Genomic DNA, 144,179 nt, shown 5'->3' with positions numbered 1-144,179 from the left:
TTGCTTTATTATGTTGTTACAAACCTGTATAAATTTCTTTGTTCTGATGAACAATAGAGAAAGATATTTTGAGGAATGTTTGTAACCAAACCGATCATGAGCCCCATTCACTTCCATTGTAGGATAAAGAAAATGGAAGTTAATCGGGCTCATGAACAGTTACAAACATTCCTCAAAATATCTTCCTTTGTGTTCATCAGAACAAAGAAATTTATACAGGTTTGTAACAACATAACTTAAAAAGTTCTAGTTCATTGTTAGTTTATGTTAATGCATTGACTAAATGAAATAATATTGTAATGCAGTCCCTACATTTCTTATATAAAAACAGCCTTAGAAAAAACTGCATGACGTTTGTTTGGATGGCATTTTAATATTTATTCCTGTGTGAAGCTTATAGCTTGTTGTGATATACTTGGCTATATTCATATCTTTAGTTTCTGAAAAAAATGCATGCTTACTAGTTTATTACATGACAGTGATAATGGTTTTTAATATGTCTGTGTTTTGATGATGACTGCTTTCCATGTTAGTGGCTAAAATGAGCTTTAACACCCTCTAGCACACACGCACGCACACACTCTCTTTTTCTCTCTGTCACACACTCAGTCAGAACACAGGCTCAGGCATCTGCCAACACACTACTAAAAATGAACAAGTCATTTCAGCGTGTCAAGCGAATTTCACACACATCCAAGGCTTCCCTCTGATCTTCTTAAATCACTGCTTGCCTACCGCTTTCTTAATAAACCTCTTCTTTCATATCCGCAGTGTTTCCTGCTCTCCGTGACCCGTTCTGGAAGCTTCTCTCCCGCTCTGATGTGTCGAGCATCATTGCAAAGGAAACGTGTCTAATTAAACATGACCTTATTTACACCCAATGAAAGAAAAACAAGAAGCATTTTTCACTTTTGGAAGAAAACGTCAAAATTACTGGTGGTAAAGGATAAAAGACAATTAGATTTGGTTAAATTGTCAAAACATGAAGAAAATAGGGATACTACTTACAGGTTTTTACCGTGTTTTATGATTATGTTTATCTCATGATTACAAGCAAGATTAAGACACGATCTGAAGCAGAAAAAAGGTTTGAAGAATTAAATGCTTATGTACTGTATGGTTGTGGATTGCTTAAGTGTTTACGGAAAATGTCTTCATCTGTTTTGTGAAGGTCTTGTGAATAATCAAAGAATACAGTAAGAGATATCGAAAGGGTGAAGTGTTTTTGAATGTAGTAATATGGTTATCATTCACTACCATGAATTTACCATAGTATACCACAGCTACATTTCGTTCTTCGCTCGGAAAGTAGTATACTACGACGTTCAGAAACTTTACCTTTATGTAATTCAGAGATTACAAGCTCTTTGGGAGCTTACGCTGAAGTTTGAAGTGTTTTACCAGTTTGTCTTCACTGCTGCAGACAGAAAAGCAGTGGTTATCGCTGGAGTCATGGGCGCTGATCACAGGCAGTCATGCTGGCTCTTATCTTAATGAAGCTGTGCTTATCAGGAGTTTGAGGTCACCTCTATCTCTCTGACCTCTGACTGCATCCTTATTCTTTCAATTAATCCACTCACAACATTTCATTTCATCTTATAAACTGGTGTATATACATTTTAAGTATAACGTTTTAGTGTTTAGTATGTTTAGATAAGCTATTTTTATTATAAAATATAAAGGTTGGGTAATTGAACTTGGATGCCTTTAGAGCCCCTTGGCCCTTTTTTCTTTCTTTCTTTCTTTCTTCCTTCCTTACTTCATTTTTGCTTTCTTCCTTACTTGCATCCATCTATCTATCCATCCTTACTAAGTGATCTGTGGTGGTACTTTAGGGGGTCATCCAGTTGTTGTTTGATGTCATTTTTTTATTTTAAAGTAGGCTTTAAACAAAATGATAAGTAATAGGTCAATTAATAAAATGAAATTAATACAAATGTATAGCAAGTTCCCACATTAAAATCAATTAACTAAAATAAAAAAGTTATGTAGTTAACCATTTGTATACCAAGAATGATGTTTTAATATCTTTATATTTTGAGCATTATAATACGACGTACACACCAAACGCGGGTAGAAATGTAAGCCATCAACATCTAATAATTTCCGTGAGAGGTACTCGGGTGCTTGTTCTCCCGACAGCATCAAGCTTCTCATGCTAACACATTGACCCCAGAGGATCTTATGAAAAACTTTACATTATTTTACTCAACGTCAACGAAAATCGAGCAGGACCAAAACATTTTACAGCTGATCGCTGTGAAAAATGTAAAGAGACGACGTCAAGTATAACCGCAGCAATGTTCTTAATATAACAAAGTAAGTGTTTTGGTTAATGCCATTAATGTTTATTTTTTAATCATTGTATACCACTTGTCAACTAAATAAATATAAAATGGTAAAGATGAATGCACATATATACATTGATTTAATAGATTTATAGCATTTTGAAATAAAAAACTGTCATGGATTTATTGCATTTCGTGGAAAAAATATTTAGTTTTTATAATAAATCTTTGAAAATCAAGTTATGGATTTGAATTTTTATGTGTTTATAACCTAAAGATGCTATGTGAAAGTTTGTAACAGAAAATAGGGGTTTTCATCTTGTCACTTTTTTGGTATAGAAAACATGTTTTTACCGAAATTTGTTAAATGGATTTATTGCGTTTTGGAACCCTTCAAATATTCAATTTGAGCGAAAAATGTGCATGACACAAAAGTTAAATCTAGAGCGAGTAACGCGATTCCCCGCGTTTGGTGTGTACGTAGCATAACTGTGGGTTCACACCAGATGCGAGTTCAACGATTTGTGCGATTAGATTACATACAAAGTCAATGCAAAGACGCGATCAGCCACGTCCTCACGTGGGGCGATGCGAATGACGCAATGAGCGGCACGTTTACCGCGAAAACACGAGCTTTTCGCCTTAAAGTATCTTCGGCCAAGTTGAAAATATTCAACTCGAGCGAAAAATTCGCATGACACAAAGTTTAATCCCGCGTGAGTAATCTAGAGCGAGTAACGCAATGCCCAGCATTTGGTGTGTACGTAGCATAACAAGGTCGGGGTCCCTGGCCTAAAATAGGTTGATCATCTCTACCCTAGCAACACCCAAAGCTACATATTTAATGATTCTGGTAAACCTGGTTTATTATTTGGTTACTGTTTCATAAAACATGGATGAAGTAGTGCACACACTGTGCCTAACAACTTTCTTCAGCTGTGACTATATTCACAGTATGACACAGCGTCTTGTTGCTTTTATAAAAAATGTCTCTGCATAAACCCTGAAGTAGCGTAATGACTTTTATAGCGATGTTATGACTTTTATAGTAATGTTGTTATGTGAATGACAGATGAACCATTCGAGTAGAAAGAGACTCATGCTCTGCCTGTTTTCCCCGAAGACTCTACTGTGGCCTGAGGGTCATTGGCACTCATGTCTGCATTTACTGCTGTGCCACAAAGTGAGACTCAAAACAGGCTGACAGTCAAAACTGCCAAGGCCAAGATCAGGTCATGAGCCAAAACACTCCTCTATAGTGTGTGTGCGTGTTTGTTTGTTTATGCGTGTGAGTTGCCAACACTCGGATGAAGTGTTAGATTGGAAAATTACTGTTCCACATTTTCAATCTCTTGTGTCCCATTGTTTGGGCGCATAGCGATACTCTTGTTATGTCCAGAATTGATGAGATTTTCATTTGGAAATACAGTATGCAAATTATTTAAATGATCACATTTAGTATTCTATTATTACGGTATATCCGTGTTCCTCAATCAGTGGGCCAGGGTCCAGTAGACGACGGCCTTCAAAAGGTGGCCTCAAGATTACCTAAAATAATTTAAAATAAGACAAAACCTCTGATGGTATTTTACTAGGCAGAAATTTTGAATGGTGGGGCTTCAAACTTTGTTGTAGAGGGCATTAAAGTCAAACAGGTTGAGATCCACTATTACAAAAGAGAAATACAATATTTAGCACTTAAACGATATAGAAATGAAGCACTCTTAGTGCCCCCTTGAAGTATATGGGGCCCCAATCCTGTTATGTACGAAATGTATATCTGTAATATTAATGCAGGTTGTACTGATCATTTGACGTCTGCTGCGCAGCTTCATATAAGCTTGTAATGTAGAAGCCAAGCTCTCTGTTCCTGAACCGGTTTTAATTGGATTCTCTTTTGACAGCCTGCCATCCCTTTTCTTATGCATTTATCACTAGTGACTGATTGTTACCATAGAGACGAGTTCATTCATTTCATTATACTGTAGGTAGCAATCACAAATGTCAAACGAACGTCTGTTGGTGAAAATAATGAGGTCTTTTGTTGATAAGTGTCAGGTCCAACGTTTGGTTTGTGTATGCGTTTTGATTGGCTACTAAGTCCAAGTGTAAAATGGGCAACATATTAAATTGTTGCTTCATCGATGCTAAACTTTGAGTTGAACTGAAAATAATAGCCACAAGTTTTTCTGCTCAATGGGGCTTTCGGGCTTTTTGGTGTCCATTTTATATCCATTAATTTTATGTGGACTTAGTTTTTCTAATAAGGATCAATCCGGGGATCTGATCAATTTCAATTAAAAATCTCACAATTTCAAAACTTCATTCAAGATATAAGCATATGCATGCCCAAGGTAATGTAATAGGCATACAAAACAGGCTTATGGGAAATTAGTGTGAATATGTCTCTGTGTGTGGGACCCTGATAACAGTGAGCTTTATGAATTATCATCACACTGACATGTTTATTGTCGCTATTTTCCTCAAATGGCCTGATTCAGCATTGACTCCGCTCGGGTTGTTTCTCATTTATGCACTGAATCCAAACACGGATTTAAAAATTGAGTGTCAGAAACCGCAGCCAGTAATTATATTCTATAGTCTAGAAAGATGAAATAATTTTCCAAAGCCTTTCTTTCATTTTGATCCACTAGCTAAATATTAATAAATGCCACATAATTCAATACAATACAAGTAAGAGTTTTTTTAATTTAAAGGAACACTAAGTCATTGTTGTGTATGTTACAGAGTGTTTTGTCTCAGTGGACATCCATATTGACAAGTGACTTCTCCGACTTTTACCATACAAAGCCATCAAATGTATATTTTTGGATACAACTTTGTATTTTGTTTGCTTTAAATTTAAGTATATGCTGTACTTTACATTTTGCTGGTTTCTATATTTTTAAAGGTACCTTGACTATTAAGACTTGTATGCTGTAATACTTTATATTTGCTTTCTACTACTAAAATCCATTGATTGAAACACATTAAATATTTTCATTACTTCAAAAATTCCAAACATGTAATACTCATTTTAAACTGTGGGGGCCGCTATTACGTGCATTCTGGGTTGTTGCGAAACAGTTTACTATAGAAAATACTGTGGTGGTATTATTGGTATTTTGATTATCTGTACTGAATGTTTTCTGTATTGTTCATTATTTACGTTACTTTCTGGTTCATATTGAAAGAGCGGGCTGAAGAGCCACCTACTGTCTATGAGCATTTATTACATTCATCTTCTGTTTCACATCTTTTTTTTAAATCTACGGACTTGATTACCATATTTACCTTGTTTGACATGAAGTCACGGAAAGTCGTGTTAGTCACGAAAAATTTTATTAATTTATTTGTGTCCATGGCCCAAAATTCAGCTTTTTTTGTGCCTTAAGCACGAATGTCTTTGTCGTGTCACGACTTTCTTTTTCATGTCATTTTGTGTATTGTTTTCTATCTTTTTTTAAATCATTGTCGGTTGATGTTAAGGGGGTCGCACACTGGACGCGCAGCTTAGCGCCACGCAGCGCTGCGCCGTTCTAAAAAAATCGAACACATTGTTTTCTATGAGTATGCACACCGGCACCAACAGGTGGCGCCTGTCCGCGGCGCCCAGCTACGACTCAGGAAGTTGCTCAAATCCCTGTCGTGCCACACAGTGCCACTCACATAGTTTAACATTAAATAACATCATATTTGTTCCAAAACATTAACGATTAACATTGGCTGCTAGCGTATATTTAGCATTTTGAAGTAGACGCTATCTGACTAAGCTCGCGCTATTTAATGTGCACTTCCGGTGTACGATACCTCCGAGTTGTCTTAGACGCGACTCGACGCGGCACTGAGCTGCGCGTCTGGTGTGCGACCCCCTTTAGATTTGGGGTTTGGGTTAGGATGTTCTTTGATGTATTGGTTTCTGCATGTTTTTCTTCCGCTTTAAAAACTATTCTCGCCTGGAGTTGGGGTTTGGGTTAGGATGTCTAAAAATGTAACAGAAAGTGATTCTAACCCCAACCCCAAGCGACAATTGTAAGAAAATAGGAAAAGTAAAATGAAACGAAAAAGAAAGTCGTGCAACGGACACAAAAAACTATTTATAGAAATTTGTGTGACACGACAAAGACATTTGTGCTCAAGGCACGAAAAAAGCTGAATTTCGTGCCATGGAAACAAATAAATTAATACAATTTTTCATGACTATAACATGACTTTCCGTGAGATCAGTCTGCCTCGTTGTAGCGTTAATAGAAGGGGTTTTGATTGCAACCATATGACGTCATATATTTTGATGTAAACAACATGCGGGCCTCCGAGTTTATTAAATTGATGACATTTGTACTGTCTTTAATTTCACAGTCATAAAGCACTAATCTATTACGCCATGCATGTGTTTATAGTCGGGTACAGTGGTGTCTCGTGACTGCTCTTCAGAGGGGCGCAAATTAAAAATGAGTATTCGGCATGTCATGTGTGTTGCTTGCGTTTTCAAAATATGTGTTTGTTGCGTCATGTGAACCATGTGCTTCACGTGTTTTGTCAAAATAAGTGTCTGCTGCACACGCGTCAAAACCTTTTATGATAAAAGAGACGCTCACATTCACAAAATACACGCTAGATACTCCCTTAACAGTAAACTCTGATTACGCATGAGATTATGCGAGTATCTGGCAAACGCGAGTGTCTCTTTTTATCATAAACCCTTTAGACGCATCTGCAGCAGGCAGTTATTTTGACCAGACATGTGATGCACATACACGCACATGACGCGCAGAACACATATTTTTAAATAAGGAACCACACACATGACGGGCTACATACATGTTGTGATGAACTTCGCATCGAGCGCCCATGAAAAAAGAAGTCATGGGCCCCCACTGGTCGGGTACCCTTTAAAAGACAGTTGCCTATGTATACAGTTTACTAAGCTTCGTAACGCAGCTAATCTGTCCAGTTACGCTTGGTACGCAGATAAAGGCTCTGGCGAAATATCAGAATGTCTTTTGTCTTCGGTAGTGATTTGTAAGTTCTTTATTCCTCTCTAAGTTTGCTGTTTTGAGTAGCGTATTTTTGCTCCATTGAATTATGTCCTGACTGTGGATCTGACTGAAGTTGAGCGCACAAACTCCCAGACTTCAGTGAAACTCTGTAGATTCTGTCATTGATGCAGCACCCAGGCGAGGGAGTCCCTTTGGCTTTTCATTGCTATGAAGACATCTTTGTTCAGTGTGGCTCTGGGTTGAGAAACCCCTCCTGCTGCTCGCAGAATCTTTTGGATGCTTCAATGAGTTTTTTAAAGATGACATTGCGCTCTGAAATGTGGGTGTACTGAGAATGGGGAGGTGGGGATGGGTCAGTCAGTTAATATTATCAACGTTTTGACAGAAAGTTAAAAAAGGTCATTTTTTGTTTTGTTTTGTACCTGGAGCTTTCCTTTAAATGTTAGTAAAGTATTTTTATGCTCACTTTAGTTTTTATAAATGTTTAAGTTGGACTGCCATTTGCCTGATGCTTTTTGTCTGAGGCCGTTTAGTGTAAAAAGATTCCTTTGGTCCAATGTGGTTTTGTCTGATGGTTTTCATCTGATGCCTTTTGACCTGAAGCATTTTTGTCAGCAGCACAATGTAGTTTAGTCTGATGGGTAAAAACTGAGTCAAGATTGCGTGAAATCATGTTTGTGCATTTTTTGAGGGTCATTAGTATGATTAAAATGATTTTAGTAGACATACTTTGACTTGTGAATGCATTTAATTTCCTTATGTGACATGACATGTTTATCTTGATAAAGTCTTTTTAAATTACTCGTCAAATCTCTGATTGCCCCCAAAATCTCATTACATTTCATGAAAGGTTTAGTATTTGCAGTCATTTCTTGCAAATAATATTTCACACTATACTTTACTTTTTTTCAAAATGCTTATGCTTACAGCAGCGTATATTGAATTTTTGACGTGCAATTGCGTTACAGGCAATACAGTAATGTACACTCACCTAAAGGATTATTAGGAACACCTGTTCAATTTCTCATTAATGCAATAATCTAATCAACCAATCACATGGTAGTTGCTTCAATGCATTTAGGGTGTTTTCCTGGTCAAGACAATCTCCTGAACTCCAAACTGAATGTCAGAATGGGAAAGAAATGTGATTTAAGCAATTTTGAGTGTGGCATGGTTGTTGGTGACAGACGGGGCGGTCTGAGTATTTCACAATCTGATCAATTACTGGGATTTTCACGCACAACCATTTCTAGGGCAGAATGGGCCGACTGATTCAAGCTGATAGAAGAGCAACTTTGACTGAAATAACCACTCGTTACAACCGAGGTATGTAGCAAAGCATTTGTGAAGCCACAACACACACAACCTTGAGGCGGATGGGCTACAACAGCAGAAGACCCCAGCGGATACCACTCATCTCCACTACAAATACGAAAAGAGGCTAAATTTGCACGAGCTCACCAAAATTGGACAGTTGAAGACTGGAAAAATGTTGCCTGGCCTGATGAGTCTCGATTTCTGTTGAGACATTCAGATGGTAGAGTCAGAATTTGTAGTAAACAGAATGAGAACATGGATCCATCATGCCTTGTTACCACTGTGCAGGCTGGTGGTGGTGGAGTAATGGTGTGGGGGATGGTTTCTTGGCACACTTTAGACCCCTTAGTGCCAATTGGGCATCGTTTAAATGCCACGACCTACCTGAGCATTGTTTATGACCTTATCCATCCTTTTATGACCACCATGTACCCATCCTCTGATAGCTACTTCCAGCAGTATAATGCACCATGTCACAAAGCTCGAATAATTTTAAATTGGTTTCTTGAACATGACAATGAGTTCACTGTACTAAAATGGCCCCCACAGTCACCAGATCTCAACCCAATAGAGCATCTTTGGGATGTGGTTTCGTGCCCTGGATGTGCATCCCACAAATCTCCATCAACTGCAAGATGCTATCCTATCAATATGGGCCAACATTTCTAAAGAATGCTTTTAGCACCTTGTTGAATCAATGCCATGTAGAATTAAGGCAGTTTTGAAGGCGAAATGGGGTCAAACACAGTATTAGTATGGCGTTCCTAATAATCCTTTAGGTGAGTGTATATAGCTATCTTATTAATTAAGTCTTTTGGGGAATGCTGATGTACCAAAGCTGCCATTACATATCACCAAAAGCACAAGAGGAGTGATGATTTGCGATGACTACCTGTCCTCACCTGTGCAGTTCTCAAGAGTCTTTGACTCTCGTGCGAGTAGTAGATGACAGCAGCGAATGAACTTGACAGCATGAAAGACAGACCTGAGAGTGCGTGATGTAAAAAACAGAGAATGGAAATGGACCAATAGACTTTGTCAATTACACCAAGGCAAATGTATGACAGAAATGAATTTTGAGACATGGATACTATGTGTGTTGAATATTTAATGTGAAATGTGACAGACCTAGATGGACAAGTAGATGACAATTTTATTGCCCAGATTCGTATTCGTGCTGTATCTCCGGAGACTTTATTGAAATCTTCGCTGTAGAAGTTTGTTTTTCTTAATAGTTGATAGGAGAAATGGACACGAATGAGATAAATGAAGAGCTCTGATGCAAAACCATCTATGTGTGTCTGACATGTTTTCTTGTAAGTGAGCATTTTTTTACACAATGATGGGTTGTTTTAACCCAACTACTGAGTTATTATAACCAATGGGTGCATAACAACAACCCAACATTGGGTATTTTATAACTCAGCATGTGCTCTGTTCAATGTTTACCCATTATGGGACATTTTTAGAGTGTAAAATGCTATGTTTTCACAAATGTCACTGCATTGGTAAAAATTTATTTTTAACCCTTATGGGTTCGTCTTTTTTTTTTTTGCCGCAACTTTCTCTGTAAATGGAATGATTTTTGGTGACAAATCTTATATTTACACATATTTTGAGAAAATGCTTTGAAATTGTTCAAATACTCAACAATATACGGGCAAATTTACTACCCTTTCGGGTTGTTCGTGTACAAAAAAGCCACTAAATTAAATGGCTGTAAAAATGTATCAGATAAATATTTTTTCAATTTCATTTTCATAAATCTGTTAATCAACCTCAGTACTGATCAAAACTAAAAAATGCTTACAAAATTTCCATGATTTTAACTCTTTAATTGCCAAGTTTATAAGTGGTGTCACTGATTTGATGAAAAAATTATAATTACAGATTTTCAATATAAAAGTGATTGTGGACTGGATTTTTTAAAACCTTTTTCACAGTCTTGGGCTTGTCAAAGATTGGTAAAAACATTGGCTTTGGTGCATTTTTAGTTTTTGTGCAGAATCAGATTTTTTCTGCCTCATTTACTGTACATTTTTGTTTTAGAAAAAATAATTAATCTGATAAATCTGAAGGATTTTTTAAAAATCTTTTTCACAGTCTTGGGCATGTCAAAGATTGGTCAAAACATTGGCTTTGGTGCATTTTTTCGTTTTTGTGCAGCATCAGTTTTTATTTTTTTCTGCCTCTTTACTGTAAAAATTTTTTTTTGAAAAAATAATTCATCTGATACATTTTTACAGCCGTTTAATTTAGTGGCCTTTTTTGTACACGAACAACCTGAAAGAGTAGTGAATTGGAACAACCCACAAAGGTAAAAAAAGGTAAAACCCTCAAATATTTGGTCAATAATATATTTGGTAAGCCTCATTTTGGCAGGTAAAAAAAACTTTTGATGGCGTTTAATGGATCTTGCCTCAAAAAACTGTATTTCAATATAGAGGCTATAGGTCTGGATTAAAAGTATCTGATAAACGTATAATACGTACCAAGAGCATTTAGGCAATATCATTATATCATGCTCTGTAAATGTTTCCATGCAGTTGCCTAATAATATAAAGCTAAAGTTAAAAGTGAATGTCATAGTTTTAATCTGAGCACAGTTTAAAACATCATTTTAATCGCTTCTGAAAGCCCGGGAAGCCAGAAACTTGGAGCAAATGGAGCAAAAGTCTCCATTTGCTTTCAGTCAAATGTCATTGCTGTCTAGCAAAAACTGTCGAGATATAACGCAGCCTCCTTTATGCGTTTCCCCGTGGGCATTTCTCACATTATAAAAAGCTAAAAATAAAAAAATAACCAAATCTCTGAGGAAAATATCCTTAGAAAATTAACAAGCATTCTCTATCTGCTTGAAGCGATCAGCTGCTGTCCTGACGGCTGTTCCACCAAATGCGTTCACGCCCTCCGCCACAGGCTCTTCTGTTAAACGCCTGCACCTCCCTCAGCTTGTGATGATGAGTCACAGTACCAGTCTGTCTGAAATGTTCAGAATGAATCTGGCTCAGCCGATGAAGCCGCGTAAAGAGGATTAGCTTCTCTCAAGGGTCCGGCCCTGCTTCCTTGAGATTGAGGCCTTTACATATTCCAGCATGATTTTATGTCGATTTTACGTGGATCTTTTTGCGAGTCAAAGAAGTTGATGGCCTAAGGTTTTGGCCTCGCTTGTCGGAAGAAAATTATTGTGCGAGCGTGGCTGTTCGCATAATTTCTGCCTCTGTGTGCGTCTGTGTGCTGTTGCCTGCAGTTCTTAGGAAAACGAGAGAAAAGTTTTACAACGAATCCGCTGTCTGTCTTCAAGACTGAAATAAATCTAGATTAAAGTCAATTTAAATTTGAAATTTAAATAAATCCCAAAAATATGGCCCTCAACAAGGTCTCATAACCTCAAATTCTGCTTTCGCCAGAGAGTATTATAATTTGCTGTCAGTTGAAAGGTTTGCAGGTTAGATTCGCAGAGAGCTGTCACACGCCTCTACCACCCCTGCTGTGTTTACGTCACATTGGAGCCCTCCAGTTTTTTGCACAAATACACGCTTGGAAGTAAATTTGACGAGACTGATCGGTTTCGCGCTCGGCGCTGTCTGACGTGATGGAGGCCTGTCACGGTAACCGTCTCTGCCCTCGGGCCTTAACGCAGAGGAAACTTTTTGTTCTGTTTTGCTCAGCGTTCGCTTGTTCATCTTTGCTGTCTGTATGCTAATCTGTATGCTTGTGATGTCACATATGCATATAATGTCTGAAGAAAGGTGCTGAGGTGTGGCAGCCAGTTAGCATGGCACATAAAACACTATGCAATACGGCTCGGTTTCTGATTTATGCTTTAAAGGTGCAGTGTGTAATTTTTAGAAGGATCTCTTGACAGAAATTCAATATAATATACAAAAATACATTATCATAGGTGTATAAAGACCTTTTTATAATGAATCGTTATGTTTTTATTACTTTAGAATGAGATGTTTTATCTACATACACTGAGGGTCCCCTTACGTGGAAGTCGCCATTTTGTGCCACCACGTTTCTACAGAATCCCTTAAAGGATTAGTCCATTTTCTTAAAAGAAAAATCCAGATAATTTACTCACCACCATGTCATCCAAAATGTTGATGTCTTTCTTTGTTCAGTCGAGAAGAAATTATGTTTTTTGAAGAAAACATTGCAGAATTTTTCTAATTTTAATGGACTTTAATAGAACCCAACATTTAATACTTAATTCAACACTTAACAGTTTTTTTCAACGGAGTTCCAAAGGACTACAAACAATCCCAAACGAGGCACAAGGGTCCCATCCAGCGAAACGACTGTCATTCCTGACAACAAAAACAACAAATATACACTTCTAAAGCACAACTTCTCGTCGTGTAGATCCGGTCGTGATGCGCCAGCTGACCCCACTACGTCACCGCAATACGTCATCACGTCAAGAGGTCACAGAGGACGAACGCGAAACTCCGCCCCAGTGTTTACATGTGTTGAGAAAGAGGACCGTTCCTACGTTGTTGTATGTCAACTGATACTAATTAATATCTTTGTGGCAGTTTATTGTTTAAAATGGTGCGCAAATGTGCGTTTTATATATGTAACACATGACCTCCCTACGTCACTACGCATTTACGTTAGATCGGGCTGGACCGGACCTTGACGAAAAATTGTGGTTTAAAAGTATATATTTTTCATTTTTCCTGTCAAAAATGACAATCGTCTCGCCAGACAAGACCCCCATGCCCCGTTCGGGACCGTCTATAGTCCTTTGAAACTCCGTTGAAAAAACTGCCACGTGTTGAGTCAAGTGTTAATTGTTGGGTTCCATTAAAGTCCATCAAAATGAGAAAAATTCTGCAATGTTTTCTTCAAAAAACACAATTTCTTCTGGACTGAACAAAGAAAGACATCAACACCCTGGATGACATGGTGGTGAGTAAATTATCTGGATTTTTCTTTTAAGAAAATGGAATATTCCTTTAACGGACAAACAGTTTTGTCTCCGATGATGACATGTTTTTTCGGTGGCAGCTACCGTAGCTTCTCTATGCATTTCAAAAGCGAGGGGTGGGCAGTGGGCTGAGCCGTTGGTTGCGATTTGCAACCTCACCACTAGATGCCGCTAAAACTTACACACTGCACCTTTAAATACATCAATGAAAAGTTCCAGAGGGTTATGTGTTCAAATACAAGAACTGCAGGTATGCTTACTGTGACCCTGTCTTTGAAATCCAGTCTCTTAATCTAGAGATGAGATTAGAATCATCAAAATTTGATTTCAATCATTGATTTTACTTTAATATCTTTGACATGATCTTACTCAGTCAGTATTAAAGATATCAAGGTTATATTTTCACAAAATCATCCTACATAATGTAAAGAATATTCTATGTAGAAAACAGTAAATCACCCAAAAATGACATTAGCTGGGTTTTCACAGATTGGGTCACATATGTTCACTGTTGAAAGACTAGGTGCCTTATTACAAGATTATATGTCATTACTCTGGCAAGCTTGGGCAAACCTTGTGTCTTATTCAGGGTTCCCACGGATCCATAAAATCCTTGAAAGTTTGTGAATTTGGGCAAAAAATTCAAGGTCCTGGGAAGTTTTTGAAAATATACATACATTGATACAGGTCATTGAAAGTGCTTGAATCTATTTTATGCAAGAAGTTTTTCATAGGATAATATTATTAAAATTCTAGACTTTATAAGCACACATGCTGAACTGTTCGCTTTAAATGCTTATATCTTCTGTATGTGAATGTTGATTTATACCAAAATGCTTTTTTGTATAGTTGTGTTTGACACATGAAAACGTCTCGGGGTACGTATGTAACTGTTGTTCCCTGAGTAGGGAACGAGACGCTGCGTCTCCCTTGTCATACTTCCTGCATCCCTGTAACGCCGTCTTTGGCAATATTTCAGATAGCGATATACTTCCTGGCTTCTGCGTCACCCTGTCTTTGTCGTTAAGTCTCACCATTGGTTGAATTTGATATACACATTCAGACACACTTATCCCTGGAGGCGTCCCCAAAGTGTCACCGCAGTGACGCAGCGCGAGTTCCCTTGAAAGGAATCTTTAACAATGTATCTTAAAAGGTAACATGATGTAACCTTGCTCTCACTTGAAATGTGTCCCCACATTTAGTCCTTGAATTTGAGGGTATTGGACCTGGAAAGTCCTTGAAAGGTCCTTGAATTTGAAGTTAACTAAGGTGTGAGAACCCTGCTTATTTCTCATTTTATTAACATGGTAACTTGTCAAGTTTTCCCATACCATGTGCCATTTTTGTTTGCAATATGCATTAGAAAGTTTGCAAAGGGTCTGTGGGTGCTCTGTGGTCATGTCGCCTGAGCCTCAGATTACAGAAATTGTAATTAAATTTGAAATTGATTCATCTAACTGCATACTGCTCTCGGTTTAGCTGGCTTTCCTTCTTATACCTTTACCCAAGTCAGCTGTCCACTTGTGAACCTTTACATTTATCTTTAACCATTCGAGAGATGATATATCTAAAGCAACTTAAAGGTCTATCTATCTTGAAATTTTGATTCCTTATTATGTATCTCCTTTAACTAAACTAAACTTTAGATATTGCTGTGTTTAACAGTTTTTATAGGCAGATCACTGACATAAAACATACATAAGTGATGCATCGTACTGATGATAGTGATCTCCAGAGAACTGAGATGAGAGAGCTGTAAAGTGAAGATGAACATCCATGCATGTAGTTTTATAGGCTCATAAGTGTATTATATTTTTGATGTATGTCTGTCTGCTATAATGTGTGATGCATTTACATCCCTAGTTTAGATTTCCACTAGTTGTAATTGTGCTATTTTTGTTTTACTGGTCTTTTATGTATTTGTTGCAGATATACTGTACTGTATATATCTAAATTGTTTCTGCTCTCTGTTCGTTCTTTTTATGGGCTGCTTTTTGCTGTTTATTTTTAGTGTCTTATAAATGGAAATGTTCACCCCCCCTCAAAAAGGTCATAATTTACTCCCTCTCATGTCATTCCAAACCCATTTAACTTTCCTTCTTGTGTGAAACAGAAAAGTGAATTTTTTTGAAATAATATCCTGGCCATATTTTTTCATAAATTGAAGATGAGAAATGAGCCCATCAGGCTCCAATATTACATGAAGCCATCATTAAAGAATCATAAAAATGGTCCACATGACTCATGCCCTACATTCCAAGTCTTAAGCCACACAATAACTTTGTGTTGGTAACAGATTAAAATTTTAGTTAGGAAAGAAAGTCATTACTGTAGGATGAGTAAATTATGATATTGTTTGAATTTTTATTTAAGTGTAACCTCTATTTCCTTAGGTGTTGTTAAAGGGAGAGAAATGACAAATGGTCAGCAGTCTTTAAAACGTTAGTTTGTCTTATCAACAGCTTACTGCAAAGTCTGAGTACAGTGTGAGTTCTTCACACATTAAAAATAAAACGCTTCTCGATTCTTCTCTCACCCTTTCTGTTCATTCTCACATCGTTGTCTCTGAAACATTCGTGGATTTGCACGTGATGTTGTATAGCCCCCTAACTGATGGTCATTGTTGTAAAGTGCTTTAATGAAACACTGAATATGCATTCAAAAACCTCTATGCAATTAAAATAAAAACTCAAGGCCTTGTAATCATTATCTTTTGTACAAAATTAAAATTTTTGAGTGGTTCAGATGATGCTCACAAAACCTAAATTACTGAAGTCTTTAAAGGGATAGTTCACTAAAAAATTCTGTCATCATTTACTCATCCTCATGTTGTTTTAAACCTGTATGAATTTCTTTTTTCTGATGAACACAAACTAAGATATTTTGAGAAATGATGGTAAACACACAGCATATAGTGTCCATTCACTTCCATAATAGGAATTAAACAATGTGATGGAATTTAATAGGTACCATCAACTGTGTGCTTTCATCATTTATCAAAATATTGTCTTTATAATTTATGACAATACTTCCAAAATATTTTTTTCCTTTTTTCTATATTGTGTGTTTACCATCATTTCTCAAAATATCTTCTTTTGTGTTCATCAAAAAAAATAAATGAATACAGGTTTAGAATAAAATGAGGATGAGTAAATGATGACAGAATTTTCATTTTTGGGTGAACTATCCCTTTAATTATTAAAAAAAATTAAAGGTGCAGTATGCAGAATTTAGTTACTGTTTGTAAACACAACATTCAAACTTAGCCCCTCCTCTAAGACACAACATCACCAAAGTAACACAATCTTTGGCTAATATGTTAAATTAGTAAATAAACATTCAGCACTCATTTTACAGTTTCAAACAAATTTACAAAACTTTACAAAATGTACAAAGAAAAAGATTATTTGTTATAGCATGTTCAAAATGCCCCTATTTGGGTGGGAGCAAAAAACGCTGTTTTCATGTGTGTCCCTTTAAATGCAAATGAGCTACTGCTCGTCACTTCCTTGCCAACAGTAAGCACCTTTAGTTAAAACTAGATCTGATTCTTGTGCTTACAGTCTGAGACAATATATCTTTTGCCACAAACACATTTAGAAAAGCTTTTGGTTAAAATTAACCAGCCAGTCAGTGGTTGTGGGCGAGGCATTATCAGTGTGACATCACATAAACAAGAGAATCAAACAGCATGTCTAATGAGACTGCTTTGATATAATGGGGATTAAAAAAGAAGGAGGGAGTGAACCTATTTCATTGTAGGGTGGTTGTGTTCACACACTGCCAACACACATTTATGTCTAAACACCTTGTCAAAGTGAATTTTGCATAATATGTGCCCTTTAATAACAGAACTCATTTGTATAATTTAATGTTTTTGTTTATTTAAAATTCTATGTTTGAAATGCTTTAGTTTGTGGGCGCAAAGGGATGGACCCTCAGGGGGTGAGGGGGTGTATTTTGCACTCGGGAATGTTTGAGAACCACTGGTGCTAAGTGTCCACCAACATGACACAAAACATTATATGTTGCTGCCTTGTCCATGACATTGTTTTTTGATTGACAGTAGGTGGGACTTCAAACTTTACTAATTAAGAACATTACAGTGCACCTACTTCTCCAAATAGATAAAAATAAATGTATGTTTTATAATCTGTTTATTTCCCAATAGGTTAGAGATGTAACAAGTTAGCTGTTGAATTGTTCATGAGCTTCAACTTTTGACTAGTTTTAAGTGTGACTTTTATCTGCATGAGTAAAAAGTCTGTAGTTCTTCAAAAGAAGCGATGTGAAGAAAGAGGTCATGCATTCTCATTCCTACATCTTTCTTTAAAGAGATACAGATTTTTTACTTCTTTGTTATGATATGAATGGATGTAATGTTATCAGTTGTCGGCTAATTAGGAGCGCTTCTTTTATCATCTGCGGATTTGAGAAACGGTTCGGACTCTTGGCTAATGAGCTCATTTTAATCACGCATTCCATTTTACTTAGACGTGAACTGAATACTTGAAATGTTTCGTTTATTCAGCGTGACTCATCCAATTGGAGACGTTTGTTCTCCTCATTGCATCGCATTTTTTTTGGAAAAGAGTTTAATTGTTTATGAAGAATGTGTAAAGTTTAAAACCTCATGTTTGTGTGGAATGCATTTCATGTAGACTATGTATAAATATATTGTAAAAAGTTAATTCAGTGTTTCTGCAGTAGAAAAGTAGGTTAGAAATGAAAAACGAATTGTAATCTGCTGTAATACTTGAGTGTATGGTGGTTTGTCATCTTTAAGAGTCCCTTGATGTACCTGTCCAGTGGTTCTCATTTGTATTTTTCATATACCTACTTTCTACCATAAAATGTCTGGAGATATAAAACATACTGTACGTTCGTTTCGTCTTAGTTTTTTTTCTTTTAGAAAATCTTGACATTTAGGGCATCGTATGAAGAGCTCAAATGCAAAACCCTCTAAGTGCTTTAGTTTTTTTGTGTATGGGCATATGTTTATGTTTAGGTTCATAAATTTTACTTTAATGACAATAAAAAGGTTATTAGTCAGTAATTGAAATGAGTCAAAAAATTAAAATAGAAAATAAAATTTTCTTTCGCTGCAAACACTAACTGTGGGTTTACACCAACGAATAGCACGTGTTTTCACGGCAAACGCGCCGACCATATCGCGTCGTATTCGCATCGCCCCACGCAAGGACGCCTCTGATCGCGTCTTTGCCATGACTTTGTATGTAATCTACTTGCGCAAATCGTTGAACTCGCATCTGGTGTAAACCCACAGTTAGTACATGCAAACATGTTCACTTAAAAAAAAAAGGCTCCTGTCACTGTAAAAAATCAGTCAATATTTTCAGTAAACCTCATTTTAAAAAATGTAATTTATTATATTCTTCTTCTGTGCACTTAGAGGACTTTGCTGAAAAATCGTCATGGCGTTTAATGAACAAACGTGCGGGATTAAAGGGATTTGAAGTGAAAGCAACATGATCTCACGGAAAGTCGTGTTATAGTCACAAAAAATGTGATTCATTTATGCGTGTCCATGGCACGAAATTCAGCTTTTTTTCGTGCCTTGAGCACAAATGTCTTTTTCGTGCACACAGCACGAATTTCTATAAATATTTTTCGTGTCCGTGGCACGGCTTTCTTTTTAATGTCATTTTTTGTATTGTTTTCTCTTTTTTTTCTATTTTTAAATCATGGTCGCTTCGGATTGCAATTAGATTTGGTGTTTGGGTTATGTACTTTTATGTATTGGTTTCTGCATGTTTTTCTTCCGCTTTTAAAACTATTCTTGCCTGGAGTTGGGGTTAGAGCTGGGGTTTGGGTGTCTAAACATGTAACAGAATGTGATTCTAACCCCAACCCCAAACGACAATGGTAAGACAATAGGAAAAAACTATGAAAAAACAATACATAAAATGCTACAGAAAAAGAAAGCCGTGCCACGGACATGAAAAAATATTTGTAAAAATTTGACACGAAAAAGACATTCGTGCTCAAGGCACGAAACAAAAGCTGAATTTCGTGCCATGGACATAAATAAATTAATCAAATTTTTCGTAAATATAACACGACTTTCCGTGAGATCAGTGTGAATGAAAGTATCTGATGAAAGTATAATATGTGCCGATAGCATTCCGATAATATTATTATTTCATTTTTGACGCAGCTTTTGTATCTGAGCTCTTCATTGTATTCCGTCTTCAGTTTTGTTTAATCAAACTGATGTTGTTTCTGTGCTGAGAGCCTCCCGCTTTGGGCAACATCAAATTTTTGGTTTTGATTCAAAACACAGAAACAATCTGCTAACCGCTGAGCCTATGGGCAGGTTATGATACAGACAGAGAGGTTTCAAGAGGCTTCGGAACAGATGGAATATTGCTGATTACTCTGTTAATTCTAATATCCGTATCGCTACGGAAAACTTTGGGATTCTTTGAGCTGTGCTTTAATCAGTATGGTAATACCGTTCCCTATGATATATGAATAGCAATGAGATACTGATACGGGCCATTCTTCATCCTTTCTGTGGATTAAAGGGCCAGCTGGGTGACTTATGCAAAGTGGCTTTAAATGGTTGAAGATCTTGCATACAATATGATGCTCATGTGCGCCAAAGTCTGGATGCACAAACTAAGGATTTAAAAACAAAGATAGTAACAGCAACATGCATGCAAATAATAAATATTTAAGTTTTGTTTCTTTGTCTTTGTTGCACTGCATCAGTGCCTGCACCCAACAAGTGTCTTATAAACATGCTGCCTAAAATATAGGCTCTCGTTTTTACTTTGTTCTCCCCCCTTTGTCTCCGAGTTAAGCTTTTGACTTGACAGCAGAGTGGATTTAGAGTACTAAAAGAGGATCAGATTGAGCATTCTGGAGTCAGACGCTCAAATCTGGAGTCACAGAGCTCTTGTCAGAGAAAGGAGCGATGGGAATGTCGAAGAGTCTCTTAGGTGACACGTCTGTGTTCCCAGCATGGGTGTTCTCATAAACGCCTAAACACCACTGTGCTGGTGTTAGGAGAGGGATATTAGTTAAGTGATAACAGTTCATAGATCTAAGATGAATCTGGTGGAAAACATTGAACATTTTTTATGAGAAATTGCAGAAGACCCACCATGAGGGAGTATAATCATTGGTCACAGGGGTGATTTTCATGAAATTAGACTTATGAGGTGTCGTGAAACATTTTGATTAAAAGTAAATGCTATCAAATTAAGAAGCATACATGTCTCTTCATGTACTATTTTGCACATGATTTCAAATGACATCATACAAACCAATTTTGTTGTTTTTTCCACATTTAAAAGGAAAAATTTCATTACCGCAACGTGTCCATGACTGGATTTGGGTTCTATAATTAAAAAAATCTAAAATATAAAAAGCTTCAGTGCATGTTATACTATAAACATTTACATTAAAGAAACATGTGGTATTTGGTGATCATTGGTAAATGTAAAAATAAGGAATACAAATGTGTCCAAGACCAATTTTCTCATCCTCCGCAACAATTGTCAATCATTATTTAAGCCCTCAAAGAACTAACATTTTAATTAAAAATTGTTGAAAGGGAGATAATTGACTGTGACACTCAAGATGGCTACCAGGAAAGCAGTTCATATTTTTTCTCTTCAGATAAAAATTTAAATTTTGTTTGTTATAGTACCTAGACAACTTTTAAGTTCTCATTACCGAAACATGAGTTTGTAAATGCATATATTTAATGTAATATCATGTTACGGTAATGATAATATTTTATAATGATCATTTAAAAATTTTAAATAACTATAGGAAATATTTTTTAATCCTCTGAAAATAATGGTTAGAGTAAGTTTAGACTTTAATCTTATATGTGCCAAAAAAAATGGCTTCAAGGGTTTTTTAAAAATTCTGATGCTGGACACCTCCTAAATCTGGATTTTGTGAGAATCACCCACAGGCATTTGATTCTAGCCTGATGTTTTTTGATGGTGTCATACTGTAGTAAAAATATAGCAGACCTGTAGGAGGTGCTGTAATGTCACCCATACTGCACGCCACCTTCTCCCGTCGTCTTTTCATTTTTCCTTTTTGTCTGTTTTGTTCCTCTCTTTTCTTGTCAGACCCCGTCATGCGACCAGGTGTCCTTGGACTCTTGAATTAGTAAATAAGCCGGATGAAAGGATTATAGAAAGTAAGAGTTTTAGGGGAACAGGCAACATTAGATTTATGATTGATCTGGGAGCCAGGGACCTTGAAGGGGGGGCATGGGGGGGTAAAGAGCGATTCAAAAGGTAGATGGAAGAAACCAGAGATCCCTTTAATTTCTCCACGCTCCTCTTTTACTCCCTCGCTTCTGCCAACTTGCACTCAATTTTATGAAGAGTCATCACCTCTCCGTGAGGGCCGCTCCTTCACCTCCATTGTCCTTCTTCGTTTTAATATTCAGAAAGCTTGCATGTAATTAAACACACGACTGACAAAGATGCCTTAACCCAGAAAGGAGATTTTGTATTGAATAATAGATTCTAAAGGCCCATAGATACTTTTATAAAAGGGAAGGTTAGGTTTTGATAAAACTTTAAATGGATAACAGAAAGAACGAAAAGAAACACAAGTTCCTGTATAGCAGGGGCGTAGCCAGAATTAAATTTTTGGGGGGGTCCTATCTTAAAATGAGGGGGCAACTCATATATATATATATATATATATATATATATATATATATATATACACACACACACACACACACACACACATTCTGGTTTCCATATTTTGTGGGGACATTCCATAGACGTAATGCATTTTATACCATACAAACTGTATATTCTATTCCCCTTACCTACCCCATTCCCTAACCCCAACCATCACAGAAACCTTTCTGCTACTTCACATTTTCAAGAAACATCATTCTGTTTGATTTATAAGCTTGTTTCCTCATGGGGACATCAAAATGTCCCCACAAGGTCACAAAAACACTGGTATTCCTATCTTTGTGGGGACAATTGGTCCCCACAACGTGATAATTACCAGGTACACACACACACACACACACACATATATACACACATATACACATATATATATATAAGATGTAGATGGCACATTGTCACCGAACATTAATGAACTCTCATGCGAAGATGACAGCGTAAGTTACGCAAAACAACGTTAGACATGAGCTAATCCAATCAAGTTTGAAAATAGCTGCATTTTACAGCGCAGCATTCTGATTGGTCAATCTATCAATCAGACTAAGAAATCAACATTTTATTTTAAGCAATTGGAAATCTTAGGGGGCCAGACATGTAAATGAGGGGGCCAAGGCCCACCCAGGCCCCCTCGTGGCTACGCCCCTGCTGTATAGGCAGATATTTAACAGAAATTCAGTCTTTATTCCTAGATATGTTTCGGTTTAAAGTGCATGGGTGATTCTCATGAAATCCAGACTTAGAAGGTGTCCAGCATCAGATTTTTTAAAAAGCCCTTGAAGCCAATTTTTTTGCACATATAAGATTAAGGTCTGAACTTACTATAACCATTATTTTTAAAGGTTTAAAACATATTTCCTATGGAATTATTTACATTTTTTAGATTATATTATAAAAAAATTATCATTACCGCAACATGATTTTACTTTAAATGTATGCATTCACAAACTCATGTTTCGGTAATGAGAACTAAAAAGTTGTCTAGGTACTATGACAAACAAAAAAAACTTTTAACTGGAGAGAAAAAATAAGAACTGCTTACCTGGTAGCCATCTTGAGTGTCACAATCAATTATGTCCCTTCCAACTATTTTTTTTTTTTTTTGAAAATGTTAGTTCATTGAGGGCTTAAACAAATTGTTGCGGAGGATGAGAAAATTGTTCTTGGACACATTTATATTCCTTATTATTGTCTCTAAACATTTACAGTAAAGAAACGTGGTATTTGGTGATCATTGGTAAATGTATAGTATAACATGCACTGAAGTTTTTATTTTTTAGATTTTTTAATTATAAATTTTCCATGTCAAAGAACCCAAATTCAAGATCATGTTGCGGTAATGAAAAATTTCCCCTTAAATGTGGAAAAAACAACAAAATTGGCTTGTATGTCATTCGAAATCTCGTGCAAAACCACATGAAGAGATGATGTTTATAACTGTATGCTTCTTATTTTGATACTCTTACTTTGCATTTACTTTTTTATCAAAATGTTTCATGACGTGTCACTTTCTAGATGCTTCTCTAATGTGCTACCATACAGTACATCACCGCACAAAAGATATGTTTGTGTATTTCAGGCTGGTATATGGCTAATAAAGTATAAGTGAAGAATAGTAATCCCTAAAGGGATTAGGCTTAAAGTATAAAGTATATCAGTCTAGCGATTTCCGCTGTCTGTGGAAAAAAACAAGCAAATGTAAATCAACCCGATGTGATTTATAATGCAATGTTTTGGGGCTAACTGTATTGGGCACAGGAAACTAAAAGCTCTGTCTTGTATAATAATTTCCCTGCCTAAACATCATCTGATCTCAATACCTCATTACAGTTTTTTTCCCCTCAGATGCCGCACATTTGCATAAAGAAGAAAACTGAGGCGTTCACAAACACAGCCAGTGAGACCACATTTCTCTTTAATGTTCTTTAGAAACAGCTTCCGAGTCTGGTGTTGTTTTATTACACAGAAAGTTGGATGAAAAAGGGGAGGAAGTAAATTTAAGGACGGACCGAGGAAGACAGCAATGGTGTTAGCACGGTGCACAATTGTAGTTTGCTGACAAATAAAGTAAAAAGAAATATTACATGAATACAAAACTCCCTCCTCCCCTATAGATGTTAAAATACAGTTTTTTGAATTAGTGGCAAGTATACGCAAATAACAAAGTAATGTTCACAATCGACAGATATGTTATAATATTTCCAGTTCACTTTAAAATGTAGACAAGAGTTGGGGAAGTTGCAATTGCCCCACCTGTCCAAAAGGGGGCTCTGTGTCTATTCATTAATAATCTCTTCCTGCTATAGTATATTTTTATGGCTCAATAGCAGAGGGGATCAGAGAAGGTAAGGGGTGGACATTATGTAACTTCACAGCCAAACCTCTATCTTTCTAACTTTCAATATTAATGTGCTTGTTTTTCCTATTATGTTAGAAAAGAACGCCATTCTGTTTGGAATGCTAGAAAACATATTACAGTTGCACAAGCGTGACCTTTCCATGTCTTAATAACATCTGCCCTCTGCTTTTTTATTCAAAACACTATCTTCAGGGTACAATCAACAAATAAACATACAGACACACATACATACACACACAAACATACCCAGATCCATCCCATAATCCTTTGGCAAACCCTTCTTATTTCGACATTAAAGTACGCCAGCATACTGCAGCAGTGTAATCTAATGTGTGAGTATTGCAAACAAAAGAATAATTACGAAATATCGCCTTAAGGATAAAAATCATCCTTTAACATAACTAACACAATCCTTCTCCTTCGTGCTTAGCTTGCATTTAAATTTTCACATGGAAACGGCTTCATACCCCCCTCGCCATCCTCTGAAAGCCTGGAATGCAGTCCGGGTGCATGTCTGGGATGTTTTAATGGCGGTGAACTTGACCCAGTGGGCAACTAATGATTTTGCAGAGGTGTAATGAAGAACGTAATGTACAGATGGTTGTTATATGCCCTGGTTTAATAGATCAGGTTAATCTATCAAGAGCAACGACTATTAAAAAGACAAGCCCACGATTTTTAACCAGGTGCAAAATTTTGAGAGTTTGTTTTCTCCTCTGGTTTAATTCCAGCCCCCGAAACTTCACCCAAGTCCTCTGTCCCTCGGGAAGGGGCTCGGCGAAGTACCGCACACTTTTCTACACATGTACACACACGTACACACACACACACACACATTCGTACATTGAAGTGTAGGAGCCAGAGTACACAGAGGGCTGAGTTTTCGATAAAACCATTACGGGAGATTTCCACGAGCTCAGCGGAAAATAAGGGCAAGGAGAGACACCAATAAGCAATAAGGGCTGATGATGAAACAAGGTGCCAAGAGGGATGCCGCCCCGCTGCTTGCTCTTTGCACACCGCTGGGGGGCCCCATTGAGGTCCGTGGGATGCACTTGTTCTTTCGTCTCGGTTTTGACGTGTCGTACTGGTCATCCGACTCCTTATTGGCTAACTCCTTAATGTTATAAACCTCATTCTGACCGTTTCCCTTGCGGCTACGGTGCCTTGTGCAGTTTCTATTCCGGCCCGATTTCGGGGGTCGGGGGAGCGGCGATGGGGGCGTGGGGTAGTGCTGGTCTTGATGTGGCAGGTGAGGCTGATGATGATTGTGTGATCGGCGATGATGGTGATCTTTCTTCAGTGACACTCCCACATCCCCCTGGTTGCTGGATTTGCTCTGATGGAGCGATTCGGAGCCTGTACAGGAAGGCAGCTCCTCTTTCGTCAGCCGCTTGAGGTCCTTCCCCTCCAGCTCGGGAGGGGCCACGCATACTAACGCGGAGGTGGAGCCGCGGAAGCGCCGTAGCCAATCCCAGAGCGGCACGGCCTTGCAGTCGCACTCCCAGGGGTTGTCGTTGAGACGCAGGTACTCCAGCGCCGGCAGCTGTGCCAGGCTTTCGGCCGGCAGCTCAGGTAAAGAGTTGTTGAACAGGTAGAGGGTTGTCAAGCGACGCAGGTCGTGGAAAGCCTGTTTGTGAACCCACTGGAGGCGGTTTTGATGAAGCAGCAGGCGATCTAGAGCCCCGAGGCCACGGAACGTGTTCTGGTGAAGACTCCACAACCGATTTCCGTGCAGGAATAAGTGGCTGAGATTGAGGAGATCAATGAACATGTCATCCTCAAGAAACTCCAGCTGGTTGTTCTGCATGAGGTGAAGAAACGCCAACAGTCAAGAACAGATACAGAAAAACATGCGATTATAAAAATCGAATCATGCAAAGGAAAAAGGAGGCAGTTTTAAGTTGACTTCATACATTAGATACTACATCAGATATATTTCTCATATGAGACATCCCATCCATTAATCAAATTCATGTCAAAATGAGTTTCATACACTCTAGTGTTCGTCATACTCGGAGTAAGTTTCCTTTTTGACATTTTCATTAGAACGAAATATTGTGTCTGATCATCTTTTTACTGAAGCGAGTCTTTTTTCTGCGAGGACCGCAAAAGTCATTGGACGTTCTGAACAGATCTTATCACGGTTCACTTGACAATTTCCAAGCAACAGTAGAAACCGGGAGCACAGACAGTCAATAAAAATGATATCCATACAAGAGGGCACTTTTTGCTGTCATCAAAATGGTTTTGTATCTAGTTAGATTTTAGTGTCAGTGCGACAAGCGTTTTATAAATTCACACTCAATTTGGCTGAAGAGCACCCAAAAATGATATACAATACTGTGCAAAAGTCTTAGGCTGCCACCACCTGTTGTTTTATAAGTTTTAATGTCCATCCACATTTATTTTTCAATCTATTTTATTAAGATACAAACATCTAAATATGTACAAAAAAAACTTTAGGACTAAATGTCTTCTTAACCCAGGTAAAAAACTTCCAAAGGTGTACTTAAAGTGCTTTATTTTCGCACACTAATTTTGTACTTAATATACTAAAAAAATCATCTTTAGTACTTCTTAAGATGTTCTTAAGATTATCTAGTGTACTTCACTGTGCTATTTTTTGACACCATGAATATGAACTTAAATTGACTTTTAACATACTATCTCTGTAATAAAAAAATTATTTAGTTAACACATTTTTTTATTAAACTTGAACTCAACTTTCATACAAAGATGGGTTCAGGTTTACTACAAGTGGTACTGAAATACATTTAAAAAAAAATTTCTTTAGCACATTTTATGGTGTCTCAAAATAGCACAGTGAAGTACACTTAGATGATCTTAAGAACATCTTAAGAAGTACTAAAGATGAATTTTTAGTATATTAAAGGTGCAGTGTGTAAATTTTAGCGGCATCTAGAGGTGAGGTTGTGAATTGCAACCAACGGCTCAGTCCACTGCTCACCCCTCATTTTTGAAATGCATAGAGAAGCTACGGTAGCTGTCACCGGAAAAACATGTAATCGACCGAGACAACTTAGTTAAAAAGTTTGTCCGTTAAGGGCTTCTGTAGAAACATGGCTGAACAAAATGGCGGCTTCCATGTAAGGGGACCCTCCGTGTATGTATATGAAACGTCTCATCCTAAGGCAATAAAAACATAACGGTTCATTATAAAATGTCTTTATACACCACTGATAATATAGTTTTGTATATTATTTTGCATTTCTGCCAAGAGATCCTTTTAAAAATTACACACTGCACCTTTATGTACAAAAGAAGTGTGCGAAAATAAAGCACTTTAAGTACACTATGGAAGTGTACTGCTTTTACACCTGGCATCGTCGGTGTTTAGTGTGACCTCTCTTAACACTAAACACATATTGAGTGTTCTAATTTTATTTAGTTTTAAGAGATCCCAAAAATGTAATTTTCAGGACTAAATGTCTTCTTAAGGCATCATCAGTGTTTAGTGTGACCTCTCTTGGCACTAAACACATTTTGAGCGTTTTTATGCAGAATGAAGTAAAAAGACAAAAAATTATTACTTAAATTATTATTAAAATTAGGATTTAATTTTATTTAGGTTTAAGAGATCCTGCAGTTTCTGCTATTGCTCAAGTGGAAGGGGAGTTTAACCTAAAAACTTTACACATCAGTTTACATTTTTATTCAGTTTTTAAAGGTGCAGTGTGTAAATTTTAGCGACATCTAGTGGTGAGGTTGTGAATTGCAACCAACGGCTCAGTCCACTGCTCACCTCTTGCTTTGGAAACACATAAGAGAACCTACGGTAGCTGCCACCGGACAAACATGTCATCGTTGGAGACAACTTAGTAAAAAAGTTTGTCTGTTGAGGGCTTCTGTAGAAACATGGCTGCACAAAATGGCGGTTTCCATGTAAGGGGACCCTCTGTGTATATAGATAAAACATCTCATTCTAAGGCAATAAAACATAACGGTTCATTATAAAAATGTCTTTATACACCCCTGATTATATAGTTTTGTATATTATTTTGCATTTCTATCAAGAGATCCTTCTAAAAATTACACACTGCACCTTTAATACCATATACACATTTCCTGTATTTTCTGGATTTATTCTATTAAAGAGACTGAGAAACAATTATATATGATTACTAGAACATTGCAAAAACAACGATCTAATTCTGGCATGGAGGCCTAAGACTTTTGCACAGTACTGTATATTTACACAAAGTCATATCCAGCAGACCTACAATTACTGAACATTACATAAGATCCGAGATCCATAACCCCAATTTAGAGCGTATGTAAGAAAAACTTTTAAAATGCGACAAATACCTGTAAATAGAGGTACTGCAGATTATGAAGCCCCTCGAATATGCCAGCGGGCAGACTGATTAGGCCACAGTGGTAGAGATGTAGGGCATGGAGTCGGGTTAGGCCCTGAAAAGTGTCAGAAGCCAAGGACCGGAGGTGACGGTTGTCTCCCAGGTCGAGCTCCTCCAGTCGGGTGAAGCCCATGAACGTGGAAGGCTGGATGTACGAGATATTGTTGGAGTACAGCCAAAGCATGACGGTGGTCGGACTGAAATGGCCCTGGAGCAGTCGCTGGATCTTGTTGTTCTGCAGAAAGACGCGCTCGCTCTGGGCCGGGATTTCCTCTGGAACCACCAGGAAGTTGTGAGCCTGGCAGCTCACCGTGCTGGGGGAGTCGTAGCAGATGCAGTCACGTGGACACGTCTGGGTCAACTCTAAACCACACAGCACCAGGAGAAACTCCAGACCACAGCCTATGGAAAAAAGAACAGAATGAGATAAGTATGTTTACATACATTTGGCAGATTATGTGTGTGTTCACTGGGAATTGAATCTGTGATGTCGAATCTGTTAATAAGATCAACTTAGATTAGCATAAATTTACCATGACCTTGATGTCGGTAGTGTTGTACTGTACCAGTTGAGCTATAGGAATTAAAGAGCTGATAATTTTAGATTTAACCTCCGTCTCAACATCCACCTACTGTATAACCATCGCTATGTATATATATTTATAAAGATCCCACATTCAAGGTTGTACATTTACAAAAGACAATTAATGTTGTTAAAGGTCACACAATCAGTTCTGTGTGCATGTAAACTACTGTAAAGCCTTTCATTTCAAATAAAACCACTATTTAAAAAAAGAATATGCATGTCTGATGGATAAAGAAAAGAGAATAAAAATGTGATACGGACGAGGTTGAAATGAAGGGCACTGCGGTGTAAGTGAAAGTTTGCTGGCTCACTGTTGATTTAGGTCTTTGATGTTGAAATGAAATGGGAATGAGAGAGTGAGATTTAGAGGTGTACCACATTGCGGACAATTTCGAGGAAAAGATGGAAAGTGTGATTCATTAAGGATGCACGAGAGCTAAAAAGGATCCGTTTGCTAAGAGATTGATATTGAGACTGTAAACTTGGGCTTATGTGATGAGTGATAATGTAAAACAGCACTGCACTGGAAAAAAATAAAGGTTGGATTTACTTAAAAATATAGTGCATCATTTTTTGCGTCCATGCAATTGCTTAAAATTTCAAGAAAAACTTACTCAAAAAAGTGGATGCAAAATGATGCACTATATTTCTAAGTAAATCAAGCGTATCATTTTTTACAGTGTGGTTCCCAAATTTTATTCAGTACCAAGATTACAATAGATGCAAAAGGCACAAAAACATCCTTATGGTAACATGTAGAGAAACTACTGTAAAAAAGCTTGACATAGACTGAATTGGTCAATGTTATTTTATAAATGCATAAAAGGAGACTGAAGCCATATTTAACAGTCTGAATTATATTTTATTTTATCTTGCATAGTTATTTTCATGGCTTTCAGTCTGCCTAATTTGGTGACAGATGAAATGTTGCATTTCATTAGACATGCAGCCTTTAAAAGATGAAAAGTGTTTTTCTCTTACAGAATCTTTTAGACATTAATGATGCTTTTTAATTTGCTATCCTAACTGTGCACAATTATATGGTTATATTTCATTTGCAGTGCAGTTTTTACCCCGCTGTCAGTGAACCCATCATAACCCCCCCGTGACCCATTTTTAGGTCATGACCCAAACCACTTTTTTAATGGTTTTAAAGGTCTTTTGGTTGTTAATGTAAAAATCTATTTGAATTATGATGTTTATTGTGAGTTAGAGCTGGGCAATACTGACCAACATTTTTATCTTTGTAATTTTGCACTCAAAAACAAATATTTTTGCACCTTGTCTAATTTACTTAAATGAAACAAGTTAATACAACACAATTTTTTTTTTGTCTCAACCTATTTTTATAATGTTCTGCTTAAATTAAAAAAATAACATGAACTTAATCATTTTATATTGGGACCACATTAATGATTTTTGTTGCTATTACTTACTGGGCCGTGAATCTGTATTTCCCAGCATGCTTTGCATGCAACTGCCTTTGGAGAGTAATTTTTTTAATTAAGTATTTTATGTATTTTAAGGTAAAGAGAAAGACTAGTGTTTAATGTTGGTTTATCTTATTGATTTAGAAGAGTTTGTGTTATATTTGTACAAATTGTTTGGTTACCATCGCGCAGAAGAGTGGCGCTTGTGGTTAAATTGTGGATGTGACGTACGTATTTCTTTAACTGTGTTAATGCCTGTTTGAAGATCAATCTCTTCTCACATGTTCATCCAATGTGTCATTAGCATGCAAACGTGTGCTTATGCTAATTAGTATTATATAGAAACTGCCAATTGGTTTAATTAGACTTTTTTGCTTGAATTAACTTGTTTTGTCCTTGTTGAACAGACCAGAATTAAATGTGTGGAAAAGTTTTCTGAATTAAATTTATTGAACAAGATATTTTTATGACCAATGAAAATATATTTATTAAGTTGGCGCAACAAAAGATTATTTGTTTAAATTAACTTATTGTATTCTTGTTGTACAAGCCTAAACTAATTTCGTGGAAAAGTTTTCCTTAATTCAATTATGTTGAATGAACAAAAAATGTTTGGAGTGTGGGATGAACGGCGAATTTGCGATGCACAATGACTATTTTAGCATTTTCTACTAAGTGAAATAAATGCTTACATTCAAGTCAATGCATCATGTGAAATGTCACAATAATCTTAACTATAACAGTGTATGATAACTCAAAGACACACTGAAAAAATAAACTTTTTGGTGTATATTAGATCAACTCTCATAATTTCTACATAATAATAATAACATTTATTGAGAACTAGATTTTCCTAAGTAAAATGATGTTAATACACAATTTATTCATGTAGAAAATGAACTGTGTGCAAATAGTAAGTCGTATTAGATATTTTCTTGTATTATTTAACTGTTTTATTGTCACTGCACATAGTCCTAAAATAATTAAGTAAATTTTAATCAAAATTTTTAGCAGATTCAAGTAAGAAAATCTTAGTTAATTTAACTTATAAAATATTAAATCCATTAAACTATCCTTATGAATATTAAATCCATTAAACTAAAAAAATCAAGTAAAATTAACTTACATTTATTTGCACATGTTGTAAGGAATACCCACAATCCTTAGACTTTACCTAAGCGATTAAAATAAATCTAACTTCTAAAAAAATTATGAAGTAACATTTACTTAATTATTTAAAATGTGTTTTTCATGCATTATTAAGTAGATTTTATTTGATTTTAGCAGGTAAGTTGTACTTAAAAAAGCAGTCAATTTTACTTTAAAAAAAAGTTCCTGCAAATTGTTACGAGGATTTTTTACGAGGAAGTTGTTTTTTTCAGTGCAGGGTTATTCCTAAATAAACTTCTGCGCAATATTCAAACTGGTTGGAAAGCTTATACAGCGTACATTTCTGGCACAGCTTCTGTCGCAAAGAATCAGATCAAATAGATACTGTAATATTGTCTCATCCAGTATCCCACTGGAAAAAATTTGGTTATATTACCATAAAATTCGATTCAACTCAATGAATGTTGGTACATGAATCAACAATGCATACTTGTGTTGATGTAACCCTGTGCTCCTTAGTATACACACACTTGACAGATGACCTTTTCAACTGAGCTTTCAACATCGCAGCCCGACGCCCACAGTAATACAGCTTGAAACGGCACCCAGATACATATGTAATCCTTCCCGTTTGAATGTTTGCTTTTTTGTTTGACATCGGACTGTTTCTGTGACACGTTTTCTATCCCAAGCGTTCAATTTGCAAAGTCTTTATAACAATGTTCCAACAATGTCAACAAAAATTACAGTCTTTGGCCAGTGAAATGAAGTGTATTCTTCTGAAAATTAATGGTGAATACAAAGCTCCATTGCCGCAACTAGGAATTGAATTTGTCTGATAGGATTCTCTTGATTTGATTATGAAAATGGACTGGAGCCAAAGCAGGCTGTATTACCATGCTATATTGCGTCTGAATAACTCTTCTAGACAGCATGTCTGCTTATCTATTTTGCTCTCTCTCTCTCTCTCTCTCTCTCTCTCTCGCACACATGCACATGATTCCCGGGAAGAACCGGTAAGCATGAATACGGCCATTTAGAAGCGTTACATTAACACTTAAATAAAAGGTCAAAGCACGTCCTCTGACTTTTCTCCCCGGGGCTGCACTTACGAATGAAAATGCATTTAAGTATCAGTTCTCCGGGTTACAGGAAGGTTAAACAGAGCCCTGATTAAGGACAACCTGACACGGCCTTACTAACATCGTGACACCTTTTGGCTAGAAACGTTGCCTTTGGCTTTTTTAGAACGATTAGAAACGGTTTTCTTTAAACCTCTGGGCGAAGATCATTATTTTACTAGCAATAAAGGCTCAAGATCGGATTGATTTGCTGAAATGTCGTACTTTATGCATTGAATAATTAATTTACGATGCGAATGCTTCCTAAGGTAACGTCGTAATTAAAGGTTGCGCTCGATAACAATTAGGTCAAAGTGCTAAGTGTTAATTTTATCTTACATTCATTGGTGGGTGTGAATCTAGATAGTCTGACGTATCCAATCAGAGTGAAAGACGTGTCGTGCGGTAAAGGAAGCGTAAAAAGTGCTTTTACCGTCACAGAAGTGTGTTAGATGTCCTTTCACTAAATTTTCATTCCTTGTTTAAGGAATCCATTACATAATCTATCTCTGGCTGGATTTCAGTTATCTTATCAGGATGTTTTATAGTATTTCTAACTTGGAGCGTGGGGCTGACAATGACAAGGTCATGGGTTTGATTCCGAAGGAATTCATGGCCCAATAAATTTGGGATGGACGTGGGCTGATGTGTATCCCAAATGCACTGTAATTTGGTTTAGATCAATTATTTTCTGTCACGCCCCCCCTAGGAAGAAGTAAACATTTCGTGCCCCCAAACTCTCCGCCGCAACTGTAAATAGTACAATTTGTCTATAAAATGACACATCTGCAAAACATTGTATCCTTATAAAAATTAAAGAAAACACAAAAATAGAAATATCGATCAACTTACAACAAAGAATAACTTTATTAACATTGTTTTTTAGTCTGTAACTAAAAAGTCTTAAAATGCATCAATTTGCCTGAAAAAAAACAATCCTTATTTAAAGTATAATATTTTTTGACCACTTAATACTGAAAAATGTAATTAAATATAGGCCTAATCAATAAATAATAATAAAAACTCAAGCGGCTTATCAGCGTGATTAGGGTGTAATGTCTTTAAGTGACAGTGCAAAAAAAAATCACTTCCTGAAAAAGTATTTTCCCCAGTGCATATCCTCCCACTTCCAAATAGGGATGCTCCGTTCAATCGGCCGCCAATTGGTATCAGCCGATAATGGCATTAAATGACTTGATAAGTACTCGCTAAATTTGCCGATATCATGAACCGATCTTTCTGTTTACTTTTGTCATCATAGAGATCCTGAATGCTTCTGCAATTAGAGACCATTTTTATGCAGTGCGAGCATTTTACAACTCGTTGCTCGTGTGCGACGTGCAGATTTGGATTTCTCTCTTTGCATTTATGTGTATTTTCTATGAGGATGCACTTCTTCACATCCCCATCAAACAGCGTATACAACACATATCTATCGCAGACAACTGCATCCTCATGCCAAAAGTTTATTATTTGCATGTGTTTTAAAGTGTCGAGTATTTAAACTTTCATTTTCCTCACAGCTGCTCTTGTCTGCGTACAAAACCTTTTTAAAAAGATATTAAATATGTCTTTGCAGAAGAAATATTTGTTGTGCTTATTTATTTGATTCTCTATTAAACAATAAAATACCTAATTACTGTAAGTTATATAACAAAGGCAACATCTGTGGTATTACTTTATCTAGAAAAAATTTTAACAGTTACAGTCATCAAAGAGCTTGCATATCAAAAAATCGGAATCGATATTGGCCGATCACGAAGATAACAAAGCGGTTATCGGTATCGGCTGCAAAAATCCTGATCTGAGCATCCCTACTTTCAAATATTTTTTATCCATGAAAAAAAATTGTGTTTTTTTTCAATTAAAGTTTAAAAGGAGAAACATTGTAGATTATTTTCACAGCTCTCTTTGCTCATATTTACCAAGGGTGCCAATATTTTTGTCCACAACTGTATTTAATATTGTTTTTTGTACATCTGCTGTCCGTTGCTACTACACACAACTACATACAAATCTTTAGTCCTCTCTCTCTTCTCAACCACGTCTAATTTTGTATTCGTTGTCCTTTATTCTCATTTTTCATAATGACCCTCTTTGATTTTCTTATCACATTACGGCGGCTGCAGAAATCCTTCTACATTCCGGGAGGCGGAGCAAAAGCTTCCGGTCACGTCTCTTGTTTCCAGTTCTCATTTTTTCTTTGTCTTTCTCTCTCTGTTTCTCTCTCTCTCTCTTACACACACACACACTCGCACAGAGTCTATTATAGCTAGCAGATAATGATAAGTACATTAAACATATTATGATGTCTTTTCTCATTAGTAAGATCAGGCACTTTGGCCCTTACCAGACAGGTCCCAACCATCCATCACTGAGAATATTTCCGTTAATTTCCACTGAGGATATTTTATGTCGCAGTCATAATATTAGGCAACTGAGACTGTATGCAATATATGTTTTAATATATGCAAAGCTACACATTGTCCTACACTGTCTCCCTTAAAAGATCGATCAAAATTGCATGTTGTATATAGCATTTTTATCAAGTTACAACATAATGCATTTTACTTTAATATCGTGCAGCCATAGTTTACTACAGTATAACTAACCTTTGTAGGCCTGTTTGCGCCCGATGACCGGATCCCACTACACTAGCTCAACCAATGGCCAGAGTTTTGCCAATGAGATCCTGGGGGTGTGTTTGGGAAAACTATTTCAAAGCTCATCACACGTGGCACTGAAACCATTTCACCATTAAATGCTTTGTTAAGTTTGGCATACCTTTTAAATTTAGCATTTTATTTTTTGGGGGGTGGCAAGTACAGTACGTACGGCAGAAAGTTGCACACATAATTAACTTGGTTTATTATAGTTTGTATCCCTGATTCACCCAAGAGCATCCGTCATTATACCAAGTTACACCTCGAGCTACACTGTGTTTTTTACACAGCATGAGAGAGCCGCGAGAAAATGACAGCTGGAGTGAAGTGTAGGCAGCGGTGACAGAATGAATAAATGAAGTGGAGAAAGTGGACACGTACACGCTGAGACTAATGTTGTGCAGAATGACAAAAGAGAAAAGATCCATACAGAGATAAAAAGACAACAGACTGACAGAGGGAGATGGAGGGTGAGAGAGAGAGAGGAAGAAGATGACAGGAAGATTGAAATATTACAAAAGGGTACTGCTGTTTTCTATACAGTTGGGGTGTAATTGTGGGCCAGACGGCACAAGCAGATCTGTAATTCGTGGAGAAAGCTAGCTGTAAGCCTTCCTGTTCATCATCTCAATGCAATGAAGTAAAGTATGGTTTGAATTTAGCCATTATTGCTTAATTAGGTCAAACGTCTAGTATTATACTTGCATGTGCCATACTTTTTGTGTAATATACTTAGATTTTATGTACTATTACAGTATCTACAGTACCAACAGAGGCAAACTGTCCAGTGCTGCTAACCACTAATGGATTGAGTAAACAGCTCTGGACTCTCAACAACACTCGGCATGCCAGACCTGTCTAACAGAATACAGATGAGAAGCAGACAGTTTCTGTCTGCGTGCCAGCATTTATTGCTGTCTGTCCATTTGAAACTGCTCTATTTTTATCTGTCTGTTTCACTCCCTCAGCGCTTTTTCTCGCACTTACACTGCAAGTGCGGGATTGAGTATTGATTGAAGCTTTGTTGATTATAATGGAAGCGATTTAGTTTTGTTGCGTCACAATGTCACACGAAATGTTTAGATTTAGTGTAAACGCTGTTTTTCTTTTCTACCTAATGCGTGCCACCATATTTGTATATAACCCAGCAACCAAAAGACCCTTTTACTGTTTGTACACAATGATGACGTAGCAATGTATGCACGTGCATTTTGGTAACGGAAGTATGGCGAGAATCAGCAGCGTGTCAAGCTACGCGAGCGGATTAAGCAACACAGAGAAAGTTATTTAAAAAAAAAAAATTTACTTTATCAAATGGTATCCGGCTACCAGATCTGTGTACTATGGAAAGAAGACGTTAGCAGATGGCCAAACATATAATATAAAATATATAATAAAAATATACAAATATTAGTGCAATGTGCGACGCAAGTGTCTTTTGCTAGTTTTAACCCTGCGCAATTATCATTTTCACGTTTAGCACCACGTTGTTTAAATAGCAAATGCATTTGGGCCCAATTTTGCACCCATGAGCGTTCTGGTCCGTAAATGCAACAACCAGACATTCTGATGCGGGAAAACCGTTTTGATAAACTTTCTGAGTTGCTAAAACGTTAGAACCACTGGGGAACAACCCCAAAATGTGCACGCAACTATTTGATCACGTGGGCTGTAAAAGGGTCTATAGTCGTCTTTTCGCCGTCTAGTTTAACTACAGGTATAGACCCCATGTAGTCCAGCTATGAGTAACCCACATTTACCCTAAACAAACTTGAATTTGGATAAATGTCATTTATGCTGAAATAACTTAAGCAATGTTCCATCCTATAAGCAAAGTCTACAGTCATAACAAACAGTTTGATTCATTTAATTTATTTTTGGGCAGTGGTTTGCCTTGTTTTAGCCTGGGCTAGACATCTGGGATATGTTTGGACAGCCATTAGTCCTTTTCAATGCAAAATTGGAACTTACTGCGCTGAACACTGTTACAGTACACTGTAACAAAATTATTTTGAAATTACAGTATTACTGGCAGCAGTTTGCCAGTAACTTATTGTAGATTAATGTATGTAATTTACTAGTAAAAGTGTGTTCAAAGTTAAATGAACATTAAGGGCTCTATCATACACCCTGTGCAATGCAGTGCAATGTGCGACGCAAGTTTCTTTTGCTAGTTTCAACCCTGCGCAATTATAATTTTTACTTTTAGCGTCACGTTGTTTAAATAGCAAATGCATTTGCACCCAATATTGCCCCCATGGGCATTCTGGTCTGAAAATGAGGTGTGTTTAGTGCATGGTTGGCGCGTTGCTATTTTGAGGCAACTAAAATAGACCAACTAAAAACGTGGTCTAAAGTCAATGGCGCAATACTGTTTCTGTTATTTAATGAGTGTGTTAGTAATATGCGCCTATAAACGCGCCTTTGCTTATCACACGCATGGCCTTCTTCCTCCACTTAAGTTTTTCAATTTAAAAAGTTCCGCCATCTAAATAGGAAATCGGCATGGCGCCAGCGCAACTGGCTTTTAAAGGAGATGAGAGCTAAGACTCTCATTGGTTTATTGCCCAAAACACACCCATTACTTATTACGAGAATAGGAACAACCCTTTTATGCTGCGTTTACACCAGCCGTGATATAAGCGGCAAGTGCAGGTGATTTACATGTTAAGTCAATGCAAAGACGCAATTAGGCATCCTGCGGTGCGGAAGGCGCAGCGCATGAGGGTTGCCGCGGGAAACGTGCAAGTTGAAAAATCTAAACTTCGGCAGATTTCTGCACCGCGTTAACCAATCAGGACCTTGCTGTAGTAGTGACGTGATTACAGGAAGCAAGCGGAGTCTCCGCAGAGTCGCAGAAGCCCCTCCCATGACGCGTATTTCCGCGTCCATCTTTGTGGTATAAACGCAGCATTAGACCATGTGCTTGGTGCACAAACCATTTTTTCCGCCATTATATTAGCAAAAGTAGAATTGGACACCCCGTTTAGACCATGCGCTGTTCCCTTAAGACAAAGACTTGTTAATGTTAAATGTTCATTTAACTTTGAACAAACTGTTGCCAAGAAATAACAGTAATTTAAATCTACAGTAAGTTACTGGCAAACAGCCGCCGGCAATACTGTAATTTCTAAAAAATATTTTTACTGCATAACTACAGTAAAAAAAATGTACAGTGTATCTCTCACAAATGTATCTTTTGCTTCAGAAGACTTTGGATGTACTGTCAGTATTACACTGTAAAGAGTGAAAGTTGGATCAAATTACTTCAGATAACGATTCAAGGGTCTGTGTTCTCATTCCTTACAGTGTTTTTTCAACTTATATGTTTAAGTGAAACCACTTTAAGTGAAACGTTTAAGTTAAAAAAAATAAATTTTTTAGGTGTTACCAACTAAAGTGATTTTTTAAGTCGATCTAACTTTTTACCTTTTACAGTGTATGTCGTTTTTGGAGCTTCGCTATGTTGACCCCACATAAAGATAACATGTTTGCATTTACCTGATAAAGGAAGGCATATGCACCTGAGATGGCATGAGGCCAAACTAATTATGAGAGAAATTTCATTTTATGTTGAACCACAGTATTCCTTTAAGGCCCGCCTATTCCCTCATGTGTGAAATTCTCATTGGTCAACAGTTGGCTGTCCAAGTGTGTTATCATCATGACGAAGCTGCTCTCTTTCACACAATGAAAATGCATGGTCATCACTGGCTGGTTCGGTGCAATTTTGCTGGGTTTATTGGAAAATTAGATCGGGTCAAGATTTGAACCTGGGTCCCTGTGCATGCTAAGCAAAAACCGTACCACTAGTGGACACATTTTCCACTTTGTTGAACTATACGATTTTGCCCTCATGTCTTATCTCATTTAGAGCACCAAGTGAGCTGGATCCCAGTGGTGGCCCCTACATACGAGAGAGAGACATAGAGAAAGAGAGAGACAGAGAACCCTTACTGTTTTTGATAAGTGCAAGAAACATCAGTCACAACAAAAAAAAAAAAAGTGAAACATTGCTACCGTAGTAAGAATGTGTGTCATACATATTTATAGCCGTACGTCTCCATCCATTAATTACAAAAATAGCCCATATCTCGCTATTACTATATAATCGCACAAAGCAATCGAAATGACTTTTATGGCATTCCTTTTATTTTCCATTAAAGTGAATGCAACCTTTATCGTCGGGCGAGGCTGTTTCGGTTAAAAGGCGAGCTAAATTTGTTTTTCTCATATGCGTGTTATTTTGAATGAAAGCGAGTGAATTTTGTATTATTATGAGCTGTGTTTCAGCTTGACTTTCTCCCTGTGAGACAGCCGACGTCTTGTTGCTGAGATACTAATTGAAAGGCCGGCGACGGCGACGTGTCAGGGACCCTCAGCACTCGTCTGTCACCGCGTGTCTTTCCTTCCTTTCAGCAGTGAGACAGATCAAATATAAAGGCTCCTTTAATTTCTTTCTCAGGTCTGAGTGAATGGCGCAGCAGCCTCGTGCCACTGCAGATGGACGAGACGAGGGGATCGTATGCATATCAATGACACCGCTTATGAGCGCTGACTGTCCGTATTAATGAGTAGCAACACTGAAACTCACTGTTTCCCTCTCTCCCTTTCTCCTTTTGTTCTGGACAAACTCAATTTCCTGCCCCTGTCAGCAGGAAGTGAAACGCTGTCTGTTTCCTTATTATTGTGTTGTGTGCTTACGGCAAGTGTTCTCGTATTATTGCGTTGTTTATTTTACGCATAGCAAAAACGAAAGCAAGTTGCTTTAAATGACACAATTGAACTGATTTAAATACAAGCAATAGACAGTGATTTGATGCTTTAGTCAAGCGTATACCAATCCTCACTTTGTATGATTAGCCAATAATTGCAGAAGCTGTCAGCATAAATGTTAGCTCTAAAATTTGCTGTTTTTATGCTCGCAGACTAGGGACATATGTTGCTGTCAAAATAATGTCAAATGAGTGGGCTAAATTACATCCTAACATTGACAAGATGTCCAAAACAAGAGCTGTCTTCTAGTTATGTGTGCATTTAGTGGGTGATGTGAAATAATCAAAAAATTAAAAATAGATGATGGAGGAATTAGTCGCTACGGATGAAAACATAAAGTAGTACTGACTTTTTTGTAATAAAAACTGATGATAGAGCTTATCAGTGATATCAGCGCAACAGTCATAGGTTCGAATCTCACATTGTTGGATGCTAACAAAAGCTGTCACTGGGATGCTACCTGGGTCCTAAAATGTACCATTTAGTTACAGATATGTACATTTGAGGTACCGATATGAGGTAATGTTATAGACTGTAAAAAATATGGACGTAGTGTCCGTGACGTCACCCTTAGGTTTGTAAAGAGATTTTTTAAACAGGGTTCTCACACCTTAGTTAACTTTAAATTCAAGGACCTTTCAAGATCTTTCTAGCTCCAATACCCTCAAATTTAAGGACTACATGTGGGGACACATTTCAAGTGAGAGCTAGTTTACATCGTGTTACCTTTTAAGATATATTGTTACAGTTCCCTTTCGAGGGAACTCGCGCTGCGTCACTGCGCTGACACTTTTGGGACGCCTCCAGGGGTAAGTGCATCTGAATGTGTATATCAAATTCAACCAATGATGAGGCTTAACGACAAAGACAGGGTGACGCAGGAGCCAGGAAGTATATCGCTATCTGAAATATTGCAAAAGACGGCGTTACAGGGACGCAGGAAGTATGGCAAGGGAGACGCAGAGCTTGGTTCCCTTCTCAGGGAAGAACAGTTACATACGTAACCGGAGACGTTTTCATGTCAAACATAACTATACAAAAAAGCATTTTGGTATGAATCAATATTCGCATACAGAATATATAAGCATTTAAAGCGAACAGTTTAGCATGTGTGCTTAAAATGTCTAGAATTTTTATATTATCATCCTACACTACACAGGGAATAATATGGATTTTTGTTCCAGAAAACTTCTTGCATAAAATAGATTCAAGCACTTTCAATCACCCGTATCTATGTACAGTACTGTATGTATATTTTCAAAAACTTCCCAGGGCCTTGAATTTTTTCCCCCAGATTCACAAACTTTCAAGGACCCGTGGGAATCCTGTCTAATTATTGGTACAGATAAAGGGAAAATTTCACAACTAAAGGGTTTTAAAGAAATGACGCATGAAAAGGTTTTAAGAAGCAATGCTTCGTATTTTTAGAGCTAAGGCCAAGTAATAACAGTGATCCAAATCTAACGTACCGTGTAAAGCTGTGGTTCTTAACTCCAGCCTGTTAGGACAGATACAAATGCTGATTATGTCAAGCCAAGATGGACCGTTGGTGAAAACAGGCCACTGGTGTTTGTACGCAGAGCTGGATTATGTGTACTTCTGGTCATAAATTGCCAAGGATTGGAAAAAAACCAAATAGCACTGACAGGCTTATGCTTAAGTCTGTCCAAACATCGGTCAGACCAGTGCCGCAGCACACACGCACCCTGGTCCTCGTCTTCACATTCACCTCATTAAACACAAGAAAATAGATTCAGTGCACAAATAATAAAACGAAAAGGCTATTATGAATATCGAACCTTCAGCATGCTAGCACACTGTATAGATTTTTAGCACATTTTTTGTGGGCAAGCCAAACCCTGAGCTTCTGATGTACCTTCTTGGCCTGGTAATGCTTTTCAGGCTTTGGTATCGCTGTAGCTGATCTGAAGTTTGATTATAATATGGTTAGAATTGATCAGTTTTCTTGCCTAATTTTTAAAGGAGATGTAAGAAAAAGGTAACGGGTACAAGTACAGATGGGAGAGAAAAAGTCAAAGCAGGTTGAAAAGATGAAGACAGAGAGAGACCTTGGTTTGAAGGGTGTAATCCCTTTTCATTAGTCCTGTTCATATGGAGGCTGCGAGAGCGACGCCATTGATTCTTCTGTAATGTCTATTCATTAACTTCACAAAGCTGAAACACTGCTAATCAGGACAGAGCTCTCACTGTAGCCTTCATCTATCACTCGCTGTTTACACACACACACACACACACTGATCTGAAGTCAGTCTGGGCAAAAATGAAAGAAGCAGGGTCAAGCTATTTGACAGTATATCAAAAACTCTCATTTTGTGTTATGACTTGGCCATACATCAAATATTTATTGTGAAGACATATAAAATGCTTTTCCCACATGTTATTTTAAACTTTTATTATGTAATGTTTAATAATATTCCAACAGAATGATGACATTTTGCTTAAAGGTGCAGTGTGTAATTTGTAGAAGGATCTCTTGACAGAAATGCAAAATAATATACAAAACTATATTATCAGGGGTGTATAAAGACCTTTCATAATGAACCGTTGTGTTTATTATCTTAGAATGAGACATTTTTATCTACATACACCGAGGGTCCCCTTACATGGAAGTCGCCATTTTGTGCCGCCATGTTTTTACAGAAGCTCTTAACGGACAAACTTTTTTACTAAGTTGTCTCTATCGATGACATGTTTGTCCGGTGGTGGCTTCCATAGCTCTTCTATGTGTTTCAAAAGCAAGGGGTGAGCAGTGGACTGAGCTGTTGGTTGCAAATCGCAACGTAACCACTGGATGCCGCTAAAATTTACACACTACACCTTTAATGTTTGTCTCTCTAGTCTTCAAAAAAATTATGTCAATATCCTACACTGTAAAAAGGGAAAGTTGGATTAACTTAATTACTTCAATTGGTAACACCTAAAATATTCAAACATTTTCAGTGCGAAAATTTAAGTTGAAAAAATGTCATTTTTAGGTAATTTTTAAATTAGGTAATTACAATTTAAATGTAGGTATTACAAATTGAGGTCATTTTTTATTTATCTAACTTTTACTTTTTACTTAACGAAAATATTTGATGAACGTACAGTTAATATGTGTCGAGAGCATTCGGTCAATGTCTCATTTTTGACCGAGGTGGGGTTAGAGACTTTTGTGTCAGGGTGTGGTGGTGGATAGAACCCAATCGCAGACAGCTCTTAACTGAAAGATGTTTATTAAACATAAATACCCTCGAGGGGGCAAACAATGACAGAACTAGAAAATAATCAAGACAAGACAGATCACACGACATGGTATCATTGGATACACAATGAACCGGCACAGGACAGCAAACACAATGGCATTAAATAGGGAAAACTAAACTAGAGAACAATGACAAACAGGTGGAGGGAATTAACTAATCAAGAGTTAACAAGGAAACAGGAGGGTAAGTTTAAGACTAAAGACAGGAGAGCATGCGGTACACAAAACATAAACACAGACCACATGACTCTCCACACAGACACAGAACACGTATACGGGGGTGTCAGGATCCCGGCACCAGAAACAAGACAAAATACATAATACACTTAATAACATTCGGGATCCTGACACTACCCTTCCCTTAAGGGATGCCACATGGCATCCCAATACAACAATACAAAACATTAAACAATAAACAAAGTCCAACGGCCAGAAGGCCGACAGTGCCCAATGTCCGGACCCCCGAAAACAGAAGGCGGGACAGACGGTCTCTGCCCAGGAAGCGGGCCCGGAACCCAGCACCGCTCGGCCCGCCGACCTCAAACAGGACACAGGACATGCCGTACAGGAACGCTCGCGGGGCTCACTGACCAGTGAGCATCCCGGAGCTTGCTGGCCGATCCTCTGTCGCGGGGCTCGCTGAACAGAGCTCCGTCGCGGCGACAGTCCGACGTACAAACACTCCCACGGGATCCGCCGACCAGGAACTTCCCGCGAATCTCACCTTCCCGGCACTTATCCGCGGGGCTCACCAACCAGCACACTCCCGTGGGGCTCGTCGATCCGGATCTGTCCCGCGGAGCTCCCCGAACAGGAACACTCCCGCGAAGCTCGTCGACCAGTAGCCCTACCGAAGACGCCACCGATCAGGAACACACCCGCGGGGCTCACTGCACGGCCACAGGAACACAACGGCACAGACAACGGCAGGACTGGACAGACATCAGGAGGAGGCAGAACTGGACGGACATCAGGACAAGGCAGGACTGGACGGACAGGAACACTCGACGAAGACTAACTAAACGAGGTAAGCAAAACCAAAACAGAGCTGTCTGCTGGGTTCAAGAATGGCCGGTTCATTCTGTCAGGGTGTGGTGGTGGATAGAACCCAATCGCAGACAGCTCTTAACTGAAAGATGTTTATTAAACCTAAATACCCTCGAGGGGGCAAACAATGACAGAACTAGAAAATAATCAAGACAAGACAGATCACACGACATGGTATCATTGGATACACAATGAACCGGCACAGGACAGCAAACACAATGGCATTAAATAGGGAAAACAAAACTAGGGAACAATGACAAACAGGTGGAGGGAATTAACTAATCAAGAGTTAACAAGGAAACAGGAGGGTAAGTTTAAGACTAAAGACAGGAGAGCATGCGGTACACAAAACATAAACACAGACCACATGACTCTCCACACAGACACAGAACACGTATACGGGGGTGTCAGGATCCCGGCACCAGAAACAAGACAAAATACATAATACACTTAATAACATTCGGGATCCTGACACTTTTGCACCTGAGCTCTTCATTTGTAAACATTTGTAAGTGCATTAGTTAACATGATCTAAAATTGAGCAATATAACATTCGGCATTTATTAATCTTTGTAAATGTTAATTGTTGCTAAAACATTTACAGTACATTAATGTCATGTAGAGATGCTTTTATCTAATGCGACTTCCGGTGCATTACAACGTACACATTTTAAAGGCAGGATAGGCAGGAATTATCAAAAAAATAAATAATTGCTTAAACTGTCTTTATATACCAATAAATAAGTAAAATGTAAGTACTCTGAAAAAGAGAGTACAAAACTGGAGTGTCTGTAGACCTTTCACGACTGTCTTAAACACAGTCAATTATTTCCATTCGGGATGAAACAAATGATTGGCTTGAGCGACTATCACTCTCTTTAGCGACCATGTCACCACCCCTGTTGCTATGGGATCTGCCCACACATGCGCACACACGATTGATTTGAACGTGCACGAGGCACTCTAGGAAGAGCGAAAGTATGGCAGAGAAAGAGCATCCAGAACTAACAGCACCTGCACATGCATTCAGCGAAGGCAAAAAAAGGAACAAACGACGAAATCAAATGAGAGTGAATATCGCGTGTCACTTCCCCGAGTCGACGATGCGATAGCGGTATTGTCTCCGAAGTGTAGTCCTCATCAGAGTCAACAATGCTTTCATCACGGAAACTCTTACATGTGATTCTGACATGATGTTACTACATGCACCGGCTCCTTCCTCTCCGCTTGTCTGAGGTAAATGCTTCTCCCAGCAGAGCAGGTCAGCGTCGCGCGTTCATGTGTTTTGGGGCGTGGCTTTAAGAGAAACCCAGAAGGGAGGGGGTGGAGTGAATGGAAAAATTAGCTGTGTTTAAAACAGTCGTGAGAGGTCTACAGACACTCGACCTCCATACTCTCTTTTTCAGAGTACTTACATTTTACCCATGTATTGGTATATAAAGACAGCCCAAACAAATTTGGAAAAAAGTGTTTTAGACTTTTTTTAGACTTAAACCTGCCTACTCTGTCTTTAATCAGTATATATGTTTCCCTAAAAATCAAATCCATGATGCAATGCTCTATTTATAAGCTATACATGTTAGTTCATTGTCCATTAACTAATGTTAACAGTTACACTTTTGATTTTAAAAATGTAGTAGTAAATGCCGAAATTAATATGGACAAAAATGTATAATGTAAATAATGTAGATTTTTAGTTATGTATTCCCTGTATGTTAACAAAAACAACCGTAGTCTAAAGTGTAACCAAAATTATGCTCATTTTAAAAAAAAAGCAGAAAACTAGTCAGTGCTAAATAGTACTAAAAGCTTGTAGGGGAACCATTTTTAGTGCTATATAGCACCTATAAAGCACCTATGAAGAACCATCCGGGGGAAATATATAGCACCACTACAAAGGTGGACAATACTTAGTTACATTAGTTACATTTTCCAAGGGTGTTTGTATTGAGAAAAACATTACTTCACTACATTCTAAAGCATAGAATCATACTGTGTATTCTTTAAAATTGCAAATTAAAATGTATTTAATACCTAATTACATTTAAATTGTGTACTTTTACTTGAGTAAAAGTACGTTAATGTGCTTAAATATTAAATGTAAAACAAAAACGTATTATTTATGAAAAGTAATAGAGTAAAAATTATGATAATATGCAAAGAAAACACGGATAAAATACAAATACTTGAACAAATACGTTTAGGTAGAAAGTAAAACCTCTGCTTGATAGTGACCCTAGCAACTTGTCAACCCACCTGTGGTCTGTGGACGTTGGAATTAATGATCAATTTACTTCTCCTTTCAGTGTTTTTTTGGCAATCTGTAAAACGATAGCTCCGAATTCTTGTTAATCTGTTAGTACAGTCTATCGCACAACAGCTTGTTCCAAGGATGTCAACCGATGTCAAGCTGTACTCAAATGCTGCCGCTCTGTCTTTTGCCACTCAGTGGCCGTAACCTCAGTCCCTCTCGCCGACAGTTCCCATATGATTACAAGCCAGTGAACCACTTTTAGTGCTATATAGCACCTTTTGTTTTGTAGCATTACACATTTGTTCTACTATAGGCAACAATTGCTGTTTGGTCCAAATAGTTACTATAATTAAAAAAATCTAAAGATGATATTAAACATATCAAGATGGAATTTTTTAAAAATATATATATTTTTCTGTATTGCCCAGTGCGATTTTGCGTTTTTATCGCCATTTAAACATCTTGGATACATAATGTGTTCAGATGGAGTCAACTCTACACAAACAGTATTTTCTGTTTCACTTGTTCTCTCATGCTGATCTGTGATTCAGACTGTTGCCAGGCTCTCGTTTTAGCATAAGGTATCTGGGCCTTTGAGATAGCCACTTATCCCCATGAATCCTCTGCGTCTCAGGGCAATCCCACCCCACGCCACATGCCAAAATCAAAGACCGGGACGCCACTGCATCATGCCAAACACAGCCCCCACATCTGCCCGTCCACCCATCTTTCTTTTCTAAAAGAACTTGGAAGAGATTGAAGCCTATTCTTTTTTATGGCTGCAGGGGAGGTACAGGAGTGTCAGTGGTTTGGGGGAAAAGCTGACCTGAATACAGAGTCCAATGATTCAGCCTTAATTCTGCTGGGATGAGCTTATGCTTCAGCTGTGTCCAATTACTTGGCATTCTGTAGGTGCCACGCATATGGATAAGTTTAAGGAAATGTTCATGCTTTTATCTTTCCATTCCTCTTTCGTTTGGAAAATGAAATGTTTTTGATGGTGAAAAGCTAATGGATTTTTCCAGCTGTGAGATGTGAACCAGACAGGTTTCTTAACCACTCCTACAAACTTTTTCACTCCATCCCATCTGCCACTGGTAAGCCATACAAGCAGTCCTGCCCCCAAAGTATAACTTATATATAGGAGTAAGTAGTTTAACATTTAAAAAATACAACATATTCTAGATTTTGGGTTTACAGAGAGGAGAGTGTTGGTCTTTGTCTCACTGTTTGTTTTGCTTGTCGAGTTGTAGAAGGTGACATTTAAAAGAAGAGGAAAATTTCGCACAGCTACACTATGCAGGCTATATACACTATGTATGTCCATTCGGCTGGGTGAAAACGGAGATACGCCAGGGGGAGATCGTGTACGTTTGAAAAATGATGCTGGGAATGGGAAGGTAAATGTCACTGTAGTACATCAAGAGGGGACAGAGACAAAAGTGTGGCAAAACGAGTGGTTGTAAAGTGAGGCGAAAGGACCTGCAGGCAGGTATAATTTTTTCAACCCTTAAAGTGAACAATAATAAATTCTACTATACTGTATGCTTTTAGGGTACCGTGTGCAATTTCTGAGTTTCCAACATCACCAAATGGCTAAAAAAATGGACTGTCAGTGTTTTACCCCAAACTCCCCTTCAGCTATTGGCTGAATGAACAGATGCTCCTGTACAAATAGCCTATTTTTAGTTCTCTGTATATTAGGCTAGTTATTATAACACACACATTACCTTCAAGGTTCCTTGTTTTTTAGAGTATGCTTGCAGTTAAATATCCTTGGGGAAGAGCAGAGGGACACGTACAGTACTGTCCTTTAAAATCAAATCCTAGTTAGACACACAGCGGGATGTTAAGCCGTCTGGAATAGACTCTATAGAAGTACACATTGTTTGTGAAACCCGTGTCAAGAACGATCAGCCCTGAATTTGTCTGCGTGTGACAGCAGATCACAAGAAGGCTCTAAGAAAAGAGATCAAACCCATGCCATCCGAAATAAATGATTTCCTTTTGGTTTTGAACATTTCTACAATTACGTTCCGAATAGTCTGTCGATTACATTTTTCAGTGATAGTACCTGCCAAATACTGCACAAACGTGCAAAACTTGTTTAAAGTAGATTCTTATATTTTCTAAAGGAAATGTACTCACAAATTGCAAATTGGTTTAACGCAGCAAAGATTGGTACTCCCATAGATATACATAATAAGAGCTAGATGTCTTACGGCGGAGTCTCTAACGTTCTCATCGGCGGCCATCTTGTCACAGGCAAGCTTTCCGGACGTTTCTGTCTGTGGTACCTGATGTAAGGGGAGTGATCTGCTTGGACACAAATACGCTTATCTTTCTGAAATCTTGACTGAATTACAAATGGTTTGGTCTCTTACAAACATTATTTACGTGGTTATAATTCTGGATGCTTGAACATAGATTCATGAACATTATTCATAAGTATGCAGTGTCATAAGTACATCTCTGATGGTTATAACAAACCAAAATTGAGCATGTTGTGGTTATTTAAAAGTACATGCACCATTAAAGCACAATGTTACGAGTGAGCGAGCTGACTGTGACAAGATGGCCGCCAGGTGCAGATGTCGACCTCCATTGGCCAGCAGCGCGGATGAGACATCTAGCCTTTAATGTATATATTTATGGATACTTCAGGTTAATACTTTACCAACATGGTTAAAGCTGCAATCTGAAACTTTTGCCCATCTATGACTGAAACATGAAATTGCAGGGTACTTATCTTTGCATTTGTTGAGTATCAACTGACATTTTCTGCAAAATCTGACAGTTTATAACCTTATTTGTTTTTTGTATGTTACTTATTTTTAACCAAGAATGTTAGTAATTACAGTAGAAATGAAAATCACGGTTATAGGGATTGAAATCACCCCAGGTATCAATATTATCATCGTTTTGTGAAAAATGTTCACAGTAGAAATGTAAAAAACGTACTGATGCAAACCAAAGTTATGATTGATTTTACATTTACTAACCGTTGGACATCTCTAGATTACAGCGTAAACTAATACCATTATACTATAAATTGTGATTCATATGTTACTGTAGCTCAGTTGGTAGCGCATTGCATTCAAAGTGCAAAATATTGTGGATTCAATTCCTTGGAATCGGAATAAATGTAAATAAGAGTGACACGATAGTGACCTTTAGTAGATGTGAACATATGTTGGTCACTATTGGACATCCGTCTAGTCTTTGATTGAAAGTCATTGGCACTCTTATTGAAGTCTCATCTAGCGATGACCACTCTCAACCAGCAAAGCTGTCCAAACACAGCGAGCGGTCCATCACACTGATGTCCGCCAACCATAAGGACCCTCCAGCCTTGTGGTTTGTGTAATTGGAGTGCTTTATAACTGAATGGAGTGACCACAATTGCACCTAAGAGAGCTCCTTGAGAGACTGTGTCAAGTCTCTTTGGGAAATAAGTGATTTTCTTCGGTATTTCTGCTTTTTAGTCTCTACATTTGACCTTCATTAAAACTGTCATGTGGCTGATCCATGTCCATCGACTGTCTGTGTATGAGAGGTTTTTATTTTCCTTTCTCTGTTTGAGAGAGGACAAGCGTGGTAATGGATGAGGAGGTACCGTAGGCTGAACATCTGTCTGAAGGTTAATAGTTAGACACTTTGTAATTTGATGGATGTGGCAGTAATTCTTCATATGTCCAGTATGTGCACCGAGAGCCTGATGTATGTGTTTGGCTACGTTAATGTTGCTTCAGTTTATACAGTAGCTGTGGTGGATTTTATTATCCTTAGATGGCGATCGTCCTACTGTATAATCTTATTCTGAAGGAGCTTGAATGTTTATCTTATGTCAGTTAAAAAAAAATAAAGTTCATACAGAAACAATTTAATGATATAGATAATTGAATCTCTCTGAAATATGTGCATAACCTTTTATAATCTGTTTTGATATAAAGCTCTTATTATATCCTGGTTTGCAGATGTTCTATTGGATTTTCAAAATGCTTAAGGCGATTTATTCCTATCTGGGTAATTCTCACGAAATCCAGATTTAGAAGGTGTCCAGCATCAGAATTTTTTAAAAGCCCTTGAAGCCAATTTTTTGCACATATAAGATTAAGGTCTGAACTTACTATAACCATTTTTTTAGAGGATTTTAAAATATTTCCTATAAAATTATTACAATTTTTTAGATTATCATAATCAAAAATTATCATTACTGCAACATGATATTACATTAAATATATGCATTTACAAACTCATGTTTCGGTAATGAGAACTAAAAAGTTGTCTAGGTACTGCGACAAACAAAATTGTAACTTTTAGCCGACGAGAAAAAATAAGAACTGCTTACCTGGTAGACATCTTGAGTGTCATAGTCAATTATGGCCCTTCCAACAATTTTTTTTTTTTTTTTGGAAAATTGAACAATTTTAAACAATGATTGAAAATTGTTGCGGAGGATGAGAAAATTTAACTTGGAAACACTTATATTTCTTATTATTGTCTCTACATTTACCAATGATCACCAAATACCACATGTTTCTTTACTGTAAATGTTTATAGTATAACATGCACTAAAGCTTTTTATTTTTAAGATGTTTTAATTATAAATATCCATGTCAGAGAACTAGTGGCGGCTCGTGACTGCTCTTCCGAGGATGCGCTAATTCAAAATAAGTGCTTACGTTCCCTAAATACACGCAAGACACTCCTTTAATAGTAAACTCTGATTACGCATGAGATTATGCGAGTATCTGGCAAACGCGAGCGTCTCTTTTCAAGTTCAAGTTCAAGGAAGCAGGCACTTATTTTGGCCTGACACGTGACGCACACGCGATCTCTCAAAGCGCAGAACACATATTTTGAAATGACGAACCACACACATGACAAGCTACATACATGTTGTGACGAACTTCGCATCGTGCGCTTCAAAAAAACAAGTCACCAGCCGCCACTGCAAAGAACCCAAATCCAGTCATGGACACGTTGCGGTAATGAAAATTTTCCCCTTAAATGTGAAAAAAAAACAACAAAATTGGTTTGTATGATGTCATTTGAAATCATGTGCAAAATAGTACGTGAAGTGATGTTTGTAACTGTATGCTTCTTTTTTTTGATAGCATTTACTTTTTTATCAAAATGTTTCATGACACCTCATAAGTCTAATTTTGCGAGAATCACCCATCTGTGCTCTACATTTAATCTGACATAAATAACATCTACATTATATCTACAAATAACATTGTACTGCATAGAATATCAATATAGGAACAATACTGAGACTCAAAACATTTGCATTAATCCTTAATAACAGAAGAAATGCATTTGCTGTGACATCCTTTCAATAACAGACACACTGGATTTCTAGGAACAATGGTTCACTGAATTCCAGGTACATCTTTCATCTTTTTTCTAAAGTGTGGAGCGCAGACAGATGTGTAGGTGTATGTAAGGATAGATCCAACCAGCTGTAAAATCGCTCTGACTGGCACCATGCACCTCCTCTTGTATCCAACCATTCTGATTTCTCGTGTTTTCGTCTGTTTACATGATCAGTATTTGTTATGCATTCACAATGCATTTAACTTTACATTTACTTTACAACTTTGCATGTGATTCTCTGTGTCTGTGTGTGACATAATTTGGTAAGAAATACTGTACACTGTTGAAAATAAAGGTGATAAATGATGACATAGAGGAACCATTTTTGGTGGTTCTTGAAGAACCTTTATTCGCCACAAAGAACTTGAGTTTCAGGGAAACTGAAAGGTTCTTTGGACGTTAAAGGTTCTTTATGGAACTATTTATCCTGAAATGGTTGAAACACCTTAATTTTTAAGATTGGTTCTTTTAAGACCCATTGACTTTTTTTTGAAGAACAATGCTACTGTATATTGCAAATTCTTTTGCAATGCATTACTGTTATCAGTTTCTCTTCTTGCACATACGCTGAGCTTAGGAAATAAAAAAATCAAACATGCTCTTTATAAGAAAGTAATTGGGTCATTTGGATGATGGCAAATTCCATCCAGACGCTAATTAAAGCTCCTAGTTAGCATCTGAGAGCGTGTTGAGATTCACATTAATATCTCCATATGTTCAATGTGTGTTGGAGGGAGGGGTGGTCAGCTTCTCTGTCCTAGTTATTTTGCATGGCTTTGCCAATGCTTTTATCCAGAGTCTTAAATGATCCGTTTTTTTCTTCCCGTGTCACTTTCTCACTTGAGCTACTAAATGAGATAACATATATCATAGTATATGAAATATCCCTCGTCATTACTTTAGACTAGTCACAACTTAATTTTAGAAGTGCCTAGAGAGCACAAATGATCTCTGTTATGGCTCACCATAACGCAATTTAAGATTTTCCTGATTGTCAAGTGTTTTAATTCGTTTTTAATTGCCACTCAGATTTTATTAGGTCTTTGTAGTGTCGCTGCTGAATCTTGTCGCATCACGGTGCACATTAATAATGGTGGCCACTATTCTTTCTGTGCAGTATGACTGTAATGGGGTCGGTTATAATTCCCTGGAATGATTAAGATAAGAAGCTACAGGTATTAGCTCATGTTATTTTAACACAGGTCATTCACTACTAGAAGAAATGGCATGGCTACAAAATAAGTAATAGAAATAAGCTATAATAAAATTACGTTGATAGTGTTTCATAATTATATGACGCCAGATATTAATATTTAATTTTATTATGCTGTATTATATGGCATTTTAAACACTTAGAAACAGATATATTACATTTTTTAAGACAATGTAATTCAGATTTGAGATATATACCCAGTTCACATTTAAAGTAGGGGAAAATGTGCAATTTATCATAGATAAATAAATACACAGTACTGTTTCACAAACTAACACACTACCAGTCAAAGTTTGAACACCCCATCCACCTTATTTTTGAACACAGATGTAAAAGATGTGACATATAGCCAGCTGGTAGTGTCGTGGGAGCACGCATAAAACATAGAGACAGAGTGCAACGTGTCATAACCTGAAAACCACGCCCACCGGGGGAAAAAAATCCATCCATCTCCATTGACTTTGTATTGCGAGAGGCTGCCTCCTTGTCATTTCAGGCTTGTAACAAAAAGCAGAATAATGCCCATAAGTTGCCGTGTGACAGGATGTACAGCTAACAAGCCAAAAAAAAAACAAGAAATATGTTTTTATAAGCTGTCGACCCCAAAAAACGAGTAACTTTTAGTAGTACTTCTATTATTAGAACTAAACGTCCACTGGAGCGAAAGGTAGTTATTGATCCCCTTTTGTGTCTTTAAACGCTCTTTTTTTTTGGCGGGGGGGTTGGGGGGGGTTGACAGCTTATAAAAACGTATTTCTAGATTTTATGGCTTGTTAGCTGTACATCTTGTCACACAGCAGCTTTTAAGCATTATTCTGTTTTTGTTATAAGCCAGAAATGACAAGGAGGCAGCCTCAAGCAATACAAAGTCAATGGAGACGGTTGGATTGTTCCCCCCTGGTGGGCGTGGTTTTCAAATTAGCATAACTGCGCTCTGTCTCCATGATTTAAACTGTTACTGTATGGTAAATATTTACTACACCTGCCATGTATGACCCAGTGGGATGATAAAATTAAGAAGTGGCCTGATATATCATGAAAATATATTCAATCCATTTTGTGTTGTTGGTCGGGGGTGACAGGTCTTCAATGCGCAAATATAAAAGCACAGAGGTATACCAGTATCTTTACAATGGGAAAGTCAGTCGTGTGTTTGTACATGGAATAGACCAAGAATTTGTGTTTTTAACATTTTCAAGTGATGGTTTAAAATGTCACAACTTTCCCTCTGGTGTGAGGTTTTAAAAAGCAATTTTTAAGTTTTTATGGCAACCCATCAAGCTTAACGCGGTCAGACAGTCCACAGCGTCTTTCTCATCCAACACATTAAAAATTATTTGAACAAACCATACAAAACATATTAAACTACTACATGTATTCAGTATTGTTTTAGTTTTATAAAAAATATTATTTCATCGCTTCTTATACGCACTAGATGGAGACATGATGAAATGATTTGCTTATTTGCTTTTTCATTTAAAACATAACAAAATTCGCAAACACATTAAGAAATATTATAAACATTAACTAATAAGCAGTTTATGTCATATACAGTATATTTTCTGTACTATAATCGCATTTTTGAGATAATATAGTATCAGAATAAATAAACCAGCTAAGTAGGCATATTATTATCAGCATAATATTAGTTGTTTTTAAACAATTATTGTATTTATTGTTTACCGGCAGTTTCTATAATATAAGGTTTTACTAGATGGATGTGTGGATACAGATCATGGGTGCACCTGCGCCACATACACATTCAGCTCTTGTGCGTGGATTATGGTTAAAACAGACTCTGGTTTTGTTTTTATGGCAACCCCTAAATGCACAAATTATGCCGATCTATATAAACATTAAAAGCCAGTCAAAACGGCACACTCGTGTCCCTCGCAATACAACTACGATTAGCTTTAGTGGCTCACCAAAGTCTTACACAAAGGAGCTCAAAGATGTTGGCGGCGCACACATTTACGTCAAAAAATAAGGTGGATACTGAAAATGGTCCCTAGCCCTCAATGGGATGGTACCTTCTAAAAATGTCTTAATATGTGCCATTTAGGTACAGATACATACATTTTGTACTGATGTGCATCTTTAAGGTACTAATGTGTACCTTTCAGGTACTGAAATGCAATCTTTGGTACCCCTATGTACCTCTGAGGTACCAATATGAACTCTTTAGGTACAAATGTGTACTATTTTAAAGGGAACCGCACCAGTGACAGCTGGCTTTTGATCATATTTTAATTATTTTGACCATATTTAATTATTTGAAGTAGTGCATAAGTTTCCATAAATGCACTTTGTCTGCTATTGCTTCATTATCCAGTCCAACTAATCTATTTAAAAAACTGAACCAAAGTTTTTGCTCTCTCTCTTTCTCTCTCTCTCTCTCCCCCTCGCTGCATATGTTTCTCTGTACTCACTTGGTGTGAAATTGATCAATTTTGCCTCAGTGGGAGTTTTCTCTTCAATTAACAGTAATTGTATGTTTCTCAGCTCACATGGTAGTGTTTGTGTGTGTGTGAATCTTTATATAAGTTGGTTTTAATTGAAATTAAATGAACAGTTAGTGCCTTCATGAGTTCGGTTCCCACCTCCCATTCGCAAAGCCGGTAATTGCAAATATTTCCGAGCCGGTTTAACCGTTTGACAGTAAGAGTCTGTGTGCATGCACTTCCATCCACAGTCCCTCAAAATGTGTGTGCGCGCACGCATGTGTGTGCATGAAACATAAGTGTGTGTAAGTGCGTATTTGCGCAAAAATATTTTCAGCCGCTGTCATGGTAGCTGACAAGGAAACAAGTAAGAGGAGAGACAGGAAGTGAGCAAAGCAATGACAGAGCTTGAGTTGATTTTAATGGCCTGCCCGCTGTCTGACTGAAGATTATACCGATGACAGAGCCAAAGGACAGAAAAGAGAAAGAAAGCAGGACAAGAAAAATACGAGACGGGTGTGCTGGGGAGAGAACGAGTGGGAGAGATGGACAGAGAGAGAGACGGAAAGCTTAGAAGATTATGGGAGAGAAAGACAGGGATGCCAGTAAAGGGATGATCATCTATCAGGCTGAAAGTCATTAATGCGGCTATATGTCTGGATGTGAACATTCGCTTGCATCAATGCACATGCTTTGAAATCAGCTATAGTGTACATAAAAATGTAAAAAGTTTGTCTGTTTATTTATTTTTTGTATCTCTTTCTCTTTTAAGTGCAAGACCAAAGATTCAGTTCTTCAGGCCACTATTTTTTGTCCATATAATAAAAGTATATGGGAATTGGACAGTGGAAAAATCCAAACAGATAGAAAGAATAATGGAAATGCTTGAACAATGTGGCTTCTTTTACTCATCTTTATGCCTATAGATTGCAAAACAAACAAGGGCCGGTAATTCAAGTGCTCACCATAAAATTACTCGAACTTCAGATTGCTTCAGTCTGCCAAGTGCTGATCTGCTTCGTGCAGATCCCAACAGGGCTGTTATATTACCGACTTGACATGAAATCTCTGCTAATTAAGACTTTTACCAATACTCCACCAGCGCCTTTAAAATTACGCTTCACTACATCATTTTGACTCTGATGCACTGAATAACATTATTGAATTCACGTTTGGAAAATTTTGTAGCGTTTGGAAAATTTTGTAGCATGACACAACATCGGAAAGAAGAAAAACGTGCCAGAAATGTAAATATGCTCGCTAATAAGGACAGTTAAAGGAAGCACAGATTGTTTTAGTTAGCATGCTTTTGGGACTTGTTCACCATTCGAAGCATCACTTTCGAAGACATATATGGTTATAAACCCCAGCTGTAGTATTTCATATTAACTCTTTCCCCGCCAGCATTTTTAATGTTTTCACAAAAGTTTAATGCCTCCCAGAAAATGCTTCTTTAAATATATAAACCGACAATATATTAAATGAAAGAACAGACCCTCTGTTTAAAAAAAAAAGTTTCATCCTACCTTTATAGTTAGTCAAAACTTAGACGGACATACAGCTGTTTGCCCTAGGGCGATACTTCCGGGTTTTATAAGTTGCGGAAGTGTGCCACCCAGATAATAGCAGTATTGCAGATTCACGAGATAACTCATCAATGGTGGAGAAAGAGTTAAAGGCGGAGTGCACAATTTCTGAAAAACGCTTTGGAAAAGGGAGTCGAGCCGACTACCAAAACACACTTGTGGCCAATCAGCAGTAAGGGGCGTGTCTACTAACCAACATCATTGCCTGGGTTGCGAATATGTGGGGCGGGTCTATCAAAAGAACGTCCAGATTCTATTGGGTAGGGGCGTGATTGTTTAGGTGATATATCAAATATCAACACTGGCTTTCAAACATTGTGCACTCCGCCTTTAAAGGGCACATATTATGCCCATTTTTTAAATATGAAGTATGAGACTCAGATGTGTCCAGAATGTGTCTGTGAAGTCTCAGCTCAAAATACCCCACATATAATTTATTATAGCATGTCCAAATTGCTCCTATTTGAGTTTTGTGTGTGCACCTTTAAATGCAAATGAGCTATTGCTCTTCTCTCCCTTACCAAAAGAGATGCATTGGTTGAAATAGATCTGGTTTCGCAAAAAGCATAGAAAAAAATAGCAAACATCGTCCGACTCACTGAAGCCAGACTAGTAATAGTCAGCGGCCGTGGGCGGGGTTTTAGTAGTGTGACATCACATTGCTAAGAGAATTAAAACAGCATGTATTACTGTGGGTTCACACCAGATGCGAGTTCAACAATTTGCACAAGTAGATTACATACAAAGTCAATGCAAAGACGCAATCAGATGCGTCCTCGCGTGGGGCGATGCGAATGACGTGATATGGTTGGCGCATTTGCAGGGAAAACACACGCTATTCGCCTCAAACGCGAAAACTTCGCATGATACGAAGTTAAATCCCACGAGTAATCTAGAACGAAAAACGCAATGCCCCGCGTTTGCTGTGTACATAGCATAATGAAACTGCTTTGGTTTAATAGGGATTAAAAAAGAAGGGGTAAATGTTTTTTTTTTTAAATATAGGGTGGTTGTGTTCACATACTGCCAACACACATTTATGTCCAAACAGCTTGTAAAAGTGGATTTTGAATAATAGGTGCCATTTAAGGCAAAAAGCAGCTAAAATGTAAAGTCATTATGCGACTTTAAATATGATGGTTTCTCTTCACATTTAAACAAAAATTCTAAGAATTTCATCTTTGAAACTATTAGAAATGTAGGGTATGTTTACACAACAAGAATGTAATGAAAAGTGGAAAAGTTGTTTCTGTGAGTTTATGATAAATTTCACAGACACACAACACTGAAAAAAAGATCAACGGTTACATTCACGAAACGTGAAGACGACTAAATTCACTGTATTACGTATTGCAATGGCCATTAGAAACACTGCACGCCTCTGCACATACACATTCGCCTACAAAGTGATAAATACAAACAATCAAGATGGCAGCAGTTTTATTTAGATGAACGATGAAGTAGGTTTACAGGACAAGTGATCCTGGACTATAAAGCACCACAATTGTAAAGTCCTGTAGGCTGCCATTGTTGTTTTGGTTATACTTGTGCATTCCTATAAACAAGTGTTTAATCAACCAGGGGCGGGGCCCACAGGGGGGCTCAACAGATTTCCAAGGGGGCCTTAAAGAGACACTCCACTTTTTTTGAAAATATGATCATTTTCCAGCTCCCCTATAGTTAAACATTTGATTTTTACCGTTTTGGAATCCCTTCAGCTGATCTCCGAGTCTGGCGGTACCACTTTTACCATAGCTTAGCACAATCCATTGAATCTGATTGGACCATTTAGCATCGCACTTAAAAATAACCAAAGAGTTTCATTATTTGTCCTATTTAACACTTGACTTTTCTGTAGCTACATCGTGTACTAAGACCGACAGAAAATTAAAAGTTGTGATTTTCTAGGCCGATTTGGCTAGGAACTATACTCTCATTCCGGCGTAATAGTCAAGGACTTTGCTGCCGTAACATGGCTGCAGGAGGTGGAATGATATTACGCAGTGCCCGAAAATAGCCCCTGCTATTGAAAGTTACTAAGGGGACTATTTTCGGCACTGCATCATTGCGCCTGCTGCAGCCATGTTACGCATATTTTCAAAAAAAGCGGAGTGTCCCTTTAAGATGACTCAAAATTATTTAAAATAAGGGATTAAAATACAATAAAACAACCAAAATCAATATATTTCTGATTTTTGTTATAAACGTACATCTGTCATCCCAAGATCAACTACATAAACATGCTCTTTAATTTCAACTCACCACTCTTAGAGAATGATGCTCAGTTACTTTCAGAAACATTAGCTTTCCAAAACAATAGAAAAACAGTACCCTTCCAAAACATCACAATCTTTGACAGCCACAATTACATACCGGCATGATATGACATGGTTTTATCAGGAGCACTATAGTACAGCAATGTTATTACTTTTTGTTTCCTGAAATCTTCTTATAATGCTAGTCAAAGTTTCATGCAGCACGTTTTACACAACAATTTAGTTAAAACGTATAGTTTGATTTAAGATAAAAGCGTCAGCAAAATAAACTGAAATGTAAGCAGGTTTTGTCTACTGCATTTTAAAGGTTTACGATGTAAAATACCTCTATAATGATTGCAGGGCCACCGCCTGAAATGAAAAATACGTTACAAAGCTTTTTCAGTCCATTTGTACAGATAACCACAAATGCATAGATTTACACATTGTGTCCCATTGTGTTCTAGATCGGAGTGTTCTGGATCATTTTCTATGAGAAAAAGATAATCTCTCTTTCACACCTCCATCTCAAAAGTCATTACAGCTAACTGTGAGACCATTAGCTCTGAGTAAACACTGTATATAGTATAAGTTGCTTTTAAACATGAAAATCTCTCTCTCACCACAAGCCATATTTTACATTGCGCTCACAGTCCAATTACAAACGATGTGAAATAGGTTGCCCTGAAACTGTCATTTATCAGCTTACACACCATCACAACACACACTTTCTCCCTCTCTGTTCGCTACACCGACCCTAATATCAGAAAGGAAAAAGATAGTGATGAATGATGGAGTGATTTTAGGGTTGAAGCGTTCAAATGTCAGTTTCTCATCATTTCAAAAAAGATATTTGGGTGGCGGGGCTTTCATGCCATTATGACTGACAGCGGCGTCTGTATGTGTATGTGTGTGTGTGGTTGTGCTTCATACAGTATGTGTGTTTGCGTGTATGACTGTCTTTTTTAATTGAGCAAAATTTTCAGGATGTGATTTGCGTGTTTTGGCGACGCAGAGCAGCGTTTGAGGATTTGACGCTAATCTTCAGTGATGTGCCGTAGCTTGATGTAGAGAGAGACAGCCTTGCGGAGAGCATGAGAGAGGAAGGGTGAATAAAACAACTAGACTAATGTTATCACGCAATCTGTGGCCTCAACAACCTGCTAAGTAAAGTTTCATTCAGGTCAGCTTTCAAGCTATAAAATGCTAGATATATTTATTGGCAGTTTGAGGGATTACTTTAGTGTGGGTTTATCTGGCCATCCATGTAGATGCACTGAACAGCGGATCAGGTTGTTTTATGCCCATTTTGTGTATAAGCAAGCAAGCATGTTTTTTGGTTGCAAGGTTTGTCTGCCTATCCTTAGCAGGTCAAAGATTTCAGGAATTCTGCCAGTACGTACATTTGCATGCAGCTAAATAATCCGTTTGTAATCGTATTGATGGCTCAATAGGATTGAAAAGCCTTCATGTAAACACTTTAATCGTTATGACTGAGGTCAATCGGATGCAAATTTCGATCGAATTGAAAAGGGTGGTGTACTTCAATCTGTAATCCGTTTTTTAGGAGAAAAGTATGCATGTAAACATGTGAATCGTAATATTTTCTCAATCGGATGCAAAAGTACCTTGTGCACATGCGCAGGACAATTGTGCTTAAGTTCACATCTTATATTTACCTCTTATTTACATTTCACATGATTCTCGACACAGAAAAATGCATGGCAACACGCATTCTTAAGGTAAAATTTTCGAGCACGTATTCTTTGCCTATTCTTAAGAACAACTTTCTCCATCTGATCTTTGACTTTTATCCAGAGATAAATCAAATAAATGAACTTGACGAGAGATGCTATGCTCTGCATTGCGAAGTCCTCTGCTTTTTGGCGGAGTTCAGATTTGGACTACTTTTAAACTGTTTCTGCGAGTTTTTTTCTGCATGTTAAAGATCGAAGGATTTTGTTGATTAGTTATTGGTATTTAGGTTATGAATAGTCTTTGGGATGCTTTTGGGCTAGTTTTGAATGTCCATTGGGCTGGTTCTGATATACAGATATGGCAACCCTGGCTGTGCGCTTGCGCAGACGTTTGGTTTTGATTATATTGAATGTACATTGAAGTCGTAACCTGCAATCGGATTAAATTCAGTCGGACTGATACAATTTTGTGCATGTAAACATAGCCATTGTGTCCTCTGGTGAGGAAACAAATCTGGTGAGGGTCAAATGTGATCCTTCCTGTGAAAACCCAGCTAAAGTCATTTTTGGTGATTTATTGTTTTCTACATAAAATCAGCCTACATTTTGTTTTGTGAAAAATCCCCTTGGTTACTTTAAAGGCAGGGTATCTCATTTTAAAAAATGCTAACGGTAGCCGGCTAGCAATGAAATCACAATCCCACCCTTCATCCAAAGTCACGCCTACTCCAAAACGCATTATCACGCCAGACGTCCACATCTCACCAGTGAGAAAACTTTGCAGTACAAAGTGAATAACATTACCAAAATAACCAACATAAACAACTGTTTCACATCAGAATTAGTTAAAGCACACTTTCGGTTGTGTAGACGTAGTAACTATATTGTTGTGCTAATCCGTAAACGAACACAAATTTCATAAGCAACACAATGTTTCATCAAAGTAGAATATCTGAATTTATCTCAATACAAACATATCGCGTACCTACCTTATCAAAGTAAACAGTGCAATGACCCTTTCAGACCCTTTGCCTCCTGCAGCTGTTTTCATCTCGTGGTAAAGCAGTAAAGTTATGGATGTTAATTTGGGTTTTTGCTCTTTGCTGATCCAGGCAGTTTTTGCTGTTGTTGTTTTAAAAGATGTGTTTCGTTTTGTGGCTCCTGTGTAGGTTGTCAATTCAGCAGAAAAGTTTGCTATTCTCGCTGTTTACAGACAGGAGGTGAGCGCACGTGAACGCGGTGATGACATATGGTGTCTGTGTGAACAGGCTGCGCGGTGGCATTCAAATTACGCTTACGGATGAGGGACAAAAATGGCAATGTCCGTTCGGTCCGAAATCTATAATTGGTTGAACATTTTTTAGTCCTACGCCTTTCACAGATAACATAAATTTCTACAAATACATTTAAACAACTTAACATAGTGATTGCTATCAGGATGTGAGGAGACTTTTAACCAGCATGTAACTAAACATGTTTCTGGATCAAATCAGATACCCTATCTTTAATATTCAGTCGAATATTGCAATTAAAGTAAAATCAATGATTAAAAACCAATTTCGATGCTTCTAATCTTACTTAGATTATGAGACTTTAGCCTGGAAAAGAGATTGTACGAGTATTATCACGAGTTTATGTTGACATATTATATAACTGAACATTTGTGTAGTTTATCCAGACATCTACAGTAGTTGCTTATGAGATGTCAGATATAATCCGAGAGACAGTCCGTGAAGCGTTGTTTTCAGATATTTCATTCTGTTTCCTAGACAGCTTTTGTAAACTGATTAAACTATTGCGATAGTGATGAAAGATCCTCTCAATGTTAACGTCTTTGTGTTACTGATAAAATGTTAATTTTCTTCCTAAAACGTTTGCCTTCATTATCAAACCATTTGTCATTGACATTTCTCATTGACTAGATGTCTTTATCTCTTGATGTCTCCCTCCCTCCTGCTGCCTGTTTTTCATCATCTCTTTTCAAATTATGTTTTTTGTTTTTTTGTTTTTCAATCTCAAGCTCTCAAGGCTACACACACTCAATAAAGAGATGTAGAAATTAGCTGATATTACAACAACCCCTTGCCCATTTAGAAACTTTCTATAATATAAATTCAGTTGGCAAAGTTAGGTTTGAGTTTACTTAAGCTGGTCACAGTCAATTCACCTGAGCGATCAAAGAAAACCTCTCTGAGTATTTCACCTGTCTGTCTACAGCAAAGGCAGCACACAGACCTGAGATCAGATTAGCGTGGAATGATAAGGCACCAGCTTCTCTTTTTTTAAGGCTAAATCACTCTCCTCAATCCCGCAGGGCTTGAAGACTTCCTTGATAAGTGCCTCACTTTACAAGTAAGGCAAATGTTGCTGTTTGTGTGGGAGGCGATATCGAATCGCTGATGCAAGTTTTACCATTTAAAGTGCACCTGCTGTTTGCCAACATAGCTTCAACATGCCCCAAAAATGCTACTGCAAAGTCTCACCAATATTGTAACCAAATCTATTATATAGAACAGAATCCCGCACCCATATTCAGTCCCTCCAGAAAAACGCAATTATGCGATCGCATGATTCAATGCATAATCAGCCGAAGTTCGCCTATTTATGCGAGGGGACCGCATGTTCTCAAATACGCCGCACTTTCGCAGCATAAATTGCAGATTTCCATGCAAAAAATGCAGGGCTTGCATGATTTCATAATCCCCACATTTTCGTAGCAAAAATCACATATATCTTAAAAAGTTAAAAAATGTTGCATTTACTTCACACAAGCGCAGCCATGTCCCCTGTTGCCATGGAAACGTTATGAAGTGACGTGATTATGTGACGTGAACATCATTGAAAAGCTGCAAAAGCTGCAAAGTTCCCGCAATTTGCCCGTAACAATCACAAAAACTCACGCATTGCATAAAAGTCTAATGTGGCGTTCACACCAGACGCGGAAGAGGCGGCAAGCGCAAGTGATTTCCATGTTAAGTCAATGCAAAGACGTGAATAGTCATCCTGTGGCACGGTATGCGCAAATAGCACCGTGCGAATTGAGCATAACCGCGGGAAAAGCGCGAATGTGGAAACTTTGAACTTTGTCGGATATTAGCGCCACGTTAACCAATCAGGAGCTTGCTCTAGTACATGACATGATTACAGGGAGTGAGCCGAGTCACAGAAGCTCGTCCCATGACGTGAATTTCCGCGTGAATGACTAGAATTTTACGTGCGGCTTTAACTCGCGAATTAAGTGAGTAAATTTAAAATGGTCAAGCATCCAACTACGTGCGAATTGCGTGTATTTGCTGCCTCTAACGCGTCTGGTGTGAACGCACAGTAATAGCCACCCAAACACAGCCCAGATTTCTAGGCTAAAACAAATTTGTGTAAATAAATAAATGACACCAAACACCTTTTAATCGCTGTTGACTTTGCTTACATGATGGAATATCATACATCTCGCAAGGTATTTTGGAAAAAACGACATGTAACCAAATTCACGTTTATGTTGGCTGGAAGTGGGTTAAACATAACCGGTTCTATAGCTACACTAGACCACGAAATGGCGAATATTGCTTGCTGGGTTAAATATGCGTCAAATGCCAGTCTATAGTTGTTTTTAACAAATTTTCAGCAGATTTGGCATGACTGTCATTCACAAATTTCGTTACATCACCCACCCCTTACATATTTGTTTATTAAATATTTTGCTAATTTCATCACGCATTTATGCACCAATACAAGTGAGTACTCTGAATAATATAACACATTGTATAATTTCTTATTTATACCACAGAATTCCACAGATGTCCCCTCCAAACGGAAAACGTGGGAAAAAGTCTGGAGAATCCATCTGGGCTTACTCGCATAGCCTTCTGTTATTAATGCATTTTTTTCTCATTACGATGCAGTAATGACTCATTGTGCTTAATAATGATAGCAGGTACAGTATTATGATGCCCTTGGTTTGTGTTACCCACATGCACTCTCTCTCTTTCCCCGTTTCTGTTTTTCTCACATTGACCAACACTACAGGACAGAGGGGCAAGTGACATTTACGGTTGGGTTGGCAGCAGCTGCCGGGCACATGCTGACATCACCTGTAATGGGCATTTCAAGGTGGCATTCTTTTAAGCTAGATCATCGGCTTAAGAAACGATAGACAAGCAAAGAAAACGAAAATGTGCGCTGTATATTGTTTATAACGTATAACTTATAGATATAGGTATGGTGCAGTAGCATTCGCTCCTTATGTGCCGGCCCGTTTGATGTGCTGCTGTTTAACTGAATGGATGTTGTGAAAAAGTAAATTCATGTTTGGTGGAGCTGAAAGAAAGTTGCTATCGGTACCGCTGCAATTTATTCACATCTTGTTTTTAGTAGACACTTTCTTACCAAAGCAATTTTCAGTATTGCCCATTACCGAAATGGGTATCTTAGAGTAAACATTGCATGCTAAAGTAGGCATCAACCTACACATGGTGCGTAATGGCCCTATTAAACATGCACTATTAAACGTTGTTCAAATTTGTTTTTTATATTTACATTAGCCAGTGTCAATTTACAGTATGAGTGTTCCTGTAGCGCAATTGGTAGAGCACTGCATTAGCAGCACAATGTCACAATTTCAATTCCACGAGAACAAACAGGCCGATAATATGTATAGCTTGAATGCATTGTTATTCGTTTTGGATAAAAGCATTTGCTGAATGCATAAATGCAAAATGTGACTGTTGCACTCTTATGGAGTGACAAATCTGCAAAGCATTGGCCTATTCTTCAAACAAAATTTTTCCCATCTTTTAAGACCGGACCTCAGCCCTGTAGGTGCGCTTGCTTCAGAAGCACTGCTGGAAAAGACTCAGTATTGGAACGTGTGCTGGCTCGCGATGTAATCTCGGCTGAACTGCATCAGGGGAGATTAATCTATAGCATCTCTGAGACCTCTGCCGCAGATCTGCGGATCTACCACGCACGTACATAATGAACCAGCGGGGAAAACACCACCACAACTCGCAACCCACACTGGTGGTCAGAGCAAACCTCACTCGCCCACTGAGATATAAATGAGAAAGTGAAGAAAAAGAGATGGTGGCGATAGACAACAAGCAGAATAAAGAATTGATAAAACAGTCTCTGATGCATGATCTCTGCGGGGTCAGTCTCCCTTTTTCAAATTGTAGCTAAAATGAACGGTAAACATAAGAAAATTGCAATTAGGGTTAACATTTCCAAGATACCCAAACATAAGATGCAATTCTCTGGATGTATTGCACACAGAGGTGAATGCATAAACATTTCAGTGTTTAATTTGCATTGGAATGTGATAACAGTAATTAAAGTTGAACTAGAAATGAACATCTGCTGAGCGACAGCCTTACATAAATGTGTTGTGGCATTGTTAAGAAATGGTATCACAGTACAGTATACTCTGTTTACCAGACACAACTTCATTATGTTGAGAAGCATGGATGAAGGTCACACAGCCTCCCTTTGATGTTTGTTATGATGTTGTGTATAGAGCAGTGTTGGATGCTGAACATGGCAGTACATACTAAGCTTGTGTATGTGTGTGTGTGTGTGTGTGTTTGGATATTAATAGCTTTCTCTTTCCCGTGCTGTTTTTCCCCGCGGCCCGTTGTGTGCTTTTTATGTTATTAACTGTTGAGAGTGTCTGCGCCATATCTCGGTCCCACCAGCTAATGAAGATGGATAGCAGAGCTCAGCTATTTTTAAATATCACTGAGTGTGTGTGAGTGTATTCGATGTCCTACAGGTGTACAGTTATGCTAAACGTATGGAGAGCCCTGAGGGTCCCAATTTATAAATGCAGGAGGGAGTTAAAAACTTGAGTGTGTGCATAATATGTAATGAAACGCATGTTTACTTTGAATTTGTTTGGTCAGGTGGTTAACGATCTCTTTTAACATTCTCTTAGGTCACGTTGCTTACTGTCCATGAAAAAAGTGATATACAGTACTGCTATCTAGATAAGGCCTGGGTCCTCTTTCAATGTATAGGATTTTCCACCTTTAGTCCTAACCATAAAACGTATTATAAAGGGTTCAGGAATCGTCTATGTCAGGCTGTATGGAACCAAAGAAGAACCATTTTTGGTTCCTCTAAGAACCATACAGTCAAAGGTTCTTTAAAGAACATTTTCTTTTTAACTTAATGTGAAGGACCTTTTTTCGGATGTTAACTCCTTCCCCGCCATTTTTTTCCGGCAATCCGTAAAACCGCTATTAAACCTCAACTTATTAAATTCGTCAACAAATAGTGAGGAAAATAAGTATTTGAACACCCTGCTATTTTGCAAGTTCTCCCACTTAGAAATCATGGAGCGTCTGAATTGTCATCGTAGGTGCATGTCCACTATGAGAGACATAATCTAAATAAGAAAAATTTTATGATTTTTTAACTATTTATTTGTATGATACAGCTGCAAATAAGTATTTGAACACCTGTCTATCAGCTAGAATTCTGACCGTCAAAGACCTGTTAGTCTGCATTTAAAATGTCCACGTTCACTCTATTTATTATCCTAAATTAGATGCACCTGTTTGAGGTCGTTAGCTGCATAAAGACACCTGTCCACCCCATTCAATCCAACTACTAACATGGCCAAGAGCAAAGAGCTGTCCAAAGACACTAAAGACAAAATTGTACACCTCCACAAGGCTGGAAAGGGCTACGGGGAAATTGCCAAGCAGCTTGGTGAAAAAGGGTCCACTGTTGGAGCAATCATTAGAAAATGGCTAAACATGACTGTCAATCTCCCTCGGACTGGGCCTCCATGCAAGATCTCACCTCGTGGGGTCTCAATGATCCTAAGAAAGGTGAGAAATCAGCCCAGAACTACACGGGAGGAGCTGGTCAATGACCTGAAAAGAGCTGGGACCACCATTTCCAAGGTTACTGTAGGTAATACACCAAGACGTCATGGTTTGAAATCATGCATGGCACGGAAGGTTCCCCTGCTTAAACCAGCACATGTCCAGGCCCGTCTTAAGTTTTCCAATGACCATTTGGATGATCCAGAGGGGTCATGGGAGAAAGTCATGTGGTCAGTTGAGACCAAAATATAACTTTTTGGTCACAATTCAACTAAACCTTTTTTGGAGAAAGAAGAATGATGAGTACTGTACCAACCCAAGAACACCATCCCTACTGTGAAGCATGGGGGTGGTAGCATCATGCTTTGGGGGTGTTTTTCTGCACATGGGACAGGGCGACTGCACTGTATTAAGGAGAGGATGACCGGGGCCATGTATTGAGAAATGTTTGTAACCAAACTTAGGGCCCTATAATTTCCGCGATCACGGAATCGCGGACGGAATCGCGGAATTGGCTAATTAACACGGAATCTAGTATTAACGCGGAATTTTGCGGAATTTTACATATTTTGAATAAAATTATGTTTTTGTGTGGGAGACGAACGTATGTCTGGGGGAAATGCAGACCGGGGGAAGTAAATCTGGGCGACACGCCCCCTCCCGTCGTTTCAGACCTCCTCCAAAACACTGAAACCATGGCGACGCTAAGCACTTAGTTCCGAGCAGGTCTCACATGACTTTTATGTGACCGAGAACTGTTATTTTGGAAGTTTAGTCAACACTCTGTTCACGGTGAGCGCAAAGATACATGCACTCTCTCATCCATGTCTGTCTCACTGTACCTCTCACGGTCACGCGCTCACCCATCTGTCCGAAGTGCGAACACAAATCCTCATGTATTTGTTCAGTTTTATGCATTTCAAGCTAGCTGAGGCAAACTAACTATCCCTCGCATTTCAAATATAATCATCTGCATCATGGCGCCGCTCTCTGTCTCTCTTTCGCTCGCACGTGCAAAGAGCTGCGTGCTCATGCTGTCCTAAGTCAGATCACTATCCTGTGTATGTTTGTAAAGTTATATGCATTTCAAGCGATTGTGTATAAAATATGGATCGCGTTGCGCTGGATTGATGTGTTTAAGGCACTTCTGAAGGCACCACTGCGTTGACACCTTGTTGTAGCCTCCTGCAACAACACTAAAAAACAATGCATTAAATTGAGTTGTGTGTATGTGCGTGTGTAAATGCATCTTTTATAGTCATTAAGTAATCCTGTTATCCAGTTTTTCCCCCAAATCATTTACATTTTAATCATTAACATTAAAGGCACACTCTTTTTATGACTAAAATAAAAGTAAAGGGTAAAAAATATAATTGCCAAAAATGAAAACGGATAAAACGGAATTTGCAAAAATTAAAACGGAGAAAACGGAATTTGGGAAAAAATAAAACGGAATTTGGGAAAAAATAAAACGGATTTTATAGGGCCCTACAAACTGTTCGTGGACCCCATTCACTTCTATAGTAGAAAAAAAATGGGGTCCACGAACAGTTTGGTTACAAACATTTCTCAAAATATCTTCCTTTTGTTCATCAGAACTAAGAAATGTATACAGGTTTGTAACAACATGAGGATGAGTAAATTATTACAGAATATTCATTTTTGAGTAAACTATCCCTTTAAAGGTCCTTTATAGATCCATTCGGCCAAAACATAGTTCTTCTATGATATTGTGATTCTCCTTTATTTTTAAGAGTGTACATTTACCTTAAAAGGTTCTTTGGAGAACCAAAAATAGTTCCTCTGTGGCACTGCTATAAAACCTTAATTTTTTAAGTGTGTTTTTAAAATATTTTATAATTAGGGTGCTCAAATCCCTACAGTAAGACTATAAACAACAATTAATGGCGATGTTTTAGCAGCACTAATAACAGTTTATTTCTATGAACTCTTTCACACCAAATCTACAATTTCGCACTGCAGTGATTTTTAATTAATATTCTTTCATGTCATTTAGTCATAGGTGTAAACGAGGCTTTTCACACCGATGTGACTTATCTGTTTGTTAGCCGTGCGCTCAGATCTTGAGTCACACACGACCTATCCACCTATCCACATGAATGATGTCACTTCCTCTTCCTCCAGAATGTTTCATTATGACTTTGCTATAATCATGCTATAGGTAATTATAAGGTCATTGTATGGAGAACAGTGAGCTACTGTATGTCCCCAAGCACATCCGGACACTCAATATTCAATAATAAGGATGTGATGCACAAACATAAAGACTACAGATGAGATATTAAAAGGGTAAACTTAATTAAGTCTAAATATGTGACCATGTCTGTGAAATCCAGGCTCATAATCTAATCATGAGATTAGGAGCATGAAAGTTTGACTGATTTCAAACTTGACACATGACCTTACTCAGACAATAATAAAGATATCAAGGTTATATTTTCACAAAATGTTTTTATGCAGGATGATTTTATATAGAAAATGCATCACAAAAATACTTTAGCTGAGTTTTCGCATATGACAAAACTTTGATACAGAATATATGCATATGAGTCAAGTCAGATCACTCACTGTATCTCATATTATGGCAGGGTTTTCTGTTATGTGTCTTCATCACTCTCATTTGTTGTAGCGGGCGTAAGTTTTGTACATGTCTCCTAAGGCTTCCAGGATCCACGTGGGTGGGATGTCTGCAACCATTATCCACATCGTCACGGCCCCCACAGCCCACTTTCAATATTCAACCGCGGGATTTAGTGTAGGGAACTGCCTGATAGGATTGTGTCCTGAGTCCATATGCCAGGCCAAGAGATTTCTGCCTCACTTCCCTCCGTATGCGTGTGTGTGTGTGTTTTAAAGATCAGGGCTTTCACTAAAACTTTATCAGCTCCCGCACTGCTTGTGTTTGTCTTGGCCGTTGATGAGTGTGGGTGAGTTATATTGGCAGTACGCAAGTTGTCCTATTTATTTTAAACCACACACACATACTGTACATTTTAATGTTTCAATAGTCAACCATTGCACACAAAAACAAATTTCTTAGAAGTTTCCCTTTCATAGCTTTTCCAGGAAGTCAGTTCTCAGGATTTACTTTGTTTCAAATGTGTTAATAATATCAAGGGAAATAGAAATAAATAAGGCAGTTAATGATGTACATACACAGAATTAGGTGATTCATTCCGTTTTCAGTATTTGAAAACAAGCTGACATTATTTATCTCTACCGCGTTGTCTGCCCTCTGCCCACCAGGGTTAAGAACAACTCATGTGTATTGACTCTTGTAAGCCGTCTGCATTATATAGATTTTTCCCTTGATGCACTAAAAACACACTGACACGCTCATAACCTGTCCCCTCCGGCAAAGTGTACACTTTTTCTGCATCCCTCCCGCCTGCTCCATCATGCATGCTAGCAGCATCATGTCATGCCTTATTAGATTGTCATCGCCACAGTTTATTAGCATGTGAAAGGTCATGCGCTAATTTCTGCATACGCTAAATAGTTGATGGATCAGTCAATAAACACTTGTAACCGCGTGGATGTGACAGGCCCGCATGCAGATATCGGTAAATTCCTGACCTCGTCCACACATAAATAAAGTCAAACGGCTCGCTTATTCGATCCCGGGTTCTGTCATATATCCTTATCAGCAGAACCAGCCACGCTGTGAGGGCTGGGTGCGATTGAGATATATAGAGGTCTTAAAATAGCCCTTAAAGATGACAGTGTTGATAGAGCTGAACGCAAGATAAGCATGTGACTTCATGTTGATCGATGGCAGGGAAATAAAGTGTAATCATAACAGAGAATGTGACAAGCGCTTCAGCGCTTTATTGTGTTCGAGCGGGCTTCCACTGAGAGTGCATGGCTTCTTCTCTGTAATATCCTTCTTTAGATATCTCTTTTAATTTCTTTGCCATCTTTGCCCCTTCCATCTGGTTTGTTGAACACAATTCAGACTTTACTGGCATCTTGGTCCTCTCAGCTTCATATTGCTGGATAAGCATCGACTGTCTTGTCAAGTGTTCTTTCTGGATATATCTTTCTCAACAGTATTTTATGCATTCTGACTTATTAACACAGTTTAATGGTGGAAGCAGCAAAAATGTGCTATTCGCGCGTAGTTGGACGCCTGAACATTTGAGTTCACTTGCTTTATTCGCGCGTGAAATTCTAGACATTCGAGCGGAAATTTGCGTCATGGGAGGGGCTTCTGCTACTCCGCTGAGACTCGACCACTCCGCTCGCTTCCTGTAATCACGTCACTACTACAGCAAGGTCCTGATTGGTTAACGCAGCGTGGAAAACCGTTGAAGTTCAGATTTTTCAACTTGCGCATTTCCCGTGGCAATGCTCAATTCGCGCCATTTGCGCCACGCCTACCGCGTGTACCACGCCACAGGATGCCTAATCGTGTCTTGTCATTGACTTAACATGTAAATCACTCAGTGTAAACCCTACATAAGAGTTGTTTCCTCATGCTAAACAAATGCAAAGTGTAAAAAAAGCCAGGGTTCGTACAAGTTTTGGATTTTTTTTTCGATTATGCGTCCAGCTGACGTTTCATGGGTAAGCCATACGTATCACTTCTTTTTTTTATGGGCACATCCCCTGGAAAACCACCACCACACATCAATCAGCGGGAGAGCGAGAACCGAGGACGCTAAATTACAGGCATCACTTCATGCGACAGCTTTGTTTTATAACAAGACTTAACAATGGCACGAAAGAAGAAGTGTGTTTTTGGATGTAGGAGAAGAAAGCCAGCCTTATGGAAAGAATGGATATAGTTTATTTTCCAGAGTAGCATTGGAGTTTTGCATGTGTCTTTGTTTAACGCTGGATTTCATTAAAAAGTCCAAAACGAGTTGCATGTGATGCTGTAAGACTTCTGTGTTATGTTGGAATTAGGCACGTATATTATATAAATGACACGAACATGTAGTCAGTCATAAGTTATCCAGTCAGTGTTGTTTAAAGTGTTGACTTGTGACTCGCTCCTCCCGCAGTTCGTAACTCCTCCTTCTGAATTTTTTCGTACGTTATTGGAAAAAATCGGGAAAAGCTAATCTGTCTTTTATAAATCTGATCAAACTAAAGACTCTTCGGAGATAGGAAAGATGTAATACTACTCTATAGGTACTCCAGATTAACATCAGATATGCGTATGGACGCTTTAAATAATATCCTCTATTAAAATGAATGGAGGCTCGGACCCTGAAACAATATTCATTACATCATGACTTAACAAGCCGATTGGTCTTGGATTTAAACATAATAGTATATTAAACATCAGATATGTTGTGATCGTCTGTGATCGTATTGTGCATTTTAATTCATTGTGGACTGACAAATTACACACACATGCTTAGACCACAGCACTACAGCAAAGAAACCTGGGTCATACAGTATCTAGAGACGACAATATCATAATTTCCTTTAGAAAATGTAATTTTGTGTTCGTGTTGTCACAGCAGTGGCCGTCAAGCTGTAATCAGCTTCAGGATTTCAGCCTCCATGGGGTTTTTTGTTAGTATTTGCATCAAACAGTTAATATAAAATGATCAAGGAGAGACCCAAGAATCAAATAAATCAAAAGCAGAATAGAAGAAAGACCCCCAACCACGCCAAAACATTTTAAGCATTACTGATGGCCAGCTGTTATAGATGGTCACGATTTTCTCTGCTTTGGTCGATTCCATGCGCAGCATTTAATATCCTTTTGTTTTCTGTGCAATGCCGTGTTTGAGAATTACACCTGAAGGATTAAAGGATTCCTGCTGACCACAGGTTATACTACCATCACATTCCTGACTGCACTGCGTTCCCGGGGGCTTTACGCTGTCTTTTACACAAATCAGGCAGTTTTAGCCACCTAAAGTCAATTTTCTGTCTTTAACAGAGGTCAGCTCAAAGACTCAACGCTTGATCAATCCAACTAATCATAGCTTCATTAGGGAGCTTGTTTAAATTGAGCGCTTCACAGTAACAGGCCAATGGGAGCACCTAGAAGACAAGCATTTAATCTGAGAACTACGACAGTTTAGCACCACTTAACACCACAGTGGGTTTCGACATTAGGCATGTTCATTATCTGTATTGACAAACTGTGAAGGTGATTTACTCATATTGTGTAAGAAATATTTGTATTCCTATATATAAAAAACAAACACTCTGGTTTGCTGGTCTTAGATTGTTTTCTTAGATTTTGTGATTAACTCTTTTCTTCATGAAATCATCCTATGGAACATGCTGTGAAAATATAACCTTGATATATTGACTGAGGTCATGTCAAAGATTGAAATCAATCGTGAAATCAAACTTCATCCTAAAATTAGATTGAGACTTTAGCGTGGATTTCACAGGCAGGGTCACATACTGCATCAGTAAAGATGAAAGAGATGTCATATATGATCACACAAAAAGGCATTCAAATATATGTTTCAACATGACTTAATCATCTGAGTGAAACTACATTAATAAATTCACAATGTCATATATATGTCTATAATGTCAATATATTCGGTTTTATATCTTGCCAAAGGGTATTTTCAGCTCATCATTTTTCAGATGCCCCCTGTGTGACCTCACACACCAAAACCTGTTACACTGAAACGTTGAGAGAGAGAGAGAGTGAGAGGGACGATCAAGCTCTGTTATAAAGGAGGGCTCTCTCAATGCTTTCCAAGTCACATGAAGACACTTTTAGTTGTAATAAAAATTTTATAAAACACATTTTATCTCTCGCTATAGGCTTTTGCCATTTCTTAATGCAAGCATCTTCCATCTATGTCTTCCTCTATCTTTTCTCCTCTGAAAATATATCTCACGAGTGATTTTTCCATCACCTCTCTGTAGAGTAGATGATGGATCCACATGCAGAATACATAATGGGTCCATACTGTATATTCATACACATATGGGCGGCTCAAATCAGCAGCGAGTGAGACCAGAGACATTATAAGGAGAGGAAATGGCCACTTGTAAATCATGAACGTGTTTAAGAGCCAATCTTTTTTTTTTTTTGTATACAGATGCATTGCAATGCTCAACTTGACCGTATGCTTTATAGGTAATAAATCTAAAAAAAAAAGTTGATTAATAAAAGCTGTATTTTACCCTACCACGAGTCACCTGTCACCTGTTTGTTGAAGAACGCATGTGTGCATTCACCTAACCAGGCTAACAAATACAATTTCTTGCATGATTTATGGAAAGAAGCTCAATTAATAATAGTGTTTAATTCCTGATTTGAAATATGGTATTTGGCTGTATGGATGACACAGCAGTGTAAAATAGCTCAACTATGACAGCCGAGTAAACCGCAGCACATGGTGGGGAAGTAAAGCAGTGATTTTACTGAACAGATGCTGAATAACTCTCCCTTTTTTGAACCCACAAAAATCCCAGAGGTCTTAATCTATAAGGGAAAAACATCCAGTATGCGGCAGTCCTGTGGGCTAGAGGTCAAAGGGGAATGGGCCGACTGATTCAAGCTAATATAAGTGTAACTTTGACTGAAATAACCACTCGTTACAACCAAGGTATGCAGCAAAGCATTTGTGAAGCCACAACACGCACAACCTTGAGGTGGATGGGCTACAACAGCAGAAGACCCCACCAGGTACCACTCATCTCCACTACAAATTGAAAAAAGAGGCTACAATTTGTACAAGCTCAGCAAAATTGGACAGTTGAAGACTGGAAAAATGCTGCCTGGGCTGATGAGTCTCGATTTCTGTCGAGACATTCAGATGGTAGAGTCAGAATTTGGCGTAAACAGAATGAGAACATGAATCCATCATGCCTTGTTAACACTGTGCAGGCTGGTGGTGTAATGGTGTGGGGGATGTTTTCTTGGCATCGTTTAAATGCCACGGCCTACCTGAGCATTGTTTCTGACCATGTTTATCCCTTTATAACCACCATGTACCCATGTAACACCATGTCACAAAGCTCAAATCATTTCAAATTGGTTTCTTGAACATGACAAAGAGTTCACTGTACTAAAATTGACAGATCTCAACCTAATAGAGAATCTTTGGGATGTGGGCAGCAGTGGCTCAGTGGTTCATGTAGGTTGTCTACAAATCGGAAGGTTGGTGGTTCAATCCTTGGCTTAGGCTAGGTCAGGTGCCTTTTCTGTGTGGAGCTTGCATGTTCTCCCTGTGTCAGCAGCGTGAGTTTACTCCGGGTATTACAGTTTAGTCCCACAGGCCAAAAACATGCAAGTTAGGTGAATTGAAGATACCAAATTGCCCCTCCCCAACCTGTGTATGGATTAATTGTGTGGATCAACTTGTGTATAAATTAACTAGTTCTTGCCATAAATTTAGCCATAGATGCTGGAATGGCATGAACATTTTTCAAAATGTATGCCCTGTCGTCACCTCTACTGAAATCGACTGCAGTTTTATACTGAAGATCGCTATTACATTAGTCAGTTATAGGATCCTTTCAGTTATAATACTACCTATGGAGCCTACTTTATTGTGTAGCTGAGCTCTGTCTCTCTATTATCTAGTAGTTTGTTGACATTAAGCAGTTTAGCTCCAGTCACTACGTCTTGCAAAGCAAGAATTCTTTCCCACAAGCACTGCTAAGATTTCCTTAGGTGCTGGTTATGTAATATCTCACTCTGTAAACACATATGGACTAGAAATGACTATCTCTCTTGCTCGCTTGCTTGCTATCTTTCCAGATATCAAGCTTTAGAAACGGCAGTGAGCATTGGCAGAAAACACCCTGGCGACCGGTGGAGAATTCAGCCAATCATAGCACAGGCTGTTTGTGAGCATAAGGCAGGCAGCAACCAATCAGCAGGTAATGCTTGCCAAAAGATGCCAAAGGCTTGAAAATTGAAGCTCAGGGGCAGATCTGTATCTGATGCAGATCAATAAAGCCAAGCGAGACCTCATCCGGGAATAAGTTAGTCACCTTTATAAAAAAGAAAAAAGTCTAAAACTCTAGTTTGAGTTTTTAAGTCTTAAAATATCTCATGAGAAAATGATCTCATCTGTTATTCTGTTAAGAGCTTTGTGTTGTGATTCCTGTGCATTTCTAACTTTACTCCAAACAGATCTCTGTCTCTGTGTTTCAATATATTTCTATGATGGTTCCTACTATTACAAAATGGTTACAATTTTGTGAGAGAAAACGATTTAACAAAACTAAAAAGTAAACAAACAGATATGTTGTCATGATATGTATGACAACTACTGTAGTCACAAAAGAACCAATAAGTTTTAAAGTTATGGAGGTGTCGCCATATTTCAGATCAGTTTGTTTACATTTAATTTTTTTAGTCAATTGTTTACTTTCACAAATGTTACGCAATGATGACGCAATCATTTTTTTGCAAACTGAAGCATACTTGTCAATGTTAATTTAGATTTTCCCGGAGGCAAAGATAAAATGTCCATCCAATTTAAATTACTGTTCAGGATATCAGCAGTGGGACAAACATTTCTCATCACTCTGCAATCTTGTTTTGCGTGCACGCTCGCGCATGTGCACGTGTTGGTGCGCACGTCGAGCTAATCAAAACTGTTCTGTTTTGATGTGCAAATTCTCTGTGGTGTTCCGCATGAATGGGCTTCTGAAATCAATTCCCACCCTTGATTGTTACCTGCCTCGTTTTATTTATGTAATTTTCTCTCTCTCTCTCTCTCTCTTTCTCTCTCTCTCCCCTTCACGTCTGATGAAAAACTCCCAACAATTTCTGCTTGACATTTACAAAGGATCATTCAAGTTGCATTCACCCAAGCCTGGCCCAAATAGCACCATCTGCAGGCGCGTCTGTTCCTCTCGCAGGTTAGTAGTTAATTTACGCCGATTTGTCTTGATTTAGCGTTCAGGATTGGGTAAAAATGAGCGTGACGGTGCGTTTATGGAGTGGCATGAATCATTGGCAGAAGTCTGACAGCATTTGCCAATTTGGGCCAATTTGCATTCGACAAGCATATAAAGCAACCAAATCAAATGTTACACTTTTTTCTTTTTCATCTCTACATAAGGAATCTTCCTGGTTACTCGGGCAGTGTTTGTCTGTGTGTGTCTTTTTGTGTGCAGGGTTTACATAGAGAATTTTCATTAAATGTTATGGCTTTTCCGGCTATCGACAGGTTACTATTGGTCGTTGTACTCCGACTGTGGATTGTCATGTGTAACTGTGGTTGTGGCATTACGTCGCTGACTTAGGTGCTGCTGACTAAACTTTACTTTTATTTTCCTCCAAAAAGCTATTGACTGCATCTGAAAACTAAAAAAACTAAGGCAGCTGACTTGTTGCTTCACTGCCTCATGAGGAAATAAATTCGGCACCATGAAGGTAGTGCCGGGAAGCGCATTTGGGCAGAATTCAAATCTTTGAAATATAAACAAAGATAACTTATCTTATACACTCACCTAAGGATTATTAGGAACACCATACTAATACTGTGTTTGACCCCCTTTCGCCTTCAGAACTGCCTTAATTCTATGTGGCATTGATTTAACAAGGTGCTGAAAGCATTCTTTAGAAATGTTGGCCCATATTGATAGGATAGCATCTTGCAGTCGATGGAGATTTGTGGGATGCACATCCAGGGCACGAAGCACCCGTTCCACCACATCCCAAAGATGCTCTATCGGGTTGAGATCTGGTGACTGTGGGGGCCATTTTAGTACAGTGAACGCATTGTCATGTTCAAGAAACCAATTTGAAATTATTCGAGCTTTGTGACATGGTGCATTATCCTGCTGGAAGTAGCCATCAGAGGATGGGTACATGGTGGTCATAAAGGGATGGACATGGTCGAAACAATGCTCAGGTAGGCCGTGGCATATAAACGATGCCCATTTGGCACTAAGGGGCCTAAAGTGTGCCAAGAAAACATCCCCCACACCATTACACCACCACCAGCCTGCATAGTGGTAACAAGGCATGATGGATCCATGTTCTCATTCTGTTTACGACAAATTCTGACTCTACCATCTGAATGTCTCAACAAAAATCGAGACTTATCAGGCCAGGCAAAATTTTTCCAGTCTTCAACTGTCCAATTTTGGTGAGCTCATGCAAATTGTAGCCTCTTTTTCCTATTTGTAGTGGAGTAGTGGTACCCGGTGAGGTCTTCTGCTGTTGTAGCCCATCCGCCTCAAGGTTGTGCGTGTTGTGACTTCACAAATGCTTTGCTGCATACCTCGGTTGTAACAAGTGGTTATTTCAGTCAAAGTTGCCCTTCTATCAATATGAATCAGTCGGCCTATTCTCCTCTGACCTCTAGCATCAACAAGGCATTTTCGCCCACAGGACTCCCGCATACTGGATGTTTTTCCCTTTTCACACCATTCTTTGTAAACCCTAGAAATGGTTGTGGGTGAAAATCCCAGTAATTCTGACATTCAGTTTGGAGTTTGTCTTGACCAGGACCACACCCCTAAATGCATTGAAGCAACTGCCATGTGATTGGTTGATTAGATAATTGCATTGAGAAATTGAACAGGTGTTCCTAATAATCCTTTAGGTGAGTATATTTGAAAACTACAATACTCATTTCCTGCTAGAAAATAAAAAATTACATTTGGGCTCCAGACGCTTTCTTGGTCAAACTTAACCCCCACATTCCCCGTGCATGGCCATGGATACAATTGTAGTACAAAACAATAAAGGTATCTCAGGAGACAGGAATTAAACTAAACATTGGATTCAGACGTGCCTTGATGCCTCAGAGATTTCAGACACAGCCATTTTAGGAGCTATATTAGCTATATTTTGTGGATGTTTACACCAGATTATTACAATATAGTTTTCTGCATGAAACTGTACAGTAGTTTAAAATCGCAGTCACATTCGTGTTGTCACACAACGTGACGATTAATGACCCTAAAACGAATTTTACTTTTAAACCGATTTGTTTTAATAAACAGTTGAAACAATTCAGTCACCAACGTTGCGTCTTAAACCAGCTATTTCCATACCATATAGTAGGCGAAAAGCAGTAGGCGAGGTGAGTAGTATGTCCGAATTTTATTCCCACGGTACGCATGCATGTGTGCATCAGGATAGCACCACCTCCAGCTCATTTTGAGCCAGGAAAAACCCTGGTGTGTGTGTGTGTGTGTGTGCCGGCAGAGCTGAAGGAGTTGTATATCACGGATGGCCGATTCAGTAATCACAAAGCTCACAGACACTTGCTGTCTATCTCCCACACAAAAAAGTGAGAGAGAGAGAGAGAGAGAGAGAAGCAGAGTTAGAAACAAATAGAGACACAAAATGAGAGAGAGAATGGAGATTGTTTTATGGTACAGGCCAGTAAGGAGGAGTCAGGAGTGTCCAAAGCATTTGACAGAAAGTTAAACCCCAGGCTACTCGGCACATACAGTGTGAGCTTACCTATCTGATATATTTTTCATGATGTATCTGGAATATGTTGTCATCAAAAGTGACCAACGGTGTGTTTATCATACATGTACACTTGGTGTTAAGACAGTTCCACTTTGGGAATATCTTTTTATTTACTATATGAGGTTTCTGTATTATATTGCAACTCACCCACTATCATCATCCCAAAATATAGCTTTATATTCTGTCCTTCTCTTTCCGCGATTTCTAACGGGTTCCCCAGTGCTTTGCATTTTATTCCAAGTTTTATTTACAAACTTTTATACACAATCTTTTTCCTAGCCGTATGTCTAACTTTCTCCACGAAACGTTTGATCTTTGTTGGCATATCTTTAAACAAGCCAATAGCTACCACTAGCCTTAATGATGATTTGCATTTCAATACTTTTGAATAATGGCAGGCTTTAAAGCACACATTAGTGGTTCCTGTCAACTAAAATGACCCAGTATGACACATATAAATGACACACAAAGCGACCGGACTTTCCATTTCCAAACCCAAGACATCTAAACTGCGACGTCAACTTTGAGCTGGCAAGAACAATGAAACAGCTGCCAACTCTCCACATGCTTTTACAGACCACTCCTCGCTAATGGACTAAATGAAAGCTTTCACCGTCATCCTACCAAAGTGAGCACTGTTCGGTTACAAGACAGAAGACCTGCTGTGGGCTCCTAAAGTCTGAAAATGTGGGTCTTTTGTCATTTAATCCTAAAACAAATAGAAAGTTTTAGGATTGTAAGAAGTTTCTAGGTCACAAATATAAGCGAATTTGTGACTTTAACCATTTTACATTCATGCATTCGGCAGATGCTTAAACCAAAGTGCATTCAAGGTATCTGTTTTTATCATTATGTGTGTTCACTGAGATTGAACCCAACCCATAATGTTTTGCACTGCTAATATGATGCTCCAGCTACAGGAACATACTGTACTGTATGGGTGATTCTCACGAAACCATTGAAACACCACGGCACTAATGATTTTAGCTTTAAAATGTGTAATATAGTAACATTAAAAAACATCAGAATTAACACAATACTGTGTTCTACCTTGCACAATGTGTGATTTTAACATAAGAATTTATAATTGTAAATTTTATCTCATTTTCTGCTGAAATTCTCATTACCGCAATGTGTCCGGCTGTGTTTGAACATGCGTTATGTTGTAATTTAATCAAATTAACACAAAAATATTAAGAAAAAAATAAATGGATGTTTTGCTAGACTACTTAGATGACAGAAAAAATATTTACTGAATATTCATGTATAATAATAATGAAGAAAAATTAGGAAAATGATGTGTCCATGCCTGATGTTCTCATCCTCCGCAACACTTTTTGAGAACAGTTTAAGCACACATACAGAATTTTAATAAAGTTTGATTGACCAAGCACATGGACCAGTTACTTCAAGATACCAGGTAAGAGCATTTTTTTTACAGTTAATTTGAAATATTGTCTTGTCAGAATGCTTACACGACAATTTGATTATCATTACCGCAACAGATGCTTATTAAATGTTAGTTTAATTAATAGAAGCATAATACTTTGATTTTAAATGCATGTGCAGAATCTCCAAATTATGTTCTTTCAGGTTTGTCATGTCATTTTGAAAATATGTCAGTGTTGATGTTTTCTGACTGTTGCGGTAATGAGATTTTTTAGGACAAATTTTTTAAATTATGTTACAAAAAGTGTTAAATGATAAGTAAAAGTTTTTAAATTAATGTTCCCATTTACTCCAGACTTTGTTTTTTAATGTCTGGTGGGAAAAAAAGTAAATTTAAGCAATTTTTACATTTTCATGCTTGACATTTTTAAAACCAAGTTTTCGTGAGAATCACCCGTATGAACTCCTACAGTATGTACAAAAGGTCTGATTTTCTGGTTCATTCCCAAGACAAACATGGGTTTGCACATCGATGTTATGTTTGGGCAAGGCTATCCGTTTGTCTTATCGGTGGTGACTGATGTAGGAAGTGTTTATGTAATTGCAAGTCCGGCCTCAGTCTTTTAGATCCCTCTGTACGTTTCTACAGTGGATGAGACCTACCAAGGCTTTAAAAAAAGTTTTTTTATCATGAATGTGATCTTTAATGTTGCGTCAAGGCTGCGGCACAAGCTTTCACTCCATGAAGTGCGGCAATAACTCTCCGTTGTGTTCGATGAAGAGAGATCAGTGAGCTTTTAAGAGACACGACTCTTTTATGTTATATTCATGCTATCTGGGTTTTTTTTCACAGGCCAGCTGTCTAAAAGCACCACTGTATAATTGATGTGTTTTTGCAGGCACGGACTGAGCAGAGACAGAGGGCTATAAACCCATCTCAACAACATGTTCCTCTACGCCTTCTCCTCCCAGATGGCCTCCCTCTATATCTCTCCTCTCTCCATCACACGTGCACTCTCTCTCTCTGTCTCTTTCTCATGCATATTCTCAATCTCTCTCTTTCCTCCTCCATCTTTATGTCTTTCTCTAACAACTAGAGGTTAAAGACTAAATTGGAAATTCTCAAGGGGTTTGGGTGATTTGTGGCAGTATGTCTGAGTCTAAAAAGAGTAATTATGACTAGCATTCTGATACAGGACAAAAAATGTATGTTTCTCCTATAATAAGTTTAAACATGATATAATGTTTAAATTATTGTACAGTATTTTACATGCACACACTTACCCACAGAATCTGTATGCATACACTCTAAAAATGTCTGGGTTGTTTTTGACCCATAATGGGTGAATGTTGGACAGAACACATGCTGGGATAAAATTGCCCCTATGCTGGGTTAAAAATGACCCAATGTTGGGTTGTTGTTGTTGTTATGCAACCATAGGTTATAATAACACAGCAGTTGGGTTAAAACAACCAAGCATTGGGTCAATTTTAACCCAGCAGTGTGTTATGTCCAATATTTACCCATTATGGGTCAAAAATAATCCAGCCATTTTTAGAGCGTACTGGCAATTATTCACACATTACATCACAATGTAATGCACATTTTATTTGGCCATTGTGTTTCTTAAAGACTGTCATTAGACTAGTTTCATGATCTTCTTTTGTCTGATGACTTGAGTATGAGAACGTTAAGACAGCAATTTTTTAACATTTATTTTAACTTTTCTGTTAATCAGTTCAATTAGATAAATCAATAGGAAGGTTTCGTTCAATATAATTATAATTTTTAACTAGATTTACCTCTGGCATTAACAATCATAGACATTTATACCTTTTACAAAAGACAATTCTTGAGTGAAATTCCCATGTAAAAACCCATGGGATGTAAAACACATGGATTTCACATTTAAATGTTTCAAAAACACATTTCACATGTGATCACATGTTTGTGAAATTCACGTGTCTTTTCTCTACGTGTTTTCGAACATTATTGTCTTGAATCATGCTGCTGTTTTTATAAATGCAATAAGCCAGTTGAGACTAGGCATGGGCCGGTTACCAGTTTCAAGGTATACCAAGGTTTTAAAGGGTCAAGGTTTCAAAACCACTTAAATTTTCTGTGATGCCGTTTCCAAGGTATGAGCTGTTTTTACACAAAATTAATTCAATCATTAAAGGAATATTCAATTTTCTTAAAAGAAAAATCCAGATAATTTACTCACCACCATGTCATCCAAAATGTTGATGTCTTTCTTTGTTCAGTCAAGAAGAATTATGTTTTTTGAGGAAAACATTGCAGGATTTTTCTCATTTTAATGGACTTTAATAGAGCCGAACGTTTAATACTTAATTCAACACTTAACAGTTTTTTTCAACGGAGTTTCAAAGGTCTATAAACGATCCCAAACGAGGCATAAGAGTCTTATCTAGCAAAACGATTGTCATTTTTGACAAGAAAAATTAAAAATATGCTCTTTTAAAGCACAACTTTTTGTCTAGGTCCGGTCCAGCGCGACCTAACGTAAATGCGTAGTGACGTAGGGAGGTCACGTGTTGCATATATAAATTCAAATTTGCGGACCATTGAAAACAATAAACTGACACAAAGACATTAATTAGTATCAGTTGACATACAACAACGTAGGAACGGTCCTCTTTCAACACATTTGTAAACACTGGGGCGGAGTTTCGCGCTCGTCCTCTGTGACCTCTTGACGCATTGCGTGGGGTCATGCTGGCACATCACGACCGGATTTAGATGAGAAGTTGTGGTTTAAAAGTGTATATTTTTTATTTTTCTTGTCAAAAATGATAATCGTTTCGCTAGATAAGACTCTTATGCATCGTTTGGGATCGTTTATAGTCATTTGAAACTCAGTTGAAAAAAACTGTTACGTGTTGAGTTAAGTATTAAATGTTGGGCTCTATTAAAGTCCATTAAAATGAGAAAAATCCTGCAATGTTTTCCTCAAAAAACATAATTTCTTCTCGACTGAACAAAGAAAGACATCAACATTTTGGATGACATGGTGGTGAGTAAATTATCTGGATTTTTCTTTTAAGAAAATGGAATATTCCTTTAAGACATTATTGATTTGATGTTTACATTTATATATACAAATATATATATATATATATATATATTTTTTTTTATATAATATTATATAATGTATAAAAAATATGCATAATTATTGTGTATGCATAAAATATATGTGAAATCCAGGTTAAAGTATCATAATCTAATTATGATATTGATCTTTGACATGACCTTACTTGTACTTTACATCATGTAGGATGATTTTATATAGAAAACAGTAAATCACAAAAAATTACTTTAGCTGGGTTTTCATCTGAATAGGGTAAGTCAAACGGAATTGGATATTAGACCTTATTTAAAAGAAATAATCCAGTGAATAATTTAAAACTCTTTTATAAACATAATCAGTATAGATTCTCCTTGGTCTGCCCTACACGGTAGATTACTGTAATCTTTCCTCATGCTCTCTACCTGCGTCTCTTCATCTATTGGTCAGTTCGGCTATAATGAGAGCAGGGGGCTAATGCCTGAGAATATTGTTTTTATGAGCGACAGCAGAGGTCAGAATTAATGAGACAAATGCCTTGCGAGATGTCGTTCCTAAGGGCATACAAATGGCTTCCTAATGAAGCATAAAATTTCTTAAGTTATCAATGCGTCTGTGTACGAAACAGAAAAAGGAACAGGTTTGCTATGTGGTTGCCAGCACTGTGCTAAATTATGACAACTCGCATACGATAACTAATCTTTGTGAATTTTTTTTCATGGCATTACATTAATATACATCTTTCAGCTGCCCCTACATTAACTACCCTAGTTAGAACACTGTAAATATTTATATAACGCATAAATATTCTTTCAAAATAATGAAGTGCCTAAGTTTTAGGGTGACAGGCTGTTTAAATATGGATATAAATCGCTTTAGGGGTCAATACCACACAAGGTAGGACGACTACATTATAAGTGAAGATAACAGCGTGGTCAACAAGAATATATAAACCAAAGAGTTTCGATATTTTTCCTATTTAAAACTTGACTCTTCTGTAGTTACATCATGTACTAAGACAGATGAAAAATTAAAAGTTGCGATTTTCTAAGCAGATATGGCTAGCACTGTACTCTCATTCTGGCGTAATAATCAAGGACTATTTTCGGCGGCTGCAAAATATCATTGCGCCTCCTGCAGCCATGTTACGGCAGCAAAGTCCTTGATTATTACGCCGGAATTAGAGTATAGTTCCTAAACATATCTGCCTAGAAAATTGCAACTTTATATATTCCATTGGTCTTAGTACACAATGTAACTACACAAGAGTCAAGTTTTAAAGCAACACTATGTAGTTTCCATGTAAAAATGACTTACAGCTCCCCCGTGTGGTTGAAAAGCGCAACAGTGCCTGGTATCAGACACTCTTCTGCAGGCAGGGGAAGGGGCGGGGCTGTGTGCTCTACCCTCCACCGCCAGTTTCAGAGTGTGCTTGTAGCAGCTAGGAGGTTGCTCAGGTTGCAGCAACAGTACAATTTGTCCATTTAAAAGTTGTTCTATCACTGAAATAATGTTTGAGACATTATTTAAAGGTAAAAAAAAACGACATAGTGTTGCTTTAAATAGGAAAAATATCGAAACTCTCTGGCCACCTTTGAGCGCGATGCCAATGGTCCAATCAGACTCAATGGACTGTGCTAAGCTATGCTAAAAGTGCTAGCCCCAGACCCGGAGATCAGATTAATGGATTCCAAAACGGTAAAAATCAAATGTTTAACTCTAGCGGAACTGGAAAATGAGCATATTGTACATTTCAGTGTCTAAACACTTCATTTATCAATAGCAAACAAATCCTGAGATCATTCTGCAATATAAGGTAAAAAAAATCGTAAAATCAAAAAGATCCCCAGGATGCCAAACAATATAAAATACAACATTTTCAGCACACTGCAGGAAAGCACGTACTGTAGCCACCAATCTCTCGACAGTACCTGAGAAGAGATGCCGGATTAATCCGTCTCTCCTGTTGACCATTTCACACCAGAATGCTTTCACAGCAAAGCTCGGGGACATGAGGCAAACGGCAGAGCCGGGAGTCAAAAGTAGAGGCAGCAAACGCATAAGCAAAAACAAATTGTTTCGTGTTTACAGTACAGGTCCACTAAGTCATCCTGGCTTAGAGTTACAAAAGCTGTCAAATCAGTAGTTTAAACACTGGGCCAGAGGTTCCCGTGCACATTAAGACAAATAACGCTTGTGGTTGTGTATATTTAACCTTGACGTCTAGCAATCACTCATGTGATGCGAGATTACCGACGGCATTTGAAGTAAATAAAGTCCAACCTGGTGCGGTGTGCCTAACGGTGCCATTTTTTAATCTAACACAAGGGCAAATGAGATTTGTGAGCCCTGGCAGAGTAGATGATCAGTGAATAATGGCTTAAATTTTAGTCTGTATTTCACATGAAGCTCTTATTGCTACTTTCACTGTCGTTAAACGGCGCTTCTGACTTCTTCCGATAGCGATTCCTGCAGTGGGAAAAAAACGGGAAAGTGGAGCAGCAAACGATCGCCAGCTGTTTCTGCTCTTTCACAGCTGTATTTATAAAGTTGATCTGAACCAAACATCTGAAGAAAGAGGCAGGAAAACAAAGAGAACAAAGTAGAAGAGAACAGTGAGAGACAACACCAACGGTTTAAGGAAGAAAAGAGTCGAAGTACGAGTAGTGCGTGTGTGTGTGGGTGGGTGTGCTCTGAGGGGATATTTGAGAGAGATGAAAATGCACTGGTAAGCTGTTTCGAAAGGTCTCCAGATAGAAGACCACGGCTCGGTAAAGCAAGGGCGTACGTCAAGGAGAAACACTTTTCACTCTCATGCTCAAGAGGAAGATGCCCTTCAGAGTTCTGCTATTTATTGAGCACAAACACATTCATCCCCCTGCAGAAACTGAACTAACACATATCAAGTACTGGGTTAATTATGTAACCTACAACACTGAAAAAATTATTCATCCAATTTACTCAATTTACTTTAAAGGTGCAGTGTGTAAATTTTAGCGGCATCTAGTGATGAGGTTGTGAATTGCAACCAATGGCTCAGTCCACTGCTCACCCCTCACTTTTGAAACGCATAGAGAAGCTACGTCAGTCGCCACCGGACAAACATGTCATCGTCTAAGACAACTTAGTAAAAAAGTTTGTCCATTAAGGGCTTTTGTAGAAAAATGGTGGCACAAAATGGCGACTTCCGTGTAAGGGGACCCTCGGTGTATGTAGATAAAAACATCTCATTCTAAGGTAATAAAAAACATAACGGTGCATTATGAAAGGTCTTTATACCCTATATATATACTTTATAACCCCTGATTATAGTTTTGTGTAAGGTTTTGCATTTATATAAAGAGATCCTTCTAAAAATTACACACTTTTAAGGTAAGTGGTTAAATTATTATTTTTTAAATGTACCTTAAATAAATTGATTGCGACCACTTACCTTAAAAATTTTGAGTAAATTGAATGAATTAATTTTTTTCAGTGAATATATAAATTCCTTAAAATATATATTTAACAATGTCTTTATAAAAATTACTCAATTGTCTTACCCTCATATAAGGAACGCCTTTTTAACTCTTTCCCCGCCATTGACAAGTTAATTTGTCAATTAAGAGAAACGCTTTCCTGCCAATTTCTGCTATTATCCACCAGGTGGCACTCTAATCCAACTTATAAAACCCGGGGACACCTTAGGTCAAACTGTTTAAACTCTGTGTATGTTTTGATCATCGCTCTGAATCTGATCTCTATCAAAAGTTCTGCACAAAAATGCCATTTTGTCAGCTTTTTGCTCAAAATTTGGTATTTTTGAAGAAACCCATATTTGAAAGGTGATAAAAAGAGAACAAATAAAAGTAGGATAAAACCTTTTTTAAAGCAGAGGGTCTGTTCTTTTATTTGATATATTGTTTGTTTAAATATTTAAAGACGAACATTTTCTGGAAGGCATTTTTGTGAAAATCATAAAAATACTGGGGTTGGCTGGCAAGTTTTTTTTTTTTTTAAAGCTAGTGGGAAAAGACTTAAAAGACTGTTCTTACCAGACACCAAAATATCTAATGCTGCCTAGGAATAGTTCACTGAAAATTGAAAATTACCCCATAATCTACTCACCTTTAGGGCTGAATTATGCTGATAACGATTAACCAATTAATCGGATGATTATTATTTTTTCCTGATTAATCGGACAAAAACCTAATCATATATTTAATTACATATTTTGCTTATTATAGCTAAATAAAACCCTAAATCAGGATACATTGAGCTTTACTAACATGTGACCCTGGAAAACGGGTCATACTTTTTTTTAATGAATAAATAAGCTTTCCATTGATGTATGGTTTGTAGGATATTTGGCTAAGATACCACTATTTGAAAATCTGGAATCTGAGGGTGCAAAAAAATCTAAATATTAAAAAAAATCCTTTTAAGTTGTTTGAGTTCTTAGCAACACATATTACTAATTATAAATATATTTTTATAATTATATTATTTTCCAAATATCTTCATGCAATATGATCTTTAATATCCTAATGATTTTTGGCATAAAAAAATCGACCTATACAATGTATTGTTGGCTATTTCTAGCTGTGCGACATATGACTGGTTTTGTGGTCCAGGTCACATATAATCTTTAATTTTGATGTTAAAGTCGCAGACCAAGTTATCGATAATGACATTTGTTAACAACTAATATTTCTAGTAACTGATTATTACTGATTTGATTGATTAGTTGTTGCAGCCCTACTCACCTTAAAGGCGGGGTGCATGATTTTTGAAAAACACTTTGGAAAAAGGATGTCGTGCCTACTACCAAAACAAACTTGTAGCCAATCAGCAGAAAGGTGCGTGTCTACTAACCGACATCGTTGCCTGGGTTGCATATGTGTGGGGCAAGTCTATCAAAAGACGGTCCAGATTCTTTTGGGGAAGGGGCATTTTCGTTTAGGTGATTTCAAATATCAACATTGGCTTTCAGAGATCATGCACCCCGCCTTTAATGCCACAGGTGTATGACTCGCGTTTCTCATGACTAGTCGTTAAATGCGTCGTGACAAGACACGCAGTCATGAGACACGCAAGATCCAATGCAAGTTTACCATACATTGATTTACTTGTGGCGGCCCACCACAGAATCAACACTGGCAGCCACAAATGGATTTTTCTTTATCTTTTACTATTTGAAACAGCTTAACACATTGTTATGAGCACTCAGTGGCACCTCTCTCTCTTTCTCTTATGTTGCGTGCATCATCTGGCAACGCCTCTCTCACATGACAGTGAGTGAAATAATTAAAAGCTGGTGGTGTTTTCAATATGCGTTCCTCCGTGTACTTGCCTTTTCACGTAAACATCAACAGTCACAGATAACACTGACAGAGAAGAGGGCTAATCACGTTTATTATGACTTAACAAAAGGTTAGCAGTGTTTTCCCACCCGTTCTCTGTGTGCTTGTATGAGTCTGTGTGCGAGCTCTCTCCCTCCCTATGGTGCGGTATACACACGCGTGTTCTGTAGTTGTAACTCTGTGTAACAGCAACAGTGTATTTTTTTATTTGTGCCGAATTGTCTGCACTATACGCGTTCTACAATAAAACTACTTGCATTAAAAATAAAAAGCACTTATAACCAACAACACACTGATGAGAAGAGCAACAGCAGTAAAGGGTCTACGCTGCATGAGACAAACACAAAATATAGCCAAAATCACCTCATACTGTATATCAGACGATGTTGCATTTATACATTTTTGGCAGCAGTCAAAAGTAGCTGGTTGGATTATATTGGGTCATTATATTAGACCAAACGCAAACACGACGTGATGACGTCACAAATATGGTAATTAGCGCGTGACGCCATCAGTGCCACAGTCACTCAAAATCTTGTGGGACACACTCCAATGGTCATCTTGCATACTGACATTTAGCCGGCATGCTGCCATTTAAGATCTAGATGTGTACGATCAAATGCAACATATTGATCGCTAAATACGCTCAGAAATCAAAACGTTTTCTTTCACAAATTTATCATATCATTGTCGTACGGTGATGATGGATGGACTTAAAAAACGGCTACTATGCAATGCCATCCCAAAGCGAGAGCCAGGATATTATTCAATATAAATATTGTGTTCGGCTAAAAAAAAGGAAAGTTATATTATATACACCCGTGATGGCATTAGGGTGCGTAAATTATAGGCAAATTTTAATCAAGATCAAGTTCTTAATCAATATAATCCTGGTCTTGATTGGCATCTATCCTGGTTTGCACTGCTCAGACTGATAGTTTGATGCTATTGCGAGTTCAGTATGGGAGACCAGCCAAACCACCAGTAAAAGACCTTAGGTTGAAGATGGTCTTTCAGGCAGATATATTACAATGACCTAACACCAGTGACCCCAGACTTCAAAGATTCCCAACAGTGGATAAAAACTTGAATTTTAAAGGGGCCATGGCACGAAAATCTGACTTTTTCCATGTTTAAGTGCTATGATTGGGTCCCCAATGCTTCTATCAACCCAGAAAATGTGAAAAAGAACAACTTAGTTTTGGTAAACCATTCTCTGCAAGCACATGAAAAATTAGGTCATTGAAATTTGGCTCTCCTTGTGATGTCATAAAGAGCTCTTATTATAATAATACCACCCCTTAATCTGCACTATCCAACCACAGCACTGCCATTTCATCAGCTTATTTGCATTTAAAAGGAAACAACCCAAAATGGCAAATTTTTGCTCACACCTACAAAGTTTACATTTTACCATGTTATAATAAATTATCTATATGGTATTTTGAGCAAAAACTTCACATATGTACTCTGGGGACACCAAAGATTTAATATTGTGACATGTCCCCTTTAAGTAAATCCTTCACACTCACAATCACAGCGACTGTGTATCATACGGAGAGCCTCTGGGAATTTTGCTGTGTGTCACAAATAGGGCGATTTTATTAGAGCAATGAGATTTTTTTTTGCACTGCCTCCTCCACACTCAAACACACATACATCTAAAAATATACTATACAGTTCACTTTCTGTCATTTCTCTCTCTATTTCATACACAATCACACACACACTAATCCGTGTGATTGAAGAGCTCTCAGAAAGGTAATTAAATTTACCAATGATCCGCTGTGCTGGGAACACAAGCTTGCGTTCTTCAGAGGGGAACAGTGGAGCAGGACCTCAATATTACTGGCTCGCTCATTCATCAGCATGCAGAAGAGTTCCTCATTTTTCACTACAGTTTTTTAAGATGTTGCAATAGCCTGATCTATGTTGCCCACGCTCTTAGAGCAAAGAGTTTTCTCTACAATAACACATCCTGTTGACACAACAGTTAGCAAACAGCAGTACTGTTTGTTTTGTGCATTTAGGAAAAAGTACAGTAGTTGGGAAATTGCGATGAAAAAGGATGTTCAAAGTACTTTGGTTGAAACAAAAGGCAGTGGATTGTTCACAGATTGTCCTTTGTAGGGTTTAACCTTACAATTATTTAGTATGCAGCCCAGAACCTTAATGACAGCAACAGTATCGCCCATTATTGCAATTGCTTGGTAAGTCTGGTCATTATGGTAAAACTAATAGCACAAACTGATGTTTAGAAGTACAGATAACTACGGTGTACAGAATTAGTCTTTGTAAGGGGGATGTCACTATCCAGCACTGCCTGATGTCTAATAGATCAGGCCTTTTAGCATTTATTAACATGCATTATCATTTCTTAGCTTAATTTTCAACTCAAAACTGCATCTAACAAGTCTTTATTCAAATAAGGGTACGGGCTAAATGGATAATTGATTTTGAAAAAGCCTTTTCGACAAATCGTAGTAATAAACGAACTCTAAGTGATTTGGACAGGCTGGAAAGGTGCATAATGGGTTGAGTGTAGATGGAGAGATTGAATTTCTGAGTACATTTAGATAATATGATTAAAGCTAGCCAGATGCTGAATGTACAACGCATAAAAATATTTCAGCAGCTCGTACTCTCTCGTTCCTCTTTGTTTCTCCGCTTGGTGTCATTTGTCAGAGCTTTAGTGTAATTTTGCACGGTGCTGCCAAGTTTCTGTTACAGTCTGTTAGAAAGCGTGTTAGTCTGAGAGAGAAAACAAGATTAAGGCAGTTTTTATAAACTTTCAGTGGAAGTTTTCCGGACAGGGTTTAGATTAAGCCAGGACTAGGCTTTTGTTATATAAGGACATTTTTTACAAACATACCTTACAATAAAACATTATTGGTGTGCATCTTGAGACTTGAAAACAACATGTATGTAGCCCATCATGTGTGTGGTTCGTAATTTCAAAATATGTGTTAGGGTGGCGCATCAAGTAAACCTGTATGCAGACGCATCTAAAGGGTTTATGATAAAAGAGATGCTCGTGTTCGCTAGATATTAGCATAATCTCACGTGTAATTGTAAATTTGTAAACAGTAAATTTACTGTTTACTGTTAAGGGAGTGCGTGTATTTTGTGAACGGTTTCTCTTTTTACAGTTTTGATGCGTGTGCAGCAGGCACTTATTTTGACAAAACACGTGAAGCAACAAACACACATTTTTAAAACATGAGCAACAGACATGACCCTCCAAAACACATATTTTGAATTTGCGCCCCTCGGAAGAGCAGTCACGATCCGCCACTGCTTATGCTAAACAAATGCAGTGTGTCAAAAAGCAATTACAGTAAGCGTGTGACGGTGTGTTTCTTGGCCAAACTCACCATGGTTGGGTATTCTTTACCGAGCTATGGGTTGAAACAATACAGCAATTTTTAGAGTACACAATCATCATGTGCATTCTAAAAATTGCTGGGTTATTTTCAACCTAGTGCTGGGTCAAAAAGGGACGAATCTAACCTGTTGGGTTGTAATTGTCAGGCTTTATACACAAGACACGAACCCAAATGCAGACGTTGACGACAAAAGGAATTTATTAAACGTAACAGGGTAAAACAGGGAAAACAAAACCCACGAGGGGGCAAAACAAGACAAGGAAAACACGACAGTAAACTTAACAAAACTAACAATAAACTTTTCACGAAGTTCATGGGAGGTAGTCCAGTTTGTGTGGAAATGGATTTTGAGTCCTTGAATGTCTGAAAGACGCTGAAGGAGTCCGGGTGAAACTAGTGAAAAGACTGGGAGAGGTATGGCAGGAATGGGCAAACTCCGGCTGGGGTTGCGCGCGCTGCACACACGGCTGGGGTTGCGCTGGCGGCTGCGCACTCGGCTGGGGTTGCGCTGGTGGCTGTGTCGATTCTGGCTGCGACTGGGCAAGAGTTCGCTTCCTCCTCTTCTTCTTTCGAGGCCATGGAGCAGAAAGTGGATGAGGTGGTGCAACCAACTCGGAGGAGGACCAACCGGACAAAGACTCCCAAGAGATCCTCCTCTCTCGCTTTCCTCGAAGGGCCACAGGTGGGGAGGAGCTCTCTGGAGCCGGAGGAAAAAGTTCAGGGTCGCCGAGCCCCAACGTTCCCAAGACACTTCCCTCTGGAATAGCTGACAGTGGACGAGGTTCGGCGGTTTTGGTCGGTTTCTGCCTGGAGTTAATCCCGGGTCTATACACGAGAGGATCGAACCAGATAGGACCCGGTTCACACTCCAGGCAATAACTCCGACCCCTCCGTGCAAGAAGGCTGTGCATGTCTGCTGGGTTCTAATATGGTACGTTCGTTCTGTCATGATTTATACACAAGACACGAACCCAAATGCAGACGTTGACAACAAAAGGAATTTATTAAACGTAACAGGGTAAAACAGGGAAAACAAATCCCACGAGGCGGCAAAACAAGACAAGGAAACACAACACTAAACTGACACTAAACTTAACAAACAGTAACTGACAGTAATTCAACCTATAGGTTGTTTTAACCCATTGTTGCGTCAAATATAAATCTGGGTTAATTTAACCCGACGGCTAGGTTTGTCCCTTGTTGACCCAGTTTTTAAGTGTACCATATTAATTTTAATACTCGAAAGAGTTTGGGTTAGGGTTAATCCTTGACGTCAATCCTTGACGTGATTTCATGGCCAACCTATATTTTTTTTGTTAATAATGATCTTTATTTGGTATACAAACCAACCAACATGTTTATACCCAAAATAGAGTTTTATATAAGATCAACAAGTGAGTTTGGAGGCTGTGCTGTTTTGAGGCGTGGGTACTGAAGCCCTTTCACGGCTCATGATTTAGACATTCATGACATTAGACACTCACTTCCTGTGAGCATATTACCAGATTTGAAGGTGCCAAAGACATGAGTGGATCTCATGCAACACCTCTGAGTCACATAATGAAAGAAAGAGAGATTGCTCACTTCGTCTCTGTATTAGATTAAAATAACATAAAAAATCACTCCTCCGCTCTGTACATTCTGGATGAATGGAACAAAAACTACCAAATGAACTAAACGCTCACGCACAGAGAGAAGAATGATAAATGACGAAGTAACGAAACAAAGGACCAGTGATATCCTAGGGGGTCACTACGTACGACGAGTGTTTTGCGAAATTGATTGACTGTCATGTGCATTCTTCCTCAGTCTAGAAAGTGACAAACCGTAAGAAAACATGACAGATTAGATTAAATGACTTAAATAGCTTTTTGACAATTTGCGCTTTGATCGCAACAACGAGTCGCACAAAAGGAAGTGCCTGTCTAAGAAGCGCTGTCAGTGGGTTGGCAAATTTTTGCCCATTTCATTCACATTTTTTCTTTGCTTGTCTTGTTAAAGTCACAAAATAGAGTTTCCTGCCTCCCTCTTACTTTTTGCGCTTCATTCTGGCTATCATGGCGTAATTTAGATATAACAAATGCTTGACTGTACCACCTGTCTTTTTAATAACTTCACATCTTGCGCTTCGTTATTACGTCGTCACTTTTTTTATTTGGCTGGCGATGTCAGTTTCTGCCTGTTTGCATTAAGGTTTTTTCTTGGATGAACCCGATAGCTGTCCGGATAGAGCAACATGAAGCGGAGATGACATTGATTTAATTGCTGGAGATACCCGTCCAGAGAAACGTGTGCTACAGAATTACAATCGCGCCGGGTCGTCGTGTCCCTGTACGCTGATTAACTTACTTTAATTAGAAGTATAATCAAAGCTCTTGTACATGAAACACAAGCCAATTTGTTGGATTCAGAGTAGTGGAGACGGATATTGATCTGTCATCTGCACATTATCAAGTCGACAGGGAACTGTGTTCCAGTATATTGATGTGCATTGTTTTTCTGCTGCCGCCTTAAAGGAACAGTTGAGACAAAAATGAAAACTTTTGTCCTGTACTTACTATATGACTTTGATATGGCAGTATGAGAAATACTGGATGACTTCACCAGATGACTTAACATCCCTGTTTAAGAAGAATTAACTTCCTTGCATTTCTTAGCTCTGGAAACATGAGAAAAATAGTTTCATGATGTTATTCATGTTCTGCGATGTGACTATTTCATATGCGCATATTGCGATGTCGATGATAGAACTATATACAGGGTTACCACACCTTAGTTATTCAAGGACTTCAAATTCAAGGACTTTCCAGGTCCAATACCCTCAAATTCAAGGACTAAATGTGGGGACACATTTCAAGTAAAAGCAAGGTTACATCGTGTTAGCTTTTAAGATACATTGTTACAGTTCCCTTTTGAGGGAACTCACACCGCATCACTGCGGTGACACTTTGGGCACACCTCCAGGTATAAGTGTGTTTAAATGTGTATATCAAATTCAACCAATGGTGAGGCTAGCGATAAAGACATGGTGACGCGGGTGCCAGGGAGTATTCCGCTATCTGAAATATTGCCAAAGACGGCGTTACAGGAACGCAGGAAGTATGGCAAAGGAGACGCAGCGCTTGGTTCCCTTCTCAGGGAACAACAGTTACATGCGTAACCCGAGACATTTTCATGTGTCAAACACAACTAAGCAAAAAAGCATTTTGGTATGAATCAACATTTGCATACAGAAGATATAAGCATTTAAAGCGAACAGTTTAGCATGTGTGCTTAAAATGTTAGAAATTTTATGATATTATCCTACACTACACAGGGAATAATAAAGCAATAAGCCCCGCAAAGCAGTGGGTTACCAGTGCCTAACAACGCCCCTTAGCAGTTATAAAATGCACTGTAACCCCACCGCTCTGCGGGGCCTATTGTGTTTATAAAACGGTTACTTCATATGCATATCAGGATTTCATAAAATAAAACACAAATAAGGTGTAATTATATTAGTACAAATATTACTCTTCCGCCAAACAAAGAATCAAGTGTGGCTGAAACAGAGAGTAGTTCCCAACCAACACAGACACAGCAAAGACTCAATGAAAATATGATTTAAGACTGCGGTGTTTATTTTCATAAATCAACATTTATTCAGAATTTCATTATTGTTCCACAAACGTCTTTGCCTACACTTAAAAATAAAGGTGCTACACAAACAATGCCATAGAAGATGCCATTTTTGGTTTCTAAAGGATCTTAAAAGAACCATTTTATAGTCTTTTTATGGTCTTAGAACCTTTTCCACTAAAAAAGAACCTTATGCGCAACAGATGATAGTTAAAAGTTCCTTATGGAACCACACAGTCAGAAATGGTTCTTCTATGGCATCATCTGGCACCTTTATTTTTAATAGCGTACCTTTGCATTTCGGAGACATGTGCCATGTTCTATAAAACCACAAAACGAACGCACATACAAACAAGACGGCAAACAGACGTTAACACACATCAAACTGACAAAAGAAGCGCTCTGCTGAAATTGAGGCCCAATAAAGCTCAAGCCTTCTGAAGTGATCTGCCCGTTTTTCTAAAAACCTCTATCAATCACAGCACTTAATTTTGAGACTGAAAGATTGTGTGTGTGTGTGTGTATGTTTGTATGTGTGTGTGTCTTTTATACAAATGGCAGTCTGACTGGGTGTCAGGTCTTTGCCTACCTCTGCATTTCGGAGACATGTGTCATGTTCTATAAAGCCACAAAACAAACACATACAAATAAGACAACGAACAGACGTTAACACACATCAAACTGACAAAAGAAGCGTCCTGCTGAAATTGTGGCCAAATAAACCTCAAGCTGTCTGAAGCTATTTGTCTTTTTTATTAAACGGCACTCAATCACAACACTTAATTTTGAGATTGAAAGAGGTGTGTGTCTGTGAATGTGTGCCTACTATATTTTGTGAACACATTTGTACCCCAAAGTGAGCAAAATCTGACAAACCTGAGCAAAGCCTCCCTTTGGGGATGCCCTTATTTGTAAAATGCTATAGTAAACGTAGTAAATATAGTCTTGTTACAGAAATAAAGAGCTATAAACTTGCATTTAAATATTGTATAATCATTTCGTCTGTGTTCATTGAAAATCGTAACATTTTATATTCTCTGTGGTTTAAAGGGGTGGTTCATTGGTATTTCCTGCATTCTGACTTATTAACACAGTTTAAGAGTTGTTTCCTCATGCTAGACATAGGCAAGTGTCAAAAAAGCAGTTGGACGTGTATTTGGAGTATTTCTGTGCCGAATGCACTTCGCCATGGTTCGTACAAGTTTCTGAAATTTACCGTATCATTTATTTTTATGAGCACGTCCCCCGGAAAAGCACGCCCACACGTCAATCAGCGGGGGAGCGAGAACCGAGGACATTAAGTTACAGGCTATAAACTTCACGCAACAGCTTTGTTTTATGTCAAGACTCAACAATGAAACGAAAGAAGAAGTGTGTTTTTGGGTGTAAGAAGAAGTAAGCCAGCCTTATGGGAACAATGGATATAGTTTGTTTATCCGGGGTAGCAGCGGATTTTTGTGTGTGTGTTTAACGCTAAATTTCATTGATTAGTCTTAACCGGGTCATGAGTTGCATGCGCTGCAGTAAGTAAGACTTCTGTGTTATGTTGAAAATCGTCGCGTAAGTGCATATAATGTAAATGGCATGAACATGTTGTGAATCATAAGTTTTCCAGTGTGTTGCTTGGCTCGTGACTTGCTGCTCCCGCAGCTCGTAACTCCTCCCGCAGCTCGTAACTCCTTCCGAATTTTTTTGTACATTATCGGAAAGAATTTGTAAAGGTGATCTGTCTTTCATAAATCTGATAAAACCTAAAGAATATTTGGAGATATGAAGGATGTAATGTTACTCCATAGGTACTCCAGATTAACATCAGATACACAGAAACAGCTTGTGTTATGTATGTCTACCTTGAATTTTTTCACCAATTAGGATAAATGGCAATATCGGGTCTCTTTTAAAAGATGATGTAAGCGGGTCGTCAAGAAAATCGGAATTGAGCATCAAGATCTGCAGTGTTCCACAGTTAAAAACAAGAGCATATGGGTTTGAAACAACATAAGGGTGGGTAAATAATAGCAGAAGTTTCAATCTTGGCTGAACTAACGCTTTTAATGAAAATCTTAAAATACATTAAACAGTTTGTTTTTTAGGGGATAGATCATCTGTGGCATGAAAAACAAATGTGTGTGCCATGCATGTATACTCTGTGAATTTGTATGTATTACTGTATGTTATTTTATATGTGTAAGTGTGTTTGTATTTAAGCATGTGTGATGAGTGGTTTTCAATGTACTTTAAGTGGGTCACTGTCTGTTTTTCAGAAAGAGAGTGAGAGAGAAAGAAAGAGCTGTGTTGTCATATCCTCTACAGCAGTGGTTCTCAAAATTTTCCGCGTGCGGGCCCCCTTGTGTACGGTGCATTCCTTCACGGCCCCCCCAAAGAAAAACTGTTCTAAAATTCAACATTTTAATTAAACAAAACATATTAAGTTATACAAAGTAGTGCTGTTGGTTAGTAGCCTTATTTTTTTTAGGTTTAATTACACAGAATTCATGATAAATGAATGTATTTTATAAAATGTCATAAAACTGGGGCCCCCCTGGCACCATCTCGCGGCCCCCCTGGGGGCCCTGGACCCCAGTTTGAGAACCACTGCTCTACAGGAAACGATTCCTGCATTTCCAAATGTATTTATTCGGATGAAATGATTTAATTTATTCATTTATTTAATTCCATACTCAAGAGTGAATTCAAAAGTGCAGCTTGTTTACTGCATGTGGAGACACAAATAGAAATTGCATTTATACTCGTGCAGAATTTAATCCATTCATTTCCCTTCCTTGCAGAGCTGGGATTCAACTGAAACCAGCCATATTTTGTCAGAAACCTGCAAAAAAGACTCGGGAACGTGAAACATGAGATGCTGGAGTCGAGCTGCAGTGGCCCAGATTAGACATGGAACAGGAGATGGTGCGCAATAGCTGCATAATGAGGTCCCTTTGGAGGGTAAAAGTAGGGATTCATGTCTACATTCACCTCTGAGATATCTTTTTTGGGCGGTGCGGGATGAAGGGAAAAAAAGGAGGGGGGTGTTTTGGTGATGAGTTTTGGAGTTCAAGGACAGTTTGAGTTGGCTAAACAAGTGGAGTTTTATAGGAGTGTCATTGAGATTTAGGCAGGGTCAACAGTGTGTGTATTGACTGCATTTAGTGCTTCACTAAATTATGATGAAGGATTCTTGCTGAGTGCATTTTACAAGATGGTAGAAGAACAGGTGATGATGGGAGGGAAGTGGGACGAACTTGTATTCCCCATATTAGGGTGATTCTCGCGAAATTGGACTTATGAGTTGTCATGAAACATTTTGATAAAAAAGTAAATGCTATCAAAATAAGAAGTTACATACATCTCTTCATGTACTATTTTGCACATGATTTCAAATGACATCATACAAACCAATTTTGTTGTTTCATTACCCCAACGTGTCCATGACTGGTTTTGGGTTCTTTGACATGGAAATATTTATAATGAAAAAATCTAAAAAAAAAATAAAAAGCTTCAGTGCATGTTATAATATAAACATTTACAGTAAAGAAACATGTGGTATTTGGTGATCATTGGTAAATGTAGAGACTATAATAAGGAATATAAATGTGTCCAAGAAAAATTTCCTCATCCTCCACAACAATTTTCAATCATTGTTTAAGCCCTCAAGGAACTAACATTTAAAAAAAATTTTTTGGAAGGGACATAATTGACTGTGACACACAAGATGGCTACCAGGTAAGCAGTTCATATTTTTTCTCTTAAGATAAAAATAGAAATTTTGTTTGTCATAGTACCTAGACAACTTTTTAGTTCTCATTACCGAAACACGAGTTTGTAAATGCAATGCATATATTTAATGTAATATCATGTTGCGGTAATGATAAATCTAAAAAATGTAAATAATTCTATAGGAAATATTTTTTAAATATTTTTTCAAAAAATAATGGTTATAATGGTTATAGTAAGTTCAGACCTTAACCTTATGGGGCGGTTTCCCAGACAGGGTTTAGGTTAATTCAGGACTAGGCCTTATTAATATTAGGTCATTTAAGAAGTTTTACAAACATACCTTACAAAAAACACGACAGGTGTGCATCTTAAGACAAAACAATGTGAATGAAAAATGTTACAATTAAACAGAACAAGGTGTTTTTAAATTAAAGCAGCTCAAACATGCATTTTAGTCCGGGACTAGTATAAGCCCTGTCCGGGAAACCGCCCCTAAATGTGCAAAATAATTGGCTTCAAGGACTCTGTAAAAATTCTGATGCTGGACACCTTATAAATCTGGATTTGGTGAGAATCACCATTAGCATCATAGTTCAATGCATACACATCTCCACTAAACACGGGGCCACAGCTCAAATACATGAAAGGACGTTTTACAGTGTCATGTCATTTAAAAATGTTTTTGTGTTATCAAAAATTTCATTTAATGAAAGCATATGACCGAGGGCTGTTGTGTTTTGAAAGACAATTAAGTGTCATAAAAGTATATGAGCGGTGTCCTTTGAAGTAGCATGTAGCTTTGCAGGTTTAATTCAGATTTAACACATCAAACGTGTGGGCACTGGGCAAGAATATGCGTAAATATATGAATGAAAGCTTATTTTCTGCGCTCCACTGAAGAAAGAAATACGTTGGAAAAACATTGGGCCACTAAATGAATTTTTAATTTTGTCTGTTTATTTGTCTCATAATAATGCAATTTCATCAAATGCCAATTTAGCTGGAGGGCCATGGAATACTTAATTTTAATGTGTGCTTCCAAAATCAGTTTATATCAAAGTCCAAACGTTGCCACAAAATTCATTAACGTTACATCAAGGACTAGTCTAGACGCTTTGCAGACAGCTAGTCCATGTGATTCAGTGTATTCAGCTCTCTGTTGTCCTGTTTCCCTCTTATCTTTCTCTCCGAGCACATAGATTTTACCTTTTCCTCTCTTTCTGCTCTTCTATTGGAACCGGACTGAGATAAACACCCAGAATTGGAAGCAATACACACATCTGTCCAAATGCAAATCACTCCATAGACCTCATTTGAGGGCAGAGAATGTGTTTATAAAAGCTAAGCCCTTATTAAACAAACATCTGTTCTAAAGATACAGACTCTTGCGTGCTCAGCAAGCGGCATGTAATGTCCTTTCATGACAGCATTGGCAACCCGTGTTACCCATAATCCCCTGTTCGGGTCCCAGCACTGGGCTTCAGGAATTCGCAGATGAGGCACGCACATACACACAGCATGTGTCCCACTCTAATGGCTTTAAAGTAGAAAAAAAACTTTTTGCTTCTGTTCCAACTTCTTTTTTTTTTCTCCTGAAAAATGGACAGAAGTAGGTCAGGCTGTGAATATAGTTAGTGTACATTAGCTACATGCTAAATGCACCTGTTCAGCTGCTCACCCTTACAATTTTGCTTGTTTAAATAGCAAGAGATGCCACAAGGGCAAGTTACAATTAGGTTTTAGATCTGAATTAGGGACAAAAAGACAGATTAACCCTGTAAATCTACAAAACATGGAGTGTAAGCGACATACAATAAAAATTAAACCGGTATATCACCCACAGTACACAGGTTTACCGCACAATGGCTTTTTATATTTACATAGTCCACTAAAGTTACAAGAGCTCTTAAACGGCTCTCCTACTGCGCTCACACCCACCAAATCTCTCTTGTTTCTCACATCTACTCACCTTATCCCACTTTTCTAATCTCATCCTCTCATCCTCAACATCTGAATTAGTTTTTTCCGTTTATCTCAGCTGTTGTCGCCTGTGTTTTCGTTCTCCACCCCATCATTACAGCAACGGTTCCCATGGCTTTTTCTCTCTAGGCCTCTGGTTCTCCCTAATGGCTTCTTTCCGTTCGTTTCTGATCCGTAATGTGTCTGTCGATAGCACCGCAGCTGCCCCCGGGCAGCCCTGCCTCAGTGTGCCTGTCACACGGAATAAAAAGTCCGCCCCCCCTTTCCCGAGGGAACCCATTCAATACTCGGCCTAACTAGTGTTCACTCTTTCTCTAACAGACTCATTTGCCTGTGTGTGGCTACATGATTTACACAACGGGCTTTTTTAGTGGGTTGGATGGCAGTGGACTCAGGTGTAGATGCAGCACGTGCGGGGTCAGCTGTCAGTCATAGTCTGTCAATCATCACTATTCCGTTTCGAAATATTACATTTAGTTTTATTAATAGCAATGTGCTTTTTAGTACAGGCACATTTTACCTGTAGGTACCCTGCAGTGAGCAAACTAAAGGTGACTGTGGAGAGGAAAATTGCATAAGCTGCTAGGTAAAGAATTTTGAGCAGATTCAATTTTCTACTGTTTATGCAACCTGAACAGTGGGTAGATGCTAGTTTGAGGGCATATTGAACTGGCATGATATACATACATAATATAGTAAAACATTTAAGAATCTTAAATGGATATTAGAATTACATTATATTATAATATAGAATATTAGTGAGAAAAATAATTTTGGGGAAAATCACTTCAATTATGCTTTTTTCTATCCATGGATAATAGGCAAGTCAACTTCTGTGTAACTGAAAAAAAAGTGTTGCATTTAATTTTGACAAAATTTTAATTTTTGCAAATTAAAATTGCTGTGGAAATGACTTCCGCTTCATTATGATTTTTGTTTTTGTAAATATTAAATAATGTGAGTTGGTTGCAATGTGCAGCCATGATCCACAGTCGACCCCTGAACCCCCACATGGGGGGTCCTGTACTGTCAAATATACAGTACTGTGCAAAAGTCTTAGGCCACCATGCCACAATTAGATTTGTTGTTTTTGCAATGTTACGGTGACATATTAAATCCCTCCCTATGTTGCGGTATGTGTGTGCGCGCACACGCGCATTCTGGTGTAGCCTTTTCTCTCATATATTTGAATTTGCACTGAATTGACTGCGCTACATGCGATCTTCAATAAAACTATCACTTAAAAAAAAGTTGAAAAAAAGGCTGCACTGCATAAGACACACAGGTAATCCATAATCACCTCGTATCAGCACTTTAATGTTAATGTATGGTGATTTTGTCAGACGATGTCGCATTAATAAATCAAGATTTTAGCAGTAGTTAAAGTAACAGCTGGTTGGATTAAACAAGAGATGTTATTGGGTCGTGTTAAGCCACTATTTTTAAACTCTTTCTTTATGTCTGACAACAAAACAGAGAATATGTGAAAGGAATTCAGTTGTGTTAAAATACAATATAACAATCAATGAAAGTCAGATCAGAGTAGAAAAACAAATTTTTAAGTACCACTAGATAATAAATTGTGACGATTGTGACAATTAATTGCCTGCTTTATTGCTTTGACATTTAATTCGAATACATTTTGTTTGTTCATTAAATAATTTTCACACATTGTTGTGATTATTTAAATAAAATCTTTTGCAAGGTTTACCTAGCAGTGAATATTAATACACATAACACTTTAACAGTAATTATTTAATGATAATAGTTCATACTACTTATCAAAGTTTTGCAGCATTTCTTTAAATGCTGTTTCTCCCCTGTATTGAATGGTTTTGCAATGTATCGCATTACACTGTCAGTTAAGGAATACCATCTAATACTTTAGTCTCGTTTATACAGGCGCTACAGCTCCCCCTTGTGTTTTTTAGAGAGATGTGCAATCATTGTGGTGATCTAAAATCATCGCAATGAGACGATTATTTAATCATTGTGACAACCCTAATAGTGATCACATATAATTGTTTCTCAGTCTCTTTAATATAGTACAAGATGTGTGTATATAGTATTAAAAACTGTATAAAAATGTAAACTGATGTGTCAGGTTTTTAGGATAAACTCCCCTTCCACTTGAGCAGTAGCAGGAAACTGCAGGATCTCTTAAACCTAAATAAAATTGATTTGAAAGTAATTCGTCTTTTTACTTCATTCTGCTCAAAAACGCTCAAGATGTGTTTAGTGCCAAGATAGGTCACACTAAACAGATGATGCCTAAATAAGACATTTAGTCCTGAATTTTTTTTTTTTTTTGTACATATTACCTGTATTTTCTGTTTGTATCTTAATAAAACAGATTGAAAAATAAATATGTATGGGCATTAAAAATTCTAAAACAACAAGTCTGGTGGTGGTGGCCTAAGACTTTTGCACAGTACTGTCTAACTTGTCATTATTTTAAGGTTTCCTAACTAAGGAAGCTTTAATGATAATTACATTATCCCTAACACCAACAGATGATAATGCTATGCTGATATTAAGCTAACATGCTGCGCTTTCCCATTTTTAATTTCGTAGGGATATTGATTGGCTAATGTTTTATCATTAATGAGCTGGAAAAAAACGCTTTGAAAATGATCACATTGTTCATTTGTATCTTCACCGCTAAGACTCTTCACCTAAAATATTTTTTTAAACATTATACTTAGTTATTATCCTTGGTGTTAACAGTCCATTTTACTGCAGTGCACACTGAACGAAATAAAGCATTTCAGCACCAAGGACAGCTCAAGAGTTCCCTAATGTCCTGCTTTTTGTATGTCTAGATTTCAGGACCACGGACAGCAGTGACATCCACAGCCCTTGAGGATGCTCATTTAGGTCAACAGATATGCTTGGCATGCTTAATATTACTGTTGAAAACTAGGTAGCGCAGAACACTGTATATAGATTACATATTGTAGACCCCTTTAGAGTAAACCTTATTTTACTTTTGCTATTTGCTATATTTCAATTCTTGCCTAGTGTTCAAGGTTTTGCTGTATGGTTGAAATGATAGTAACTTCCTATTATGAAAAATCACCCTTTTAAGCTATTTTAGGCTAAATATATAAATATTAGGATATACATTTAACATTGTCAAAAAGGTTAAAAATATAGAAATATGGTTAAAATGTATTATTAGCTCTATTTGAGTGTTATATTGACAGCAGTAACAGCTCTACTCTTACAAATCTCTCTTACACGCACACACACTATACACTTTCAGTGGTAGTGGGAGTCTGTTTTAGCTGTCCGGGTCAGATAAGATTGTACACTTAACACCCACATACTTTGTAATGAAGTTGAGGATATGCACATCTCTAATGTTGCAAATAATACAGCTACTCCTACACTGTTATTTCTGCCTGTTTCTCTGCAGCTTTAAATGATCCAGTCTCATTCTCGTACTCTTTGTACCGCTTTTTGCAGCTTTGACTATATTCTGTTACTATGTGCAAAAGATCCCTCAAACTTAGATCTATTGTGTGTCTGTCTGTCTGCCATCTTTTCTTTTATATTGTTGGAGCCTGACTCATCTACACACAGACACGTGAGCGTGACTCGCGGTGAATGTGCCGTTTCAGAAAACAACTCGTGCTTTTGATGAGGTTGCTGAACTTTTGGCCTGTGACTGCACATCTTTGGTAGTGGCATGAAAAGCAGCTTGATTCTCGAAAATCAACCGGAAAAGCAATTTAATGCAAAAAATGGCTCTGAAATATGTTTTCTTCCCCTTCTTTCTGGCACATAACTCCAACACGACTGCTAGGAGACTGCATTTTTCTTTTGATGTACGGAAAGCCGAGGTTAATCCAAATCTGCCTGCCTGCGATTTTCACAATGTATTACTTGAGCTTTATATGTAAGAAATGGCTTTTCTATTCTGGGAGACTCTGTCGACGGTTTCGCAAAACCTGGAAGAGAAGGAAGAGGCTGAGCGAAGGAATGAAAAGAAGATGGTGAGTAAAAGGTAAGTAAAAAAAGAGAATCACTGTGATTGTAAAGGGGAGGGGGCGTATATAGTCTCAGCGGGTCTCATTTTACACAGACCTGTAATTAGCTCTCCCCGCTGTTCAAACCCATCTCTTCTCCGTTTAAAGAGGGTTATCACTAGTGTGAAAAGGACAAAACTGCTAATATAACACAGAAGGCCTGTAATTTATATTCTTTCTCTCCTTTCTACACACACACTGTAGGTACAGTTTAATACGAACAGCATTACTTCTACAAAGTTTTAATTGACATTTTAGAAATGACTCGTATTATACACATTTTACCATTTCATTTTTTTCCCTCAGGTCCACTTATATACTTTCAGAAAAATGGTCCCTAGCTGTGGGGCGTTACCCTTTCTAAAAGTACACCTTTGCATCTAAAGAGGTCATATTAGTATCTCAGAGGTACATCAAGAGTGCATAAAAGTACCTCAAAAGTACAGTTTGGTACCAAATATCTACCAAAATGGTACATATTAGGACCTAATGTTTTAAAAGGTACTACCCTAGTGACAGCATAAAGTCATTTTTTATCATTTTTTCTGACAGTGTTATGTCTGTCAAGTGACTTCTGAACTAAGCTTGTTTTGCAATTAATGATGCATGCACACAAGTTGTGTGTCACCTGTCTGTTACAATGAGGGTGTTTGGAGGTATATTTCTGGTTAAGTAACAGGGTTCCTTTACCTTAGTTAACTTTAAATTCAAGGACCTTTCAAGGACTTCACAGGTCCAATACTCTCAAATTCAAGGACTAAATGTGGGGACACATTTCAAGTGAGAGCAAGGTTACCTTTTAAAGATACATTGTTACAGTTCCCTTTCGAGGGAACTCGCGCTGCGTCACTGTGGTGACGCCTCCAAGGGTAAGTGCGTCTGAATGTGTATATCAAATTCAGCCAATGGTGAGGCTTAACGACAAAGACAAGGTGACGCATGAGCCAGGAAGTATATCGCTATCTCAAATATTGCCAAAGACGGCGTTACAGGGACGCAGGAAGTATGGCAAGGAAGACGCAGCGCCTCGTTTCCTTCTCAGGGAACAACAGTTACATACGTAACTGCAAAAAAGCATTTTGGTATGAATCAACATTCGCATACAGAAGATATAAGCATTTAAAGCGAACAGTGCTTAAAAAATCTAGAATTTGTATGATATTATCCTACTACACAGGGAATAATATGGATTTTTTCCAGAAAACTTCTTGCATAAAATAGATTCAAGCACTTTGAATGATCTGTATCTATGTATGTATGTTTTCAAAAACTTTCCAGGGCCTTGAATTTTTTGGCCCAGATTCACAAACTTTCAAGGATTTCAAGGACCTGAGTAACCGTCCCGTCGGTAACTGACGAGCGACCCTCAGCTTCACTCTCAGTCTCTCATCATTTGCATGAAGTTAAACTTTTCTCAACTTTGTCGCATTGCTGGACACGCCCACTTCCTGTCGCCCATGGTCACTCAAGTTGGCGGAAGTCGGCAAGCTTCCATTCAAATGAATAAGACTCTGTCGCTCTTCCGCTGCTGGTCGTTGGCAGTGTGCATGCTGCTTAAGTATCTTTTTGCACTATAGGGGACTTCATAGTCTTTTTGGACTATATTAGACTTGTTTAAATTTCTCATAATAGTTCAATTTAATAATTTAATGATGAACTTAATTAAATAAAGATGAATTAAGCCTTTACAGTGCAAGAACAGCTTAGCTGCTAAATACTTGCGTATGAAGATATTTGCAAGGGTGAGAGATGACTCAGAATGGGGTGCTTTATTTAGGATTGAAAAGAGTGCTGGCACCCTATCAGGGCTAATATTGTTGCCTTGACTAATCCTATATGACAATAATAATAAGAGACAGGTGCAGAGTAGCTTGATCATAGCTTAATGTTTGCTTGTTTAATACAAACAACAAAAGACACTTTTAAGGCTCAGATGATTTTTTGTGTCCCTCTGAGTCATTTACAATTATTGAGTCATAATCTCTCTATTTACAACTCTTGCGTTACAGCTGACGCAAATAAACAATCAGGCTTAAATTAGCCAAATCCGATCTGTTTAAAATTCGTACATATAATATTTTAGTACATCACCCACCAATCTCAGATAGTAGACCCTCAATTGGATTTTCTGGCAGATGGTTATTTTGAGCACCTCTGTGCTGCAGTTTTTACCCTCCTGGCCCTGCACTGCTGGAGTAGACGACCCTGTGCTCCGGCTCACTGCTGAATGCCAGGATGATTGCACTAAGCGTGGGGTGTAATAGAGGAAAACCTGAAGCTCTCACTGTGGGGAAGCTCACTGAGAAGGACTACAGACCTATAGGAGCTTTGCATCCGTGATCAGGATGTTTCATATCTCACAGCGGGGAGCAGATTGGGCATGTTTGTGTGTCCAGGTGTGTGAGTCTGTAATTGATATTTTGAGAAATAGACGTTTTAGTAGATATACACTCACCTAAAGGATTATTAGGAACACCATACTAATACTGTGTTTGACCCCCTTTCGCCTTCAGAACTGCCTTAATTCTACATGGCATTGAATTAACAAGGTGCTGAAAGCATTCTTTAGAAATGTTGACCCATATTGATAGGATAGCATCTTGCAGTTGATGGAGATTTGTTGGATGCACGTCCAGGGCACAAAGCTCCCGTTCCACCACATCCCAAAGATGCTCTATTGGGTTGAGATCTGGTGACTGTGGGGGCCATTTTAGTACAGTGAACTCATTGTCATGTTCAAGAAACCAATTTGAAATGATTCGAGTTTTGTGACATGATGCATTATCCTGCTGGAAGTAGCTATCAGAGGATAAGTACATGGTGGTCATAAAGGGATGGACATGGTCAGAAACAATGCTCAGGTAGGCTGTGGCATTTAAACGATGCCCAATTGGCACTAAGGGGCCTAAAGTGTGCCAAGAAACATCCCCCACACCATTACACCACCACCACCAGCCTGCACAGTGGTAACAAGGCATGATGGATCCATGTTCTCATTCTGTTTACGCCAAATTCTGACTCTACCATCTGAATGTCTCAACAGAAATCGAGACTCATCAGACCAGGCAACATTTTTCCTGTCTTCAACTGTCCAATTTTGGTGAGCTTGTGCAAACTGTAGCCTTTTATTTTTCTATTTGTAGTGGAGATGAGTGTTACCCGGTGGGGTCTTTTGCTGTTGTAGCCCATCCACCTTAAGGTTGTGCGTGTTGTGGCTTCAAAAATGCTTTGCTGCATACCTCAGTTGTAACAAGTGGTTATTTCAGTCAAAGTTGCTCTTCTATCAGCTTGAATCAGTCGGCCCATTCTCCTCTGACCTCTAGCATCACCAAGGCATTTTCGCCCACAGGACTGCCGCATACTGGATGTTTTTCCCTTTTCACACTATTCTTTGTAAACCCTAGAAAGGTGTGCGTGAAAATTCCAGTAACTGAGCAGATTGTGAAATACTCAGAATGGCCCGTCTGGCACCAACAACCATGCCACGCTAAAAATCACTTTTCTTTCCTATTCTGACATTCAGTTTGGAGTTCAGGAGATTGTCTTGACCAGGACCACACCCTAAATGCATTGAAGCAACTGCCATGTGATTGGTTGATAAGATAATTGCATTAATGAGAAATTAAACAGGTGTTCCTAATAATCCTTTAGGTGAGTGTATATACAGGTGTGTGTGTATATATAGAGATATGGAAATACCAGCTGCAGTCATTGTTGCAGTAATCTCTTTTATACCATTCTCAATTTCTTTGTTGATCTGTTGAATAAAACACCTGACTGTCCTCTATCTCCTTCCCATGATCGGTTTAGAGTGTGTGACTCGTCGGATAGGAGTCATACCTGTTGCTTTCTTTGCCCTTGCTGATAGCATTGTTTATTCTCTCGAACTTGTTGTTTTAGCACCTGATTCCCTAAAGAAATTATGCAAAACGCAAACATGCCCATAAACCTGTGCTGAACTCTATTTGCATTGCACAATCTCGTAGGCCGGTATTGAGTGCTAGGTTGTGAAGCTTGGTGCTGACTGTGTGACCTGGTGTACTTTACTCGGACCTGTATGGCATCACTACAGCATTGGCTCTTTAAATGCATGACAGCACAGTGTGTTTGAATATAACACCTCCACTGTTGTAAAGCTCATATCCACCATCATCATTATTTCAAATGAAATCCCACTTACCACCTGATTTCCACAGGTGGCAAAAGTTTCATATTAATTATGCTCATTTTTGTGAATAAAGCACATTCCTTCATGCAGATCATTTGCGTGTGGTTAGCCCTAAATGAATAACAATGACTTAAAACAGATCTTTCAAGCGCAGTGCTGTTTCACCCTCTTTAGCGCACGGTTGGATTCAGGGGCTTTTGCGATGAAAAAGCACAAGCTAAAGTTGAATAGCTGTAGGAAGTCTAAACGCACGAAATTCAAAAGCTGAATGCCAGCGTACAATGTCACAGTTTGGGCTTTTATATGTTATTCTAAGGCCTTCACAAGAACATTTGTGTCTCTGATGTTTGGTCTTGAGCTTTCTGAGATGAAAACCGGCAATTTACTCTCAATGTCTCTCTTTCTTTGAGCGATCTTCAAACATCAGTGTTACCACTATCGGTCCTCTTCTATCCATATGACACCCAGCAGCCCAGCTGGCACCAGACAGCGTTATATGGGAAATGAAGCAGTCATGCATAGCCGTGTCAAAGTGGGTCAGAGTGCGTACAGTTCTATTAAATCTTACATAATTGTATTGAAATTAGACTGACAGAGAGCCAAAGGCATAGAGACGTGACAAGGAACTGATCTGGAAAATATCAGTACAACTACCTGTTGCTCAGACAATATGGTGCATTATAATTATAATACGAGTAATAATAATTTTTTTGTCAAAAGTGCTACAATTTTTAATCTAATCAACAAAGAGAAAGTTACTGTAATGATAGTATATACTGTACATGCTGTATATTAAGACGAAACTATGACATATTTATAGAGGGACAAAACCATTTGAGGATTCCAAAAACTTTTTTTGGGTAATCTATTTATTTAAAGGGGAGTTTTTATATAAAAACATGTTTTGGTAACACTTTACAATAAGGTTGTATTTGTTAACATTAGGTAATACATTACTAACAAATGTCTACAGCATTTATTAATATTAGTTTGTGTTAATTTCAGCATTTAATCTAGTTAATGCACAATTAACTAATATAAACAATGGTATTGGAATTAACAAACATTAACAAAGATTAATAAATGCAAACAAATTATATGGCTCATTGTTAACTCGTGTCAGCAAATGCATTTATTAATGTTAACAAATGCATCCTTATTGTAAATGTAAAGCATTTTAGCTCATTTTATAGTAAAATATATAATGGAATAACTTTTAGCAATAATTCTGATATTGGATTAAAGGGACAACACACTTTTTTAAAAAATATACTCATTTTCCGGCTCCCCTAGAGTTAAACATTTAATTTTTACCGTTTTGAACTCTATTCAGCCAATCTCCAGGTCTGGCGCTACCACTTTTAGCATAGCTTAGCATAATCTATTGAATCTGATTAGAGCATTAGCATCATGCTCAAAATAATATAGTTCCTAGCCTGCCTAGAAAATCGCTTTTAATTTTCTGCCGGACTTAGTAAACGATGTAACTACAGAAGAGTCACATTTTTAATAGGAAAAATATCAAAACTATTTGGTTATTTTTAAGCGCGATGCAAATGGTCTAATCAGATTCAATGGATTGTGCTAAGCTATGCTAAAAGTGGTACCGCTAGACCCAGAGATCGGCTAAATGGATTCCAAAACGGTAAAAATCAAATGTTTAACTCTAGGGGAGCTGGAAAATGAGCATATTTTCACAAAAAATTATTGTTCCTTTAACAATAATAAATGCAATTTGAATAGAAAAATGATTATGCGTGTAATCCCTTAGACTAATTCAAGTATGTCTAAAATAAAATCGCTTCAGAAAATGTATAGTTTTTTTTCCAGAAAACTCAGACAGGAAATAAGATCTGTGAACTTTGTGGGATTAAATAAGCCAATAATCTTAAACTTTAACCACCGGCCCACTCTAAGATCTTTCATAAGCCTTTTATAAGGACAAAAGCATCTGCCAAATGCACTAACATAAATATAAAATGTTATATGGGCAATATTTGACATAAATTAAAAGTCTGTGTCTTTCTATCAGTCTAAGTCTTTGTTGGGCGATAAAGAGGACATTTAACTGGCTACAGAAAGTGAGTGATCCTGAAGTGCAGTAAAGTCTGAACTTATCAATGCTACAAAGACACAATATGATTATGTATGCCAAATAAAAAATGGCACATGTACCGGGCTTGGATTATTCATACCGTATTTGACATTTGATAAGTGCAAAGTCTGAATTACAGACAAATGACTGATAATTCTCATCCGCCTGGGATCGAATCCTCAATCACAAAAATGAGACTCTACCGCAGAATGATACAGTACATCTTTTTCCGTTAAAGTCTGTTACACACTCCTCAAAATGCATCTGTTAATTTAATGTCAAATCAATCTTGAAACCTTGAGCCTCTACAAGGCTGTAAATCATTCATGGTGATCCTTTTATCAAATGTTGCAATGCGTCTCTGGTCGTATAAAGGTAGTTATGAAACAAAAGAGTCGGATCTACTATTACTTGGGTTAAGGGTAACTCAAAAACGATACTCTAAACTGCTTTTTTATCTAAAAAAATTAGTTTTAGTAGGAGACTAAATTCATTTTGCGTGCGTGCACGAGACGTTCCTAACTAGCTGTTCGGTATTCTGTGCTTAAGACACATGGAAAAAAGCCCTGACAAGATCAGCTCCCCTTCCATTAGTGCGGTGCAGCTGGTGATGGCACCATGCTCTGCTTGCTTCGTCCTCAATTAACTCAAGCGTGGTGAAAAGTCTCAGACTGAGAAGGCTGATCGATACCAAATCTAACCTTACCAAACTATCCTTGCTCTTTCTCACCTTCAGTCACAATATCTGTCCAGTCTAGAGGTATCTACTAGTAGTTATTGCATTCATTCCAGGGTGTGTGTGTGTGTGTGTGTGTTTGGAGGCAGGACTCCAGTAATGGTAGAGGAGGAAAATACTTTGTGAAAAGGGCATAGTGTTATTTCAGGAGGACGTACGGGGCTGGTACTCGGCCCTAAATCTGTCCGCTGGATGAATGTGAGGCTGAGATAGAGGAGCGGAGTGCGGTGCTGTCAGGTGCCCTCAGCCTTGGATGGGAGTCGCAAGTGACGGGTGAAAAATAGTTACTTTAGGAAATAAATCAGCATACACTGCAGGCTGCACTCTTAAAATAATGGTTCTAAAAAAGGTTATTTGCGATGAAGCCATAGAAGAACCATGTTTGGTTCCTTATATAGTCAAATGTTTTTAAAAGAGCAATTTGTTTCTCATCTTTTTATAGTCTGTAGAACTATTTTCCACCACAAAGAACCTTTTGTGAGGTTCTTCAGACGTTAAAGATTCTTTAGAGCAGTAGTAGCCGCAAAATGGTGCCAGGAGGCCCAAGTTTTATGACATTTTATAAAAATTTTAATTATAATTATAAATTCTGTGTAACTTAACCTCAGAAGAATAAGGCTACTAACCAACAGCAACATTGTATATGTTATATATACATATTGTATATAATATGTTTTGTTTACCTACATTTTTAAGTTTAATGCTGCGTTCAGACCAGCCGCGGTAGAGGCGTCAAGCGAGAGTGATTTCAATGTTAAGTCAATGTAAAGATGCGCTGACGCGCGTCTGGAGGTCTTGCGGCGCAAATTAGGTGTTTAGATAGGCGTGGTAGGCGCAATAGTGAATGGCGCAAATTAAGCGTTGCCACTGGAAACGCACTAGTTGAAAATTTTTTACTTTGGCGGAAAAATGTCCCACATTAACCAATCAGGAGCTTGCTCTAGTAGTGACCTGATTACAGGAAGCGAGCGGAGTCGCAATAGCCCCTCTCATGACGCGAATTTCCGCGTGAATGTCTCAATGACTAGAATTTCATGCATGGCTTTCACGCATGAATAAAGTGAGTAAACTCAAAATGTTCAAGGAACGCGTATCTGGAGGTGTCGCGGCGCGAATAAGGTGTTTAGCGTGGAGCGGCAGACGCGATTCCGCCTTTTTTTGCGCGTCTAGTGTAAATAGAGCATTGCCGCAGGAAACGCGCGAGTTGAAAATTTTGAACTTTGGCGGAAATACGCACTGCTTTAACCAATCAGGAGCTTGCTCTAGTAGTGACGTGATTACAGGAAACGAGCGGAGTCGCAGAAGCCCCTCCCATGGCGCGAATTTTCGTGTGAATATCTCGATGACTAGGATTTCACACACAGCATTCACGCATGAATGAAGCGAGTAAACTGAAAATGTTCAAGCAGCAAACTAGACGCTTCAAACGCGGCTGGTGTGAACCCACGGTATGAGTGTTATGTCACACATTTTCTTTTGGGGGGGTGTGTGAAGGAATGCACCGTACACAAGGGGTGGCCGAACACCGAAAAGGTTTAAGAATCATTGCTTTAGAGAACCATACAATCTGATTAAGATCCTTTTAGCAACCTTAATTTTTAAGATTATCGGTGAAAGATCAGATTTTTTCTCTCAAAGATCAACTTATCTGAGATGTGGTATTGGCAAAACACTCCTATTAAAAGTCATTTGACTTAAAACATAAATGAGACATAACTGAGAACTTCTGGCATAACGATTAATTGCGATTAATCTATAGCAGAATAAAAGTTTTTGTTTACATCATATATGTGTGTGAACTGTGTATAATAATTATGTATATATAATATGCACACATGCATGTATCATTCTAAGAAAAAATATATATTTAAGTATTTATATATAATATAAATTATACATAAATATACAAATGTATATACACATGTAAACATTTCTTAAATAGATACATGCATGTGTGTGCATTTATCTATACAAAGTTATTATACACAGTTCACACACATATATGATGTAAACAAAATATTTTATTCTGCTATAGATTAATCGTGATTAATCGTTATGCATCCCTACTTCTGAACACTCAACACATCAAGATGTTTTCTTCTGGGATATATCAAGAAGCATTCTTTATTTCATGGGACGCACTGTGATACAATTGGATATTTAATTCAGTATTGAGAACTTCTATACTTTTTGTTTTCTTTATATACTGTATGACCCCACTGACAGGGGTACAAAGGACCTCAGCCAAGTTCGACCACAAAGTGGACTCACTCCAGAGAACCAGAGGGTATAAATCTTTAATCACATCCCACCATGCCTTTCCATGAAAGACCAGAGGGCTCAGCCTGTCTCTGCATTATTCAGAGAGACCTGCCTCATCCGGCATAAAGCAAAGCAGATTTACATGTCCCCTCTCCGCCTCACCTCTGGACTCTCTATCCAGAACTTTCAGACGTCTGCATATGGACCCTATGTGCTGTGCGATGTGGGCCGCATCTGAATATCTTCAGGACTTCTTATAAACTGGTCAGTTCATTCTCTGGGTAATAATTTGGTATCAGTTCTCTTTCGAAAATGCAAGCTTTTTTAGTATAAAGATTCTATAGGCAACTCGTATCACGTCCGCCGTTGATTATTAACTGGATTGTGCCACTCATCCATAGAAAGAACATATTGCTCTTTCAGAGCTCAGGGGACTAAACTGAGTTTTGTGCATTCAAGTATCAACTTGAATGCAAGTTGAGCTCAGATTCTTTGAGTAAAGATTTTCTCAAGAGAAAATAGTTTTTCTCAGACTCCCTAAAATGGAAAGCAGAAGTAGCAGCCCACATAATTTGGTCTCGATTCTTAATTTGCTCTCCATCTACTCTCACTGCTATCTAGGATAATGTGTAATATTGCTGAGATCTTATATTATTGTAATATGGGTCACTGTGACAGCTGGTAAAATGTACAATGAACATAGCAAAGCCAAACGCAGTTTATCAATTGCATATTTGTCATTGAAATTTGCATAATAACTAGTACAGTAGCTTTAGCTATTTGGTGTTCGAAAGATGTAATACAAGTCTCATATGTGCCTAGAATGTGTCTGTTAAGTTTCAGCTCAAACTACCCCATAGATAATTTTTTATAGCATATCTAAAATGCTCCTATTTGGGTTGGAGCAAAAAACTATGTTTTCATGTGCGTAACTTAAAATTCAAATGAGCTTCTGCTCCTCACTCCCTTACCAACAGACAGTGAGTGTATTAGCGCTTCAATGTGCAAACAAACACATTTGGAAAAGCTTTTAAGTCGATTTAACCAGTCAGTCAGAGGCTGTGGGTGGGGCTTTATCAATGTGACATCACATTAACAAGAGAATCAAAACGACCGCGTTTCAGGGAGCGGGAACAACACACCCGCTGGTTTTAACTCTCTGTGCACTAACAATCTCTCTTGTCCAAGGAAATGTCAGAGCCGCGCTTTACAAGCTCATGTGCGAGGAAGAGTCCAAATCATGCGCATTACAAGCTCAGGTGCTAGAAGGAGTCCATACCCACGCATTCAGGTCCGAGCAAGAATCCAAGATGCGTGCATTAAGTCCAGGTGCGTGCGAGAAGGAATCCGTGCGTTACAAGCACAAGTACGAGCTTGTGCAAAGTGAAGCCCACAAACCCTCTCATGCAAGGAAAAGCGTACAATGAGCATGTTTATGTAAAACTATGATGATAATAATAATAATAGCCATTGTCAACTATCGTCATAAAAAGCCCACTATTGGCGATATGTCTGACGATCGTCGATACACAATACTATTGTCTATTGGCACAACCCTATCTCACACTGCCAACACATTTATGTTCTTTTAAAAGTGATTTTTTTATTTAATGTTACAGTGTTTTAAGTTAGCTGCCACCTATCCTAGCAATCCTAAACAAATAAGCATAAACCGATCAGCTGTAGGGTTGATGAAGTCACAGAGGACATCATCAGCTAACAGATCAATACATGTATGACTATTCTATTGAAGATCGAAGACCTCTAGGGCTGTTGGTTTTATTGCTCTGAATGCCGTGAGGTAAACATGCCCTGCAAGCTTTGACCCGAGTGCTTTAGTGAAAATCCACATTATACATTTCAGCACATACTTGCACTCTTAACACTGCAACCAACTGGGGCATCGTACTTACTGTAGACTGATAAACAAAACAATGACCTCCGCTAAGAAATCGCTTCCAAGCATGAAACGTTTGACGTTTTAAGTTTTTAAGAGTTATGTTTATACTTTTTTGTCGTACACACTTCCTTAATGGCCTAACTGGTTTATGTGGTTGTCCAAATGTATTACCTAGTAAGACTAAATCTCGGTGTATAGCTTTTTTACGTGTATGCGAACGTATGGTCGAACGCACAGCCTTGCAAAGTATTGTTTATTTGACTTGTACACAGACATTCGTAGCATGTGCATGTGCATTGCTCTTGGGCTACATACTACATCCTCCTGTAAGCGCATGCGCGACATACGCATAAAATGTACATGGAGTTTCAAAAATCTGCCGGTGCGCATACACATAAAAATGGACTATAGTTCGCCCTTAAGATGATTAGAGGTTAAAGCTGGGCTTTTTTTAGGTTTTAACATCTAAGGTGATGCCGTTACAAGGCACATTGAGGTTTATTGATCAGGCTCTTAACAAATTGATGACATTTTCTCTTCTTCTGTCTATTGTTCACTCTCTCTAACCACGTCTCCGTCACATTCTCATACATTTTATCTTCCTTTCCTCTTGTCCATGGACAATAATGAACTCAGCTTGTTTGTTTCAGTTGCTGTTCCTCTCTGCTGATTTTAATGTAATCTTTAGACTGACTCTGTAAGCTACAGCATCCATTACCAGGAATGTTTGCTTACTCAAACAAGAAGAAAGAATTTAACAGAACAGAAGAATGAACAAAGGTTTGGCCTTCATACTTTCTTTTTCCAATTATTGTCCGGTGTCTCTGGAGCTTTGTTTGTGCTTGTGCACATGTACGGGCCTGAAATAGGTTTTTGAACATCTGTATGGTATAATAGAGCAGTCTCTGATGAATTTGCATTGACATTTCTGTGTTGTGTTATCTGGGTTGTGCACAGCTGTTGATATGAGACTCACCTCTCATTCTCGCCGCACCAGAGTAAATGATAGAAGCAAGCTGAGGAACTATGGGAAATGATGGCCTCTTATTGTCACCGATACACAAACAAGTATGCAGATGTTATTCTGTGGCTCTCGCACACGCTCACACACAATCTGCTCGCTTGCTGCTGGTAATATTTTCCTGTGGACTTTTTTCACTTTTTATGACAGACCAATGATTGATATATTTGAGATAATTTAAGATATTTTGAAGCTCGAAACTATGAAATACAAAAAAATATATAATTTGGGACATTGCAGCTCCATGGTATACCGGCTCTTCAGCTTACAAATAAGACAATACCCATAACAATCCCAATTGCAAGTCACATGACCAATTGATTGATTTGGAATATTAAAGGTTTTTCTTTCTTGGTCTTGTATGACTGATAGACCTGATTTCAAAAATGGTGGACTACAATATTTCTTGAAATTTTTTGTGGGTTTGTGGAGCTGTAGTCTGTTGACTTTTTTATATGCAAAAAGATATTTTTTCACCTCTGTGATGATATGCTGTTGTGGGTGATTTCCAGATGGTTGCTAAGTTTTCTTAAAAAAAATCCAGATAATTTACTCACAACCATGTCATCCAAAATGTTGATGTCTTTCTTTGTTCAGTCGAGAAGAAATTATGTTTTTTGATGAAAACATTCCAGGATTTTTCTCATTTTAATGGACTTTAGTGGACCCCAACACCTACAGTTTCAATGCAGTCCAAAATTGCAGTTCCAAAGGACTCCAAACAATCCCAAACAAGGCACAAGGGTCTTATCTATCTTATCTCCGGCTGTGTGACGCGCCAGCGCGACCTCACGTGGTTGCAGAATGACGTCGAAGGGTCACGTGTTACATATATGAAACGCACATTTGCAGACCATTTTAAACAATAAACTGACACAAAGACATTAGTTAGTATCATTCGACATACAACAACGTTGCAATGGTCTTCTTTCTCTACACTTGTAAACACTGGGGCTTAGTTTCAATAAGTCATCCGTGACCTCTTGACGTGATGACACATTACGTGAGGTCGTGCTGGCGCGTCACAGGACCGGAGGAAGCTGAGAAGTTGTGGTTTAAAAGTGCATATTTTTCGATTTTCGATAAGACCCTTATGCCTCCTTTGGGATAGTTTAGAGTCCTTTAAAGCTGCAATTTTACACTGCATTAAAACTGTTAAGTATTGGGGTCAATTAAAGTCCATTAATATGAGAAAAAATCCTGGAATATTTTCCTCAAAAAACATAATTTCCTCTCGAATGAAAAAAGAAAGAAAGGCATCAACATTTTGGATGACATGGTGGTGAGTAAACTATTTGGATTTTTTTTTTTTTTTTAAGAAAATTGACTAATCCTTTAAAGGCGCTCTAAGCGAATTGAAGCGTTTTAGACCATAAAACATTTTTTGTTACATACCAGAAACATCTCCTCACTATCTGCTTGCTGCCTGTCCGCTGATCAAACTGTAAAAAAACGCGATCTCTGTAGACAGCCCAGGCTTCACAAACGGCAATATCAACAAGTGGCCAAACCTAGCATCACAAAACAAAACAAAGTATTCCAGCCAATAAACGACAAAAAGGATTTGGGGGTGGGGGTTGGGCGCGTTCATGAAAGCACGGAAGGGAGGGGGAGGAGTTAGCTACGCTCCGTCTGTTTGAAAACAGTTTCAAACGTCAACAATAACTAATGTCTCGCAGATTCGCTTAGAAAGTCTGGTCGTAAGCTAAGCAGGCACTTTTCATAGATGTTTTGACCAATTTATAGCAGGTCAAGCTGATTATTGCTAAGACCAGTTTAGGCTAGTTTTGGCTGTAATTTTCAGCAGGGACCATCACAGATCTCTCTATTCTTTTAGATATGTACATTGTTTTTCATTGCTTTTCAATTACAGTTTGCCAAGAAAAATCTACATGATTCAAGGTATCATCTATAGTATAAATGGTATGCTATAAAAACCAGCAAACAAATCTGATAAGACAGGAATGAGTCACATCCTTGCCATCTTGTCTTAAGCTGCTTAATATCCCAAATCCTTTCCAAAGTAGGTAAAAAATACCTCAGGGAGTTTCCAAACAGATACCGTCCAACATATAAATATGCGTTCATCCTGTACTCACACAGACACATCTGATAATGTGCAGAGATTTGGCAACCATCTGTCTCTTCAGAGCTAAGTGAGAACAGCGAAAGCTGGCTCACACCTGGCACAAGCAAACCATCTGACTACAGCCAAATCACCTGTCCATAACTGAAAATAAATTATGCTGTATATCTTACTTAAGATTGTGCAGAAATGTCATACGTGACAATTCTCCTTTCAGAATGAAAGGGTACGCGTTATCAGACATTATCAGACGTTCAGTCGCCTCATCGGCTCAATACAGTTTAACCGTGTCATTATTACAATAAAATTATTATTTTTTTGGTTGGTTCAATGCAAAACCCTTTCCCACTGTTTAGGGTTTTTGGGTTGACACTGTGGTTCTTTGAAAATGAAGTTAGTAAAGTTGTCATAGATTAATTTTATGGGTTTATATACTGTATATTAGCATGTTGGTTCACACGTATGCTTATGGCAGATGCTTTTATCCAAAGCGACTTACGGTGCATTACAAGCTAAACATTTTTCAATCAGTATGTGAACCCATGACATTTTGCACTGTTAATGCAACGCTCTGAGCTATACAGGAGCAGTTTCTGGGTTTTTCAGAGCATAACAGTGATTTACTTATGAAATAAGCTCACAATAAAAAAATTATAAAACCATGTTTTTGTATTTGGTAGAGCTTGGTGTTAGCAATGTGAAGGTTGTAGGTTCGACTCCATGAAATTGTCCATCAGCAAAGATTTTTTATGGCTTAGCACTGTTAGCATACAAAGTATGCAAACACATAAATATTAATGCACTCTAAAAAGTTGGGTCACAAAAGGACGAATCCAGCCATTGGATTAAATTAACCCAGAAAATGTTTATATTTGACCCAACAATGGGTTAAAACAACCCAGCACACAGAGTTTTTGCATAAATATATACTGTGTGTAATAATTATTATGTATATTTTAACACACACACACACACACACACACACACACACACACACACACACACACACACACACACATGTTGGTGTATCATACGGGGACATCTCCATAGACGCAATGCATTTTATACTGTCCAAACTGTTATATTCTATTCCCCTAACCTACCCCAATCCCTAACCCCAATGTCACAAAAACCTGTTGCCAGTCTTTAATCTATAAAAAAACTACCATTTAGTATGTTTTTTTAGCTTTTCCGTTTATGGGGACACTCTCTGTGTCCCCGTAAACCACGTTTATAGCATAATAAACATGTCATTATACATTATTCATGTCCTCGTAAACCACGTAGACCAACCCACAGACACACACTCTGGTTTCCATGTTTTGTGGGGACATTCCATAGGCGTAATGCATTTTATACTGTACAAACTGTATATTCTATTCCACTTACCTACCCCATTACCTTACCCCAACCATCACAGAAACCATTCTAGTACTTCACATTTTCAAGAAACATCATTTTGTTTTATTTATAAGCTTGTTTCCTCATGGGGACATCAAAATGTCCCCACAAGGTCACAAAAACACTGGTATTCCTATCTTTGTGGGGACAATTGGTCCCCACAACGTGATAATTACCAGGTACACACACACAAACACACATTCTGGTTTCCATATTTTGTGGGGACATTCCATAGACGTAATGCATTTTATACCGTACAAACTGTATATTCTATTCCCCTAACCTACCCCATTCCCTAACCCCAACCATCACAGAAACCCTTCTGCTACTTCACATTTTCAAGAAACATCATTCTGTTTGATTTATAAGCTTGTTTCCTCATGGGGACGTCAAAATGTCCCCACAAGGTCACAAAAATACTGGTATTCCTATCTTTGTGGGGACAATTGGTCCCCACAACGTGATAATTACCAGGTACACACACACACACATATTTCACATTTTTTATTGATATATATTTTTTATTTATATAAGGAATATATAAAAATCAAAATAAGTATATAAACACATTTATATGTTTCTTAAATACATACATGAATGTGTGTGTATTTATATATACATAATAATTACACACAGCACACACTTATATATAATGCAAAAACTCGATTTTATTTTGTTTGCGATTAATCGCGATTAATCTTTGCCAAATAACCCAGCATTTTTAGGGTGTATACATCATGATCTGTCTATGAAATTATTATTTTTAATAATTTTCAATATTGCATCTTTTCCTTATTTATTAGCTAGTTTTTAAGTGTCATTTTAATTAAAACAATGAGAAGGAAAGGAGCGCAGGGGCTAAAATGGGGGTGCCGTCCCTAATCTCTCAATAAGGTTATTCGCCCCCAATGCTGAAATAAACCGATCGATCCAAAAACCCTAAATGTGCCTGATAAAAATTATGCAAAATCAGAACTCCGGTCATTTTCTAAAGCCTCTGAAAGCCACAAATGGATTATTAAGTAAAAAAACACTTTCATTACTCCATTTATTGAAAAATATACCATAAAGCATTACTGTTAAATTGCATCTCCATTTAGCACTTTGGTCTGCAGGCCAATATCTATTTCAAGCTCATATTTATTAATCTTAGCCAGAAAGAAATGCGTCATTCATTGGTCAATCATGATGTCTGGAACATTTTTAATAATAACCGACTACTGCCAAGATGCCACTGAATGTTTCTCATGCCAGAATTACTCGAAAAGAATCTGCCTGCCGACTGCATCAGAGAAGTGATATTTTTATTTCCTCCATGATGTGGACAAAGGTCACATTAAAATATGTTATTACCTTTACTAAGAATTGTTGATACATCCCTCTATCATCTGTGTGCGTGCACGTAAGCGCTGGAGCGCGCTGCGACGCTTCGATAGCATTTAGCTTAGCCCCATTCATTCAATGGTACCATTTAGAGATAAAGTTAGAAGTGACCAAACACATCAACGTTTTTCCTATTTAAGACGAGTAGTTATACGAGCAAGTTTGGTGGTACAAAATAAAACGTAGCGCTTTTCTAAGCGGATTTAAAAGAGGAACTATATTTTATGCCGTAATAGCACTTTTGGGAGTACTTCGACTTGCCTGAAAAGTCCGCTCCCCTTCTCACTCTCATAATGGGAGAGGGAGGGTGTTACTGCGCCGAGTCAAAGTACTCCCATAAGTGCTATTACGCCATACAATATAGTTCCTCTTTTAAATCTGCTTAGAAAAGCGCTACATTTTATTTTGTACCACCAAACTTGCTCGTATAACTACTCGTCTTAAATAGGAAAAACGTTGATGTGTTTGGTCACTTCTAACTTTAACTCTAAATGGTACCATTGAATGAATGGGGCTAAGCTAAATGCTATCGAAGCGTCGCAGCGCGCTCCAGCGCTTACGTGCACGCACACAGATGATAGAGGGATGTATCAACAATTCTTAGTTAAGGTAATAACATATTTTAATATTGAAAATGAGTAGACTATTCCTTTAAGGCTTTATTCTCACTGTCCTACTCTTTTGTACACAACACACGGCTAAACATGCCTTCACTTGAAGAAAAGCAGGTGATGTGTTTCACTCAAACTCTTTACGCTCCATACAGTCAATATAGTTGAGTCTAAATCTTGTGCGGACTCAATGCTCCAGAGGCAGATGTAGAGTTAATGCAGTGCATTATGTAAGCAAACGCTCTGATGCCAAGTGTGCGCTGCTTTATGTTGTTAAAATACACACACAGTGCTGGAGTTACAGACACGGGGGAGTATTTTCATGGGAGAGCTATCTTTAGTCTCGTAAAACCGAATCTCCCGAGTTGAAGAAACATAAACTAGCAGACGTGCTGAAAGCTTCAGTTCACTCTTCTATCATTGCTGTTAGCTTCCCGCATTTGCTCGCTGGTTACGTCAGCAGAAATCCAAATTCTTTGGATTCTGCAAATACACGGCGAAAAACAAACTGAGGATGAATCGTGTACTACGTGTGAGTTTCTCAAAACCTGTCACGAACATGTTCCAGTCATATTTTATTTATAAGATTACATTTTGCATGCCTGTTTTTACGAACATGTTGTGATGTACTGTCATGACATACATGCTGAATATATTTGTAATCAAGCAGGAAACAAAAGCACCATTGACTTCCATAGTATGTAAAAATACTACCATGGATGTCAGTGGTTTTGCTTCAAATACAGTATCTTCCTTTGTGTTCAGCAGAACAAAGAAATTAATTAATCAGCATGAAAGTGAGTAGCCTAAATGATGACAGAATTTTCATCTATCCCTTTGAGACAAAATAGAAAGTAATAGAAAGAGGGTTCATCTGAAGGCAATGAGGATGAGACTACAGGAGGGAGGCAGAGGAAGCAGAAAAGCTGTTGGAAGTTTCAGCCTTACATTCCCAATCATTCTGGCAATCAAAACATGCTTTAATAATTCAACAGGAACAGAGAGTGTGAGAGAAATTGAGAAACTGAGAACGAGGCCGAGAGACGCGCAGAGATTTTCGAACGTGAATGTGACAAAATCTGGTAAATGCTGGAGGTTGTAAGCACTACAAACCAACCTGATCGATAACGTTAATGACTCAATCAATAAACAACTCCTCTATAAAAGCCTACTGGACATAGATTATCCCCAGTAATACTAATGAAGCTAGATGCTCATTTAAAAATGCAAAGAAATGCTGTCTTATGTCACGTACGAGCCATACGACCTGCGAATGGCTTCGAGAGTGAGTTAAAAGTGCCTGGAGGAGGGTCAATAATGTCATTCGGATACCACTAAAGCATAAAATCAATGCAGCGTTGTGTCATTCAATGCTTGTCATCAAATACCGCTCTGTTCATACATGCATTTCCAATCTAACCAGTGAAAGTCAAGACTGTAAATACTGGGCATTCGCATCACTGGGCTTGGGCAGATACCCCACACCACAAATGTTGGGCCTTTGTGTCTGAATACAATCTGAAACGCACACAACCTCATATTTTGTGTTTGGAATGTACCATGGCCGCAGTTGGAGTGGCCATTAAAGGGATATAAAGTTACGCTGACAGCTAAAGGAGGGCTGGCGAAGCCGAGTGAATCGATAGCCAAGGTCAGAGAGCGTTTGAGAGGACACAAGGTCTCCTGGGTCCCCTTAACTATCTCTCATTTCCACAACGGTGCAGGAAGCGCTCATCATCCATACCGCTGTTTTTTGTTTAATCCTTCTCATATTAATTAGTAAATAATTAAAAATTGATTTTATCTGTTAAGAACTTAACAAGGTCTTCTAAGGTGTTTCCTAAAGACTGTTTCACCACACCATAACCTGAGAAAACTTTTATTTGTTTATTTGTATTTTATTAGATGTTGAAATGTTTTGATAGGATATTATTGATATTACATTAAAATCTGTTTTATGACAATAGCGACATGATGCTATTGTTTACTGCAGGGTTAAAACTGGCTTTAACTTGAGGTTCAAGGAAGTTAGGTCACCTAAATATGAAAATTCTCTTATAATTTACTTAACCTCATGCAATCCATGTTATCAATAAGGGGGTGTGTACACCAAATGCGGCAGGCAGATGGCAACTATGGACACTTGCAAGTATTTTTTCAGCTGTGTTACATCTGTTCTGTTTCTCAGTTGTTACAAAGTACCGGTTGGTTGTTATGGTATTTGCCCCCCCCCCCTCCACTATTATTGGACGAGCTGAGCATTTCGCACAAAGTTGAAAATTTTTTGGAAAATCGCTAAGCACCGACCAGCATTTTTGAAAAGTGTGGCACTTCCATTGGAAACAATTGAAAACATATGTACACACCCCTTCAGTCATGTGATCATGGAAACATATAGATCAGCACAATAACGTCAAAACTCATCTATTTCCTAAAGAGACACCCAAGAACCGATAAGATTCAACGTTATCATCATGTCGTCATATTTGAATTTACTATACTACTGACCTGTAGGTTTCAATGTATATGTGAAATTTTTGCCCTTAAAAGTGCAGTGTGTAATTTTAAGTAGGATCTCTTGACAGAAATGCAAAATAATATACAAAACTATATTATTAGGGGTGTATAAAGACCTTTAATAATAGAATGAGACGTTTTTATCTACACACCGAGGGTCCCCTTACTTGGAAGTTGTCATTTTGTACCACCATGTTTCTACAGAAGCCCTTAACGGACAAACTTTTTTTACTAAGTTGTCTCAGAAGATGACATGTTTGTCTGGTGGCAGCTACTGTAGCTTCTCTATGCGTTTCAAAAGCGAGGGGTGAGCAGTGAATTGAGCCAGTGGTTGCAATTTGCAACCTCACCACCAGATGTTGCTAAAATGTACACACTGCACCTTTAAAAAGCTCAATAATAAATGTTTTCTGTCTGTCATATTAGGAGACATATGTTAACCCACTGGGGTCATTTGGATTACTTTAACGATGTTTGTATGTGCTTTCGCAAGGGGATCGCACACCGGACGCGCAGCTTAGCGCCGCTCAGTGCCGCCCCATTCTAATAAAATCAAACACATTGTTTTCTATGAGTATACGCACACTGGCGATGCCTGTCCGCGCCGCCCAGCTTTGACTCGGGAAGTTGCTCAAATCCCTGTCCCGCCACACAGCGCCACTCACATAGTTTAACATTAAATAACATCATATTTGTCCCAAATCATTTACGATTAACATTGGCTGCTAACATATATTTTGCATTTTGAAGCTATCTGACGAAGCTTGCGCTATTTAATGTGCACTTCCGGTTTACGATATCTCCGAGTTGTCCTAGACGCGACTCTGTAGATAACATTACATTTAATATAAACTTTTTCATTTGTGTTCAACTGAAGAAAAGTTGTATACATTTGGGATGGCATTAGGATGAGTATAAGAGCATTTTTATATTTGGGTGAACTATTCCTTGTAAAGTTTTAAATATGGATTCTTCTCCTACAAAATGCATTGATTACCCTTATATGGCCTTTATTTATATCCCTGGAGCTGTTTGAATTACTTTTGTGAAGGATGGATGCACATTCTTTAGGCTTAAAGAAAGTGGACCCCATTTTTAACCATTATAAAGCTTGAAAGAGCTAGGATGTTTTCTAAATTAACTAAAAACATGTTTGTCTGAAAGATGATGGACATATGTATCTCGTTTGACTAGACTCGGTTGAGTAAATCATACTGATTTTGGGTGAACTATTGCTTTAAGCACAATGTACAGCCTTTACTGTAAGTCCCTGCATATTATTCTCCTCACCTCTTTTTCCTTCTCTCGCTAGTATTTATGTTCTATATTATCTACAATTAATCTTAGGTTTACACCTGAATCAACCCCCACCTCATGTTTTTCTCTCGCAGTGGTGATTCCTGGTGTTGTGCATGTTGCATCTGTCTGGTGCAGAATTGCGTGTTTTAGCTGACATTTGGAGCATCTATCCCCAAGGCCTTTCTAGCAGCATGTGCCTTTCTGCCGTCCCCTAAGGGCCGCTGTAACAGTGACACACAATTATTCTCACGCACATACACGCCCGTGTAGATTGCACGGCACGCAGCACCTCTCCATTGTTCTCGCTATCTTAGACAAAAGCCCTACATCTTTATCTACAGACAAGGCTATGTCTATGGTATCCCATTTGTAAACATCAGCTCTAGTCTGTTGTAATGAGACAGTGAGAACTCTTAGATGGACTCATCTAGGTGTTGCAACATCAATCGCCAACAGTGCATAAAGTCCCTGTGCCAACGCACAGATTGTGATTGAGAACACCAGGATCAGGGACCTTGTGTTGAAGGAATTGTTGTCTCTAAAAATATGAAGAACTGAAATTTAAGCTCTTAAATATAATTTGTACTTTGGCAAGTTTAAAATTGGTGCATCGTGATGAGAATTAATTTTATTTGTCATTCATATATGAGATAAAAATGGCTCATTGGCTTAAAGCTAAATTATAATTGTGTACCTCTTTAGAGTATTGTATTAGTTTAAATTCTGTAATCTTCTCTTTCTCTGTCCTAGTACGAACCCGTCTCAACAGCAAATCTCTTAGAATTGAGGTTATCCATTTGCTAGTGCACTCCTAAGTACTGACTAGATATCTATAGATATACATATAAGATTTACAGGCACTCTCTGCTGTAAAAACAGAACAAATATATTGGTGACTTACTTACACTTGCTTACACTTTATCAAATAAAAAGATGTGACACGAACAAAAGGCTAAGAGATGAGTCCTTAGATATGTCCAGTTAACGCAGTAAAGAAATCAGCACCGATAGCCCCGTAGTTAGTGTGCTTTGTGCTCACGGCCACCTTAGTTCAATTCCCATCTTCGACGTCCTTTGCAAATCCCGCTCCCCTATCCTCACCCAATGCTTTTCTGTCTACTTTGCACTATCTTGTCTAAATCAAGGCACAAAAAGCCCTAAAAAATGTAACTTGGTAAAAGAAACTGCACTCTTAGTTACAGACTCTCAGTTAAAGCCAATTATATTTAAAAATGACGCAAGACTGCAAATACTTTTATGGCGAAATAGCTCACTATACCCTTACATAGTGCACTATTTGAGGAACAGACATTTTGTGGTGTCTAAAAAATTCAAGTGGCCATTATCAAGTGTACTTATTCAATCCCATAATGCATCGAGCGATGTACAGGCAACAGCTAACCGCTACCTATTTACTGTGAAGTGTGTGCCAATGAACTCCCACGTCTCGACACAAGATGGCACCCGCAGCACTTCCGGCGCTTGGTGTCAGTTTTCAAGTGAACTATATAGTGAACTAATATAGGGAATAGTGAATAAGGGTATTGCGGGGGGGGGGGGGGGGGCGGGTTTTCGGACACAGTATGTGTGTCTTATCTGCTATATTATGCTGCACGCACACCCCAGCGACTTTGTCGAATGCCAGTTTTGTTCTGCTTGAAACACGCCTGCCAGATTCCTCTGAATTACTTATAACCTACAGTAGTGCACAGAATATCTACTTTATGTTGCACTAAAGTTTTGTTTACTAAAAAGGCCATAATCTTACGTAACTGTCTTTGCAACGTCACGGCAGCTTTTTACAACACTGCAATTTACATTTAAAGGCAGGAGGTAAAAGTGCAATCTGGCATCCTTCACAACAAATCCTATTAGTCCATGCACACCAAAGTTAAAGTGTATTTGTATGGCCCCTACCATAGTATGTATTCAAAGGAACAAATAATCTGAAGTCCTGTATCATAGTATACTATTACGGTTGACTCAGAGAGAGGTTTGTATTGTTAAACTGAGCCTTCATGTTTGTGTGTGTGCATTTTTATTTCTCATTCTTTCATTCCCTTTAGAGATCAGGCCCCTTGCCACTACTGGGTTTAATGTGTTATTATTTTTATATAAAAGAAAATCAACATGCATGCACTTTATTTTTATTGATTCGTCTCCATCTTGCTACCATTTATTTCAGAGACCACCTTCCAAACTCATTTTTCACCAACAGTGATGCTCAATCAGGTCCTGTCCAATGCATTTCTACCAAAGCAAAGATAATTCTGGCTGGAGCGTCACTAAGGGGGAGAAGGTAGTACAATTCTAAGGGCCCATGCACTATTGGGACCCCCAAAGATCAATTTTATTAGTAGTAAGATCAGATGGGTGTGGTAGACGGCCCAACCTCATATTCTTTTATGGCGCCCAAAATTACTTGCAGCGCCCCTGAATTCTGGGCTCAAATAAAAATAGCACATCCCAAGCCCCAGGTACCACTTATGTAAGTTATCGGCAAGTATCTCCTCACCAAGACATTGTGACTACTTTGCTGGTGGATAAAGGGTATGTGAGGCTTCACTAAAGGAAGATGCCTAAATATTGCCCGTCTAACTGCCCACCCCAAGGCATTGTATGGTTTTTTACATCTCTGTTAGTTCTGTGTTATCTCCGTGCCAAACCAAATCAGCGAAGGTCTGACAAGTGCAAGAGAGGTCAGTGTGGAAATAGAAGCCATGGAACGGGACAGTGCCTTCTTTATCCTGTCACCCGAAATTAAACATACCCAAGACTCACAGCGCCCCATGACACGGCAGCCACCAAGAACATCCTTTCACATTACACCCCGAGCTGTGATTTTCAGCTAATTTTGTCGAGAGTCAGAGACGGCTTTGAACGAGCCTTTCGTCACCTCTCAAGGCGATCGAAATCTGCCATGTTGAATCAGAGATTGGAGCGGCTCCTGTCAAAGGACCTTGATGTTCGAGGTGTGTAGTTTCCCGTCTCCCGCCACCAGATGAGATACGAACGTCTGGCAGTAAGGGTAAAAAATACGTCCTTGTTCTGTCTTTTAACAGTGTGTAATATGAGAGCTCAATTTTTAACTGTCAGGATCAAGGCGAAGCTCTCATCTTTTCTTAATGCTGTGAATCATTTAAGAGCCTGTGGACAAAGTATTCACTTTAGATGGTGCAGTTCAAACGAGCACATTCTGTATTTTACCTTCATTAAAAGGAAGCGGGACGACTTCAGAGGGACCAAAATGATCCAGTGATGTTCGATAGATATTAAAGTCTGCCACCATTATCAGGTGAGGTAGGCAGATGCTGAAACCCTAAATCCTTTCTGAATAGCTCCCAAATGTTTTAAAAGCACAAGGTTAAATTACTTTTTGACAATTTTATACCATTCAAAGTCTACAACATTAGTTGATTCTTTTTTTGCCAAAGAAGAACTTTTTTTTGTTCTTTAAAGAACCATTTCTATCTTTCCATTTTTTTAACCAGAAAAGTTCTTCAAATGTTAAAGGTTTTTTATTGAACCATTCAGCCAATAAATGTTCTTCTATGGCACAGTGAATCATCTTTATTTTTAAGAGTGACTCAAAAACATCCACACCCACAAGCAAAGATGTCAGAATTAAAATCTCTGTACTTCCATTTCTTCCAGTCCTTCATCTAGTTAACTTCAAGTTAATAAAATGTAAATCTCATGCAGGAAGTTCTCGTCTCCGCTGTACAAACAGTAGACCGCGGGCAGGTAGACGTCTCTCTGAAGAGCACAAACAGAACCCCAGCGTTTTTAAAGGGAGCGCACGTCACGGATGACCTTTCCCCGCGCGATTCAGCCACTTTTCCCTTTAATACATCATTAATCTCTCAATTGGCTGTGACATGGCAAACCTCTGTCGAAAGATTATTGTTTGTTTTTTCTCTTGTTGACTCCTCATTATCATTGGCTAATGACCGCCCCTTGAAATTTAATTAACACTCCAAAGAGGGAGAAAAAGCCAAATGTTTGCTTACAGTTTGGGTTAATCGTGTGTATGACAAGAGGTCACACTTGGATGGATCTATTTTTAGGATTGTACAAATGTTACGTGAACAGACCTTTCGGTAATTACCCAGCAATGAGATAAATGAACTATATGAATGAAAGCAGATTTGAAGATAATGTGATGAATATACAAATAAGGTTATAATAACTCTGCCCTTTCCTGACATTTTTGAGTATGTGACTCATTGTATAATAGGTTTTTGTGTAGTTTAGTTAGGTCTGTTTCACAGATCCTGTGTAAGGGTGTCACAAATTCGATTTTAAATCGAAATCTATCAAAATTAAGTCACAACCTCGAACTTCAAATTAAAAATGGAATTATCGATGCTGCCACGCCCCCATGTCACGTCCGGTTGGCTTGCCAAACGGTAAAAAAACATGTGTTGAGTGCTGCTAGTCAACCTTCACTAACTTAGCTAGCTACAGCCAGTCAAAAGATAGCATGGCAGATGCAGGAGACACCACGCGAACTGCTCTTTACATGGGAAACAAAAAACAGCACGTGCCTCCCGCCCGCACAGCAGAACAGCGTCTGTGCCAGGACCTGTCGTTTCTCTGAACTGAGATCTGTTTAAGTTTCACAACAACTTATTTCAGTTGCTTAAGAGTTATGAAAACAGCATTTAAACATGACTTATTGGGGTATAGTCTCACAATCTCGTCTCACGGTAATAAAAGCGCGTTTTTAAGGTGCAAAAAAAAAACGTAAAAATCTAGAATCGAATCGAATCGTGAACTTAGAATCGAAAATGTAATTCAATCGAGGATTTGGAGAATGGTGACACCCCTATTCCTGTGTATATAACATGTAAAGCCTAATTTATACTTCTGCGTCAATTGTAGGCACTATACGTGTACCCTACATGGTATCGTGATTACGCACCTCCTCAAAAATGTAATAATGCGTTAATTCTATGCAGACCCTTAAGTAAAAAATTGTGATATGTGACCCCTCCTGGCAAATTTTCAAAAATGAATTGTTATTTACACATCCTCTATTACAAAAACCTTCAAAATTATGTATACAAAAACGAACAGAGCTACACCTGTTTGTCAGCAAGTTTAACATTTAGCGATTTTTCAATATGGGTATCAAGACAATTATTTGTCGCTTCCTGCCATGTAATATCTCGTTATTAGGGCTGTCAATAGATTAAAATATTTAATCGCAATTAATCGCATGATTTCATGAGTTAACTCGCGATTAATCGCAAATTAATCGCACATTTTTATCTGTTCTAAATTTACCTAAATGTAACACTTTTTAAGTTTTTAATGCTCTAATCAGCATGGATTTGGATAATATATATGCTATATGCAAATGTATGTCTACAACAGCCTGTTTACATTTTCAACAGAACCATCAGCCATAGTTTTATAAATGTTTTTGCCTTTAGAAGACCTTGTTTTTTCTCCATTTCTGTTTGCTGCTGCATCATTTGTGACCTGTGCTGGCAAATTGAGTTGGGATGAGCAAATTTTCAAAAATGTGTCATTTATATTTTAACATTATCTATTAAAAAACTTCAAAACAATTGGAACAATTGTTGGAATCTGACAAAGCATGACAGAACTATACCTGTTAATGCAGAGCAAAAACAATATCAATACATATATGTTTTTCTTTTATTGTTTAATTTTGACATTGAGACAGACCACTTTAAGACTGTAGGATAATGCAAGGGTTTAATATAATGACACAACAGATACTTTTCCTTAACAGTTAACCAAACAATCACTTCAGATATAACAGATTATCATACCTGCGTGAATTATTGTCAAAACGCATATTTTTAAACCTGTAATTTTGTGTTAGATGTCTATATATATCGAGCACAGTCTCCTGAAGATGCGTATAAATAGCACGAAGTGTAACGCACTCGCGCGTTTGTGTGCATGCGCTTCAGACGTCTGCGTCAGACATCGCTTTTGAGCCTTGTCACTCTTAATAACTCTTTTAACATCAATCAGATCCCGAACTTTATCTCTCTTAATAATTATTTTAACATCAAGAAAGTCCTGCGGTCTATTTTCTATAATTTCTGAATGCTTTTTAAAACGAAACTAAAAAGTGAAAGAAGACGCATCTTTGCTTTATATGGATACACCTCACAGAAAACGTGCAGATAAAGAAAACTGCACGTGCAGAAAACGTGCATTTTAGATGTTTAATGACCATTTAGAGCATTGGATTCGCTAGACGAGAGCTTAATGTTCTTATTTTTATGAAAAGCTCCGACTCATCTACACAGCTCCGGTCACTTGCTGCGTCTCAATTCATCCAGCTGTGGGTCAAACAGAAATTGCGTGTTGCGTTAATCGCGCGTTAGTGCCGTTAAAATGAATTTGCGTTATCGCGTTATTAACGCGTTTATTTTGACAGCCCTACTCGTTATACATCCTAAAAAACACATATCATGATTATCATGTTAACTCTTTCCCCGACATTGAAGAGAAAACGCTTCCCTGCCAATGACGAGTTTTTCCAGCAATCAGTATTTCTGCTATTGTCTGAATCAGCCCCTTAGGTCAAACAGTTCAAACTCTGTGTATGTTTTGATCATCGCTCTGAATCTCTATCAAAAGTCCTTCACAAAAATGCAATTATTTCAGCTTTTTGCTCAAAAATTTTTATTTTTGAAAAAACCTACCCATATTTGAGTGATAAAAATAAAGGTAGGATGAAGAAATGGTTTGTTTTGTTTGAAAGCAGAGGGTCTGTTCTTTCATTTGATATATATTGTATGTTTATATATTTAAAGAAGAACATATTCTGGAAGGCATTAAACTTTTGTAAAAATCATAATAAATGCTGGCTGGCAACATTTAAAAAAATGCTGGGGGGGAAAGAGTTAACTTGGAAAAGCATTGCGTGAACAACACAAAGGTCATTGGTTTGATCCCAGGTAACACAAACACTGAATAAAATGTATAGCTAGCTTGAATGCACTGTAAGTTGCACTGAATTAAAGCATCTGCCAAAAATATAAAGTGTAAAAATATTTCTAGGTTTCACTCTACTGGTTAGGTTACACTACTTCCATTCAACCTATATATTTTATGAGAGCACTGTGGGCACTACCAGCTGAGCTACAGCAAAAAACTCAATCTTTATAAACTTGCGACCATATACTTTTCGCAAGGCTCTGCAGATACGGCCCATTAGGCGCCGGTCACATAAAGGCACTTAGCTGTAGATAACCTGTTAAATAACCGCTAACAGCCTTTAATGCCATGCAAGTTGATCACTTATAGCTTATCTAAATAAACACATTGCACATTCCTCACACGCTAATGGTTTGCCACATGCAGCATCTACTGTCTGTATGCCTTTAACCATAGACACCTACAAACCTACATGCTCTTGAATTATTGAGTGAGAAAGGCAATATTCACATCACAAGAACACTGAATCATCATTAAGTGTAGGCGATTAAGTTTGTGATCTGGCAAGGATGATTTTCGACGCCACAGGTGGGGGTGTATGTGGCTCGATTTCTTACTTTGTGTGCCTGGCTGTGTGTGAGATCTCTGACTAAACAAGCTTTCAAGTGAACGAGCTATTAAAATGGGCCAACGAGCCGCACCGGGCCGCTGCCCAGCCAGTAGCACTTTGTATGGTAAGTAGCCTCCTGTTTCCTGCCTGTGCTTCAGCCAATAGCCAATTGTCTGTGTGTGTGTGTGTGTGTGTGTGTGTGCGTCCGTGTGTGTGTGTGTGTGTGTGTGCGGGCCTTTATTTAATCTTAGCTACCTCTATTCTTTTCTCAGGCTCTTGTACAGGTGGACTGATAATGGAAATAGTAGGGGCCATATTGCAGAGTACCTCCAGCAATCTGGGGTTAAGAGAGGGTATGGGAGACATAGGCAGAAAAGACACAGGCTCATTACAGCAGCCAGCGGGTTCCTGTGGCAACATCGCCTGCCAGCAGACCAGAAGTCTTCATTTTATTAAATCATCTCATCTACACTTGACATCTCTGTCTGAATTCCAAAAATCCATGTTTTTTTAACATGGTCCAATGGTAATACCATGTTTTTTAACCCCTCCACATTCAGGGTTCTCACACCTTAGTTCACTTCAAATTCAAGGAGCTTTCAAGGACTTTCCAGGTCCAATACCCTCAAATTCAAGGACTAAATGTGGCGACACATTTCAAGTGAGAGCAAGGTACATCTTGTTACCTAATAAGATTGTTTCAGTTCCCTTTCAAGGGAACTCGCGCTGCGTCACTGCGGTGACACTTTGGGGACGCCTCCAGGGGTAAGTGCGTCTGAATTTGTTTATCAAATTCAACCAATGGTGAGGCTTAATGACAAAGACAGGGTGACGTGGGAGACAGAAAGTATATCGCTATCTGAAATATTGCCAAAGACGGCGTTACAGGGACGCAGGAAGTATGGCAAGGAAGATGCAGTGTCTCGTTCCCTTTTCAGGGAACAACAGTTACATATATAACCCAAGACGTTTTCATGTGTCAAACATGCAAACTATGCAAAAAAGCATTTTGGTATGAACCAACATTCCCATACAGAAGATATAAGCATTTAAAACGAACAGTTTAGCACGTGTGCTTAAAAAGTCTAGAAATTGTATGATATTATCCTACACTACACAGGGAATAATATGGATTTTTTTCCCAGAAAACTTGTTGCATAAAGTAGATTCAAGCACTTTCAATGACCTGTATCTATGTATGTATTATTTTCACAAACTTTCCAAGGCCTTGAATTTTTTCCCCAGATTCACAAACTTTCAAGGATTTCAAGGACCCGTGGGAACCCTGCATGTTTCAAATTGACAGCTCTTTCCACAAAGTTCTTCGAATAATTTTTTATGTAATTTTTTAATGTTGTATAACTATTGCATAAAATCATTATCACCCAAGCAGGGGGTGCCATAGTACCGAATATTAGCATGATTGATCACAGCCAGCATGTGATATTACTTAAATTGCATATGAGATTAAACAAAATATTTGTATCTAGTTATTCCAAACACTATTCCAAATGTTGTTGGCCTACACTATTAAAGATAAACATTTCCTAAAATGTCTTTTGTCGGACTGTAGGGTTTCATCCATAACATTAAGCTGCACAAAAGGTAAGAGTAATAATGAAACGGTTCTTTATGAACCTTTAAAGAACCAAAAATAGTTTATTACACTGTGTGTCACAGTCAAAAGTCACAATCACATCCAGTGTGTATCAAACCACATGCTATTTGACAAAGACACACAGCTTTCCCATAAACAGATTCGAGTTGCAGAATTATTATGCGTTCCAGACCCCGTTCTGTACCCCCGGGCTGTAAGCACAAACTCCTGCTGCTAGCAGAGGCAACAATAAACACTCATAACTCCTTATCATTGTACTGTCTGTTATTGTGTGTTAGCATTGAGGAGGGGCTCGGTGGCAAAGCTTATGCAGAATGCCTTTTAGCAAACAAACAACCCCACTCTCTCTTGCTTTCTTCTTACTATCTTTCTCTCTCCATCCCATCTCTTCCCTCAACTCAAACCCACACATTCTTTTGTAATAAACAGTAAATGATAGCTGGTTTGACGCTGCGCACTGAGCATTGGTAAAAATGTTACAGGTAAAAAATAACTGTTAAAGGTGCAGTGTGTCAATTTTAGCGGCATCTAGTGGTGAGTTTGCGAATTGCAACCAACGGCTCAGTCCACTGCTCACCTCTTGCTTTTTAAACACATAGAGAAGCTACGTAGCCGCCACCGGACAAACATGTCATTTTTGGAGACAACTTAAAAAAGTTTGTCCGTTAAAGGAGCATTTCACCGGTGGAAACATTAAGCTTTATTGAAAGTGCGTCATATTTATAGTCAAAATGTAACATACATTTCAAATTTGGTGCCTATTTGACAAAGAAAAGGGGTGTTTGTAGTCTCACCCCCTCAACAAAGATATTGGACTTCCTGCTTTCAATGATGCAAAATTATGATTTTTACATCATTAAAAGAAGGAAGTGCAACACTGAAATCTGTATTTCTCCTGTCTCGCTGGCAACTGAGGAAATGATGCACGACCATTCAAAAACATGACTGGGGTTCTAACTATACAAAGCTTAATGCAAATGGGTGAAGTGTCCCTTTAAGTGTTTCTGTAGAAACATGGCTGCACAAAATGGCAGCTTCCATGTAAGGGGACCCTCTTTGTATGTAGATAAAACGTCTCATTCTGAGGCAATAAACACATAACGGCTCATTATGAAAGGTCTTTCTACACCCCTGATAATTTAGTTTTGTATATTATTTTGCATTTCTGTCAAGAGATCCTTCTAAAAATTACACACTGCACCTTTAAGGTATGAATAAACACAATATTGATTTCAATTCAGTAGTAGTATTTAATATGAATACATCGTAGTGCAAAAAAAATACATTTATAAACTAAAAATGTCTTAATAATTAATTGGCATAATAAAATATTTTTAAAGTTTTTAATGTAACAACTTTAAACATCACATTCCTAAAAGCATTGTGACACACTGCCACTGAAGGTAAAATAGCGCCCCCGTCTGGACACACTCATCTACACACATATCGATCAATCCACGTGACCTGGATGTTTCTTGAATTGTTTTGCACAAGGTTTATTTTAAAATCTATATACTACCAGTTAATGCTTCACATAATACATTGCAAAGTGCAGCTTTAATGCTAGCCTTGATCCAAAACACAGCTTGCCAATATGATATAGACGTCAATAACACAGATCAAAAAGCATTTATAATTTCGTATGACTTATTTTTATAGAGAAACATGATTAAGAGTTCACAAACACTGTTTCCACAGTCTCTTGTCGTCTTTAGAACACCTTTCTAGTTTATTAAACGATTATTACTAGCTGGCTTCAACTGTTTTTAATTGTACTAGTTAAGGCACGCGCAGCAAGCTCCGGGTCGTCAGCTGCAGTGCGGCATCGCTTGTCTATTTTTAAGGATAATATTGCGTGCTGTGTATGAATATTTCATTGGCGCAAAGCTCTCCACAACTTAAGGAGCCAAATAAACCCAAGATAACCTGACATAAAACTATCACGAGGAGTTATAAAGAAATATGCGCCTCAAACAGCCACTAGCGCAACGAATAGAAATGTAACCTACTTTCAGCTTCACAGTTACATTTGTTTGAAGAGCACCAAAGAAAACACACATAAACCTGATGAACGTCAAATCTGGTTGATCTTACCTCGCTTGAACATCCTGAAGGTGCGGTGATGGTGCTCTGCACTTTACTCCACTGTGGTCGTCAAAACAAGCGTCTCATCTTCAATAATCCGAGTCATGTGTGATAAAAGTTTCATGTGTTTCAGTTATCTTTGATGTGAGGCTGTCCGCACAAAACACACAAAATTCCCAACTCTTCGCCCCAGGTCTCAGGTATCGATTAATATGAAAAACAACATCGCCGATATGGAAATCAGTACAATTCCCAAGCTCCAGAGGAGAAGATTTTTTAAAGACAGACGACTCCTGTTAATTTAAAGCCAAAATGTTTAGTGTATGCTTCAATGAGGACTTATCGCGGTCACGTGAACCGTTTAAATAGCCGTTAAAACACTAAGTAAAGTTTTATAATAACGGTCGATGTTACAGGAAACAGCGCGTGCGGGTACGCATGGCACTCAATACGCAAATGACAGCGCCGTAAAATGTTTTGTGTAGTAACTGCGTTTGGATGTCGAAGATGTTCAAGTCGTTAACGAATCCCCCGGTCCTGTCTCTTCATGAGTCGGTAAGATAGATCACTGCTCGAGGGAGGTGTCGGCAAGGGTGGAAGAGGAAAGAAAACACGGTGAGAGAGAGATATATTATCCTCCCCGCCTCCCTTAAATCCCAAATTTGCTCGTATTCTCCAAGACTCGTCTTTCTCTTCGTCGGTTTGTGATAAAAAAAATAATTGATGTCGTTTGGTTTCAGAGTCGATGTTTAGTTTCCTATCAGAGAAACTGATGTTGCGTTACCTGTCTGCTCCTTTGACGACGGACAGATAGGAGGAGCAATATATCCTTGTTATGGAGATCTTGTTTTCCAAGATAAAGTCTTGAGTTAAATTGGCCACTTAATATTTCGACAGTATAATGTTGTGTTATTGAGTGATGTAAGGAAATTTGTTTTGGCTGATCAATATGTTTTATAATACGTGTTTGATCGTCTCTAATAGCAATATGAGCCATCCATTGTATGTCATCCATCCCAGTGGATTTAGGATGTTTACATGAACTGTTTTCTATTAAATGACAGACAGATATATAGTATCAGATAGATAGATAGATAGATAGATAGATAGATAGATAGATAGATAGATAGATAGATAGATAGATAGATAGATAGATAGATAGATAGATACTGTAAAATATGCAAGTCAATTCAACATACTCTTTTAAATGGACACTCTATTTTTTTGAAAATATGCTAATTTTTCAGCTCCTATAGAGTTAAACATTTGATTTTTAACGTTTTGGAATCTATTCATCTGATCTCCAGGTCCACTGCTACCACTTTTAGCATAGCTTAGCATAATCCATTGAATCTGATTAGACCATTAGCATTGCGCTCAAAAATAACCAAAGTATATAAATATTTTTTCTGTTTAAAACTTGACTATTCTGTAGTTACATCGTGTACTAATACCGACGGAAAATGAAAAGTTGCGATTTTCTAGGCAGAACTGGCTAGGAACTATACATTCTGGGGTAATAATCAAGGACTTTGCTGCCGTAACATGGCTGCAGCAGGCACAAGGACACAGTGCCCGAAAATAGTCCCCTGCTATTGAAAGATACTAAGGGGACTATTTTCGGCTGCTGTGTAATATCTACCTAGAAAATTACAACTTTTAATTTTCCGTCAACCTTAGTACACGATGTAACTACAGAAGAGTCAAATTAAAATTAAAATTTGCGATTTTCTAGGCAGATATTACGCAGCAGCCCAAAATAGTCCCCTTAGTATTTTTCAATAGCAGGCGACTATTTTCGGGTACTGCATAATGTCATTGCACCTCCTGCTATCATGTTACGGCAGCAAAGTCCTTGATTTTTGAGCCAGAATGAGAGTATAGTTCCTAGCCATATCTGCCTAGAAAATCACAACTTTTAATTTTCTGTTGGTCTTAGTACACAATGTAACTACAGAAGAGTCGAGTTTTAAATAGGAAAAATTTCAAAACTCTTTGGTTATTTTTTAGCGCGATGCTAATGGTCTAATAAGATTCAATGGAATATGCTAAGCTAAGCTAAAAGTGGTATAAAAATGTATGTTGATTTGACAAAGTTGATTTTTTAAAAAGTAGATAGATGGATCTATTGCTTGCACATGGGTGTGTTTTTCCACAGCTGGGCCTGGATGGGGTACATGTGACCTTGGTTAGAACAGCGTGATCGCTGTATGATAGATACATGCAGACCGATCGCTGTATACAGACAGACAGATCATTCCCAATAAACAGAAAATTTAAAGTGTATATCAACAAGAAACACAAATACTTACATCATTTATTAAAAGTTTATTGAGACATTTAACAGTTTAATCGCATTCAATTAATAAAATTACAGGTATACACAGTTCAGAGAGAGAGAATATACAGAAAATTAAAAATGTTCATATCAATAACATGTACAGTTTCTCATAGATCTTTTATTTGAAGTTTATTGTGATATTGTTCAGGTTAAGACAAATTTGTCTGGCTAAATCCAATACTCTAAATCTGCCACCACAGCAACAGAGGTCCTTCTTTGCTGAGCCAAGTGGCTTCAGTATAATGCCGTAAATCTCTGTGTCTGTGTAAGGTGAGAGTGTTAATGTCCCTGTGTCCTATATGTCTCTGTGTAGGGTGAAGTGGGTTAATGTCCTTTTCAGCATCATCTGACACAAGCACCTGCCACATCACAATCACACAATTCAGTGTAGTAGGGTCAAATACAAGGCCGTTTTAATCCGGAGTAAAGAGGATAATGTTCACTCATCCTTTCTGTCTCTCTCTCCCCTTGAGGAGGGGGGCAGGTATAGGTCGGCCAGTGATACTGTAGATATAAATTGTTGCCTGTCCCCGTTGGTCTCTTTCTGTCTGTGTTTTGGTATATCTCCAGTGAGTAGCTATCACGAGGCTGTAGGATAATCGTGGTGTACATCTTAATTTATTTGGATTAAATGATAACATCCAGATGTACATTCACTGTCACCCGTAGACTTTTGTTACGCTAAATATGGCTTATAAAAAACAATAATGAAACCCATCACTAATCCCAATGTTTTTATACAACAACATACAAATGTGGTCATTCGAATTAATACGAATTATCCAAATTTGTATTGTTACAGAAAATTCAAACTAATCCTCCATGCAGGTAATGTGTCATAAATGGACAGGTACTTATTTAGTAATTACACAGATAAATTGATGTAAAGATATAATAGTTGAAAAACAATTAGAAAGCACGAGACACGCATGAGACATGCATGAGATGAACGACAAAACAACATTGCGTGAGTGTAGGATTCGTGCCGCCTCTGTCTGTTCTCCCACAGGGATCTGCTCAACTGATACACAATATTGTTTGTCTCTCGGAGGTGCAGGAACACACACATTAGTGTTTAAAAGTGTTGATGAAGATATTTAGAAACTGGTCACACACCAGAACACCAAGTCAGTGGGGACGTCAGATGTTCGTTTTCACTTCAAAGTCCAATTTGTACTTTCTACCTTTTTAAAAAAGCTCTTAGGAGTCTTGTTGAATTCACCATTTGAATTTAACAGCACTTCAGGTGAACAGACCTGTTATTTTGGCATCAGTAATGCATCACTATTATTATTATTGTCTGTACTTAGTGTATGGGATTGAAACAAACCAGTAGGCTTAAGTTCTTCTGCACTATTGTGCTATAGATGCAAATTGTCCCTCGGGTGTAAATTATACTTCAAATTGTGCTTTTTGGAGAGTGATGTTCTATTATAAATCAAGATGTTCAATTTTCATCTTGCAGGAAATAATGGGGAAAACTTGGGAAAGTTGGGAACAAGCCTTGCTAATACACTGTAAAAAGTGAAA

The 144,179-nt window shown here is 38.1% G+C and overlaps 1 protein-coding gene across 1 annotated transcript; it reads right to left on the bottom strand.

Moving 5' to 3' along the window:
• Window positions 1-25,061: 25,061 nt before the first annotated feature.
• On the bottom strand, window positions 25,062-141,126 carry rtn4rl1a (reticulon 4 receptor-like 1a). Its single transcript, XM_055208010.2, has 3 exons — window positions 140,318-141,126; window positions 28,932-29,383; window positions 25,062-26,406 (listed from the first exon to the last, which is right to left on the bottom strand). The coding sequence occupies exons 1-3, from the start codon at window positions 140,328-140,330 to the stop codon at window positions 25,519-25,521; spliced, it is 1,353 nt and encodes a 450-aa protein (XP_055063985.1). The 5' UTR covers window positions 140,331-141,126; the 3' UTR covers window positions 25,062-25,518.
• Window positions 141,127-144,179: the final 3,053 nt, after the last annotated feature.

This window comes from Misgurnus anguillicaudatus, chromosome 12 (genome assembly GCF_027580225.2).
Source record: "Misgurnus anguillicaudatus chromosome 12, ASM2758022v2, whole genome shotgun sequence".
NCBI classification, from domain to species: Eukaryota; Metazoa; Chordata; class Actinopteri; order Cypriniformes; family Cobitidae; genus Misgurnus; species Misgurnus anguillicaudatus.
The sequence above is the reverse complement of the archived record's forward strand: the minus strand, read 5'-3'. Positions and strand labels throughout refer to the sequence as shown.

Excerpts from the sequence above, each read along its gene's own strand:
- rtn4rl1a (XM_055208010.2), bottom strand. Across the intron at positions 26,407-28,931 it reads TGCAGTACCTCTATTTACAG|AACAACCAGCTGGAGTTTCT; the intron begins GTATTTGTCGCA and ends CACCTCATGCAG.